A 116,129-nucleotide genomic window follows, 5' to 3' on the forward strand; every position below is an offset into this window, starting at 1 on the left:
TCAATTCTTTAACAGTTGGGGAAAAAGAAATTTAGGCATGAGGACGGGGGAACCAGAGAATGATTGGGGCCTGGTGCAGGATTAGAGAAGTCATCGCTCAGTAATGCCCAGGATGGTCCTGCCATAAAACCCAAGGCCATCTTTAGGTTGTGCCTCTCCTACCAGCTCACGAACACCCGCCTGCATCTTGTGGTGGAGACCTGGGAGAAGCACTGCCCCGTCCCAGGGCTGGTGAGGAAGATATTAGAAAAACAGCGAAGTTACGGAGCATGAAACTCGTGTAACATTTTAAAACAGAAGACTTCAAAGAAACATGGTGGTCACAGCAGGTACTCCAGGAGTCTCCACCCTGGAGAGGCGGGGCTGTTCAAGGGATCAGCAGGGGGACAGTGGGGGCTGGAGGATGTATCCTGTGACTGTCTATTCAAGGTTTTCTTGAATGTCTGTCACAGCATTTGCCCCTCAGGAAGCCCCTGGAACAAAAGCTGAGGGCACCTCGCTCCGGGAAAACCTTGATATTAAAGACTATAAAGACCACGTTGAGTTCAGCGAGGTATGTGCAGAGGGGAGCGGAGGGTGGCTGATGAGCGAGATGCTTTACCGGGCACTCCCGGGTCCCACACTGTGTGAGAGGCTCACTACGGACGAACCCCGTTTACTCCTCACCTAAATGAAGTGTCAGGCTCACTGACAGGAGAATATGAGACTCAGAGAGGTTAAATGGTCAGTGGTTACGGAACTGGTGGGCAACAGGGCTGGGATCCCACCCCGGGTCAGGCTGGCCCCACTGCCAGCGTCCCAAGCGTCCAGAGTGGGTCAACCCTCTCAGACCTGGGACGCTCCAATGCCCAGACTCAGACGAGCCCTAGGCAGTGAGCCCCCTCCGCCAGCGGCCACCGCTGCGCCTGGAATTTCACACAGGGTGCACTGAGTCCCCACACCACAGGGAGGACCCCAAAGAAAGAGGGAAGAAAGGGGTCTGGGAAGGCCAGGTAGAGGTGTGGGAGAGCCTGACCCCCAGGCCTGGAGCACAACCCTCAACCCCTAGGGAAGAACTCCAGCTGGCAGCGTCCTCCTTTAACTTCTCACACTCTCAGCCTGAACAGAGCAGTTGGGAAACAGAGAAGAAAGTCACAAGAAAGGCCCATGAACAGATTAGGGGATAAGCTGAGAAAGGAAAGTTCCAGGAAATGAAACAGGTTGGGGGAGGGGCTGGTACCACGACACAGGTTGGGTTGGCTGCCCAGGTAACAAGAGCCTCTTCCTCGTGACAGTGTCTGTACGTACACACACACACACACACACATTTTTTTCTGGAAACACACTCTGCCTCTCAGACCAGAGGTAGCAATATGACCCACACTGTTGCCTGCTGTGGGGAGCAGGCCAGTCTGCACACAAGCAGAGGCAGAAGAGGGACCTGAAGAGACAAGGAACAACGTAGAAACAGGAGGGAGAAAACAAAGAAGGGAGGACCTGCCTGATCTGGAAGGCCTGCATCCGGCTGCCCACGGCACTGACAGGGTCTACAGCCCGTTTATGTTAATTCACACATCTGCCTGTTTGCTCACAGCATCTCAAGTTCATCTACCATCCAGTTGTATATGAAGAAATGCACCTCCAAAATCACACTCACACCTACAAAACTAAAAAAACCAAAGTTAATTTTCAAATTAACTTAATGAATGGGTCTCTCTCCAAAAAGCTGTTCAAAAGAAAGCATTTATTTTTATAAATGTTTTCTCCACCAGTATATCTCCAACTGTGCTTAAGAAAGATTAAAAAAAAAATCTGTATTCAATCTTGTGAAAAGTTAAAAGAATACCCAGTAGCTTCTACTTCTTGTTTCCAATTGTATTGCCATTAATTTATATTGTCTTGGTATAAAAATAAATTTTTTTTAAATCCCAAACTAACACATAAATAAGCAACACCCCTGCCTGCATATAGTTATAAACACACACGACCAATGCCCACGGGAAGGTACGACAGGAATGCATTTCTGGGCAGTTTATCCATGATGGCAGCAGGCAGTGCAAGAAAGACAGTTCCGAGAAGACGATCCGTACTGGCTTTTAGCACAGGATAACCTCTCATTTCATGGTGCGCATTTCACAACGTTAAAAAACAACCTGCTTTACTTGATTAAAACCAGGGGGAAAGAATAATGTCCGCAGGAGCGACAACGTGCAGAAGTTCTCTGGGGGCGCCGCGCGGGCCAGGAGACCAGCCTGACGGTCTGACCTGGGGTGGGGGCCAGGGACCAGCTCTCCACCCCTGTAGGCACAGCCAGGATTTATGTGGAACTTCAGAAACGTGCGCTCCCGTCTGTGTTTGATACACTTCAATGATCATCACCAGGGGAGACATGCTCCCTCTAAACCACGTGGAGGACCATTTCCAGATTCAGTGGAACAGCCGTCCTCTCCGGGACCTTGACTTCAGGTGACCAGCTGAACGACGGAGTGTCTTCCTCTCTTGTCGGTGCAGTTTCTCAGCCTCCTGCTGCTTCTTCTGCTGTTCAGACTAAAAGAGAAAATTAAGCGAAGAGAGAAGGAGAGAAAACGCTAACACCCCTTTTTTGTAACCACCAGAATGCCAACAGCACGACCACCAATCACAGTCCTGCTGCGGGAGAAATGTGCGAGGCCTGTCCCTGGACACTGCTCCAGCGGAGACAGCAGGATGAGGGCCAACCTTCACAGGGACAGTAAAACCTGAATTCTAAACCCGGGGGCAAGAGAAGGGCCTGGAAACATCAGTGTGAACCACAAAGTCTGGCTTTTCAACTGACGCACAACACTCGTGTGGGGTTTTCAAAGGTACAGCCCCTCGCAAGGGAGCCAACTTAAGAAGATGCTACTGCTTTCAAAATGTCCACGACGTATCTTGTAGAACTGTCTTTTGTTTCTAAGCCAGCATCATTCATTAGTTTACTCACATTACCTTAAAAACAAAAAAATACTTCGGTGTACTGAAAATGTATAATAACCCACCCATGATAAAGCATCCAGTCAGCAGAGCTGGTTCCAAAGAATTTTCAGCTATTTCCAAAAAAATCAAACTCCCCTTGAAAGGCAGAGATCTACCATCAAATGCTAGGCAGACACGTCCCAAGTTCATGGCTGGGATGAGCTCGTGGGTTCTAGGCTGGCTGCGTTAAAGGCACTGTTCTCAACACTCAGGGGAGAGCCAGTTCCTCTCCAAACAGTTCCACTACTTTTATGAAATTCTCAGAAGAGTATCAACGCTGAATCCACGATGGTGGTAAGAGTTGTGTAGTTTTAAAAACACATTTGAGGGTTTAGATAATAAAAACTACTAACTGTAAAGCTCAAAAACAGACAAACAAACTTAGCTGGTGGAGCTGACAGGAGGTAAACTGGGAAGACCCCCGAAGGGCATAAGTTCTAAAGCTGAAAAGCACTGCCTTTCAGACCCCCTGCAGCCTGCCTGCCTATGGTCTGTACTTTCCTATGCACCTGAAAATATTTGTTTGTCTTTTAGTCTTGAAGAGAAAGTCTCCATATTTACTTCCAGATAGTATTATTCAATATTTGAAAGTTAGCGAGTTGGGAGGTGAGGGAATTGTGAGAAAGGAGCAATTTGTAAAAACCAAAGGGGTGAATTACCCTATTCTAGGAAACTTTTACACAGAATTATTTCTTTTTCTGATTATCATCATCTTTTCAGAGCCTTTTCAAAGTCAAGCCTGCCCTGGATATTCATCCTTCCCCTGGGCTCCACTCGGGGCTCTGTCCTTCCAGGGGACCACGCAGGGGCCCATTCCTCTTCCATCCCCTCAGTCTGCTACTCTTGCAATGGCCACAGTAAGTTTTTAAAAATAAAAATGGTATGTCAATCTTCTGCTAACTAAAACTTTTCAACAACTTTCCGCAATTCTTAGGATTGAGGTTAAAATTTAACACGTCCTTCTGACGAGGCCCTGCAGAACAGCTCCACGTGCACCTTCTCGGTTACATCTGATCCACAGTTTCCTTCCCCTTGACGGCTACTTCACACACGTAGGCTCCACAGGTGTCCCTCCCTGACACCACCCCCCAACCTCCCCTCCAGGTCAGGCCCCGACAGTCCCAGCCCTCGGTCCTCCCTGGGAGCCCTCACCACACTACAATGATGTTACTGTCTGTGTACCTCTCTCTGTAGACTGAGGACTGTGACAAGGACCACGTCTGTCTTGTCCTGTGTGTCTGTGCACATGGCACAGAGCAGGTATAGTACACATTCATCAACGGAAAACTCAGAAACCCCGAGGGAAACTGCACGCTCCTTAGCAGACTAATGAATGCTGTCATCAAGACTCTTGTAAAGTTAGTGAACACTGGTTACTTAATATTTTGTTTCTTCCTGTTAAAAAGTATCTCCAAGAAAAATGTTTCTTGTCCAAATAATTCTGGATGAGAAGCGAGGCACTAAGTAAAGGTAAACAGGGTGGGCTGCAGCTTTTGAGTCGAGGCTGTTACGCACCTCCAGTATGGGCACCAGTCGTAGATTTCCCTCACGTGTCTGCTGGCAAAGCAACCTTCCAGGAGTCCCTGTACGCCTCCCAGAGTGCATTCTGGGAGGCCCTGCCCGACGGACCCCACAAAGGCTGGAGCCCACACAGGAGCTTGCAAGCAGTAGCAATCGTCCTGCAGACAAGCCTCCGCCCAGAAAAAAAACTCTTCTTAGCCTCTCTCTCAACAGTGGATGCATTTGGAAGATGTCGCTGTCATGTGACTGATTCATTTTAAAAATAATATTAAAGCATAGTTTTTCTCCTTTCATTTGATTCACATGTTAGAAAGTACACATGAAAAACTGGGAAAACTTGGGATTTTACCTGAGTGTATCACATGCCTAGTATAAAGAGAGATCTGTATCAGAAAATATATGTACAAACAAACCCTAAATGTTCTTAAATAAAACTAAGATTTAATAGTTAAAATTTCATGAATCAAATGATAAAACTGGCCTAAGTCAAACCCCAGCTGATGTTCCCAAAGACAGTGTCAAAGCCTCTGCCAGACTCTATGAGGCTGTTTTAAGTGTTTCTTACTTAGTGCTTCTGTTTTTAGCAAAAAAAACCACCAAAAAACAAAAAAACAAAAACAGAGCCAGCTTATTTTCACTTTACCATGAGTTACAAACTGATATTCAATTCAGTAACTTCCCATTAAAAAAAAGGTGGGAAAGGAATGTGCTCGCATCCTCCTGAAAGCTCACCTGAGCAGCAGAGGGAGTGCCCAGTGGCCTGGGCGGCCCCGATGCCTCGGAAGTGCCCCCACAGCTGCCCTGCGCCCGCCACCCACTTGGCGACCTGAACTTCAGAGGGGAACAGGAGACGTTTGAAACCACACAGAAAATTGCTAAGAAACCAGGTATACACAGTGAGTTACTCTGAACACACACCCAGTTTTGGTTTATTTAAGTGAGAAGTGAAAGAGTGCAAACTTGCTCTAAACGGGGAGAGATTTAACTGAAAAGTTTCTTATACTTAGAATAAAAACTTCTTTTGGGGGACAGAAAGAGGGCAAATTGGAGAAAGGTGGCCAGAAGGTACAAACTTCCAGCTATAAGACATAAGTACAAGGGACGTAATGTATACGTGACGACTACAGTTAATGCTGCTGTATTATCTACGTGAAAGCTGCTGAGAGAGTCAATCTGAAGAGTTCTCAGCACAAGGAAAAAGCAATTTTTTCTTCTAATTTTGCCTTTTCTTTCTATTGTATCTATATAAGATAATGTATCTATACAATATATATATTGTATCTATATAAGATCTAAATAAGATAACTAAAAAAAAATGTTCTTATCATTTGCAAGCCTCCTGATGACATCAGAGAACTGTCAAAGGATCAGAAGGGAGTGGGCAGAGGATCTGAACAGACATTTCTCCAAAGAAAATATACAAATGGCCAATGAGCTCATGAAAACATGCTCCACCATCCTTAGTCATCAGGAAGATGGAAATCAAAAAGCCACGATGAGACAGCACTTCACACTCACCGGGAGGACCACAGTAAGGAGGACCGACAGCAGCAAGGGCTGGTGAGGATGGGAAAATGGCCCCCGTGCACACTGCTGGTGGGAATGCCGCACAGCGCAGCTGCTTTGGAAAGCAGTCTGGCTGTTCCTTTAAAAGGTAAACAGTCATGATACGGCTCAGCAAGTCCACTCCTAAGTACAGGCCCAAGAGAAACAGAAACATGTGTCCATGTGGAAACATCACCTGAATTTTCATAGCAGTATTATTCACAACAAAAAAGAAAAGAAAAAAAGAAACAACCCAAAGGTCCATCAACAGATTAAAGGACAAACAAAATGTGATATATCCACACAACAAAGTATTACTCAGTCACAAAAAGGAATAAAGTTCCTGTATATATTACAACATGGGTTAACCTTGAAAGCATAAGGTGAAAGAAGCCAGTTGCAAAAGAAAACATGTTGTATGATTCTATTTATATACAATGTCCAGAACAGCCAAATCCATAGGCTGGGGAGATGGGAGTATGCAAGGAGACTGCAAAAGGGGGTTTCCTTTGGGGGGACGATGACGTTCGGAGTTAGATAGTGGTACCGATCACACAGCTTAGTGACTATACTAAAAACTGGGAATTGTACACTTTAAAGAGGTGAACTTTATCTGTGAATTATATCTCAATTTTAAAAAAGAAATGGAGGTGGAGTCTTTGTCATTCTTTCCCTCCCAGTGACAAATATATTAAAGGAAACTAACTAAATGAGAATAAATTTTTTTGAAGAATAAAACCATGCAGTTTCACTCATCAGTTAATAGCAAATATTTAAACCAGCTGATTCCTCCTTTAATACATGCCAGGCATCGTTAAAACTGGCTAAAGAAACGACTCTTGTGAGTCAGCTCAGAATAGGACCTACTACTGACAGAAATTCTTCTGAAACGACACATCCTGGGCAAGCTGCTCTTACCGCCAGGAACGTCAGGAACTCACCAGTTCTTGAGTTTCTTTGAAGTCCACATAAGCTTCAACTATTCTTTTAAAGCCATATGTGGTCAGGACTTCCGCTTTACAAGGCCACATTTCAGGTGGCCCAGTGACCCAGAAATCACGCTGCTGGTTCCTCAGCAACAGTACCAGCTCTGGGGTCACCAGGGCCCTCGGGACACCGGAGACAGGCCTGCTCTGCCAAAGCCAAGCAGCGTGCTCTCAGCCCAGGAGGGGCTCTGGCAGTAAGGAAGATGCTCGAACAGGAACAGAGCTTCCTCAGCAGGGGAAAAGCATGGGAAGGCAGTTCTGAGGTCAGACACAGACACACCATGACTGGAAGGCTAATTTTCTCCCGTGAACTAAAAAAGAACATTAAAAAGCAACTTACCTTCTTTAATGTAAATGTCAATTGTTTGCTGCCAACCGTGGTGTCGGATACACTCAATGTCCCATTTTTTGCTTCAAGTTTCAACCGATCTTCAAGGGTTTTACTGTAGGAAATTTAAGAGAATGACACGTTAATTAGCATTATGTTTTGATTTGCCATTTGACACAAGTTTTAATTAGAATTGACTCTTTTACCTGTGTGGTAAAGACAAAAAATGGCATTCATACAACACAATCAATGGAAAGAATCCCAAGCACTCAGTCATTACTCATACTCAATAGATGCGCAGTGAAAACAATGGCTGCCCCAAACACCCACTGATTTCATATTTTGAGTGGTGGTTCCACCTATTTCAATGGTTGTTACTTACCTTACTAAATCATATTTCTGAAGCCAAAATACAAGGAGCAATATTCCTGAAGCCTGTAATTTTCTGCAATGGTCAGTGGCTCTTATGCTTCGAGAGCACTTGATATTTATACCACACGTAAGTTAGGTATGTGAGTATTTCAGCAACTCATTCACCTTCTACAAAGGCGTGAACGCAAATGAAGCCCTCCAGTCAAGCCACAGAGAAGTGCTTACGAGGATTCTGACTTTTCCTTTACTCGGGCTTAGCTCACTGGACTGGACTCAACACCCACAGTTGGAGCAACTTGAAACATGAAATCATCTGATTACACAGAGAAAACAAAAGCAGTTACACTGAGGGTAAATGCTGAGTCAGCCCTATTCACTGTGACTTCTCCTGGTGTCTTTCCTTTCAATCTCTTCCTTGAATTCCTCTTTCTGACACACTTTACTCCAAATTTAACTTTCACTTCATTTCTTGATCACATTTTCCTAGCTTTTCTAAGGTCTCTTTCTGTAATCTTTGTCCCTGTCATGGTTTGCTGTATGTGAACTGCAATTCACTGCCATCTGCAACAATCAAGATGTTAAACTTGAATCTTGTACCAGTTATACAGGACTTCATTGCATGTTCTTATAATAATGTTTTATTATAAAATAAGATCATTGTTAACTTGGTTTAGAGGGAAAAAACAGAATTATGCCTTAAGATAGACACATCCAGTAAGTTTTAATGTTAGCTCTAATCCTTCTAGAAAGGCTAAAAGCAACACCTTCATATCCCTAGGTTGAAACTAGGAGGAGAGAGGAGAGGGAAGAAGAGAAGAATATGGTTTTCTCTTCTATTTGGTTCTCTCCTCAAAAAACAGTAAATGTACTTTCCAGTCCTCCTTGTACCAACTTAAAACTGAATGCACCCCTTTTAAAGTTAGTATTTGAAAAACCTGGTTGAATTAAAAAGAGGGGGGTGCACTGTATGAAAGGGTCTTATTTTTCCTGAAATACCATCTTTGTAACTAATTACTGAGTAGAACACAACTCCTAAATGATCCATTAAAGAGTGATGCTCCTTTGAAATTCTGAAGCCAATGTTTGATGTTCACACTCTGAGAGATCTAGCTCTAGTTTATGACTACCAGTAAGTACTAAATATACCTTCTTTATATAATTTGAGACATAAAGTGGTTAGCATAAAAGTGGCACTCTTTTCTAAGCAATAATGTTATTAAGAAGCACTTTTAAAGTACTTTTCATCTTCAAAGTTCTTAACAGACTAACTAATTAATCCTTTCAACATCCCTGAGACAGAAGTATTTATCCTTTACAGATGGCAAAAAGGCAGGGAAGATGTTCTATGCCTTGCCCCAGGCCACATAAGGATTTGAGTCTAAAACCAGGATTCCGATGTAAGAATTTCTGCTTTCCAGGCGTGTGTCAGACCATGGTTGATTTATAAAGTTTTGTTGCAGAAATGTATTACGATTCTAAATGACAAGCTTCCACATGACAAACAATGAAATCAAGACTTGGTTTTGCCTTTGAAAAAAAAAACACAACAAGAATTCAAAAGTGAAGTGTAAACCGACTCCAGCATGCATGTGACTCATGCCAGCCTAAGCACATTCCTCCAGCCGTCCATTTCATTTTTGTTCTTTCCTTTCAGAGCTATAAACTGTGAGATTTTAATTCTGAATAACTCTGGAGCCACTGAGACAAGGTGGTACACAGAAAACACTAATTTGCGAAGAAAAAGACGTTTCAAGACAATTGTGGGAAATCACTACTCTTTTAAGAATGACCTATTTCCTCCGTGATGGGGTGCAGGCGCTCTGGTCTCCTCAGTGTACCTTGACGTGCACTTGCAGAAACTTGTTCTGTCTCGACTCCTTGGAGAGACAGCTGAGCTTTAGAAGGAGCCGTGGCAAGAGATCAGACACGCCGAGGGAGAGATTTCTACATGAAAGCAAGTTCCACTTCCCTCCCTTCACAGTCAGCTCTGGAACGCAGAGTTCCACAGCCTGCCACCACTCCGGCAGAGAGGAGTCAAGAAGTCAGACACCTGAAAACCGTCTACCGTAACGGAAGAGGAAAAGGCAGAAAACCCTGCCCGTCCTTCTTGGTGATTCACTCAGGACCGGTGGGCCCATGTGGGAGGCGGGAAGGGGCTGGCCTGCCCCATCCTGTCCCTTCTCCCGTCCTGGCTCAGGTCGGCTGGCTTCTGGCTACTTTGTCATTGATAGCAAAGAATTTTAAGGAAAAAAATCCTCACTGATACAAGATGAACAACCTGCACCCTCCCTCCCCACATTTGTGGGGATTGCTAAGACGACAGATTCAGGCTTTAGAAGGTGAAAAGCGGGAGGAATTACTCAGTGCAGGATGGGGAGGCCATCTGAGGAAGAACCTAAATTATCAGTAGGGCTTTACTGAAAGAAAAAAAGGAAGATGGGCACACACTACAAGGGGAAAAAATCAAATTAGATACTCAACAGATGCCCCACGGTGGCTGAATGATACACTTCTTTGAGGCTTTAAAACACACATGAGCTAACATTTAATTAAAAATAACGCTCCTCGGGAGGTGGGTAGAGCTCAGTGGTAGAGCACATGCTTAGCTTGCTCAAGGTCCTGGGTTCAATACCCAGTACCTCCATTAAAAAAAGAAAAAATTTTAAAAAGTAATGCTCTTCAACTGTGTTTTAAAAATCACTTGGTGAGGAAAAGGAAGGAGGGGAGTGGAAAATATACATCATGGCACCTGCTTTAGTACAGCACTGAGAAGGATTAAATTAACCTAAAAGAAAGGAACCACCTACATCAAAGGGAGTAAGAAGAGAATGGAGAAATGGAATCCACAGATAAATGGTGAATTTTAAGCACTTAAAAATGTTAAGTACTTTGTTTTAAGTATACAACTTTGATAAATATTTACCCACACTGCAAAAGTTACTGAAAACTATTTCAGTGCTTTCAGTTTGCATAATGTTGCTTCAAAGTCTCAGGAGATGTAAGCACAAGCAACCATGAGATCTGTTATCTCAACTTTCCGAACAGTTAAAAATTTAAAAGATTCCTAATACCCACTGCTGCTGCAAATGTGGGGAACAGGCACCCTGGCAAGAGTGCAAAGGCCCCCAAGGCCTTTCTGGAGGGCGACTTGGCCGTATTGCTCACACGCCTCTTTTGATCTAGCAAATTCCATCACTAGGTATTATATTCTAAAGAAACTCTTGCACATGTGTACATATTTATAACTGTGAAAAAAGGAAGAGAAAATCAAGAAACAATTGAAACATCCAAAATTAGATATTATGGCCCAACCATCTTAGGAAGTATTTATGCAGCCATAAGGTAGACCTCCATGTACTTACAAAGAAAAATTTTCAAAATTTACTGTTCAATGAAAAGAGCAAGTGAATCAGCAACATGATCAGTATGATCTATTCACACCAAAGACAGGAGAGCTGCAACTGTACAGGTGAGTGGGCGCATACGCGAGGGTGACCGAATTCTAAAAGGACACCCAAAGTGGTTACCTTGGGGTGGGGGGGAGTGTGGGCTGGGAGACTCTCACCCTTCACCCTGTGTTCTTGAGCATTACAACAATGACATGCTTGTATATGATAATGATAAGATGCTTGTATATTACAATGATATGCTTGTATATTACTTCAGTAATAAAAGATTATGTCTTTCAAAGTGTGGGTTTGGAATTAAACTGCTTTCAAAATTAGACTTTAAAAATGCTTGTATTAAATTAAGGCTGCATTCCTTCAGTTCTTACCCACTATCAGTGAGGAAAATTAGCTGAAGAGTAAAAACTGGCCATCATTGTTTAATTCAGAGTGGATAATGTTGCAGACATGGTAAGTGGCTCACCAAGAGCTACTAAAGTACCTGGTGAAGAAGGTGTGAGTTCCTCAAAGGCAGAAAGTGGCTCAGAAATCTTTGCATTTCCAGGACCTACCACAGGGTAGGTGCTTCAAAGAATGCTTTCATGAACTGAACTGAAAGGGCCACCCAGCAGGCAGTATTTATTACCCAAGAAGAGGGGATCTCCTCAGCTACTGATTTAGAAAGTTATTCCAAGCTCTCTTTCTCCAGGGTTTTCCAACAGATTATCTCCAACACTTCCATTATGCGTTGCAGACCACTGCTGCCCCACATAGCAGGAGAGGCTCATGTGCCCAGATTCCTGACTGAGGCCAGCAAGCATGAACTTCCCAGTCTTTCTATCTATAACTGTAATTATTCCCACCCACCCTGACTTCTTTCCCTTGTCTCTGAAGAGCTCTTTAACAGGTGCTCCTGGCCCTGTTCACTCCCGATCGCTCACTCAGTTCAGTTCTGCCCATTCAGTCCAATCTCTCATTTCTTCCCTCTCCCCTTTCCTTCTGTGGTTACTTTCTCTCTGCATACTAACAAGTCATATCTCTCAAGCCTAAAAAGCCTTTCTTACCAAGTTATGGCTTTGATTCCTCTCACTGCCAAATGGCTCAAAAGAACCATCTTGACTAATTATTCACAGTATGTTTTTACATCTCTCCTTCATCAATCCACTGCAGTGAGACATAGGGCTGAAGGACTGAGACATGAATCCCAACAAGACAATCTTCCTACGGCCTTGTTCAGCTTCCATTCTGCGGGCCCCCCTGCTCCATCTGACAATGGTGTCATACCTCTATGACATTCTCTTGGCTCTTTCCAGTTTTCCTCCTAACTTTTGGGCAACTCCTCAATAATGTTAACTGCCCATCTTCTCCTTCACCGGCGCCCAACATCAGAATTCTATTGCTACTGGTATTGGTATATTCTTGACACCTCTACAATATGTATTACTTTGCATGCATTTGCACATTTTTAGAGAGGTGTATGGTTTTCATCACACACTCAAAAATATTTGTTGTTAACCAAGGACTCTACTCTTAGCCCTCATCTCCCTCAGCACACTTACAGGAAGCCTTTTTAACACAGTGGTTTCAATCCCACAAGGACGTTGGTATCTTTCTTAAACCAGTATATCCGGGCCACCTCTTACATTTCCATTTGTCTACTGAACATTACCAGGAACACATTTGGGTCCTGTAGACTTAATGTGCTGAACACCCAGCTCAATACTTTTAGCTTTAAACTTGTTTTTTATTCTGTATTCTTTATCTCAACATTGCTAGACATTTCAACCTCACCCCTGACTATTCATTTCTCCATTAATATTAAATGAGTAACCAAACAATGTTGTAGTGTGTCTCATCTTAGGCCTTCTTATGAATAACTTGGTTCTAAGTCTGTCTGCCCTTCTCCGCCCAGCAGTTCAGGCTTTCATCACTCCCCACTGGAACTAGTTTGTTAGCTGATCTCATGTGCCCGGTTTCTCCCTGCATCTTCTAAAACTGAGGCATTTTACTAACAGTTTCTGGAAAATAGGGGCTTTTTATATCTGTATGTTTTTATTTTTACTTTCTACAACCAACAAGTGCTGCTTTTATTGTGTAAGTATTTACATAATTGGGGGGGGGGGAGACAGAATAGACTTGATCATGTTGATCTTAGCTCACGACCCCTCCCTGGCTAGCCAGGGCCTGGCTCTGGGACCAACGCGGCTTTCGAGCTCACCCTCTGCTCTGGCCACCTCCTCCATGCTCTCGAGCTCTTCCCTCAACTTTCACACAGCACTCCTCCATCCACGCCGCTCCCTCTGCCTTGAAGAACATCTCTCCCACCCTGCTTTCAGTGCTCATCTTTTTTCTTTCAAAAGACCAGGCTGAATATGATCTCTTACAAAGACTTCCTTAGATGTCTAAAAATCCACTCCTGTCTTCCTTAGACACGTCCCCACACCTCTGACCGGGTCACAGAGCATCAACCAGGGCGGCAAGGCCACGGCACAGTAGCTGGCTTTTCCTTTCCATCCCCTGGGCCTAGAACAGCACTCTGTTCACACAAAGAACTCAATGGATGTTTGATTGATGAATGGGTGGGTGGAGAGGCTGACAGGTGGATGAATAAACTCACGAATCAAGTACTGTAAGGCATATAAAAATGTGCTGACAGACATGTGTATTTATCTAAAGCCATGTTACTATGCCAAGCAAAGAAGAGAACTCACTCAAGCACCGATTTAGGATTCATTCTTCACTTTCCCCTTCATAGAAATAGTTTTGAAGCTGGGCAAGTTCAAGGGTACTTTTAAACATAATACACCCGATTCTGATGTGCTTTATTGACTGCCTTGTAGCGACTTGCAGAAAAAACATAAGGAGTCACTTTAACTGTCTGAAGGATAATAGTTCAATATTCATTAAATAATATTAAAATATTGCAAGGTTTAGGATTTGCCAAAATAATCCAATCAAGACTAGAATTCAATAAGCAGTTTGTGCCAAAATGCCAGCAAACTGCAGGCTACTCATACCAAGGGGTTATTTAAGCAGTAGGATTTTTCTTCTAAGTTCATGTAAGTATCATCACTTAGATAACTCTTCTTCTCAAAAAATTGCTTAACTTAGTAAGAATGTGTAATTGCAGTGTATTAACTTAGCTATTATTTATTCATTAAATACTAAATTTTCAACCCTTTTGTGTTTTACATTAATATCCTACTACAACCCACAGCAAAACAAGAATGTTCGTGAGTTAAGTCATGCCTCCCACCCCCAAATCATGACTTTCTGTTGCCATGGTTACATTGAAAACTGCTGCTTCCAGGTTTCCCTGGTCAGCGGGTTGGGGGTAAATAAGTTCTTTTTCAGCAGATCGTGAAATGGTAACTTCCAGACTTGCCTGACATGTAGCCAAGGCACAGAAGATTCACACTTTAATAAGGATTTATCAAGTGCCTATCCAGGTCTAGGGACTAATTCAGGAACTAGGTTATAAAGTAAATAACAAGACAAAGCCTATAGATAATCTAATAAAAAAACTGCACCCCACAGAACTGGAACACTGGAAACAAGCAGTCTTTTCACTGCTTCTGAGTAGGACTCCAAGTAAAAATCTAAGAACAACAGCTACATAAAAAGTGAGGATGCACACACTGCTGCTGGGAATGCAAAATGGAGACGCCTCCTTGGAAAACAGTTTGGCAGTTTCTCAGAAAGTCAGACATAAAGTTACTGTGTGTAGCCAAGAGAAAGGAAAACGTATGTCCATGCAAACATTTACACACAAATGTCCACAGCAACACTATTCACAATAGCCAGAAAGTGCAAACAACCCAAATATTCATCAACTGATAAATAAATGAATACAATATATATCACGCCCTGAAATATTACTTGGCAATAAAAACGAATGAAGTACTGACATACGCTACAACATGGATGAACACTAAAGACGCTGTGCTAAGTAAAAGCAGTCAGACAAAACGCTACCTGTTGTATGATTCCATTTACATGAAATGTCAGAATAGGCAAATGTATAGAGACAGAGAATAGATTAGTGGTTGCTTGGGGATGGGAGGCAGGGGTAAATGGGAGTAAATGCTAGTGGGGTAAGGAATTTTGTTTGAGGATGAGGAAAATGTTCTAAAACTGACAGTGATGATGGTTGCACAAAACTCTCTGAATATACTAAAAACCAATAAATTGCACACTTTAAGTAGGTGAATTGTATGTTACATAAATTCTATTTCAAGAAAGGTGTTATAAAAGAGTGAGGCTGGCAGGTAAAGAAAATTTCTTCAGAAGATACTGGATTCTTTGCAACTTTTGTGAGTCAGAACCAGAACTTCTAGATGATCCTGGATCTAAGGTGAAGGATTCACTCAACATTTGGTGTCCCAGATTTGCCAAAACTGGCAAAATAAAGATGAATAAGCATATCTCCTTCCAGAAACAATTCAGCCCATCCATCGAAGTTCCCCCCTCGGATATTTCCTCTGTCTGAAAAACCACATTTTTCTAAATGGGGAGCTGGGAGCTCAAAAAGCACAGGTACAGAGCTAGCACCGGCCGACCTAACACCTCATCTGCCTGCCCGCCTCTTCCTCCTCCATCTTCCTGGGCTCCCTAGGCCTCCGGGCTCTTCTTTCAAGATCATCTACTCTATTCCCATTCAGATCTTCTGTATCAATACTCAGCCTAGACTTACACGACTTAGAGCTTACACACATTTTGGACTTGAGTACCTAGCTTGTTCCTAACTTAGACACCTGACAGCTGTAACTGTCCAAATAATATTGTTTTTTAAAGTTGATTTTTTTTATTGTGGTAAAGCATGTATAACATAAAACATCATTTTAACCATTTTTAAGTGCCTAGTTCAGCGGACACTCACTCTTGTGCAGCCATTACCACCATCCATTTCTAGAATGTTCTCATCATTCCAAATTGACACTCGTACCTCCTTAAGTGATGGCTCATGCCCCCAACCCCTGGCAACCACCATTCTACTTTCTCCCTCTCTGTATCTGACTATTCCAGAATACCACTCTTTCAGATCTCTCAATTTATCTACAAAAGGCTTAAAATTTCTAGCAAAATTTCCAAGTGATCTTTTTAATAATCGTGTAAACTAAAATGAGTGTAAACGTAACTGAAATTCTAATTTTTAAAAACAACTTTTTGTTAAAGAAGTGATTATCTCTTAATTACGACTATAATTTAAGAGCGTGGCTTCTGCAGGATAAAAGTGCTCTAATGTGTGTATTTACCAATACTCGGGGCCAGACCCTGTTATCTTATGTATGTAACCACACCTCAAAAACGTTGTTAAAAATAATCACAATAGAGACCAGCGTATTTCCCCTCAGGCCTTGTGGTCCTTCCCTCACATTTACTCCCAAGATCCAAATGCCACCCTGAGGGCAAGGTGCCGGGCGAGGAAAAGGAAAGCTGGGCCACCACCTGGAGCCACCACTGAGGGCAGCATTACTTACTTCATTAGCTTCTGTTTTGTGGCAGAATCTTTGAAGCTTCTGAATTCTTCGCCTGCTTTGATCTCATAAAACTGGGGCTTGAGGACCGTCTGCTGATCCTCCTTGAGTCGTTCCTGCCGCTTCACTTTTTCCTCCTGTTGGAGAAGTCGGCGCTGTTTCCTGACCTCTTCAACCCAGTCCTTTTCATCATCTGAACTCTCAGAACTTTCTGCATCACTTGGTTTTCCTTCCGGTTCTTCCTCCTCTTCCTGAAAATAAAAATAGTAAGAAGCAGCTCCTTTCCCCCAACCAAAAACACTGATCCATTATTCTCTTTTAAATAGCATTAGCCCATTAGAGCATGTGACATTGCATGCATCAGGAAAAAAACGTCTTTAATTAAATAAGGTATAGTCCTAAGCTGAAGGTCAAACAAATTCCAGTTCAAGTTAACTCAAAGACTCTTCTAACTTAGACAGAAAACTTTAAACAAACAGGAGTAAATTCTAAATGATATAGAGAACATTACTTTTTCACGAAGTTCCTGTTGCTCTAAGAGTCTTAGCTTCTTCTTCCTTTTTTCACTAATTTTGGAAACAAGTGGATTCAAAAGCCTAAATTCTTCACTCTCTTCATCTACTTGGAAGTCAGGGTTCTCGAACATAACTTTAAATCGATCATCAGAGAGAATATTAGGAAGGCTCTGTAAGACAAAGAATGCAAAATTTAAAGTTAATATCAATAAAATCTGACCAGAAAGATGGCTTAAAAACAGTTCATTCAATAATAAGTTAAGAAGCTGCATAAGGCATAACTTACATAAATTATTACAGAATTTTTTAGAACCAGTTTCCGGAACTTTCTAATTCCTTATCTCTTACCCACAAACAAATTCTATTAATCTATTTCACGGAAAATACATATTACTTGGCCATTACACATAATGAACTAAGAATGAGTCTTTTGGGCTAACTTTAAGCTTAACAGAGTAGAAAGAATTTTCTTCAATTAAAATTTTTTGATGCAAAAACATTTTTCAAGGAAATTTATGTGTTTGAAACATGGCTTTTTAAACATAGCTATTGTACTGAATGAAAATTACTGAATCTTTTGACTGCATATTCGAAAACTGGGAGAGGAACTACACATTGATAGTAAGTCATGAATTAACACAGTGGGGAGCTGGTGGTGTAAGTTTACTGCCTCCAATTGAGTTATTTGGAAACATAAGGGATATTTCCTTCCCTTATAGGATAGCCTCATCCATTTTTTTCTCTCTAGGCCATTTAATTTTGGGTGATTAGGATGTGCTAATGTAGGTTTACCGACTGTAACAAATGTCCCCTCTGCTAGGGGAATATTCAATAGTGGGGGGAGATTACGCAGGTGTGGGGACAGAGGGTATATGGGAAATCTCTTATTTTCCCCTCAATTTTGCTATGAACCTAAAACTATTCTAAAAAATTTAAGTCTTGAAAAAAAAATCCAGTGATTGAGAAAAGTTAACAGGAAAAAAAAGAAGTTATGTTCCGTTTATGACTGGTTAGGTCTATGGCACAAGGAGACTGACATCAGGATTCTGACGGACACAATTAGGTGCCTGCAACGAGGCACCGGGTCTCAGGAGAGAAGGCAGGGGCTACAATGGATAAATTCTGGAGTTATCTGTAAGTACAGGATAGGTGATATTGCTGAAGACCCAAATATTTTCAAATGAACAGCTATTAGAATCTAGGTTAAAAGAAATACATATACAAAACCCAAGGGAAATCTTTTCTCTTTCATCTTACTGTACTTATTAAATAACCATATTTAATAAACAACAGAGAAACATGTTAAGAAAGAATATGTTGCAGTATTTTTTTTCCCCTTAATTTAAAACAAATAAATTGCACTGCCTAAAGACAAGTATGCCTTGGATGAACAAATATAAAATAAAAACTCTTCTAACCTAGCTGTAAAAATATTTCCCCCAGAGATTTTTCCTAGTCTGTTTGTTTTCACAGCTGTCTTTAAAAAAAAAAAAAAGCAGGATGAGATGTAAGTAGCGATGTTCTACAGCAGTTTACAAGTGTCTGGCTCGTCACCTGCCCTGTACATACACATGTACAGATGCTAAACACTTGCCATTAAAATTTGGAAAACATCTTAAAAGTATTGCTCATACCACAGCCCTGCTTCAAAGAAGTATATTATGATACCTATGAAATTAAGGCAATGCAGACTTCTGAGTAAAGATGGTGGTTTGAACAAAAGCATCTCCTTCTAATCTCCACTAAAACCCCATGAAAACAATAGAAAGGGGACTTAAAAAAAGACACAAACCCTTAAGGATGAGAAGGATATGAAACGGACCCACCCACTCAAACCGCAGGCTTCTCTGGAGGGGAGGAGGTGGCCAGTGGGGGCCGCAAGGCAAGAAGGGAAGCATCCAGACACGAGGGGCTGAGATGCCACCTCACCCCACACCCCAAGCCCTCCTGATGATAGTTCTCAGCCCTCAGAATCCTGGCAGCCAAGCCGTCACTCTCAAAGCAGGAGAATCTGACCAGGCAAGAGAAAGCCTGAAGAGATCCTGCCATCTGGCACCTCCTCAGGTAAACAGTTCAGCCAGGTCGGCACACAGGGACTGACGAGCCCTGTCTCCACCTCAGAGCTTCCACTCAAGATTATGACTATGGATCACAGCAGCGAAAAACTACTTAAAACATTTTTTTTTTCCCCAAGAAAATGTCCCAGCACTGAAGAACCGAAGTCCCTGGAGCAAAAGGGCCCGCTGGGCGGCCAGCACTGCGGGCCAGGTCTCTGGCTGGAAGACGGTCCCCAGCACAGCACAGAGCCAACGCCAGGGACTTCCTTGGACTCTTCCTCCTTCTGGCCTGACTCGCGTATCCTGCAGGAGAAAATCCTAAGGAACTTCCTGAGGAAAAGTAGCATGTCGGCGTAATGTGTTGCTGCGGCTGCTGAGAACGTGCGTGCTTGCAAATCTCTTCACTGTACCCTACAATGAATGCTTGTCTGGGCTGGAAACAATATTCCTTCAGAAAACTGAAAGTCCTTTATAATCTGTGTCTCACATGGGCGTGAGGTGGAGCGAATTGCCAGGATGCTGGCTGAGAACCAGTAATTGAAGATGATGGTTCTGGAATGGAGCTGGCAGGAAGATGTCAAAGAGACTTCTTGGAGAAGTAAAATTAATCTGACAACTGATCTTCATATAACTATCCTGAGATGAGATTTAGACAACTGGTAAAGAATTGAGAATTAACTAGTGATAATTACACAGAAAGCTAACAAAAAGTCAACTACTCAGTGCAGGAAGACTAAGGCTGTGCAGGAAATATGACTCCAACTCAGGTGGTAAGGAGTATTTGCATACTTGTAACCAAATAAATGCTGAATACTGCCTTACCCAAAATCACAAGATAACTTTACTAGAAGGGAAGGTTATCGAAAAGCAGTGCCTAACATTTAAAAAGTCAAAAAGCACCATTATGGGCAATAGTAAGAGACAAGAGTTCTACACCAAAATAATCAGCTAGAAAGGCAAGTGTCGGGAGATGTGAAAATAGGAGATGGAGGAGAGGGGGTTACAGAGAAGGACAGAGGGATAGCTGACAAACAAAAACATTATCTTTAATTGGTACTAAAAGGCCTTAAAAATAATATTTTGGATGTTAAAAATGATCTAATCTGACCCAGCATCTGTGCATGATTACACGTTTCCCCTAGCGAGATGAATAATGACTTGTATACAAACTGCTCATGGTACAGAATAATCCCTGAGGCTGTTAAGACATCTATCCAGGGTCCCCAGGCCACAGAACCCACTCGGCCTGCAGATGGGACATGACAATACCTGGCTCAGCTGCTGCAGAATCCCAGGAAAGTCCGTTCATAAAAGACTTCAAATTAACAGTGAAAATTTGGTAGAAAAGGCCAACAGGCAAGAAATGGCACTTGTAAAAAGAGGTGGTTCAAACCACTACTCAGACCCTTACAAGTCAAATGGGTCACCATTTGCATGCCTCTGCTTCTGCACCCTGAGAGCTCAATACGTATTTGCTGAGAGAGTAAGTGAATCAATTAGAATTATTATCACCAAATGTCTAAGTTTGGATACGGTCCAGATACTGCTTCTTGACATTATGCGGTGAGTCATTTGCCACTGTAGGTCCAACATCAACTCAACGGTAAACATCTTATTAGAATCTAATTCTGTTGTCAGTGGTAGCAATATCTGGGAACATATTTCACTGTCTGCCTCCATGAAATTTCAGTTGGAGCCAAAGCAGATCATAACTGCACCACACAGACTTTCAAATCAGGAGTTATCAGAGCTATTAAAGCTCTTGAGGGTTTGAAGAGCTGAGTTCAAAGGCAAGACTAATGAATTGCTGATGGATTTAACAATTCTTTCAAGTATTCTTTACAATTATAGTGAAGGATTCTTTCCTTAATTCATGAATGGTTTTTAAGGTCATTTTAATTAGATAAAACTGTTAAATAAAAAATCATACAAACTGTCTAATAACAGCATCAGATTTTTTGATGACTATATTTAAGTATTTCTGGAAAGAAACTGAGCTCTGATAAAGGGGTCTGATTTGGGTCAGCAAGCCTCTAGAAAGCAAACCAGGAGCACGTTTTACAAACATGACTTTCTAGCAGGATTCTTTAGTTTACACAGCCACAAACACCATGCTTCCAGCTTCCAACAGCTGAGGGGAAACGACTGCTGGACAGGGGGAGATGAGGGTGCCGGACAGGGGGAGATGAGGGTGCCGGACAGGGGGGAGATGAGGGTGCCGGACAGGGGGGAGATGAGGGTTTCTAGGGCTCCTCCTTCTTGCACTTGCAGCAGAAGCAGTGCACGTCTGGCGGTTCCTTACCGGATGACCCTATTAATGTTCTGACCAAAACTGTTTAAAAGGTACAGACAACCATGATTTTCCCTTTGACCCTGCAGATCACTGAGCACGGTTTCAGCTCTCGTGGTCGTTTTCACCATCCTGCACCACCGTGCAGCACGGACCACCAGTGGTCTACATCTCTGGCCACCCTTAACCTCAAGAGAAGTCTGTGCAACAAAGAGGGGATGGTGAGGAAAGGGGGCTTTCCCCACATCTTCATAATCATGTAAGATCTTTTAAAAAGGCTCCTGAAGTGTGTATACCACGCTGCACACACGATCAAAATTAAATTTTAATTTAAGTGTCCTACTCTCTGTAACATTAAATGTAATAAAGACTCATAAGCATAAAACACAGACAGGCCTGAGTACATCTGCAGCCCAAATCAGCTCCTCTCTCTTCCTCCTGAAGCTGGAAGGCATGATCCAAAGATCACTTTCATTACACTTGCAGAATGACATTACGAAGCTGAAAGGTTACCTCTCTAATCCTCCTCAGGCTAGGCTAACGAGAAAATCAATGTGAATACTCTGAGGAGAAAGTCACGGTAGCTGGAAGCACTTACATTTGAAACATTTTAAGAAAAAAAATATACATATATACATTTAGTATATACATACATTTAACACATTGATGTAAATTAGAAGGTGCACAGCCATAGCACATAGATATGTAAATTTATATAATAACAAGCTTAAGTAATTGTCTCAATACTGTCATACTACTCACGTAATAAAAATGGAAACGTAAAAGCCATCTATGTATTTACTCGTGTATTTACGTAAGGAAGGCTTTTCCAAGAGTTAAACAATACATTAAGAAGACATAACAGAGCATGATGAGAAGATGCAAAAGGCTGAGGAAGCAGAGGATGACACAGGGAGCAGGGAGTGTGAACCCACTGAGAAAGCTCAGCACCAAGAATGCCTCTCCCTGCTCCTATCACGGCATCTTGACAGAAGAAAACGCTATGACCCAGTGAAGCTGAGGGTCGCCCACGACGACATAACTAGTTAGTAAGGGGGCCAGACACAAGACCCTTCAGCTGCAGTCCCCTGCCGTGGTGGGGGAGACTGGTACAAAAATAAACACACGAAGAGCTCACTTATCTCCCGTTCACTTACCTGGTTAAAAACTAGAGAGAGAACAGAGAAAGCATAAGCAAGCACACAAAGCCTCCTGGGAGCGCCACACCGCTGGCCCAGGTACCAGGTTGGGCCATGTACCCGGGCAGGTCCTGCAGGCTCTCAGGAGAGAGCCGATCTCTACAGCTCATTCCAGAGAGGAGCCCAGCCTGGCCATCTGTCTGCCTGATCCAAGCAGCACTGGGGAGGAATGAGGAAGCCCTCACGTATTTGGGAAAATAAGAAAAATCTCCTCCTGTCTTGACAACATCAGCGTCACCTTTATGGAGGTTATATGACTGATCTTGGTCTATTCCACAGCAGTAAAGGAGGGCAGACAGCGGTTATTTGTAAGAGTGCACATTCCCGATAGTCCCAGGTCTAAATGAAAACTGGTCACTTCCAAAGTTATAAACAAACCTAGTTTGACAATAAGTAATAAACAATCTAAATATTTAACAGAAAAAAAAAACAATTTAAAATACATCCACAAGATAGAATATGAAGCTCTCAAAAATATTTATAAGAATTTTTAATAAAATGGGAAGCCACTTGTGTTGTTTTATAGAACTAGGATAAATATTTATATATACAATATGATACAATAGTATCTTGCTATCAGAGTTTATAATTTTAAGAGAAATAAGGCAGAAAGGATGGGAAGGAATCTGAGAAAGAAAAAAATACACATACACATATATATCTGAATCACTCTGCTGTACACTAGAAAATAACACAACATTGTAAATCAACTATACTTTAATAAAAATAAATGAATAAAAACAAACCAGAAAAAGACAGGAAGGAAATTCACTAACATATTAATGATGCCTTTCCCTGGCAGAATTGTATGAGTGACTATATTCTTTTTTATTTTACAAACTTCCCATATTGAGCATATACTATCTTTCAAGCAATCAAGCAAGCAAGCAAGAAAGGAAGAAAGAAAGAAAGAAAACTAAATGCATTTTAAAGTGAAAAGAAAAAAGATACAAGTCATTATCCAAAAAATATCAAGAAACGATCAACATTTTCTCTGGCTTATGATCTTACCTTAACTTTCTTTTTCCATGTAGATTTTTGCTTCTCCTCCTCTTCCTCAATTAATTTAAGTGCCAGCTCTTTGTTCACTTTTGGCAATTTCTAGTAGAGGAAAAAAAAAGCTGTACTGAAACACCTGTAATTCAGCTTTAAAGGTTAAAGTAAAGAGCAGGAACAAAAGTCCTCCAAGTCCCAGTCTACCCTGGCCAACACACACACATTCACCACTTTTAAAAACTTAACAAATAATCTGGAAAAAGGAAAAACCTGTCACAAGTCTTTTGTACTGAAAGCATGAGTGTGGGTGTATGTGTTCTAACCGATGCTCAGTTAGAAGTGACTGTATTTCATGGTAGTTAATCTTAATCAAAACTGGAAGCAGGAGAAGGAGATGGGTCTGCCCTTTCCCGTCCGCATGCTGCTGGGCTGACGTCCCACGTCGACAGTTCTCTGCCTCGGTGACAACAGGTGGCCCCAGCAGAGGGAAAGCCCAGTCTGCGGTTTCCCACTCGCCCAGGAACAGCCTCCTTCCACCTGGAGGACCCCACTGCCAGCTGTTCGTCCTCCTCGGAGTCTGGACTCTGCTCCGCAGGCTGCCTCCTTCCGGCTGCCCCGGCCGCTGCCTCTCTTATCAATACCTCAGTGTCTCCACCCTTTCAGTCTCTAATACCTGGCAACAATTCTTTACATTAAATTCCTCTATTAATAGAACTAGTGTGGTCTGACTCTTGTCTGGACCCTGACATAGTCTAATGACGTCTTCCCATGATCCAAGCAGCGAGCCTAAGATGTGGGCAAGTATCAGTAAGAAATGGGATTAGCAAAGCCACAAAACTCCAAAATCTAAACTTATTTGAAAACAGCATCAGATTTTCTTTGTAGAGCTGACTGTATCAGTTAACCTGGCATTATTTTCGACAATGACATTAGCACAGAGTCCACAATGATACAACTGTAGAGTATCCACCCTCACAACAAATAAAATATACCAAAAATATTAATAAAAGATGTAAACTAAGGACGGAGAAACTAAGAAATGGACGGCAGCTTTCTTTGAATAATAAACAAAATGAAAACGAAGTGCTCTTCTCCAGTAAATTCGACAATGAGTCAAGATTTACCTTTAATTGGACTCTCTGTGCACGTGTTTCTTCTATCTTCTGTCGAATCTTATCTTTCCTATATTCTTCATAAGCAAATGGATTTACCATCAATTTCACCTTTACAAAGTGAAAAAAATTAAAAATAAGGGAATTGTATTTAGCAGCGTGTTTCATATACACCATGAATATTAAGCCAAAGAATAGACAGATTTCTTATTACAAATCTTAGGTATGTTTTACTAAAATGCAAGTAAGTAGAAAAGAAATGGCTATAGACTGCTCCTGAGTCACCTAAACGACTGCAGTTCTGTATTTACCTTGTGATAGAGTCTTATGCTTATTACGAATCTTAGGTATGTTTTACTAAAATGCAAGTAAGTAGAAAAAGAAATGGCTATAGACTGCTCCTGAGTCACCTAAACGACTGCAGTTCTGTATTTACCTTGTGATAGAGTCTTATGTCCATGAAAAATCCATGCATATACGCCCGGAGAAAAGGTGATCCGATGAGATGTGTGAGCCCTGGGAAAAGTTAATCAGGAGAGGGCAGGCCCTTGTGAAATCTCAATTAAAGTTCAACAATTTTTCATGGACAATTTGACTATAATTTCACTTCTGACTAAAAATTTAAGGATTAGAATTATTAATCTTCAATAACTGTGAAGAAAATTTTAACCTACTTCAGCAATATCATCTTATTTTTAATATCAACACTAAGCATAAAAATAATGGAAGTGTCCTTATGAACTATGACAGACTGGTTAAAAAAAAAAAAGGTGGGGAGCTCCCTATACCAGTGGTTCTCAAGATTTTTGGATTCCACAAACCAGTTAAATTTTAAAAATAATACTGGATCAACACTGAGTTGTCAACTTTTATACTGCCAAGGAGGGACAGTGATGGCAGTGAGGGAAGACCATTGTGATCACCCGTAACTTCCAGAACCAAAGAACACTGTCACAACAACAGTGTAGAAAGGGCATGTTTTTTCTCAAGAAAGAACAGTTGGCAAGTCTGTATCAAAATAAATACTATATACACACATACTTCATTGTGGATAAATGAAAAATTCACTGCTAATCAGTGTTTGGGAGCCTGGTTTTAAACAATACCTTTCATAGGGTGTCCAAGATTAAGCAGATTTCATTCACAATTAGTGGTGGTCATATCACATAAGAAAGCTCTGCTTATGTCAGAAATTATAAATTGCAAATATTTACAGAGAAAGGTTATGAGAATATTCATCTTCAAAATAAGACCACCTGTGATATACTCACATGAACAGCAGCTTTAGTTGGTATAACACGAAGTGATTATGTTTCCAAGGAAAATATTACCCTGATTCCCACATTTTTGAAATCAACATCCCTCCAGACCTAAAAATCATGTACTAGGCAAAATCACAAAGATGCACAAAACAGTATACATTATAGAACAACATCAAAAGGCAAAAATTAGGATAATCTCAAAAAGTAATTACAAGACTTGGTCAGAAAAATACTTTCTTAAGAATTTGTTAGGTTAATAAAAGTACAGGGTTTTGGGGAAGAGTATAGCTCAAGTGGTAGAGTGCATGCTCAGCATGCACAAGATCCTGGGTTCAATCCCCAGTACCTCCTCTAAAAATTAATAAATAAATAAACCTAATTACTTCCCCCCTCCCCCCAAAATAAAAAAAATTTTAATAGAAACATTAATAAGTAAAACTACAGGGTTTGGATTTTCAAAGTAGAAACTTAAAGCCGGGGTTGGGAGGTAGGGGCGGGGGAGCTGAACCTTAATGAAATGTCCAAATGCATAGCGATCTGTGTTTAGGTGCCTGCACAGGTATTTATAATTTGTGTTTCCTCTATCAAGTATATAAACTTATTTTCATGGCCCAGAATTATTCCAAGTTAGGTCATAAATAAAAACCAGCAGGTTTTCACGTTAAAACAATTTTAAACAGAGACTCTGACAGGTAGCTTTTCTCATCATTGGCTGCACAGAACACTAAGACATCTTTGAGGAGGCAGAGGCTCTATGATCAATTAAGTCTGGGAAACGTTTCATACTTTCCTCCCCCTCCCAGAGGTTTATAGTGTCGGGTGACAGTGAAGGCTCAAAGAAGTCCATAAGTAAAGAAACTGATTTAACTTTGCTTAACATAGCATTTCTCAAACTTATTTGCCACAAATCTCTTAAAGTAATAGGTAACATCCATGTATTACGTGTAGATACTGTGCTGAGTACTTCTCAGGCATTATCTGATTCATTCTCCAGGCAACCCTATGGGTAAGAACTATTATTATTGCCATTTTATATATGAGGAAACCAAGGCATAATGAGCTTAAGAAACCTGGCCAAGGCATACAGATACAGTGGGAGAGGACGGATGCAAACCCAGGTCAGCCTCTCTCTGACACCCATGACATCAGCCACGGTGCTACCCATCCAGCACTTCTTACAGAAGCAGCAGTCCACGAAACCATGCTATAGGATCTGCTAAAGGGCACAGTTGGGGAAAGTCAGAACTTGCAAGTACTCAATGCTATAATCATAAGAAATAAGGGAAATTATTTGGCCTAATTTTTACTTTCACATAAGTTATTTAAAGGTTCTATATATGATGGTAAAATCTGTTGAAAAATAACTAATGGCTCATTGAAAATTAAAAGATATTAATTTACCTAAAAATAATTTCTAGTATAACTACTTTGTTGAATACTATATCTATTTCCATAGTTTTAAAATTAGGCAGTATGAATGTATTTTATCATTTTTTATCTTTATAACTGCCTTCCTCACCCAAAGTAAACAAAGTAAAGAGACTGAAAAAGCACCGAAAATACACTAAACACAGTAGTTTTTAAAAATCCACAAAATAGCAATGACTTTTTATTCTCCAATTTGAGAACGTAGGTGAGTGTGACAAACCTACCGCAAAAATCACATTGCAGACATTTAAGCAGCCACTTCAGTAGGAAAACCTATTTCACTCACAAGTCGTTTTTTTAAAGGCTAAATACAACTCTTGTCTTTCAAAACACATTAAAATTTAAAGGATTATTTTGGTGGTTAAATGGTAGAAAATAATTCTGCCTGGATTAACTGTGCTGTAAGATATAGGTTAAAGATAAAGTTTGAGAATCTCTCTATTAATCTGTTACATGATTCTATTTTTTAACCATTCAGCTGCTGCTGTACATCTATTTGTTCGAAAGACAACTAAGTTGCCTAGACTTGTGGAGAATGGCTCCTCTAAGTCTTCCCATTCTCAACAATTTGCTAAGTAGCCTCTTCCCAACGATAGAACAAGATTGGTAAAATCTGTTCTCATTATCCTACAAACTAGGACTAGTCAACTAAGATAAATCTGTTCTTCAGAGGGGTCAGTATGGCTCAAGTTAAGAACACAGACTCTAGGTTTAAATTCTAACCTTCACATTTACTACCACTGAAGATTTTCGCAAGATACTTTTAATCCTTCTGTGCCTCAATTTCCTTACCTCTAAAATGAAATCATAATAACATCCACTCCATAGCTGGAGGATTAAATGAGTTGTATGTAAAACATTCAGAATATTGCCCAGCGCATGTAAGCCCTATTTAAGTGTTGGTGGTTATTAAGAAACATTTCTTTGTCTGTATTCTTTAAACCTAGCTCACTGTTAAGGTTCTCTGTATTTGAGAATTCAACCTACGGGTTCTAAGTTTTGGATTAGATCTCTCAATAAGCAAACCTAGAAGGGAGCCAAAAATCATTTACTTGCAGTTTCTGAAATTTCTCAAAATCTTATTATATTCAGATAATACTTGAAAAAAAAAATCGCTGCTTCCTTGACTGATGTTTTTCCTATACATAGGTAGTAGGTTAAAAAAATTATTCCTCACTTAAGATACAAAAAGCTTCAGTAAACTGAATTTATCTGAATCTTTTCTAAGCATAGATTATAAACTTGACGATACATACTATGTTTAATATCTGATTTGTCAGAAAGAGAAGATTTGGAATATCAGACAAGTGTGACTCCATCATTTCTAATGTTCAAAACTGAAAAAAAAAAAAAAACCAAGTAGAAATAAGTTAATAAACATTTCATAATTTTTTTTTTTTACCTAAATTTTCAAGGTCTTTCTTGGTGACAAATTTGTAATCATCATAAACTGTGCTTTCTGGATTCTCTTCTAGTTCTTCTGTCAGGTTGTCTAAGAAGGAACACCACCTGGGAGCAGGACCTAAAACCTGCAGATTAAAAGGTTAGCAAACGTACACTCTCACCATGTCAACTAGGAGCTCGTTATTTTACAACCGAATTTCCTTAAATATAATTTTAAAACCCTGGATTCTATCACAAGTGCTGAAAAACAACTGCAATGTGCATAATCAAGTCTACAATGAAAGAGAATAAACCAAGTAGGAAGAACTTAGGCTTATTAGGGAATAAAATCTCAGGTTGGGATACAATGATATCAGTGAATATTCTTACATAAGAACTATGAAAATACAAGTAATTCAGGTACTAATAATAATATTCATCCATATTTCTATCATCTCTTTCACTCAAAACAGTACTAGCATCCCCAAAAGCATACTTGGTATACCAGATTTTTAAAGTTTGCCACTCAAGACAAACAAAAGTGTAAAATGTAAAATTTAAGGGTTATCAACTAACTACCTGATCATTACATTTTATCTTATATGGTCCACTTCACTTAATTCATTCAAAATTAAATTTCTGTATATAGAATTCTTCAGATTTAATCTAAAATGGGTTGCAAGGATCCACAATTAGTCCCAGTGAAAGGTTGAGGAACAAAGGGTTGAATAGAATTTATAACCACGTAATAAAATATGAATACTTCAATTTGAAATTCAATTAGTTCCATAAAATACTGTGACTGCTTTTTGCTTTTTTGACCTTGATATAAATCTTTCCCAGCAGATGCCTTGCCCACTGAGGTCAATGCATATCCCAAAGGAAGGAACACTCAGTGGGAAAGCCACAATACTGAAATCCTCTCTCGTAGGGGAGGCATTCAGAAGCGAGAGCACTGGGCTCTTACAAAATGGAACTTCCACTGACTGCTTGCCTATGTATTTTGATAGTAATCAATTATACAGGAAAAAAAACCCCAAAACTCGTAAGGGAAATTATTAAATCTAGCTTAACCTTTTTGGAGAAGGAAAGGTAGGCAAAAGAGAGTTATAACAAAGAAACACAGACCCTAATACCCTCTTCAATCATTAAAAAGAAAAAAAGTAGATGTTAGATAGTGCCACTCGAATTTAGTTATATTACTTTGCCTGATTAGAGAAGGTGACCCCGCCACTCCCACCAAAGGCTATGGGGCTCATAAACACGAAAAACAACTCTTAATGAGCATTAAAAAGTCCCATCAAGAAGTTTCTTAATAGTATAATCTATACAATTTTTAAAAACAGAAATGACCATCAAAGACAAACCTTCAAGAAATGCAAGGCATTGAAAAAATTCAGTGTAGACCACTTTAAAGAAATTGCTATTATCTTAAGCAATTTTAGGACAGTAGCTTGAAGTCAACAAATACTGATATTAATTGCTCCTACATACAAAGCATTGCACTAAACCAAAGTCCCCGACCATTCTCTTCTCCCCCCAGGTGTTAAAAACCTAGCTGAGCAGACGTTATGCGTGCGCATACACGCTCAGGCATTTAAAGCAATGAACTGAGATTGTGCTGAGTCCATGGGGGAGACGGGTGAGGGCTGGATGAAACAGGCTCTGCTGGGGTACCCAGTAAGTATATCTGAAAGGACTTCAGGTTGGAATGAACACATGAGCAAGCTAGGAAAACCATGGGGCATCCTCTGAGAGTCAGAGTTTAGGCACCTGCAACTACAAGGGTATCTGCTTCCTGTCAGTCATAAATCTGCAAAAGCAAAGCTCTATCATATACTGGCATACAACCGAGGACAGCCACCTTCTCCTCTTTTAGAGAGGAGGAAAATACACTACTAGCACTTTTCTAGAATGTAAGATCCAAGATACTGTCCTCCTGGGAGGGTTTAAGCTTCATCTGTTTTAAGTGCTTAATTTCTAGTACATAGAACATTCCCTGCCAAGTAGTAGGTGTTCAATAAATGTTTCATAAATAAATCCATTCACATATAAAGCACATATGAATACATTCATGAATTTCATTGCACAAACTATTAAGACTCAAAGGGTCCTGTTTGGTGAAAGTATTTTTTGAATTCTCTAACTGTCCTTATTCAGATAAAAACACTCAAATACCTCACCATAAAACTACTGGATATAAGAACACTTTTTGATGAAAGTCAGATTTATTTTGCCTTTTATACAAGGGAGCACTGGTTACCAAAGGGCCTCATAATAAAGTAGTTCCACCTTTAAAGCTTACATCAGTCTTAAACATGGGCTTCAAAGACAAAGGAAAGATTATTACACTGTGTTTACTGACTTTTCTTGGGGGGTGAGGGGTAGGAATATCATAATATCAGACCAGATCTTACTTTCACATAGACCTTTTTTATAATGTTCCACAACATCCTTTTTGATTAGTTATCTGGATTCTAACGGAATTGTTTTAAATTGCCTCTCCAGGGACAGGTCTGATTATGGTAAACAATCTCTGCAATCAAATTCATGGCCATTAAATTTTATAGGAGGAAATATTTCCATCAAAAACAAAATTAAATCTAATGGGCTGATTTTATTAATCACATTTCCCTACTTCCTATTCAGAGAAAAAAATATCAGAATAACCATAACAAAGTTGAAATTACTGATTTAACTGGTATTAACTGCAGGTTTTATCCACATTAGAGCTTTTCTCAAAGGTCCACCATTAAGTTTCAAAACAGTGGTCAGCTTAACCAATAAGGAAGGGTCAACCATGTGCAAAGTTCTGATATTCCTATAAGGACCACAACACTAACTACTGTGTAAAAATTCTTTGCTGTCTCTATTCATAAATACATTCCTCTTTCAACTAATACTTAAAATATATTAATTTATTCTTACATTCAGGCTTTACAACTTGAAGACAACATGTTTTTAAACAACTGGTATACTATTACTACTACATCAAAACTTTCTAGGTTTTCTGTATTGTCATTATACTGCTACATACTATACTGCAGTAAAAACTCACCGCTTGATTGTCTACATTTTTATGCACCATAAGAGTTTTATTTCAGAAACTTGATGAAGACTGATCTGTTTTAAACTTTTACTGTTTGTTAATGATCTTCCACTTTTTATGCATAAGAATTTCCTAAAATCACACACCAGTAAACGTAAGGAATTGGATATCTGACTCATCAAACTGCTATCAAGGAATACTGTGAGTCCCTCAGCAACTTTAATGACAATCATATCAATCAATCTAAATGGAAATACTCCATCCTCCAAAACAGGAAAGAATCTTTATCAGCATGCTATAGGAAAGCCTTGACTCAAATGCAGCCAAGTATCTACTTGCTCTAATCCGTTTAGGCAGAAGAACCAAGTTTCAAGTACATGAAAATACATGCCACGTACCCAAGGTCATCTGCCTCTATGATTACAATCTACCTTTAAGATGCTAATTATATTTGCTTAATTTAAAAATTCAAAATTCTCATATTTTCTGGTAATGGACAAATATGACTAAGAGTGGGGAGGAAAGACAATGAATATTAAAATTCTTAGGGGGCTGATAGAGCAGGGTACCCTTGCCCCCATTTGACTTTTGAAAAACCACTATGCCACATCACAAAGTTGTGCTAAGGCAAAAATAAGTATGGAGGATTACTGGATGGATGGTTTTTAACAGATCAAGGGGGATTAAAATAACAACAAAGTACTATTAGAGACAAAGAACCAAATTGTACTAATTCAGTATAAATGCTATAATGTATCCTATTTACTTTTAACGCTACTGAATATTTCCTACTATCAAAATGAAAATCACTGATAATATAAAATGGTAATTAAATATGAAATTGTTATCTTGAGTTTTAAACTAATGATTTAAAAAACAATTTAAAAACCTTTAAAACTAAGAAAATTCTTAATTACTCCATTTGGTAGAACTGTATCAACACACAATAAATAACTTTTTTTTCCCCACAATAACTTTGAACCAAATGGGCTTATGCATGAGAAACTCTAACTGATATATAATTATATTAGAACACACAGAAGTATGTAAGATCCCCAAGCTGATTTTTAAAAAATATTCTTTTACACAATTTTCAGAATGCATTACAGCATACAGTGTGAAGTGGGTCTGAGTGAACACTGAAAAGAGAATGGTGAATTCTTGTAAGTTCAGAGAATACAACCAGACCCGCTAAATGTAAGGAGGCAGATTTTACTTCAATTTTCATTCATCACATATTTGAGTTTCACATTTGTTATTTTCCAGGCGCAGTATACTCTATAACATTAGGTAGCAGAATGAAACCAAATGGGAAACGTTAGTTCACACACAACACTTGTGTGAAGGACTAGTGATTCTTAATTTCCTCAACTTCACTCATTCATTCCAAAACTTACTAAAAGCTAAGTGCTTACTGTCAAATATAAAGTCTAGAAAGCAATCAAGTACAACATAATGTGATTAGTGCCACAGAAGAGAAATTCTAGAATGTTTCTGGGGAGCCCTTTATCTGCTGAGGCAGGAGATCAAGATATATCTTTGAAGGAGACATTTGAACTAGGCCTTGAAAAATGGTAAGGGGTTATGATTTTGTATTCAGTAAAACAACTGCCATACCAAATAGAATTTAATGTTATAGAAAATTAATATATATTTTACTCATTATTAATTATAAGGAAGATGCTTTGTTAGAAGAATTATCAATTTTACTTTTTAGTGATCTTATACCACTATAATCCTAGAAACTCAATTTAAACATTATTTAGGTTATAATGACACCACTGAACAGATAAGCTACAATGGAGTTGAAATAAAAAATAATTTTACCACTGAGCTACCATGTAAATGATCTATTTATTTTGTTACAGAATTGTTTTCAGGACATTCTAAATGTAAAAATAAATATCAGTTTCTGGAACTAGAACAGTAATAAAAACAATGATAAGAATAGCAAAATTAACAAACGCAGTGCGAGCCCAGAGCTCACGCTCTAAGCGGTGGGGAGTTCCACCCCTTACCAGAATTTAACACTCATCTAATTTGAAATCTGTTACTCTTACCATAAGGCCTTAACTCTTTATCAGAAACTATTGAGGCAAAGAAGCATTTGAAATTCAGGATTTTCTGCATTTTCAAAAGGCAACACTGTATGTAGACTGTATTTATGTAAAATCTTCAGGGGGTCTGGGGCAGTGGTCCATAATCAAACATATTAATAACTCTCCGAAAATCCATACATATTCACGCCAGTGATTTGGATAAATAAAGACTAGAAAGAGCCTAGTAATTACTTGTCAGGTCTGAGTCCTAATGAAGCAGGTCAGGTTTTGCCACCAATGAGTTATTTAATTAAAAAAAAATAAAATCAGGGCTTTTTGGATTTCAGAATTGCAGATCAGAGACAATGGAGGTATACTATACTGTAAATATCATTAACTACTATTATGATTAATGATAACTTTTCTAAATGGATAGCCTGCTCTCCAGAAGGAAAATGGGGTTTTGCCAACTCTGCAATGTATAAACTCAAACGAAAATTTTCTTTTCAAACTTTTCCTCCATTATTAGCTGAAAGGCACCACTAGCACCAGCATGTATTTTCAAATTCTGACAACTGGGGCTTAATAATAACTGATCATAAGCCTGAGACAAGAGAGACAGCTGGGTGAGCCGAGGGAGTGGCCATGAATCTACGCATGTAATTGCATTTGCAACATAATGAGCTGCCTAATTGCATATCCAGGTTTACATGCATCTGCATGAGTAATTATGAGTCATCTGAAGGTACTCTACTTGTAGCGCTTTGTTCTCACACTCCTAAACATCAGATTAGCAAAAGAGCAATTTAATTTCAGCACTTTAAAATATTTATAAATTATTATCTGCCATGATTTCAATTTTGATTTAGTTTTTGAAAAGTAGTTTAGGCACTGAAATTAAATGATAATAAAATAAGGCCAAATGGGAAATAAAAGATTGTTTATGCCATTTTCTTACCATCAGCTGATTAAACCAACAGTTCATCTGCGGAACACCTTGTGAGTACAAACAAGCGTGAGGTCCTGGCGTGTCTGTGCGCAAAGGGTTAGGGGAGACAGGACACCCCAAGCGAACACTTAACTGGCACCCTACATACGTATTTTTATTTCTTCTCCCTCCCACGAATATTAAAATGACAATAAATCAATATAAAAAGTATTAGCCTTCAAGGACAAAAAAATAACAAAAGGAGAAAATACAGTGGTGAAGGGATCTAACACGGTATAAATGCTGGGTGCTAACAGAGATGAGTAACACAGAGAGAGGGGAGTAGATTCTTCCCTTAGAGGCCTTGAGAGGACTTGGGAGGCTCCACGTATCTGGGAAGATGGGCCTGACAAGAGGGGAGATGATAGAGCCGAGGAGTACCTAACGTTCCACCACCCCTTAGGAAGCCAGAGGATAATTCTCTGGAGAAAGTGAAGGAAAGCTGCTCCACGTGAGTGGGTACGCACACAGCTGACTTGAGCGGAGGTGCTGAAATTAGCACAATTAAATGGCAGCCTACACATCAAACGGGGTGACCCTAGCTCCCTTCTCAGCAACCAGAGTGCAAGGAGCCAAGCATATGTTGCTGCGCTTCCATTCCTGCCGCTCTAAACCCCTAACATTCCTGGAAAGAAACTGAGGATTCTCTGTAGAAAATGAAAGATTCCCAAAGACAGACTTCCCGATGCTAACATTGGGGAACCCTCTAACACAGGCGTGGACCTCATTTTATTGCTCTTCGCAGATACTGCGTTCTTTACACACTGAAGGTGTGTGGCAAACCTGAGCTGTCAGGTGCTGGTCAGCACTCTTTTAGCAATAAAGTGTTTTTAAATTAGGGTGTATATGTTGCTTTTTAGATATGTTATTGCACACTTAACAGACTGCAGTATAATGTAAACATAACTTTTATATGCACTGGGAAACCAAAAAATTCGTGTGACTCACTTTATTGCAATATTCACTTTATTATAGTAATCTGGAGTCAAACCTGTGTCATTTCCGAGGTATACCTGGAGTCATTAGCTGACGAGTTAGCGTGAAAACTACCAGTAGGCAAGACCACCACAAACAAAGAGCTTCCAATCACATTTAGTGCCTCATTCTTAAATTAAGAGTAGAATGCCAAAGATCACCATTCATTTATTTAATAAATAGTTGCCATCCAGCATTTTTCTCTTCATTGTAGACACAGCAGTGAACAAAATAAGAATATCTACCTTTAAAGAGCTTACATTCCAGAAAGGGGAACAATAAATAAACAAAGGAAAGACAATACAGAGTATGACAGACAGTGGTAAGAGCTGAGGGGAAAATAAAGCAGTGAAGGGTGATGGAGAAGACAGGAAGGGGGAGAGGGGTGGACGGGGAAGCCCATGTTGAAGTGACAAATGAATACAGACCTGGGGGAGAGAAGGGAGTAAACCATGAGAACATCTGACAACTGCAAAGGCCTTGAGGTCAGAACTGCTTGGCATGTTTGGGGATCATCACAAAGACCAACCCAGCATGGCTGGAACAGAGGGTGCGAGGGAGACAGTAGGGGGTTAGATCAGACGGGGCCTCACAGGCCACTGCAGGACTTTACCTTTTCCTCTGAGTGAGATGGGAGCCATGGGAGGGGTCCGAGCAGAGGAGTGACATGATCCAACTTGTGTTTACAAGGATCCCTTCACAAAGGCTGGGAGACTTTTTGGTTCCAGGAAAGCTGTCATTAGCTGACAATTAAGTCAGCCAAGCAGAGGCTTTGGTGGCCACATATAACAAAGATATCAGATTTTACAGACTTAGTCCAGGAGAGTCACTAAACAAACAGCAACAACAATAAACTTGGGGTAGGGGTGATCTGAGCTCCATAACTCCCAAATTGCATTATCTAAAACATCTAGTTTTCAACCAAACATTACAAGACATGCAAAGAAAAGCAAGGCCCATGCACAGGAGGGAAAAAGGAGTCAACAGAACCTATTTTTTGAGGACACTCAAACACTGGACTTACCAGACAAAGATTTTACATCAGCTATTACAGATATGCACAAAGAACTAAAAACAACAACAACCACCAAAAAACCCCCAAAAAACAAACAAAAAAATCATGTCTAAAGAACAAATAAAATGTATGAGAACAAATGTCTCATGAAACAGAATATCAATAAAGAGATAGAAATTTTAAAAAAGAACTAAATACTGTAAATGAATTATAAATCAACCATACTTCAATTAAAAAAAGAGTTCTGTGAAGGGCCACAAATGGCAAAATATCCTTTCTTATGGGTGAGCTGTATTCCATTACACATATATGCTGCATCTTCTTTATCCATTCATCTATTGATGTGCACTCAGGATGCTTCGATAATCTTTGCCATTATAAATAATGTTGCTGTTAATAGTGGGGTGTATATATCTTTTTGAATTAATTCTTATTTTGTGGTTGGCTTTATTCCTTTGGACTATGTAAGTTTAAAAAACTAAAGCTCTAAACATTCTTAGAAATAATGAACAGTACATATATGTACATTTTTAAAATACATGCAGTATACTGTATATGTGTATTTACATGCAATATATTGCATATGTGCAAACTGTAAATAAATTCTACCTAATTAAACTGAAAAATGAAAAAAAATTCTGGAGGTGGAAAATACAGTAATTGAAATAAAAAATTCACTAGAGAGGCTCAATAGATATATGTAAATTGGCAGAAGAAAGAATCAGCAAATTTGAGATGGATTTCCAGGCAAGATGGTGGAACAGTAGGACCACTAGCTCGCCTCTCCTCTCAACTACAGCAAAACCACAACTGACTGCTGAACAGTCATCGGGAAAAGAGACTGGAGCCTGGCAAAAAAGATCTGCTTCAGCTGGAAACACAGAGAGGGAACCACAGAAAGAAGGTAGGAGGGGCGTGCTCACAATATAGTCAGGCCCCATACCCCCCAGGTGGGTGACCCGCAAGCTGAAGAACAATTAAATCACAGAGGCCTTCCCACAGGAGTGAGAGCTCTGAACCCCACGTCAGGCTCCCTGGCCCAGGATTCGGCAGTGGGAGGAGGCAACCACAGGACATCTTGTTTTGAAGGCCAGTGGGGCTTCACCTCAAGAGCCGTATAGGACTAGGGGAGACAGAGACTTCATTTGCTTGCGAAGTGTGCACCGGATCTCATGTGCACCATGTCCAAGGACAGAGGCAGTGATTTCGTAGGAACCTGGGCCAGACCTGCCTGCTCATTTTGGAAGCTCTCCTGGGGGGACAGGGGACTGCTGCGGCTCACCCAGGGGACATAACAGTTGGTGAAGGACATTCTGGGAGTGTTTATCTGCATGAGCTTTCCTGGAGGCTGACATCTTGGTTGGATCATTATCACCAAGACCCAACCTCACCCAACAGCCTGCAGTGAAGCTTCAAGCCGAACAACATACTGAGTAGGAACACAGCCTCATCCATCAGCAGACTTCCTGAGCTACAAAAGCCTCTAGACAGGGCCTTACACACCAGAGGTCTGGCCAAGCTTCACCCATCAATGGGCAGACATTGACCCCTCCTGACAGGAAACCTACATAAGCCTCTAGTCCAGCCTCATCCACCAGGGGGCAGATACCAGAAACAAGAAAATAATAGTCCCAAAGCCTGTGGAAGGAATCCACAAACATAGGCCAGACTCTACACTGGGACCAGCTCGACCCTGGCCCTTGGGTGACGTGAGAGGAGTGTACTACTGAGACACATAGGACATCTCCCACAGAGGGCCACTTCTCCAAGGTCAAGAAACATAACTAACCTACCTAAAAATACAAATAGAAAGACAGACAAGATGTGGCAGAGGAGTATCTTCCAGAAAAGGCACAAGATAAAATCCCAGGAGAAATAGGTGATGAGGAGATAGGCAATTTATCTGAGAAAGTTTAGAATGATGAGGGTGAAGATGTTTAGAGAACTCAGGAGGAGTATAGATGCACAAAGCAAAGTTTTTAGCAAAGAACTGGAAAATATACAGAATACCCAAACAGAGTTGAAGAATAAAAATTCTGAAATGAATAACACTGAAATGAAAGAACCATGAATAGACTAAATCATGCAGAACAGATTAGTGAGCTAGAAGACAGATTAGTGGAAATCACTACTGCAGAACAGACAAAAGAAAAAAAAATGAAAAGAAATGAGGATAGTTTAAGAGAACTCTGCGACAATAAGAAGCACACTTATATTTGCATTATAGGGGTCCCAGAAAGCGAAGAAAGAAAGGACCTGAGAAAATTTTTGAAGAGATACTAACTGAAAACTTTCCCAACTTGGGAAAGGAAACAGTCACCAAGTGCAGGAAGCTCAGAGTCCCACACAGGATCAACCCAAAGAGGAATACACCAAGGCACATAGTAATCAAGCTCACAAAAATTAAGGATAAGGAAAGAATATTAAAATCAGAAAGACAAAAGCAACAAATAACCTACAAGGGAACTCCCATAAGTTTATCAGCTGATTTTTCAGCAGAAACCCTCAGGCCAGAAGGGAGTAACATGATATATTTAAAGTGCTGAAAGCGAAAAACTTAACAGCTAAGAATACTCTACCCAGCGAGGCTCTCATTCAGACTTGCTGGAGAAATCAAAAGCTTCACAGATAAACAAAAGCTAAAAGAATTCAGCACCTTCAAACCAGCTTTACAACAAATGTTAAAGGAACTTCTCTATTCATCAAAGCACAAGAAAAGAAAACAAAAAGAAGAGGAAAAAAAAAGACCTACAAAAACAAACTCAAAACAATTAACAAAATGGCAGTAAGAACACACCTAGCAATAAAAATTACCTTAAAAGTAAATGGATTAAATGCTCCAACCAAAAGACATACACTGGCTGAATGGATACAAAAAAAAGACCCCTTGCTGTCTACAAGAGATCCACTTCAGAGCTAGAGACATATGCAGGTTGAAAATAAGGGGATGGAAAAAGATATTCCATGCAAACGGAAACCAGAAGAAAGCTGGAGTAGCAATACTTGTATTAGTTAAAACAGATTTTAAAATAAAAACTGTTACAAGAGACAAAGAAGGGCACTACATAATGCTTAAGGGATCAATCCAAGAAGAGGATATAACAATTGTAAATATATATACACTCAACACAGGAGCACCTCAATATATAAGGCAATTGTTAATAGACATAAGAGGAGAAATCAACAATAATGCAATAATAGTGGGTGACTTTAACACCCCCAACTACATTAATGGACAGATCATCCAGACTGAAAATCAATAAGGAAATACAGCCCCTAAATAAAACACTAGACTAGATGGACCTAATTGATATCTATGCAGCATTCCATCCGAAAACAACAGAATACACATTCTTCTCAGGTGTACATGGAACATTCTCCAGAATCGACCACATGCTGGCCCACAAAGCTAGCCTCAGCAAATTTAAGAAAATTGAAATCGTACTAAGTATCTTTTCCAACCACAATGCTATAAGGTTAGAAATAAACTACAAGAAAAAAACTACAAAAAATGCAAACACATGGAGGTTAAACAATATGCTACTAAACAACCAATGGATCATGGAAGAAATCAAAGAGGAAATCAAAAAATACTTTGAGACAAATGAAAATGAAAACACAACAATCCAAAACCTCTGGGACGCAGCAAAAGCAGTCCTCAGAGGGATGTTTATAGTGATACAATCCTACCTCAGGAAACAAGAAAAATCTCAACTGAACAACCTAACCATACACCTAAAGCAGCTGGAGAAAGAAGAACAAACACTCCAGAGTTAGTAGAAGAAAAGAAATCATAAAGATTAGAGCAGAAATAAATGAAATAGAGACTAAAAAAAACAAGAGAAAAGATCAATGAAACTAAAAGCTGGTTCTTTGAAAAGATAAACAAAATTGATAAAACCTCCAGTCATACTCATCAAAAAAAAAAGGGAGAGGGCCCAAATTAATAAAATCAGAAATGGAAAAGGAGAAGTTACAATTGATACCACAGAAATACAAGGGATCATAAGAGGATACTATGAACAACTATATGCCAACAAAAACAATGATGCAGAAGAAATGGACAATTTCTTAGAAAGGTACAATTTGCCAAGATTAAACCAGGAAGAAATAGACAATATGAATACACCAATTACCAGCACTGAAATTGAATAAGTAATTAAAAACCTCCCAACAAACAAAAGTCCAGGACCAGATGGCTTCACAGGTGAATTCTACCAAACATTTAGAGAAGAGTTAACACCTATCCTTCTGAAACTATTCCAAAAAACTGCAGAGGAAGGAACACTTCCAAACTCATTCTATGAGGTCATCATCACCCTAATACCAAAACCAGACAAGGATATCACACACAAAAAATAACAAGCCAATATCACTTAAGAATATAGATGCAAAAATATTCAAAAAAATACTAGCAAGCTTACTCCAACAATGAATTAAAAGGTTTATATACCATGATCAAGTGGGATTTACCCCAAGGATGCAGAGATTTTTCAATATATGCAAATCAATCAATCCGATACACCACACTAACAAACTGAAGAATAAAAACTATATGATAATCTCAATAGATGCAGAAAAAGCTTTTGATAAAATTCAACATCCATTTATGATCAAAAGACATATAAATGGCCAACAGGCATATGAAAAATTGCTCAGCAATACTGTCAGAGAAATACAGATCAAAACTACAATATCACCTCACACTAGCCAGAATGGCCATCACTGAAAAGTCTATAAATGATAGATGCTAGAGAACGTATGGAGAAAAGGGAACCCTCCTACACTGTTGGTGGGAGTGTAGACTTGTGCAGCCACTGTGGAGGACAGTATGAAGGTTCCTTAAAAAACTGAAAATAGACTTACCATATGATCCAGCAATCCCACTCCTGGGCATACACCCAGAGAAAAATAAAACTAAAAAAGACACATGCACCCCAGTGTTCATAGCAGCACTATTTACAATAGCCAAGACATGGAAACAACCCAAATGTCCATCAACAGATGACTGGATAAAGAAGATGTGGTACATATATACAATGGAACACTACTCAGCCATAAAAAAGAATAAAATAATGCCATTTGCAGCAATAATGGATGGACCTGAAGATCGTCATTCTAAGTGAAGTGGGCTGGAAAGAGAAAGAAAAATGCCATATGATATCACGTATATGTGGAATCTAAAGTAATAATAATAATAATAATAATAATAATAATAATAATAATAATAATAATGATACAAATGAACTACTTTTTGTAACTTAGATGACTGATTTCTTGAATATGTTGTAAGCACATTTAACTGTCCTTTATGATTGGATTACCACATTCTGTTGATTCTTTTTTTGTGGTTGGCTTTATTCCCCTGATAATTATGTAAGTTTCAAAAGCTAAAGCTCTAATCTGTTCTTAGAAACAATGATCAGTACATATATGTAAACTAAAAAAAAAAGTGCAGTATATTATTGTATATATGTATTTACATGCAATATAACATATATGTGCAAACTGTAATAATTTTGCAGTTATTAATAAAACTGAAAAAGGAAAAAAAAAAGAAAGAATTAGCAAATCTGAAGATGGGTCAATTGAGATTATCCAGTCTGAGAAATAAAAAGAAAACTGAACAAAGCTTCAGAGACTCGTGGGATGTCATCAAACAGATGAACACACACATAACAGGAGTCCCAGAAGAAGAGATACAAAGGGGACAGAAAGAGTATCTGAAGAAATCATGGCCAAAAACTTCTCAAATTTGGTAAAAACAAAAACAAAAGCAAAAACCATTAATCTGCACATCCAAGCAGCTCAACTCCAAGTAGGAGAAATTCAAAGAGATCCACACCTCAACAGAGCAAAATCACATTGTGAAAAGACAAAGACAAATGTATCTGAAAGCAGTCTCTCCTATTTTGTTATTTCACCAAAGAAAAGACATACAAAATCATACCACTCCTTTTAAATTTATTTGAGGTGCTGGGACATCAAGAAAGCTTCTGGGAAACCAAAGTAACAATTTACTGAAAACGAAATGCATATATCCACTGGAGTTTTTCTGACTTTGAGCTTGGTGACATTCAGAAATGCAAGCTTAGTAACCACCAAACAGTCCTGCTAAATTGAAGAAAGGGGGAAACAGAATGACTCTCAAATGATCACTGCAACTTAAGAGAGCAAAACTCGTATTCAAAACCATGAATGAAATGTCTCCATAAATCAAATCTCTTAAAGTTCTCTTAAGTATTCAAAACTGTATTATATTTAATCTAAGTAATTCTAATTTGAGTTAGAATGAAAAGCTTTACATTTCTATCTGCTTTTCATGAAAACTACAAATAATGCATTAAACAGCATGAAAAAGTCCCCAGCTTCCATGTTCCTTCAATTCTCAAGAAAAAGGAAAGAATAACTTAATATGGCCCCTGTCTTTCAAAGTCACTGTCAGTTAAATAGGAAAAATATGTTTCTTTCAAGGTCTCCCCTTTATTCTTTCCTGAAGAGTCTGGCTCTGCACCTCTGCTGCAAATCACCATTTGATGTTTATCACCATGTTGCACTTGACATCCCACACAGTTTCCTCAAGTTCACATTCAGAGTTTGCAGATACAATGACTCTAAGCAATGTTAAAGTCCTCTACTTTCAGCCCTTTCCTCTCCCAATCCCCTAACTGTGCTAAAAATGCTCAACTTTGATGGCTCTGTCTGCATACATGCACACACACAACAGCCCCATGGGTGCTAAAGGCACTAGGCCAATTTTGCCATTTGAGAATGTATTTATCTTTTTGATCACACACCTGGTAATGTGCACTCTGCAAGATCTTGTTTTGTCATTTTATTCCTGCCAAAAGGTACACAGCTGGTTTTAGTGTGTTATCCTGGTAACCACATCAGCAGTTTCCTGGTTCTACCCCACTTCCTTACAGGCAAAGGAATTTATTAATAATTTTTTTGCATACTCTCATGCTTTCCAATTCTTAATTCTTAAGTCCATGTAAAACTAAGAGTATTTTAGTATTTAAAAATATCTATGGATGGAAACTTGGCAGAAACAAAGGAAGAGCAAAACATTTTAAAATTAAGGCTATAACACCTTAACAGTGCTATTCCAGGAGGGTCAGAAAATATTTTGCCACCATTTAGCAGTTAACATTTATCTGCAGGGTGCCACACATAGAACTAGGAAATCCTGAAGAATCCATTTCAAGTTCAAGGGAAATAAGATTTCCCATATATTCCCAAAGAAAGTCAAAGTATAGCATTATACAGAGCAAGAGGGTAAAAGAACTCAATTTTGACTCATAATTGAATAAAATATAACTAACCATAAAGTACTCAAGTAATTCTCTACAACTCTAGGCAGAATGTCTATTTCAGAGTTTAAATATGTGTATTTCCCACTGTGAAGATAAGCCGGATTCCCCAGTAAGATATATGGCGTGTGTATGTGGGAGGGGAGGGAAGTAGTGTATATATTCTATCAATCTTTTTCTTTGTGAAGTCTTAGGACAGATTTCCAAAAACTTCATGTAAATCTAATTATTTTTAAAAAGAGAAGTGCTTTCCAAGGAAAATTATACACATAATGAAATCTTTCAACTCAGAATAAAAAGAAAGCTATGCAGTTTGGTGGCAGGAGCGATGAGAGGTAAAACATCACCTGCTGTAACTGAACCAAAACTTTAACTGTGGATTCCATGGCAACCAAGGCAAAAGGAGACATGTAATAAAGTAGAAAGATATCATTTCCTTGATAAGGAGAAGTATGCTGATATGTCTGGAAAGAGAAACTCCTTCTTGGAACTAAACCCGAGAAGGATTTCATAGATCTTTCTTTAAGGAGCTCTAACACTGAACAATATTTCTTTAAAAGTGGTTTACAAAAGAAACTTTATATAACTGTTAAGCATCAAAGAAACACCACTAGACTGTAACTCATGAAGGCCCAAGTAATTCAATTCAAGCAAGCAGCTTGATGACCTAACTTGACTCTGAAATAGTTTAGAGCTGTGTTGCCCAACAGAGTAACCACTAGCCACATGTGGCTATTTAAATTTAAATTAACTAAGATGGAATAAAACGTAAAATTCAGCTCCTTGGGCACGCAAAGCAGTCACACATGGCTGGTGGCTGCCGTGTTGGACAGAGCAGATCAGACGTTTCCGTCAGAGAAAGTTCTATGGAACAGTGCTGGTTTAAAAAACTGAAAGAAATGAGTGGCGAATATCCTTTAATGGGAAACTAGGTAAATAAATTATGACATATCTATACGTGCAACTATTAGAAAGAATGAGTTTGCTTTATATTTATCTGATCTGATCAGAATAATATAACGTTAAGTGACTAAAAAACCCTTTGGAATAGTATGCATCATGAGATCCCAATTCTGCTGAAATACGTTAGTGTATTTGATGGGGGGAGGCCTGGGATGGGAGAACTGACTTTACTCTGCAAAGAATGTGCACCATCTTGTTAATAATGGTAGTGGGAGGTGTGGTTATAAAGGGCTTCTTGTTTCTAAGTTATATATTTTTACAATGTTTGATTTTTTTTTTAAATAGAGCATTTTTCCTAAACTAAAACAACATCCTCAAAAGGACAGAAGCACAGATACAGACAGAGATATCAAGTGATAAATAAGCCCCCTCCAACGCCAAACTAAAACATCAATTGTTCCAGATAATCTTGATAGAGGAGCGAGCGCCAGCCTGTAATCCAGGATTGAATCCAGGACTGAGGCTCTTCGTGAACACCTTGATTGGTATTTGTGATACTGAGAAGAGAACTTTAAGAAAGTATAAAAGAACTTTTTTCTCTCCAAAAATTCAAGAATCTAACTCACTCACAACTTTTGATCCTTTCTGCTGAGATGAACCAAAAACCAAAAGACCACAACTCCCTCCGAGGAAGCAGCTGAGCATTATCTGAAGCTTCAGAGTTTAAAATCACACACATGGGAGAGAAAATTTCAATTTCATTTCAACATCTCCAAAGGTCCTTTTTAGCATCTACTCCATCTTCTGTAGCTTTTATCTTTGTGAATGGTACCTTCATTCATTCATTCAGTCCCCCATCTCTGTCTTAGTCTCCACTCCCAATGATCGCCAGACCCTAAGGATATCTGTCTCTTCCTTCACCGCCCACTGCCACTGCCTTAGATGGAGCCCTCAGGTCTTCCCCTGATCAATTACAATCTGTGCCTGTCCCTGCTTCCAATGCCAGATAGAGATACCAAGTGGAAGCTAGGTAAATAAATTATGACATATCTATAAAATGAAATACTGCACAATTATTAAAAAGAATGAGTTTGCCTACAGGCAGAATAATCTTACATACATATCTGATCTCACTCCCCTGAATAAAACCCTTCAAAGGCATGCCACTCTGCTTTAAATCAAAAGCAAAAACTTTAACACAGTACAAAAGGATTAGATTTAAGGCCCTTCTCTCTCCAGTTTTGTTTCTCTTACTCCTCCCTGCCCCTGGAAAACCTAAGTTTCTCCTAGGCACACTGAACAGATCTCAGGCTCTAGTGTCTTGTTTCAGTTCCCTGTGTGCAGAAAGATCCCCCTAATTCCATCATCCACATTCCTACCTCTTCATGGGTTCATTCCTGTATGTTCTTCAGAATTCAAGTATCAGCACTCCCTCTAACCCTCCTGCCTACGGGAAGGTGACTTGACAATGCGCTGCTGTAAGACCTTGTATGCACAACTATTTATCAACTGTATTGTCTATTCCCTCACAAAACTATAAGCTCCAAGGCAAAAATAAAAGGTCTTTGATATCCCAGGCCTCAGTGCAGGCATATGAAAGGTGCCTACTAAGTATTTCTTCAATGAATGACCCAGCTCCCCAAAATACTCAAACTGGAAACTAGTCAACAGAGACCATGAAATCAAGCCCACAAAGACAAAAATCAGAGTGGGATTTCCTCCAGTGACCAATGTAAGAAAAAATGACATTTACAAACTAAAACAATGAGATACTATGATATACCCATTAGAATGGCTAAAATCCAGAACACCAACAGCACCAAAAGCTGACAAGCATATGGAGCAATGGGAATTCTCATTCACTGCAGGTGGGAATACAGCCACGCTGGAATAGTTTGGCAGCTTCTTACAAAACTAAACATACATTTGTCAGAGAATGCAGCAATCATACTCCTTACTATTTACCCAGTGGAGCTGAAAACCTACATCCACACAAAAACATGCACGTGAGTGTTCAGAGCAGCTTTACTGGTAACTGCCAAAACCTGAAGCAACAAGTTCAACAGGCGAACGGCAAACAAACTGCGGTACATCCATCCACTGGGAGAGTATTCAGCAATAAAAGGAAATAAGCTATCAAGCCACAAGAAGACATGAAAGGATCTTAAAGGCATATTACTAAGTAAAAGAAGTCAATCTGAAAAGGCTAATATGATTCCAACTATGCGACATTTGGAAGAGGCAAAGCAGTGTAGACAGTAAGAAGATCAGTGGTTGCCAGGGGCTCGGGGAGTGAAACTACTCCGTATGATACACAATGGTGGACACATGTCATCATACATTTGTCAAAACCCACAGAATGTGCAACACCAAGGGTGAACCTCAGTAACTCTGGGTGATAATGTGTCAATGTGGGTTCATCAGTTATAACAAATGGACTCTCTGGTGCAGGCTGTTGATGGAGGAGGAGGCTGTGTACATTCCGTGAGCTCGTGCACAAGTGTGTATGAGTGGAATATGGAAACTACTTTCCACAAAATATTGCTGTGAACTTTTAAAAACTGCTGTAAAAAAATAAAGTCATACAAGTAAACGACTGACTGACACAACCATGTGCAGATATGAAAGAAACACAGATAAGCAGATCTAACTTCTCTATACACCTATTATAATTTATATATTATTTCCAACCATAAATAATGTTCTGTTCCTCAAGAAGGTAAATATACAACCTAGCCAATGTGAAGATGAATTATTCATTTCCATCTAACAATTTTCAACAACAAACTTCCAGAGCAACTTAAAGGACTAATAATACAAGTCAAATCACTACCCCCCCAAAAAAAAGGCGTGGAGGAAAAGCAGATGATACTGAAGCAAGGAGATTGATAGATGGAGGTTTGTTATATTTCCCTCTACTTTGTAATTTTCCATAACAAAATTTTTTTAATGAAGTGTCAATAATATTCATTCCTTCAAATCAGCATGTATTCAGTGAGAGCCCACAAAGTACGAGACACTGCTCTAGATACCAGGGACACAGCAAAAAGTAAAACACACAAAATTCCTGCTCTTATGGTACTTACAGCTTAGTACCCGTGCATTAGAAGACAAACTTGCTTGGGACTGGAGAGAACACTGAATCCAAGTAAAGAATGTCGAAGTCCTAGAATTTTCTTCTCATTTCCTGTATTAGCTGGACCTTTTAAGAGAATGTAGCCCAAATTTCTTGCCTATTTGTATAACTTGCCTTTTATTTTGAAGGCAAACAAAACAAAACACAACAAAAGTCAGTAGGTGATTGGCATATTAATCAAAGAAAGTGCGCCATGATTCAGGCAGTCAGGCAAACTCAGAAACTAAAACTAATCCTGGTTGTGAGCACTATATTTTATCACCACCACCTATGTGACCACAGCACGAGGACACAGGGATACTAGATTTACTTCCAACTCTATCTTGTTCAAAACAAGGCTGACAAAGAGAACAACTTGGTACGCGCCAAGATGGAGGTAACTGTCAGAGATGGGAGACAAGATCTTTGGTCGACGTTTGAGTCAAAACTGACAAACTGGCATCTGAATAGGAAGTTGTTATTCACTTTCAAGAAAATGGGCATGCCAGATGTTTAACCATTTAAGTAAAAATAAGTATCATCTGACATATTAATATCATAAAATAAATGTCATACGTGCATTCAATATTTCCATATGGAAATTATTCATTTTTACCTAGCCAGAACTGAAATTAACTTTTGAAAATGTGACAGGATGTTCAGAAAATTACTTCCTGAGTGTCACACATTAATGCTTTCTGTGTCTGCTATTCTTGTGACCCAATAAATTGTGATGGGAAATGGAGAGGATTTCCTTTGTTGAGAAAAATGCCACAGATACTATGTTACTGCCTGAAAGTGTTTAGATTAAAATAGGAAGTCCACATTTCCCCTTTGAAAAGACACAAACAACTTGTTTGTATTAGAACAGAATACTTTATTAGCCACCTGCAATTATGGCTTACTTCCCATTTCAGTTATGAATATATAACTGAAAAATTACAAATTGATCACAGCACCTTATAAAGCAATTTCATACATAAGATGAAATTCAGTTAAAATAGATCTGCGGTGAGCTTGGGTTAGAAAGGAAGCTCACTAAAAGTAAATGTATCTGCTTTTCATCTCTCTTTTTTTTATTAACTAGGGAAAGGTAATGATAATACATGGAATTTGGAATCTAACTCTTCCACGAATGTGCATGTTCTGCCTGTATGTATCTCACATTTTTTCCTCCATAAAATTAGGTGTATTACCTTCTGTAAGATGTCTTATTCCTCCAGATCTTTCCTACGGGCTTGGCTTTATCTTCAAAATGCTTTTCTTGGAGAACAAAATTAAGCATATGTCCCATTTGCATAATTATAAATCAAGACATCTAAAAAATATGCATCTTTGAACTCTAAGTTGAACTCAATTTAAAATGAGTCTTATTTTTCATTTAAATTTGTCTTTTTCTTCCTTTCAGAAGCTCTAAAAGGTCAGTCCTTCACTCCCTCCTATATTTTGATAGCTCTTTCCACACTCAATAATGAAAATTTTCTTCCATACTCTAATATTCATTTTCCTTACCTCACATGGGGTGAATTCCTTTTATGAACTTTTACTTTCCCTAAATCCTAAAAACATGTCTTCTCTGGATGGTGCCTGATAACAGTGCCTGAACTCGTTTCTGACCTTTCTCTAATCCTCAGCCTGTGAAATATTTCTCAGTGAGCATTCACCACATTAACATCTCCAAGATCACCTCTTTGTTGTACCACCTTGTCCTTCCCCACTCCATTCACAAGTGGAATCAGAGCCAACATTCTGTGTAACATTTATTCTTTTGACTTAACAGCTGAATAAACCCCCCAAATCTTTTTCACAGATGCTGCTGCTAAGCGCCATCTCACTCATTCTGAACTTGCTAGCTATATTTTTAAAAATCTTTCCCCTTCTCCTACTCTATCCATTGCATTTACCATTTCTGAATTGTAATTTCATTGGTTTAACTTCTTACACGGAGACCAGGTTCTAAAGTCAAACAGGTAAGACTAAATAAAGTTTTTTAAGGGAGGTACTGAGGATTGAACCCAGGACCTCATGCATGCTAGGCATGTACTCTTATCACTGAGCTATACCCTCCCTGGAAAGATTTCTATTTAAATGAGTATAAACTTAGTGAGCATAATTACAGGATTACATGCAAATCTAATCAGTAGCCACTAAAATATTCCCAAATGCAAAGAAAATGGAACAGAAGTATTAGCAAGTGAGGCGGGAAGCCCCATAAAAAGACTGGCAGGACCCCTAAGCAGGGCCACTACTCTCGTGCCAGCACCATCCGGTTCCCTGGCCCAGAGGCTCTATCTCACTTTTTGCCTCTGAAACGGCTTACTTACCCTTAAAATTCTGTTGGTTCCCTGAGCTCACTTCTGATTGGTTATTCCCTTCACTCCTGATTGGTTATTACTCTGACTCCTGATTGGTCTATTCCTACCAAGTTTGTTCCTGGTTGGTCAACTTCTGTTATACTTTATTTGCATATGATGTTGCAAAGTGTAAAACCGGCAGCCTATAAAGGCCTGTGTAAACCTACAGACGGGGTCCAGAGCTTGGAGTGTTAACTCCTCTGGGCCTGCTGGTGTAATGAACCTGAGTTCTCCAACTCTCTAAGTGCTGCTTGGTCTCTCACCCAGATCCAGGTTGCTGTCACAACTGAGCTATAACACCGAGCTCTAACACATTTTTTCCACAACACGAGAATGTGTCTGACTGAGACTATAGTTAATTTTTCATCTTTTCTTCTGGTATTTAATCATTAAAAAAAAAAACAGAAATTTGCTGTTTTCTATTAAAAGTGTGCTTTAATGATATAATGTGGGGAAATGGACTTTACTTTTAAAAATCAGATTTTTGAGGGGGGGGGTATAGCTCAAGTGGTGGAGTACATGCTTACCATGCACGAGGTCCTGGGTTCAATCCTCAGTACCTCTTCTATAAACAAACCAACCAACCAACCAACCTAACTACTGCCCATCCTCCCCCCCCAAAAAACTTAAAACAAATAAAATTAAAATTAGATTTTTAATTTTAACAATCAGATTTCATCACTGCTTTCTGTTTCAATAACCAACAGCAAAACCAACATTCAATAGTTCCTTCTTAACCTACGTTTTATATATGTAACAGGTTGAACAATCCCAAATCATATTTCTGAACAGTCACTTTCCTCACTCACACCTATGATTCTGTCACAACCTTTTCAGTATATCTTTATTTTGCTCAATATCACATTCCTCCTAAAAGCTACATAAAAGCCCTGGTCTGTACAATGCTAAGTATAAATACTCTTCGCCACTGGACCCATTCCATTTTACTCATTGCAAGAAAGTATTACAGTAATAATCAGCTGGACATCTATTACGTACCAGGTACCATAAGAATGACTGAAAAAGTGTATTTATCGCACACAGCTGCCTTATACCCTTCTTTTTTTACAGCTCAAGAAACTAAGGCTCAGATAGGAAAAGTAACTTAACTCAAGGTCACAAAGTTTACAAGTGGCAAAACTAGTATTCAAACTCAGGTCGGACTAATTTCAAAATTCTTTTCATAAACAACATGGAATGAAGAAATGCCTTCAAGATCCAGTTCTGTGACTGACTTGTCATTGACCTTGAACCAATGACTTGATTCCTCTGCTATAAACTAAGGGGCTGCATCAGATGACCTCAAAATCCCCTTCCTGCTCTAGTGTCCTGTGCTTCAAAAAGCCTCCCCTGCTCCTTCACAGCATGTTAAAAAAACCCTTTATCGTGGAAGACATTTCAGCAACCATCTGTCTAGTTTACGTTGTGTCTTGTACATCCTTTGCATGTTGGCAAATTTCCCAGAGGATAGTTTTCTTTGCATCTGGTTCTACTTCCCTAAACCAAGAGAATATGTTGTCACTGGCAATATATGTAGGAATTTCTAGTAAAATTATTTCTGTCACTAAGTCTAACAGCTCTCTGTTTAAATGAGCATTTTAAAGGAAAACATGGTCAATCACTTTCAGGATTCTACATGGACACTAATATATGCGGGGCCATCTCCATATACACTAGTGGGCCAAAGAGATCTTACAACTGGGGAATCTCTGGTGTCAAACTGGTAAACACAAAGCCTTCAGTATTGGTTCTGAATCTAAGTGGATCAACTGAACTGATCATGGTCCAGAGTCAAAGGCAAGTCTTAGGGAGCAGCAGGCATGGCACTTCCAGGGACTTCAGCTTAAAAAGTACGGGAAGAAAAACGATGGCATGGTTTCCAGTCTTTAAAACAGACAAGTCCATCCTATCCTAGAGGCAAAGCCAACTTTTGCATGAATTTCAAAAGTGGTACAACAAAAGCTAAATGTCCTTACTTTCATATTTTTCTAGGAAAGAGTTCATCCTCGGAGCAGCATCACTATTAAACCTTTTGGACAGGCATTTCTTTTAGAAATCTGTCAGCACACCCAAACACAAAGAGTGCATCTCCCTAAGATTCTCTGATCTTGCTGATTAGAACAAATCGTCAGAGAAGGAACCGACCCTTATCTTACTGTATTAAAATCATATTCTGGCACTTTTGAGTCATGATCTCCACTTGTTTACTTCACTAGCAGAAAAAGGCCAATGCTAAATTCAAATGTGGTATAAGAACAGCTAAAAAGTATTGCAGACCAGCCACTGTCAAAATATATAACCATTATCAAAGATTCTTCAAATTATGGTTATCAGATTACTCTCATATGTTTTTATTTTATTAATTTGTCAGCACATAATAATTGAATATCTACAGTGTAATAGGCAGTTTTAGGTGCTGAGGATATAACAATGAAAAGAACAAAACAATATCCCTGTGTCCATGTTTTATACTGGGACAAAGATATACATTTATTTACTTATTTATAAATTTATTAATTTATTTATATATAAATTTATAAATAACAAATAAACATAAGGAAAAGTCTGTGCTTCAGTAGAAGGCTATGCATAATCTAGAATGGGGGTGGTCCACAAACTTTTTCTTAAATGACCAGGTGAAGATTTTAGGGCTTCCAGACCAAAGGGTCTTTCTCTGTCACAACTACTCAACTCTGTCTTTTTAGTCAGAAAGTGCCACAGACAATACATAATAAATGAATGGGCGCACTGTGTTCCAATAAAACTTTACTTACAAAACAGGGAGCTGGTGTCTAGTTAGATGTCCAGTCAACTTGCCAACCCCCTGGTCTAGAGCGCACTTTTACAAGACTATTTGATTCTGATTCTACGGGACGTACTTCACAACTCTGTAGTCACTAACTGACAGCAATGCAGGATCAGTGTCTACAGTCATGCAAATGAACTCTGTCCTGACATACCTTTGGAAAAGCCAATCGATGTCCATGTGCACACTCCCAGTATAACATAAGTCTGTGCTATTTTAGACTTCACCTTTGAAGACATGTGCCTGATTCCCTTATTTAATAGGTTAAGTGAAATTTTTACCACATGTTTATTTGGTATCTATGTGAAAGTCATGATTCCACCTTTTTTTTGAAAATTACCCATTAACAGTTTTGGAGATCTCACCAAGATGGCCAGCGGATCCACCTGACAGCTTCAGGTGAGCTTCATGGCCAGAGAAGCACACCCCGCACAGGCTGATGGAGCCAGGCGTGGCACTGTGCCTTGGCTCCAGATGAATCCAAAAAGGCAGCCAAACGTTTCTGACTCTGTTTTTCTAACTTTAATTTTCCTCTCTACTAATTTCGTGTTTTGGTTTTGGCTAATTCACAATCTAGAAGTTACTCTCCCTTGCTGGCAGCACTGCCTGGGGACTTGGGTTCACGCTCTGACCATTTGGTGATCCCGTGAATGGACACGTGGTTTACAGAGATCTACTCTCTGACCAGTGAGAGAAAATGGAGACTCCTGTGTTTTAGTCTTTTCCTGTTTGTAGAACATTTTAAGTTATGACAGGAGTTAAGATGTTATGCTAAGCAAAATGATAAGCCTTAGACGGTTTTGAGGAGAAGAGTGATGTATTCTGATTTGTCTTGTTTTTATTTTTGTATTTTAAAGCAATCTGGCTGTCGTGTAGAAAACAGAATGGGGCATCTTTTACTTTCACTTTTTGTAAAGTAAAAGTAAAGATCAGTGAAGTAAAAGTAAAGTAAAAGAAAGATCAGTTAAGAGGCCATTATGGTAATCTGGATGAGTAGTAGGAGCAGAAGTACTGGGAAATGTCTGGATTTGAACCAATATTGGAAAGAACTGATGCAACTTACTGAAGGACTGGATGAGGAGGCATGAGGTAGCAGTGGGGAGGAAACACGGTGGCTCCTGTGCTCTGAGCCTAGATTACTGGATGGATGATGGTGCCTCTGCTAAAATGGGAGGCGGACAGGGTGGGGGGTGGGGAGCTGGGATCAAGAATTCTGTTGTGGACGAATTAAATATAATGTGTCTATTAGACATCCAAGTGGAGGAGCCCAGTAGACCAGTGGGTATATAACTGTAGCTCCAAGGGGAAGGGAAGGCTGGAGACAAATTCAGAAGTCATCAGCACATGGGTCTTACAGAGCTTGGGGACAGATGAGCTCCTTGGGGAGAGAATTTAAACAAAAGCAACAAGGACTAAGCCCCAGGGCTCACTAACATTTGGGTCAAGGGGAGAAAGCTGAGGCCCAAGCCCTGCCCAAGCCAGCAGAAGAAGCCACCAAAGACAACCAAACAGAAGGGCCAATCAGCCAATGGGAAGAAAACCAGGAGAATGTGGTGTCCCAGGAGCCAGACACAGCATTTCAAGCAGGCCTGGTCAACTGTGTCAATTGTTGCCTAGGGATAAAGTTAAAATATGTGCAGATGGAATGTACTTTAGAAAAGGCGCCTGACGGTACAACTGACTCGCAAGGAAAAGCAGAACTTTCTCTGTTGGCCAAAATTCTGTTTATTTGCATTCTTTCTAGACATTGTGAGACACACTTGTCACTCCCCATTTTGTCCTCGGGTGTGTAGTGTGATCATAAAACAAGACCAGGTCTCTAATCCTAAACTTTAAAATTAAAATGGGGAAGATAATATCCATATAAATAGGAGAGACAAAAAAAGGGGACTGGTGGTCAGTACCTGACCCTTGGCTGCCCTAACCATCTTCCTTTCCTGCCACAGCACTTGCTCTGTCCCCGCGGCTCTCACAGCAGCAGGTCTGTCCATCATCAACCTCCACCCCACACCCCATCTGTAACTCGTAGGAAGGGTATTAAGACTTTTATTCATCAACATATCCCCGGTTCCTGCACAGCGCCCACTACTGCCTTGCTGAATAAGTAACAGCACTTGCTGGTCCCCTACATTTACTTTTTAAAAGCAGGAAAAGACAAAAATATTCATCAGCGTAAGAGCAAAGAAGTCATCCACCTAGGAATTTAAGCATTTATTTTTAAGACACTGTCAAATTTAATGTTAAACTATAATGACATATTTACAAGTTAGACAGCTGATAAATATGTTACCTTCTTAAGAGGTGAAGGTAAGGAACAGCTGTTAGAAAGCACTGTATGGCTATATTCTTAAGCCTTCTGGAAAATTATGCCAAACCATATCTGAGCAGTAATATTTGAAATACTAGACTTGAAAAAAAGATGCCATCTCAGAGGGAGACCACATAATGGAAGATCAAAAAGTATCCAGAACTACCTCGATAAAAGACAGTCTAATACAGTGGCTGAGTTCAGAACAAGACCAACAAATTCAATTCACCACAGACAGAGCAGTCAAGTTGTTCATACCTAAGTACCTTTTAGTCACAAAAGCCCATAGAGAAAAAAATACTGATGAAAAGACTATGATACTCATTTTTAACTCTTTACTGAGCAAAAAACCCAAAATCTGCCCAAATGAAAAACATCCACATATTTACTAAAAAATTTTCATGGCACTTGCTGTAAAACTGACTTTCAGACGCTATAAATTTATTTCAAAAGCACCTCTCTGACTACCCCTCAAACCATGCAGCCTTTACTGACCTCTTGCCCCCTTGAGGACTGAAGCACATGTGTCTGACCTACACCAGACTAAACCCCCATGAAGACAGCAGCAAGTGAGCCCAGTGATGGTAAGTGAAGACCTGGGCTCCATCGCAGACCTTTCAGGTTGGTGAGTGGTAACTCACTGGAGTTAAGAAACTTACAGACATTCATTAGACTGAATTTTTCATTACATTTCATAAAATTTGACTAAATTTCACTAATTTTTTTGCACTTCCTTTGGCTTTACATGCCTTTGTGAGGATATGTGTGTTGTGTTACAATTAAGTGAAGCAAGTATTCTTGAGGTTATATGCTTCTTAATATGTACCATCCCTATTTGCAAAGGTAGTCTTGTAGGTTTTACATGTTATGCTGGATAAGTTTAAGTGCTATTTCCTAAGAGAAACAGAAGCAGTCGTGCAGGTTCAATAACCCTTTACATTTTTAACTCTGCCCTATCTGTGGTACTCCAGCTCCAAAAGCACTTTCCAAATTTAAAATATAATTTTAAATTAAATAATAAATGTTAAACTATTTAGTTAATACATTTTGTTGATTCTCTATAAAGAATAAAAACATTGCAACAGAAACAACATAAGTAATTCTTTTCCCCAAGAAAATATTTTAAAATAAAATAATCTAACTGCCAATATTGAAAGTTAGGTTCAGTGACATTGCATATTATCTTTATAGTGGCTTAAATTTACATGTTAAAAAAAAAAAAAGAAAAAAAGCAAACCAAGCCATATATCCTTAATCAACTGACTTTTACTGTAATTCAAATAACTTCCTAAACAAGTAATAATTATCTTTTCCTCAAGTTTACACATCCATACATATTATCAAGCACACAAGCAATCAGCCATCTGGTGATGAGTGGTTTCGGGCGCTCGCTGACCCACAGTGGGCTTGGAAGTCAGGAGCATTTCCAACAGAAACGCTGTGAGGCACACTGGCAGGATCCAGGCTGGGTGCCACAGGACCTGGATCTCCTCTGGTGTCTGCGTAGTTGTGAAAGGTGTTAATGCTGAAGAACTAATCTACGATTAAATTACATTCTATCTAGAGAAAACCAAACTTGAAAAACTATTTCTGGCATTTTGAAAAAGCAAGTAAACAAACAAAATAACAGATTCTGGCCTCTAAGAGCGGAAAAAAGAAAGAACTGAGAAAATGGGGGAAAGGCTGGAGAAAATCCATTTGGCCATCAAAGACTAGCTTGCTATGGGGATATGTAGGTAGCAGAGAGTCGGTAAATCAGGAATTGCATTTAATCCAAAAAGATTTCAAGTATTCAAGAAAGATAGCATCAGACAGAAAGGCAAAAAATTAACAAGTCAAAAGAACATTAAGCTGTCTTCATTTTTAGTACTGCCCCAAAGCAGGGAACACAGAATTTTCATACCTGCTTCGTAAGATGATAATACAAATCACAGTCCAAGACCCTAGCTTCGGCATGGATTATATATTCAACACACACGTCTCTGGTTTTACGGGCCTCAAATGAACCTCTGTGTCAGCTTGGTGGATGTGATAAAATCTAAGGAAAATGGCAGGATTTCAGATCCCTGGGCTCTCTCTGTTTTGAAGGAGTATCACAAAGAGTAGGTTCCAAGCAAAGACAAGCAGCACTTTAGTAAACATCACTCCGCGCAAGGCAGCAGGGCAGAAAGGCAGGTCAGGAGGGAACCCCTAGGTACCAGCTGCAGCACAGTGCTCAGCTGAGCAAGAAGAACATCTGCGCTTACTGTCCACACACGCGCGGTCATCTGGGAGCAGTTTCTGGATTTTTTTCCACAGCTCTCTGTTAAATCTGCGTTATAGGGTTGAAACTAAAAAGATCCTATGAGATAAGCTAACATTTGTCAAGAAGGCAGTTTCTCACCGCCTGTTAACTGAAGAAACCAGAATGTAAATTTGTATAAAAAAGATGACTTCACACATATAACATTATAAGCATATATGAAAGGCAATATATCCAAGTAAATATTTGTAATGCTTATAAGATTACCAAGGTGGGGTTGGTTCATCAGTTGTACCAAATATGCCACACTGATGAGGGATGTTGAGATGGGGAGGGCTACATGCGAACTCTGTATTTTCTGCTCAGTTCTGCTATGAACCTGAAACTGCTCTAAAAGAATAAAGTCTATTAAAAAAACAATAAAAAAAAAGATGATCAAGGTGGGAATGAGTGGTTTTTATTTTCTTATTCTTTGCAATACTTAGAATAAACAGGAATATGCAGACACTGTTTGCATAATAAAATTTTGTTTGTTTCTTTTAAAGATCATTTTATAAAATGCAGAACATAATACCAAAGGGAAAATATGCTTAATACTCCCCTTTCTCCTCCTGGATCCAAGGAGTGACCTCCTCGTCCACACATTTATCAAGCAGGAAGCAGGTTGTCATCTTTGGTTCTTTCCTCTCCCTTATTTCCCACATCCAATCCATTACCAGGTCGATCTTACAACCTTAATAATCCTTCTATTCTTTCCAACCTCTGCCACCATCTTGGCACAAGCTGATAAGATGGCCTTACTGCAAAAGTACTCAGAACTGCCCTGCCCAGCTCCACACCAAGGCACTCTCAGCCTGCGGCTCCTGTCAGTGAAGCAGACCCCGAGGCAGCCTCCCCGCTCTATCCGGCAGTGCTTTCTCCCTTCCTGCTGGTGGATTCCACGCACTTCTGACATGGGGAAAGGATCTTTGATTCAAGACATCAACATCTTACAGGCAGTAGCTGAAGATCAAAACATAGTAATAAGCACTTAAGACAAAAAGAGACCTCTTCCCGAGGAGAAGTAAAGGGTAGGGGGGAGCTGATACATTCTGCCTCTCTTGACGTTCCCAAAGGGGCTGACACTGGGAGACTAGGTCACGCAGGACTGAGGGAAGGCACCTGTGACGTACACAAGTCTTCATCAGTGGACACCTCCAAGACATGCCATCTGGCTACTCAAGATAACAGACCTCTGAAATTACTGCCAGCCAGATCAGACTTCTCTAAAATTACCCCAGAATCCCCAAAGCTCCAGCTACTGAAAACGGAGGCCTGGCACAGGTACCCAGGCACTATCAGCTTTCCTGCAAATTGCTATGGCCTGTTCTTGTTGCTTCCAGGTTAGATCCTATCTAATCCATTCTCCTCATGGCAGCCAAAGTAATCCTTCAAAAATGCAAATCTGATCATATCACTCTCCTGCTTAAAACTCTTCCAGGACAGCCTGCCCTGCACCCCCACCCCTGGCTGCGGAGCTCATCCCCATCCCTCTAGCCCTAAGCTTGGTCGGGTGGAATCCTTCCTCTCTTATCTTTGCACACTATGTTCCCTCTACTTCCGAGCTCCTTCTACCATTCTGCACCCCACCCTCTTCCTCCAGGATAGAGAACCATCCTTCTGGTTTCTCCTTGGAAATCAATTCCTCTGAGAAGGTTTCTCCAAGTACCCTCCACACCTCCCACCAGTTTCCAGTCCCACGATGGGTTAAGTGTCTCTCTTCCTACATGCTCTAATAAAGTACCCTTTCTTACTTCCGTTACAGCATTTAGCACACTGACTTGAAATCTTCTACTTTCTTGTTTTATTCTCTAATAATGAACTCCTTGAAGAAAGGAGCAGTACCCTATACACTGTTATACCGCTAGCCTATAGCACTGTGCCCGACACACGGCTGATGCAATCAATAAATATTTGTGATCCAATGAAGACAGGGAAAGATATAAACTGAAAGGAATATGGAAGTGGTATCTGTGAGACTCCGAGGGAAAAGGGAAAAAAAGGACAATTTAGAAAAACGGAAAAGCTGCTGTTTGAATGGCCTTCATTTCACTATCAACCAGAAGAAACATCTCAAAGTGCTTTCAACAACATTATCAGTTTCCTGAAACCACAGAAAGTCAACAGCAACAAGAATACTTTTTGGAAATACACACATGGTTGAGCTATCATAAATACGAAGCATTTTCATAGCTGGAGGCTAACGGTGATTACAGAGAGCTCACCTCCCTAAAGTTCTGCTCTTCACCACCCACACCTCTTACCCTTTTTCCCCAAATCCTTGAAAATGGAGATGTCTGCTGACTGTAATCTAATGCCAACTTTGCACTGTGTGCTTTTCTGTTTAGGTAAAGGTAGGGAAGCTTCTGACATACAAGAGAAGAATTCTTTAAGAAAGAAAAAAAGGGACAGGACTGTAAATGGCACATCATCACCGATCATGGCAATCTAACAGATTCTTTCATATGTAGTTTATTTTTACAAGAAATAAACTACAACGAGATGACTAGGGAAGTACCAGACTTTTATTTAAGAGGGCTAGATCCCTTGATCACTAGTAGCTGAAAGTTTAAGACTCTGAAACCCTTTGAAATAAACAACCAAAAATGTAACCCTGAAGAATAAAGATGAATTTCTACTATCAAAATTTAATGGGATATTAAGTAGTTTTCCATAAAAGAACAGTCAAGCATTATTTTACTGCCTCCTGGAAGCAAAGTGAATTTACAAGTGAACCACTGTGTCTAACTTACATAGCCACATGCAGACCCAGAGTCCCTCAATGCAGCCAGTTTAAAAATACAGTGTCTTTGCTTGTTCTATTTTTATCATAACTCCTTTTTGTATTACTTACTGGAATGTAATAGATGCCCATCTTGGGAGTTTCATTGGCGGTAAGAAGCATTCCTAAAAATAAACACAGTGAAAACAGTAAACACATGGGGAAAAGAAAAGTACCCTTTTCTACATGTTCTACATTCTGAAATGCATGAGGTGCTGAGAACACAGTGTTTAAGGCAGAAGACCCAGGCTGGCAGCCAGGCACCCTAGAGGTCGGGTCGCGGGCTTCAGTCCCTGATCTTCCTAGGTGAGGCACCTAAAGTGTCAGAAAGACCAGCTTCCCAATCTGCAAAATGCTCAGGTGTACGAGCTAAGTAACTGGGCGGTTCCCACCATGAAGTGCTCGGGTCTATATAAAGTTTGCCATCATTTTTAAGGGGGAAAGTTTTATGCTTCAGAATCATAAATATAGTTTTGATGCACTATTTATTATAATAAAAATAAGGAAGTTAAGAAAGGAAGCCTTCTTTCTGTTAATCAGGAATTAAAGAACCAAGGTAAACTATTTCCCACAAAATGTCACAGCAAACTAGTTTCTAATGTTTGAATTAAACTTTACACCCTGATAGAAAACAAAACGACTTAAAGGGAAGGCTATGTGTGTGTAGCTACACTAGAAAAGACCTGTAAAGAATCTAACAGCCTTTACTATACCAAAATGAATCACTCACAAGGGAACTTTAACAGATTCAACCAAAAGAGTGGTTAGTAATTTAGTCTGGGGATTGGCATTTTAAGAAAGTAAAAATGAAGTAAAGGGCAAATTTGTGGCATTCAGTAATGGTTTCCTTTTAACCCCAGTAGCAACAGAACATATGAATCCATTATTCGTTGGTACAGAACCAGAGTATTCAGATGTCTCAGTTTTGTTCTCAGTTCTGTGTCATGTGTGCAAGCCACTCCTCTCCTAAAGTCTCCGAAAGCAGCTCCAATCCTCACAGCCCGTTCCAGACTGATGCACTTTAAACAACACTGAAGCCAGCAACCATTTGAAGAGTCCGTTATCATTCACTAAACACTTTCACATATTTTACTTTAGTGAACACGCAACAACTCTCTGAAGTAAGAAATATCATTCTTATTTTACAGATCAAAAAGATAAAGCTCAAATGTACTGAGGGTCCCATCACAAGCTAGAAAACTTTAGAGCCATAATTCAAACTGAAGAGCTTTTGTTTTTAAGTACCTTTACATATCAACCCAATTTTATTTATTTTTAAAATCTATGTGTAAAATACAATAGAAGAATCCACAGAGGGAAGACATTTGGATTATGAGACCATATAATCATAGTTAAATATACTAAATGTTAAGAACAATGATTTGATTCTGTGATTTAAAAGTACTTTTTGCTGCTCCTCTGTTAAAACAAAAGCTTGCAAAAGTGATGATATTTAATGCTGTTACGGAAATAAAACGCTGAGATAGACGAGGGCAACTAATAACCAGAAAGCAGGAAATCAACGCTCTCTCAGCAGAACCACGTTGTGCACATCAGCTCCGAAGTGGGAGCGAGCCCTTAACTGGGACCAACCTTCACCAAAATACATACAGCCGATAGTGAAGTCGAGGAAAGCAAGAATGTATATCTAAACTAAAGCAAAAAAAAAAAAAAATCAGAGACACTTTCATAGCTTGCGGCCTCTATAAGATCTCTCCCCTGGACACTTCTGATGACCCTGGAAACAAATGCTCAGAGGCCGTGATGGGAAGTAACAACTTGTACTGACATGTGTTCCCAAGTTTCCCTAACGACACTGCCAGAACTCCTCCTAGACCTCTGCACGTGATTAAAGAAGTTGTAGGGACTGAAGAGACAGAGTACCCCCAAAAAAGAAGGTTTCTGCCAAAGACACCCCCTAAGCTCAGCTTCAGTGACTCAGTCCTGAACATTGAGCAGTGAGCGTTCCACGAGGAAACATAACCGAACCCATCAAACCGACAGAAAAGGCTCTAATCTAATTACACAGGAGAATTCAGACTGGGTGCAGCAGACTGTTTTCTACAATGGAGCAGGATAGCCCCTGGCCACATATGGACAATGACACAGGCTGGCCTACTATCAAACTAAAGCAGGGAAGGTCAGGACTGAAACCAACTATAAATGAGAAAAACAACCTTACAAAGCCCAAGGAGTGTGAGAAGTTCCTAACAAGAAAGAAGCTGGAAAATCAAACCAGTGAAAGAGTTAGTTCAGCAGAAATTAAGATGATCCCAGGCACGGGAGGAGACTGTGAAGTACTGTGCTGGCATGTTACATCCAGAGACAAGAAAGGAGCCCCAGAAAGTCAGATCATTTGCTCAAGGTCACCACGCAACTAGTAAGTCGAGTAGCTGATATTCCGACTCCAAAGCCCAGGTAATACAGGCTCCGAAACTCCAGTAACAATGGAGACAGAATGAAAAGGCTTCATGCACAATCAAATAAACCATTTAAAAGCACAAATATAAAGACCAAAAAGCAACATGAAAAATGCTTTTAATATAATGTCAAGCTAAAAACGAAAAGACATTATACATATGTATGGTGTGAGGACAACAATCTAAAACACATGAACACATAATTAAAACAATTTCTCTAACGAAAAGAGTAATACTTGTGAAGAGACTCTAGAACTGTGGCTTTTTCCCTTTAAATTTCCTTTATGCTGATATTTATTGCGGTTTCAACAATAAAAATACGAACTGTGAAAGAGAAGGCAAAGGTCATCAGCACTGGGAGTCAAGAGAACACACTGGTGTGGAACAGCAGCGCCCAGGAGGCGCTGTGCTGTCTGGTGCAGCCACAGTGCCCCCACCCCCCCGCCCCAGAAACAGAAACATGCACGGAACAAGTCTCGCCTGCATGTGCTTCGGAGGCTAAAGGACTCTTTGAAGGTCACACTTGAAAAGAAGGAACAAGGCTCTCTGCCGAAGTGTGCTCCCAGGGCCAGTCTGAGAAATGCCACCGAGCTGGGAGATAAGTGTAGAAACTGAAAGGAAGAGTGTATGTAGAACCCTGTACAGCAATCTGACATTGCAGCGAGATGCAAATGTGTGACCCTTTTCCTAGTAATTCACTTTTATTATATTTTACACAAGTATCAATCTGCAATAGATTGGAAATTTAAAGACAAAACAAAAAACAAAACCCTGGTCCCTCACCAGACACATCTGAGAAGCTCTGTAGGAAAACCCTACGGCATCAGGTCACAGCCTCGAGTGACTCAGAGCAGACAAGTTGTGAGAACAGCCCTGTGCTGGAGGGACAGGACATTGCTTCCCACGTGGTCAACTCCTGATGTAAGTGTGGAGCGTGTGATTTTACTACAGAGGGAGCCAAGGATATTTACAGATGATGGAAAAGCTTTCTCTCTGTACTGAGAGGTGATGGACAGAGAATAGAAGGCTACGTCACATCTCACAGTCCAGACAGCAGCCAGCAGCCGCGGAAGGCGGGTGAGAAGCAGGCTGGGTATAATTATGAAGCCTGAGTTAGGTCTTTCTGAACGGAAATCTCCCGCTCCCGGTGGTTCTGAGACCAGTGATGCTGATTCCCCGGGTCTCAGGGGGGGTCCCCAAGCACCTTGGGCAGGCTGGGCCTCCCGCAGCGCCCAGACCTGGCTGCCTGATGTGGAGAAGGCTGACTGAGCAAAGAGAGCAGGAGCTGAAAGGAGCTGGGAAGGCAGAACCATTTCTCAATGTTCTGAGCAGCCTTAGTATCAGAAAAACATGACAGAACAGTCATTGTGATTTGTCTTTAATTACTCCAAAATGAGTAAGTGAGAAGATAAAAAAAGAACGTTTTAGCTTTTCTAAAATATGATTAAGCTCCTAGTGATTAAGTGAAAACCCTAAAGGGCAGCCAGTGTCAGAGGGAAAGGAGCGGGAAGCAAGGGGAAGACAGCAGAGCACGCCAAGCAGCCGCGCTCGGCTCCAAAGCCCGAAGCAGCAGTGGAGGGGCTTGCTTTACTGGGCTCGCTGTCATGAAATAAATCTTGAGCAAGTTTTTATGTTTGATTAACTTCCTATAAGTTATTTGACAGTAAAGTCACTCCTCTGTCCAAAACATCACCCTTAAAATTTCCACCTTCCAGAAAAGTGAACTTTGGAACGAAGAGCTCTCTGGTGGTCACCTAAACAGCGACCACACTCCTCCCTGGCCCTGGGATGACTGATGCGACCTGACGCGGAGAGCCCAGCAGCCCTGTGCACCACTTCTGGCCAAAATATTTAACCTACGGTGCACTGAGCATTAGATTTAACTTCTACTCTGGAAAAATACAGAGGCTGGAGGAACAAGTTAAACCACCATGGAAAACAATCACAGAAATCCATGGGACATCCTACGAGACTACAGACCTGATCTTGGAAAACTCTGCCACGAAGGAGGGGGGGGAAAAAAGATGGGGGACTGTTCTGGATTGAAAGAAACAAAAGACACAACTAAATGTAATACACAACCTTGGTTATAGCCTAATTCCAAAAAATGGACGAAAAAAGGCATCTGGGGGACAATCAGGGAAATCTGAAAATGGACTGAAGGAAAGGTAAGACTAGAAAATGACTGTTTTCTTATGAGGAGGGATAAAAGCATTTTTGATATTAGAAGAACGTCTCTCCTCCGGTGAGATTAAAGCGGCACCTGGTGGAGATGAAGCTCCACTCTGCCTGCGGCTGACTTTTAATCTGCATCCTAAGCTGTTAAACATCTCCAAGTCTAGACCAGTGCTGCCCAAAAGAAACATCATACAAGCCATATATGTGACTTAAAATTTCCTAATAGACACATTAAAATTTTTTTCAACAGGTAAAATTAATTTTAATATATTTTATTAACCAGTAAGTCCAAAATATTTTCATTTCAATATGTAATTAATATAAAAAATTAATGATCTACTTCATTTTGTTTTCAGTGTCTTTGAAATCTGATGTGTATTCTGTACTTAGAGCACATTTCAATTCTGATGAGTCACACTGCAAGTTCTCAGTGGCCACATGTGGCTGGTGGCCCCAAACAGGTAGAGAACTTCTTTCTCTCATCATTATCTGCACCCTTCAAACTCTCACTCCTTCAATCCAGCCAAACCCTTGTTCCAACTGTAATTTCACCTGGTTTTACTCATCTTTGTACTTGGCCCAGACCCCATTTTAGACCATTCAATTCTCTAGAACTAGAACCCTAGCATCCTCACCTGCAATTAATTCCTGAACTCATCATGATTTGACTCACCTCCACTGTTACAATAAAATCTTCCCAACTGTCACAGATGAAAGGCTAATAACAAGGATCCAGAGTTTCTTATCGTTTTCCAGAGAGTACTGCATAGTTAGAAAGAGCACGGGCTCCAGAATCGGGAACGGCTGGCTCTAACTGAGACTGCCACACGCCGGCTGCAAGGCCAGCCCTGGGCAAATAAGTCAATTTCCCATCTCTTAAGATGTAAGAAAGATGGGTAGGGAGGGGAGGGGAGGGAAAGGAGAGGGGAGGAGAGGGGAGGGAAGGGAAGGGAAGGGAAAGATGTACTACTAACTATACAGGGTTATAAAAAGATGAAATGAAAAATTAAGATTACAGCATCCATCACTTAGACCATTAAACAACTGAGCTCTTTCCTTCCTGCCTCCATGTCCATGATACTCATACTCGCTGAGCAATGCCCACAGAATCGCTCCCATCTCAGCTTCTCTCTTCGACAACTGTTGGTTCCTGTACCTTCACCCTGTCTACTCCTATGAAGCATCTTGGCTGGCTCTTCCTTCTCATCTCCCTCTGAGTGGACTCAGGTCCTGCTCTCTTCTTGTTTCTACACACTTTTCCCACCGCTAATCTCCTTCACTCCCACTTCTGCAATAACCTTTATTTACATGCCTTAAAACTCTGTGTCTGCAGACCTACTTTTCTGGAGACCACCCTTTCCACTGTGCACTGGACGCGGCTCCCAGGGTAAAGCTGTGGGGCAGGGCAGGGATTCACAATCACTTGGGATGCCTTTTATAAATAACACTCCCCCTGGACACTCTGAGTCAGTACAGCTGGTATGGGGCCAAGGAATCTGTACTTTTTAAAAAGCTCCCAGGTGAAGCTGGTGGGCAGCCAGATTTAAGGCTCTCTGCCAGACCCTGCCACTGCCCCAATGCCTCCTCATATTCAAACGTTCCAAGAAAATATATTCTCTCCAAATTTGCTCTCTCCCCTGTGCTCCCAATCTCAGTTCAAAGTGTCACTTCCTACTCATTTTAGTTCAAAAGTGACCTGCCTTTTACACGGTGAGCAGAACTGCCTTCTGAAAGCACAGTCTGAGCGGGTCCTGACCACACACAGAGCCAAGCTGTTCAGTGGGCCGTTTCCAGACCTCGCAGCCTGTGCACCCCCAACTCCTCCCAGAGCCACCCTGGCACTGGCACACGAGGCTCTTCTGCTCCCTCAAACGAGCCCCATGTATGGCGCTGCATCCTGTCCCATCCTTCTCACACTGTTCCCTCACGTGGACCACTCCCAACTCCACTGACTACATCTCACCTGGCGCTCCAAACCCAGGGCAAACCCAGGCCTCCTCTACGCTCACCTCTCATGGCTTTGGCTGAACCCCCTCCGTCTCTCTCTCATGCATCTCAGTTCTGTGCGTACGAACATGATAGAGCTTTCCTTGCTTTGCCTTGTGTCCGTCTATCAAAATTATCCGTGCTCATCTGTACTCAGAGTACAACTCTGCCTAAGAGTGGAAACTGTCCTCATTTTCTCTTATCCCCCCAAATTCTGTACGGACTTGCCTGGAAGGTATCGTTAAACCCTGAAACCTGCCATGTAATTTATTGAACAGCATACAACATAGAATACACCAAACCCGTGGCTTCATATTACGCCTTGTGTATCATCAGGCAACTCCAGCCTTCTCCAAATCCCTAACGTCAACTTCCACTCACAATTACTAATCATGTAAAAGAGCTAAAGTGCACACCAAAATAGCACCTCACCTGCCACCGACCCACAGACTCTAACCAGCTTCTACTAATTGCTAGGCAGGCTGACGACTGAGTCACTGAGAGTGTCATTTTCTGAATCATCCATACCACTTCCTGTTCTTAATTTTTCAAATAAATACAATATCCAAGAATTGTCCTAACCAAGTCAAAACCCATCTTAAGAAATAAAATGAGTTTAAGACCCAGTAAAGTGTATTGCAGATTTATATCACTGAATGGCCCGTTGCTATGTACTGCATACCTGAGTTGGGGTAAAGGCAGACGTCATTAATGTCATGTTCTGGCTCCAAGGAAGTAAATATTTTTCCCTAAAACAGTAAGCGAAAGGAATTATTAAAATAGTTAAAGGAAAAAAAGAACAGTTGAAGGAAGACAACTTTCAGCAATGTGATACACAGACAATAAACTGGAGGCATAACGCCACTACATCCCGCTTATGTGAAAAAATAAAATTACCCAACTGAAATCATAGAATCTAAAAAGATTCTTAAGGGAATTCGTTTTATCAGTTTATTAAATTCTCTGTTTTAGAGACAAAGAAACTGAGGCTCAAGGGGGAAAGGTGACTTACCCAAAAAAAATAAATACCAACTTTTAACAATAGTGTCTACACAAGTGGAAAGGGTAAAGTTTAAAGTAAAGTTGTACATCAACTTAAAAAAATTCTCACAATCTGGAAAATACATTCTAGTTAAACTTGTCCTCAAAGAAACCAAAAAAGATGCTCAGCACGGTAAGATGAAGACCGTATCCACCATCCCTAGGTCGCGAGGATCTGAGGGAGCAAATAAGATAACGAACATAGAAAACAAAGTCCTACAAATACAGGAAAAGTGTTAGTTGTTACACAGCGGAGGCTAACATATTTTTGCTTTAAATGTGGGGGGAAGTGGGCTATATTTTTAAAAATTAAGAGAAGTTAAGTAAAATAAAAAAGAAGATGAGAAGAGGGAAATGGGAAAAGGTCATGAGAAAGATAAACATGGGAAGGAAGTCAAGCAAAACCAAGTAATCTGGGTGTTGGTCAGAAGGGCGTATTTAGTCATTACAACAACGCCAAAATGCAACTTACTGTGGCAACTACAACATGATTTCAAGAACTCATGCTGAAAATGTCTGCCAGGTCTTGCACTTATTAGAGGCTCCTCATTATTACAGGCTCCATGGTAAAGGAGGGGAATAGATAAAAAAACGAATTTCATGCTCAATGAAAAACAGCAGGCAGATTCTAATTTACAACAAACACTGCAACTCACACAGCTACCTCCTTCTCAACTCAAGTTCTCATTGAAACAAAAAATGGAAGAGGGAAAAGAAAGGAAGGGGAAAAGGAAATAATAAAAACAGCATGGAAGAAAAAAGAAAAGGTGCCACAGTTCACAGAAATCCACGTTATGGAAAACTACACAGCAGGTAGAGGGCTTGGGAGGATACATCCACACTGATAAGTCACGACCTCTGGGCAGGATGGAAGGCAGGTCAAGGACAACTTCTACTTTATTAGTATGTTATGAACTCTCAAAAACAAAATGTCTTTATTTGTAGTATTACAAAAAATAGTTTTAAATTACATTAGTTAGGATTATCAGAAAACAGCTGAGAAAATTTGAGCCTAAGACACATGAATCTTCTTAAGAAAGTCCTCAGAACCCTCCCAGCTCAAAGGAGCAACGTCAGTTCCTGGGCGACTGATCATCAGGGTAATTCTTCCAAGAACTGAGGAAAGGTGAGAGCCCTCCCTCTGCTCCCTAACAAACTGTCACAGGAGCTATGAAGGGAACAGGGCTTGAGAGACAGCACACACCCCAAGGACAACTCTGAATCTCCACAACAGATCCAGAGGGAAAAGGACAGGGCATGAAGTAAGGGTAATACTTAGAGAGTTAACAAAATGAAAATTAAAAACAAAAGTAATGGTCCAAAGATCTTGTGGTAGCTCACAGCAAAAAAGAAAAGTGACAATGAATATATGTATGTTCATGTATAACTGAAAAATTATGCTCTACACTGGAATTTGAACCAGCACTGTAAAATGACTATAACTCAACAAAAATGTTAAAAAAAAAAAAAAAAAGTAATGGTCCAAGCAGCCAGGGATTCTGATCAGCAGTCGACCCGTGACGGGGCTGCTGGCAGCATCTCCACCCTGAGCACAGGAGCCTACCCCCTACCTCCCCACCCCTGGGCAAGACTGACGCTCACCCTCTGGTGACCAGTGCTGAGGCTGCTGGACGCCCCACCCCCTTCATCTCAAAAGTGAATATTAAAAAGTGACACTTTTTGACTAAGGATGCTAAGTTTGTAATCAACAAATGCAAAGACTCTTAAAAGCAACTGCTACACTGAAAGAATTTTTTCCCAGTTGATGAAATAACCTTTTACTATTCTCTCAAAATACTTAGGTTTCAAAATGAAAAAGGAAAAGCAGAGGCAGATTAAGTCAGCAGCACAGGGTTTTGTTACTTTTTTCAAGGACACTTCATAAGGGGAGAGAATATCAATTACTCTTAAAAAAATATTGTTTTTAAGAAAAACACTAAATTATTGTAAAGGTATCATATCTAAAATCTAATTGTTTGCGATGGGGAAAGGGTGTGAAATTGAGGTGTATAATAATACCGATATGGAAACAGCAGTGGCTCATAAAACTTTCCTAAGGTTGTAAGAGAGCCTCAAGGTCTAGGGGTTTCTTACAGATCAATTTTTTAAACAATGATTTACTTTCTTACTTAACTGAACATGTCAAAGTGAATGTCAGTTTTAGCAAATCAGGAAAATGTCTTAACAGGAAGAAAACAATCCTGACTACTTTGAATATGAGTATCATCTATCCTGAAGTAACTAACTTCCAACTAAGTTCCCAAATGGATACCCAGTATTTCTTTCTCAAGAACCCACATAATTCAAAAAAGGCAACAGAAAGAAAAGAAACATTAGGCAGATAAACAAGTTTTTTTTCTGTAGAGCAGAGGGGGCTCTATTTAATATCTTGCAGTAACCTAGAATAAAAAGAATATGAAAACAAATATATGCATGTATTTGGGTGACTGAAACTTTATGATGTACACCAGAAATTGACACATTGTAAACTGACTATTCTTCAATTAAAAAAAAAGAAAAAAAATTAGGAAAATATGCAAATAAGTAATTTTAACAACAACAAAAAATACATACTGAGTTCTTATTCCACATTTTGACAATTCTGGAGTCAGCAGACAAAATCAAATCTAAGGAATCCTGGAAATGAATTGACTTAATGGGCAGCCCATACTGGTGGTCCTTAACTAGCAATGGCTTATCAGACCGAAGATCATACAATAAAACCTAAAGGGGGAAAAAAAGAGTTATTTCTGTTTAAGCAAACTAAATATTTTATCTTAAAAAGAAACTTTTAAAACTTAGAATAATGGCTGCCATATGTTTCATTACCTTTTTATTAACACAATGAACACCTTTACTCAGGGTACAAAAATTCTAAAGTCAAACAGCAAAAATACTCCAGAAAAATCTCTTAAATTACACTCACAATACATGGTTTTATGAATTGAACCCTGAGAGTAATTTCTAGGCACACTAAGATTGAGAACTACTTAGATACACTAAGAAAGGAACCAAAAGGGAAAGTCCACAAGAATTTGTATCATTTGTGAATTCAACAAACATACACCTTGAGGGCCTCCTATGTACCAGGCACTGTCACAGCTACTGACAGAAGCAAGAATGAAGGCAGTCCTGGCAGATTCAAGACAGATGGTGGAGGCAAGGCTCTGACTTTGGGGGGGGGGGGGGGGGGAGAGGTCTCTTCCGAGCCCTGTTACGACAGGCAAGGGGCCTGGTGAAGCTGGAACTTAGTCCCAGGTGACAGATCCTCTCTAGACCCTGGATGACAGAGGTAGCAACTCTACTGGAAGCAGGGCTCACACCTGTGCTGAGGTCAGAACAAACTTACAGGTGTGTGGGCTCTGCCGTGAAGGGGAGGGAAACGGTGAAATTAAATCTCTGAAGCTATTTCATTTGACTCCTTAGATGCTGAAGATGCAAATGCTGAGGTATGGTCCACTGACCGCTCACTGTATAGGATGTGCTGAATAGTGAGTAGCAGGTGAAAACAAAGGTCCCTTCGATAAATAAGTTTCGGAAATACTTATTGAACACGTTTCCTGTCTACAGGAATTCTCAGAGCCTTCAATATATATTTAAATGCACTGTAAATCTCGAAGGACAGGAATCTGACAGAATTCCAAACTTGTTTGACCATAGAACTCTCTCTGTTCCACACACTCCAGGAAACTCTGTTCCAGACCACACTCAAGAGAACACTTAAGGCATATCCCACTGCAGCTCCAGCTTGAGAGCCTCTCAGACCAACCATCAGGCCAGAACCAGATTTCTCAAGGTACTGAAAGAACACAGTATTCTGAAGTACCCGCTCTACTCCAGCCAAAACAATAATGCCTCATTTTCTGTTTCCACAGTGAACAGATATGTGCATGCTTCCCATGATACATACACGCCTCTGAAACAGTAACTTAAGTGTGAAGTTTCCAACTTAAACATATTTACCTGCCCCGTGGATGTGCCAACCGCCATGGTCAAGGCACCGTTAAACTTCAAAGCAGAGATCGTTGGTAAACTGTTGATCCTGCGAAGCAAAATATTTGTGTTCCATGCATATGTGGCCAAACCTCCTTCCAAGTAGCAAATTCGTTATTACTCTTCAGTTATAATGGGGAAAATCACATTTCTAGTCTTCCGTTTGAAAGGTAATTATACCCGAAATTTCTTAAAATAAAAAATTACCATTACTTATAAATACAAACTACCTTTAAAATCTGTATATGATCGTTTTTAAAAACTGTAAGAAGTATTCTCAAAGCAGCTACAAATAAAAAAAAAAGTTTCTGAAAATATAAAACCAATGGGAAAGGATCACTATGACAATATCTTTTATTGTGATTAAGCCAGGATAAGGTATTTACAGAAACATCTCCTTTTTTGCTTAAGAGGAAATAATTTTATGTTCGGGCATGGGTATATCCATTTTCATTTCTAAAGTCAGCTATGTCAAGCTGAAATAAAAACTAGTCCCCAATGGGGAGCTAGAACCTCTAAACGTAACAGAATGATGGATGTTCATGGCTATGCATTTGGAATATGCTTCTGACTCAGTAACCAAGAGTATCAGCACCAAAAGTAATGCTCTGCAGTGGACAGGGTCCTGCACGACAAGTCAGAAGTGGACAACAGTCCTGATTTCATACTAGTAAAATGACACTTCCCTGACTATCAAGACCCCAGAGAAAAGGCATTCCTGAGCTGATTACAGCAACTAATCCTATGCCAAGGACCCGACAAGACAGTGATAAATCCGTATTTGTACTAATACGAAAATATAAAAATATCCGAAAACATATGTACCATAGGTGCAAGAGTTACTATACTCTGGTGAGTGGAGAAAGGAGAGGCGCTTATACGTCTTACTTAATTCAAGCATCTAGACGTTTTCATCCCTCAAATGTGAATTACTTTTCCAATTGTTTTAAATGTAGGTATGAGCAAACAGGAACAAAAAAAAATATCAAAAAACATTGCTTCCCTCCACCTCAAAATTCAAAGCATGTATTTCTGCCTGTTAACTGGAGTGGTGGACTTCTGGTTCCATCACCAGATCCTACAGAATTGGAAATAAAAGTTCCTGCAGTGTGTTTGTTTTAACAAAATGACACGGCAACTAAATAAATAAGGCATTCTACATAGTACTTCAGAAAGGAATTCCAACTGGCTTAGCCACTTAGTGAGCTTTTACAGGAAAGGATTTTTACATAAAACAATCACAAAGTCACAATCTCAGACAGATATGTCTTGAGAGTCTCATCCTTCAGCAATTGATTTTAGTTTAGTAGTGAGACATTTGTTTAAATCAGAAGGTGACGAATATTTAAACTGCAAATTCAATTCTACTTACTCTGAATCAGCTGTGACGCTACTTAACACGCAGTCTAGCAGGCCAACTCTACCGCGCGTTCTCGGGTCCCAGCACTCTACTCGACCCTAAATTAAAAAACCCAGTAATTTTAAATAATAGCTGCTACTAGAAAATTTTTTTGACAAATAACAACAACAAAAAAAGCCTTATTAACACTGATTACCTCATGGGGAATAAGAATTTAACTTTTTACGTATACCCTTTTTTAGAACTGCTGAACGTTTCATCATGAGTTGCATTTCCTTTATAATTAAAAATAGAAAAAAGAAAAAAAGAATAGCTAAGAAAAAACAGCTAAAATGTGATGGACCACCCCTGACTGGACCTTGATTTGGCTGGTGGGGTGGAATAGGGAGGAGTTATGAAAGCTATTTTGATATAACTGGGAAAATTTAAATAAGCAAATATTACTGTATCAGTATTAAATATTTAATATATTTATTACAATAACTGTCACAGAAGAAATCAAAACCCAACATATAAAATAAAAATTAATTAAAAATGAAGTTTTAAAGTCTGGTCCGACAGTGCATACCAAATTTCAAGCCCCTAATAATCAAGGAATTCCAGGAACCCAGCCTTTGGGCTGGGGGGGTCTGCCCCCGGCTCACATGTCTCAGGGCTGGTCTTAAAACAGCTGGTAAAAGAGCTGCCTTTTCAAACAGAACTTTTCTTACAGAGCGTGTTTCCTGGTATACAGCCCAGCTTGCTCTGTTAGGGACTCTATTCAATAAAAAAACTATTTTTTTTCAAGAAAATTATTTTAAAATTTCCCCTTGGTAATCCCAAGAGAAGTAATTAGCAAGATAATGCTTCAATGGCCTGACTTGGGCATGACAGTATTATAACACAGTCAGCGTGGTTTATGCATTTCCATTAAATCAACCTCATGTCCCATTTCAAATCTTACTCTTTCCAAATAAAAACAATCTGAATAAAGAAAACCTAAACTTCCTCCTTATGGACTAGTTTAATAAACTGCAGTACATTCAAACAATGGGATCCTATCCATCAGTTTAAAAAAATAAGTTTAACTTTGTAGTGATTAGAAGTACCAATGTATACAGACGTACATTATATGCCATTCCATTTTTTCAAAAAAAGCAAAAGAACCACGGTATAATATAATTTTAATTTTGTGAAAAGCTTTTAAAAAAACATATCAGACACAGAAAAACAAGAAAGAGAGAAAACTGCAAGCCATTCAAGAGTTCCCTCTGGCTGTAGGATTAGGTGACTGGAAGGCACTTAGGGCACTTTTTTAATTATTCTTGTTTTTTTTTTTTTGACACATTTATCCTTTGTTTTCTACCATGAGTATTTAACAGTGTTGTAATTAAAACATGCAAATCTAGAAAAACTGTTGACAAGCATGAAGGACACTGGTTCAAAGGTACTGCAGTTTAAAAGGAAAATGCATGTTTACTAAATGCTCCTATACGGGATGTGCAGAACACGACCCTATACACCTCTACAGTTGGTCATGTTTTCATGCAGGTTGTTTCATGGGACCCTCACCCGCACCTCTATAAAGTTGGCAAGCTAAGTGTTACGATCTCCATTTCACCAGTGAGAGAAATAAGCCTCAGCGAAAGTAATTCAGTCATAAAACTAATAAGCAGCAGGGAGCTGGGACTCCACAACGTACTGGCCAAGGATGAACGAGGGTGGCTGTCACGCTGCCCCCCGGGAGCAGGCAATCCAGCAGCGACTTCGCACCCAGCTCCCGATGGTCAGCGCCAAAGCAGGCCGAACCGGAGCATAAGGGGCACGGCCTGCAGTGGCGAACAGCCACGTCTCGGTGGGACCACATGGAAAGCAAACCAGAGACTTGTTGCTTCATCAGCACCCTGCTCCTGGGAACCAAGCAACCCTGTCTTTAAATAAAACTGCACTGGTTATCAGATGTAGAGCAAATATTAAAAAAAAAAAAAAAAAAAGTCAATGTATGCTTACCTCTATTGTTCCCGTGGCAAATAAGCCATGCACTGAATTTATGTCACAAACATTATTCTCCCTACAATAGTAAAGCAATGAGGGAGAGGATCAGCACCTACTTTAGGGGGAGGGGTACTCAGTAAACTTTCTAAAGAAACAGTCAACCCAGTTCTGTGGAGAAAGACATGCAGATTCCGTCTCACTCATCAGCCTATGAAAAACATAGAGGCATCAAAGGGTTAAGTGCCTGGTACACAGTCACAGGAGCTTCGGGCCCGCAGGGTAACACTCTATCTGTGGGGGGAAGAGACAAGGAAGGACTTTCTTCAGAAATACTATTCCACCACCATGAGAATAAACTTCTCAATATATTTTCTCCCAAGACAAAGAGAGCACAGGTTGTCACTACACCAGTCTTGAGACGTGACCAGCTTGAGGGAAGTACACTGACCTAAGCTCATTTTCTTTTTCTGCAGAGTGGTATTTTACCAACCTCATATGGTCATTGTGAGGATTAAACGGAAAAACTACAAAATGTTCAGCACAGCATCTAAAGTTTACAAGACACTCAATAAATAAAAGCTGTTACTATAAATAGGAAATTCTGCAGCTAAAGAGCAGCTAACTTTTTATTATTCAATGATGCATCATGAAGTTACTATCATTTTTTTTTAAAGAAAATGACAGTATTTCAAGCCAACGTGAAAAAACAAACAAACAAACCAAAAAAAACCAAGACTTTACCTCATTTTTATCACTACCTATTCCTCCAATCTTTAAAAATCCCTTTCAAAGCAGCAAGGAAAAACCAACAAGCTCTTCAAATACACAGATGAGAAATAACCCAGCTTCCACTCTGTATAAGCTGTGTGACCCTGAACAAGCTACTCACCCTCTCTGGGCCTCAGCTGTCCTATCTGTAAGATGGAGATAATAATAGTACCAACTGTAACTTGTTCTAAGATTAAAATGAGCTAATATATATAAAATACTGAATAGTACCTGCCACATAGTAAGTGCTTTCAACAACCACTGCTCTTGTTGCTATTACTCAGCAATAATACTATGACAGAGCCATTCCTGAAGGATTTCTCTGAATAAAACTAAAGTATAGACTATTACATATGATAAAAGGAAAACCCGAAAAAACCTTAAATGTCCACTAGCAAAAATATAAAAAATTAAAAGATGGTACTTTAAGTTAATTCAAAATTTCTCCACTAAAGAAAATATCATAAAACTAAATTATGAATGAAAATTTAAAGAAGACTGCAAAAAAATAATAACAAGTTAAATTTTAGGGGTGAGTTTAAAATTTTTCACAGATACTAAAAAAAAACTTCTGTTTTAAATTTTAAGACATCACCAGGTCTTTCAGTGAATTTTTTGTATAAGAAAAAATTCAATGTTACTCTTTTACCTAAATTGCCCAGAGCTCTGCTGAAATGCACATTATCTGACAACAGCTTGGGCATCTGGCTCCATCTCCTGGCCAAAATAAACACAGCAGTTTTCTTAAAACAAAATACTCACGCAGCATCAGTTTGCAGAGGATTCAGGTACCGTCCTTGCTCCAAGTTTAACCTATAAACTTCAGAGCTGCAAAACAATTAATAAAGTTAAAAATCCATTAAATGACAATGAACTTTTCTTCAACTAAATATAATTTTTCAAAATATGTGTCTCTCAAAAAGCATCACTTCCCTTTGTAAAACTGGTAACAAGAATGCATTCTAAACCTAAAATTAAATTATCTCCTTGTTTATGAGTCTATTCATGCATAAAAGTGATTTAAACCACCCATGTGCCAAGGAAATATTATGAAGTAATTAAGTAGAATATTATTTACAAACAACACAGAAAATACAGGATCCAAAATGTATCTATAAGTGTATATAAGAAAAGACTACAAGGAAATAACAAAATATTAATAAGGGTTTCCTCTGTGTGGCATAATCATGGGTAATTCTTTTCCTCTTTATACTTTATTTTTTCCCAATTTTCTAAAATGGGTATGTATTATTTTTATAAAGAAGGCAGTATTTAAGAATAAAAAGTTTTAAAATGCACGCAATGAGGCTAAGATACTGACTTCACACCATCGTTACCCTATTAGGTTACCCACGTCTCTCCAGATTTATACCACCACGCTATTATAAATCAATGATGTAATTCCTAAATGAGCCAATCACTTTGGAACAACATCCTTTGAGCAACCAAAAGGCAGGGATAATAATGTCTGACTCTTCTCTTAATCCCTCTCCTCTATTTTAAAAACAGAAGTTGCTTGGGGAAGTTGAAAGGAAAAAACAAGGGGTGATTAGACCAATACCTTGCGCCAACAAAGTACAAGTCACAGGATGGATAATGGTAAGAGAAATCTCTCCCGAACTTTGGTATTCTGGTTTTATAGTAGAAACCTGATTGTGAATGAAATTCAATGTATCTATCATTATGTAAGAACACAATCTGAAAATGAAAAAAGAAAAGTTTGTTTGCTTAGGATTCTAGGTAAAGTGTTTATTTCATCATCATCATCATCATCATCATTACAACTGGCAAAGCAAGAAGAATTCTGTTCTCTCACCCTCCTTCTTTCTCTGTATAAACACACATGTGGATACATACAACTCACCGTCATGATTAAGGAATGTGTTTAACAATCAAACCTCTCCATTATTTACTTAATACCTTCCTGCATTCTAGGTAGTTCTGTTTTTTTTTTTTTTTTTTTTTTTGCAAGTCTTACCTTCTAACCAAAAAGACTTAGAACAAATGCCCTTCATTTGTCTGGCACAAGCACTTTATAATGCAGGGCACTGCTCAGAAACTTCAATGAGTAATTTTCTATTTACTTAAGAGCACATTTTAATAATCTCACAATTATTACACAAGGTTTGATAAACACCTTGTATAAATTTGATTTTAATGTATTACAAAGGTATCTGAAAATCTGCAAACGGTATTTAAAAGCAAAGTTATCAATATCTAGAGAAAATACATAATAAAATTACATGTCCCAAAACAGATGATAAACGGTTACAATAGGCAGAAGGATAAACTGTACTCCACAGCTTCCAGAATTGAAGACAATACATAAAGCACGTCAGCTCTGAAAATTCAGTTCTCTTTCAAGATAACGTATGACATCACTAAAAATTTTTCATTTTAAACTGGGTAAGACACTTTACAGACAATCCTGTAACTGTTGAAAACTACCACAGGAGTTGAAAGATACACTAAAGGCACCAAAACAGAAAGAAAAGAAAATGTATATATATTAGCTGTGTCTCGAACTGTTTCACAATATGCCACAACCACTTATTTGCAGGGTTAAGAAAATTAAGCATACAACACTTTATTTTTCTTTTCACATATGAATAAGAAAATGAAAGCATCCTGGCAAATAACCCTAGTTTAAATGCAATAGTGAAAATCACATATCTAGAATGTAAGATGGTCTAAAAAGATGACTGCTACCAATTCTTAAAAATATAATTAAGGCTTCATTCATACATGCTATGGAAAATTTATTTTGATATTAGACTGGCCAAAGGCTGTATCTATCACTATTATCACAAACATATGACAAACTAAAAATATATTCATAAAATAAATGATAGGTTTTATTTCACTATACAGTCATTTTTAACAATGGGATCATCATAAAAATACATATCATAAAAATAAATTCCACTCATTCATTTCTTGAGCATATGGCAGTACAAACCAATGTGATAAAGCATACCTTTGAATAGTCATCAGACAAAGTTTCAAAGGTGACAACTGTAAAATAAGAAACAGTAAGAAAAAATACAATTATCAATTCATGTTTTTAATAAAAACACAGACTTGAAGCAAAGATTCTAATTCAACACAAATACTATGTACAAATGCTGGATTTTTCTTTCTTTTTTGTCCCTACATAAAACAAGAAAAAATTGCCAAATGATATTGTCCCCAAAACACCAAACGGAAAATTGAAAGTTTTATAATTTCTTAATATAGATCAATTATTGTTTCTGAAGCAAATAACAGATAAATTTAAAAAACATAATGACTTCTAAATTCTGCTACAGTTTTTCCGAGATGTTCAAAGTAAAACAGCAGATATTAAAAACACAAAAATTATTGCTTTAAAAAAAGATAAACAGTTACTAATTCATAACATACATGTTAAACAAAAGCAGAGTGCAAACAGTTACGATTAGCGGCACATGGAGCCTGTACTGATTTTAGAAAGAGAGAAACAAGTTAGGAGGACACGTATCCCATTAACTTCTTCCCTCCATCTCAAACGTGAGGCCACCTGAAAGTACCTGAGCCTCCCCCTTTCAACCTGCTCCCTGTGCCAGGCACAATTCTAAGAATGACTCCCACTGACCTTCCCCTTTGTACGGTCCCCTTCTCTGGAGAGTGTGGGCGGACCTGGTAAATGTGATGAGACACCACTCCTGTGATTACATCACATTATACAGCAAAGGAGAGATTTATAATCACATGAGCCTTTTAAAAGCAGTTTTCTCTGGCTGGCGGGAGAAGGGAAAATCCGAGAGATTCAGAGCACAAGAAGGATCCCGTGAGCTGTTGCTGGCTTGAAGGAGGAGGGCACCAGGTGAGGAGGAAGGCAGGTAGCCTCTAAAGCTGGGTGGTCCCAGGCTGACAGTCAGCAGCAAACAGGACCCTAGTCTGACAACCACAACAAACTCTGCATTCTGCCAACAATCTGAACTTGAAAAAAGAACCTGCCCAGGGGCCCTAGAAGAGTCCCAAATGGCTGACACCTCGAGTTCAGCCCTGAGCACAGAATGCAGCAGAGCCTGGGTGGACTTCACGTACAGAGCTATGAGCTAATAAATGGATTTTTTTAACCTGAGCATTATGGTAATTTGTTACACATCAAAGAAAACTAATACACAACCTATTCACATTTTAAAAAGCAGAGAAGCAATCAAATATAAAAACTATTTTCATGAATTCGAATTTAACCTCTTACCTTCTGAATCTAAACACCTTTCAAACTTCAAGGATAGTTGATAGGTGTCATAACATCGAACCCGAGGTTTATATGTTCCTGTAAAAAAAGTTACATGATGTAAAACCTAAAGAACATACTTTCCGCTATCAACACCCTGCCGATATGCTGAGTATACTTTTTGTTTAGAGGTGAGCAGGATTCATTATACACATATGGAACAAAAAGAATTTAAAAGAAGCCCTCCCCAGAGGTTTTTCTTATGCTTTTTCTAAGCAAGTAATAGAAAATGAAACACAAATTACTAATAATCTTCACAAATAATTTAACAAAGGAGATTAAAACAATAAAACAGTTTTTGTCCATCAAATGGCAAAGATGAAAAGACGGTTAATATCCGCACTGTGGTGGAGGCGCAAAAAAAAGTTCTACTCTCATACACTGGTGATTAGTATAAATTTTTAAAAATTCTTTGGAACACAATCTGGCAATCTCTTTAAATATGTGATGTTTATACACCTTAAACCTGTATTTCAACTTATACAAATTTATTCTACAGAAACACACCCACAAGTGTACCAAAGACATGAAGAATGTTCACTGCAGTATTGTTTACAAATGGCCAAAAACTGAAAGCTAATGAAATGTCCACTAATAGGGCAATGGTTAAATGGATGATGGTAAATCATTCTATAGCTCATAAAGAGGATGACGCAGACCTATAACCACTGATACGGAAAGCTGCCAAAATGTATTACAAAGTGAAAGGGAGACTGAGTGCAGTGAGCACGGGTGAGCTCTGCAAAGTACTGCTTCTAATGTGCCCCCACGTCTGTCAGACTCAGCAGTGGCAACGCTCATACCCTGCACAGAAAAAGCGAAGGAATAAGCAGTGACTTCTTTTATCGCAGTGAAGTGCAATCTTAGGGCCTTTCACATTTTATCTTACATATTTCTATAATGTTTGTATTTTTTTTTAAGTTTATCTTGTTTGCAATCAGGAAAGGACTGATCTTTAAAGCTAGAAAGCATACTTTTAAAAGAAAGGAATGAAGAAGTTCTATGTTTACTGCCATGGATCAAAGCCCCAAGATCTCATTTAAAAATAGTATACAGTATACATATACACATATATTCTATATACAGTAGATATAATATATAATTATATTATATACATATTATATATATAATCTATATTCTGAACATAAAACTGGAGGCTAAGAAATGTGCTAGTGTGAGTAATGAGACAACCACTGACACAGAACAAAAGAGACTGGCACGTTGATGTATAAAAGTTCCGTCAAATAAGAAAGTGCTTAGAAAACAGATATAGATGGATAATGATAAGCCAGCAAAAAAAATGTATGTAGACAATACACAGGATATAAGTATCAAAATCACAACCAAAAAAGGTTGAGTAAATGCTGCTCTAAATTGTAATACATTAAAAGTTCCCTATATTTTGTGGCTTTCTGATGCAGATGAATACTGTTAACATAAAATATTAGTGATACAAAAAATATTAGTACACAATAGAGAAAATCATTATGATAAAAGTGACCTTTCCTGGAATTCTCATTCATTGTTGGTGGGAGTATAAAATGATCTGACCACCTTGGAAAAACATCTGGCAATTTGTTATCAAACTAAATATACACCTTCCCTATGACAGAGCAACGTCCTCAAAACACACTTGTACAAGATTGTTCATAATGCCTTACCAATAACAGCCAGAATAGGAAGACAGCCCAGATGTTCATCAAATGAACATTAAATAAACAAAGTGTGGCATATTCCTGTAAGGAAATGCTATTTGGTAATTTTAAAAAAAGAACAAACTACTAACACATATAAGGACATGAATGAACCTCAAACACGAACTCCTAAGTGAAGTAAGTCTTATACAAAAAGAATACATAGTGTGTGACTGCATTTACATAAAGTTCTAAAACCAGCTACACTTATCTGTAGTGAAAAAATAAATCGCCGCAGTGGCTGGCTATGTATGGGTGTGAGCAGGGACTGACTGTGAGGGGCATGAAGGAGATTTCTGGGTGAAAGGAATGTTTTGCATTCTGGAGGGGTTTGGGCTACACAAGTGGATGCATTTGTTCAAACTCATCAAAGGAAATACTTTAAATCAGTGCATTCCACTGTATGTAAATTTATCTTATAAAAAAAAAGAACCATAAACAAATACTAAACTCTGGTTAATGATGTTCATGCTGAGGTATTTCAGGGTGAAATACACTAATATCTGCAATGTACTCTGAAATGCATCAAAAAAACCAGAATGGATTGATGGACGGCAGAGAGATGGATAGACAGATACATGATAAAGCAAATACAGAAAACTACTGAAGAATCTAGGAGGTAAGTAAATGGTCTTTCACTCTACAATTTTTTCAATATTTCCACATGTTTAAAAAATGTTAATAATCAAACATTAGGGTAATTTTTAAAAAATGATCTTTCCCACCACAGCATTTCCTGCTATGAAATGTATGTAAATCATAATCAAAAAGATGCTTACCAGTGGCTAAAATATACTGTCCATCTTTTGACACCTTAATAGTGGTACAAACAGTAGGCATTTCAAAATCCTGAATAAGTTCAATTCTTCTACGGACATCTACAAAGAAAGAAAATAAGTAACTGGTTTAACTATCAGGTGCTTATTCTGTATCACAGGAAGACGAAGTATTCAGAGCAGTCACTACAAACAGGTCAACAATGTCCCAGTGCTTCCAAGCCTTGGGAAAGCACACAACACAGCCCCGCTCACTACACAGTGACGTTTTCTCTTAGCTCATACATTATTTTTCTAAACTATTTTACTTTTTACTTTTCAAAAAGGAAAAAGTATCATCTTTAACTGAAAAAACAAATGCCCATAGAAGTGCATCAAACATCCAGTTTTAAGCCCTGGATAAAGAGAGACCAGAATAAACATTAAACCACTATTGTTATCCAATTATGTCTAAGACAAAAATCTTTATCACTTTTTTCTCCTAAATAATAACAAGTTTTGGAGGGGAGAGGGTATAGTTCAGTGGTAGAGTGCATGCCTAACATGCACAAGGTCGTGGGTTCAACCCCCAGCACCATCATTAAAAATTAAAAAAAAAAAAAAAGAAGTTTAAACCTTTAAAATCTTAAGTTTATATAAGCAACTGCTACCAAGCTGACTTCTGCCTCATTTTGGCAGCACTGATCTGCAGCCAAGAGGATCCAGGCTAGAAGAAGACTTGGAACAATCTGTCTGGGATCAAAACACCACAACGTACTCTCACAAAAACTGGTTCCCTGCAACAAGAAAGTGCAGGTTCTTGCTGGTTTCTATTCTAACAATGTGCCCATTGCAAGGGCTGTTTATCACTCTATGACACATTATTGCCTTGTTCATTCAATCCGTTAAGATTCAAACCAATTGAGCAGGAATGGCCTACTCAATTTGGAAGACATGACAATTTTGAGATGGGTTAGAACAGTCAGTGATTAATTTTTTCCATCAAATAATCTGAATCTGTTTTCTCACACTAGAACACTGAAGTAGAATGAGAGAATCAGTAGAAATCAAAATGAGTAAGCACTGCTAAAACAAGTGTTTTCCTTCAATTTAAAGTTTTAATTATCTAATTTTACTACTATATAAAGCAGACTTTTCCAAGATGTTTGCTTTGGGGTATTTATCTCACATCCAGACGCTTCTTTAATATCTAAGGTCTTTGATTTTTAGAAAATAATTTGGACAAAATATATGGGAAGCTAAGTCAGCTTTCATATATGACAAATTGTAATAGAGAAAGTTGAATGAAATTTGTCCAAAATGATTTAAGTTAAAAACTAATCTTACAAACCTATCTTCCTTGCTATCATAACTTAAAGAATCAAAATCTTCTACAATGATCTTCTTTTGTTCATGTTCACATGTCTTCTATGTAAAATTACTTTGTTCAGAAAGAAAATGTTCATTGTCTCTATATCTCAAAAACTGACAAGTAGATTTAACAAATGGACAAAGATTTTGATACACTAGGAAACAAAGCAAGTATGGAACCATTAAGAGAGACAGTCCTTCTAGGACCTCTTGCATTCCGGCACATCTCGCTAGGTACAGCAAGACTGCAAGTCCTGGCTACTCCCTAACCTGACCATTTCTCAGGGTAATTTATGCAGCTGGGAACCTTGACAGGTGAGCCTCCTCTAGACAAAAACCAGGCCTGCTTACTGCTTGCTTTAAAGGCAGTGACTTCCCGAGTTCAGTGGTACTCAGTTGCAACACAAGCCCACTGCATGCAGGGCATCCACCTGGGCCACACCGAGTACTGCCATGGAACTCAGGGCAAGGGGAGCTAAGAGAAGAATGCTGGGACTCATGCCATTTGCTGTGCATGTAATGCAGTCCCTGTCTCTGACCCGTGAGTCTTAAGTTTTCTGCTATTATCCATGAAACAGTAACAGGCCACTATTACCTTTATGTAAGTAGGTAAAATTAAACACTACACCCACAGGACTGTATAAACCACAACAGAACATTTCCTGAGAAGGAAAAGAGCAAAAGTTTATTTTCTACTATATTAATTCCACTGCATCTTTGTAAGCTTTCACTAAATATGGTAACAATAAATGAGTTAAAAGCAGTATAATATAGACCACAAACGTAGCTGAAATGAAAAAAATAATACTCACCAACATCTTTCTTCTGCAGGGCTCTCTTCTTCCTGTCAGAAAGCCACTTAAGGAAAATGAAGAGACTTTATTTTCAAACATATTTACTCGCACTGTTTTTCTGCTTACAAAAATAACACATGCTTATATTAAAAAAATTGAAACCTTACAGGAATATACAGCATAGAAAATGAAAATACTCTCTATATAATCCTAATCCTACTGTTAATGTATCCTGGTATACGGATTTTTTTTGGTATATATTTATATATACTAGACAATAAATTTTTAGAACTATTATGTTTTGCACGAGAGAAAACTAGTTCATCTGATCAATCTAAGGGAAAGCAGTAAGCCTCAAATATTATGGGTTATAATTAATAGATGTAACAACTGTATTTAACTGAAACTTTAAAAAGCAAAACATTAAATGGAGAAAGTTTCTTTAAAAATATATTTTTTACAAAAAATAGAACTAGATAAATAACTAACCAAATAGCTGACACTTGATAATAAAAAAAATGAAACTTTTAAAAGTCATATTCACTGATACCAGATTCTGTTCTGTAATTACCTCATTTTAGCTAGCAGGAAGTCCACTGCCTGAACAGGTGCCAATGATGAAGCACTAAACAACTATGATTACCTTAAAGCAAGGATTCTCAACCTCAATTTTGCCCCCAAAGGGCACCTGGCAATTCTTAAATACATATTTTGTTGCCACAACGGAGAGGGGTGGGTGCTCCTGGCATCTGAGCACATCATTGCTACAACCATGCCTCTTCTGTTTCTCCAGTGTGCCAAGTGCATTCCCACTGTGGGCCATTTACACTTTCTGTTCTCTCAGCACTGAAACTCTTCCTTTCCCTGTATCTTCACATGACTGGCTCCTTGTCATCATCCAAGTTTCTGCTCAAATGTCACCTCTGGTAGAGAGGCCTTCCCTGAAGGCTTCAGTCCAAACACTTTCTCTGAACACTTCATCCACAACAGCTCTCATAGACACTTGGCACTCAAAGCACTTATCGGTATCCGAAGTTCTTCTATTTGCTTATTTATTATTCTTTTCCCCAACAGGGACCCTTATCTGACATGTTCATCATCTATCCAACACAGAACCGGCTGCCTGCGTGCATTCACTTCTCAGCAAATGCGCAGCATGAAAGTACTAAAATGAGAAAGATCCTGTTGTGTGACAAACAGCTGGAGAACAAGGAGTTGCCTAAATTGAATTCTGAGAAGAACTTAATCATGGCTCCAAAGCTTTTTAGAGTCAGACACAAGGAAGAGTTACATTTATTCTGATTCCCTAGAGCAGGACTCAGACCCACACCAGCATGCAAGAAAGCGGCATGTTTTAAATCAACGATCTCTCAGGTAGTCTCAAAACGTAAATGAGCTTCCGCAAAGTTTCCTCTCAATGGCAGTGCTTCGAGAGTGGCCTGACTGACTGTCGTTAATAAGAAATAAAATCCAAGCTTCAGAGCCTATGTGTCTGACAGTGGACAAGTCACCCTTCCCCTCGCTGGATCCTTTGCATACTTTAAACATGAAAAGATTGGAAGAGAATCAGTGATTTTCCAAGCATCTTCCAATTCTGACGTCCTAAGACTCCACGAAATCAAGTTAAGTTCAGCAAGGTTCAAAAATACTGCCGTCTACACCATAAATTCAGCAGACTCAAAGTACGCATTTCTCTTCACTGCTGTATTTCCAGAAATTAGCATATAACAGGAATTCAATAAACAGCTGATAAGGGGGCATTAAAACGGGAGATAAATATCTGCCATCCAATCTGTCCACGTTTTCCTCCTCGGTGTGGCAGTAGCTGTGAACATCCATAAAGACCCAAAGGAACACCTCTTCTCTTCTAGAGAAACTTAGCCAAAAAAAGTTCAAGCAAAGTTCATAGACTCTGGTCACCCCCTCGGCCTAGCTTCTGCCGCGGTGACAGAAATGTCCTCGTCTCCCAGCACCGACCAGCTCCGCCGGGCACCGTCACTCGCCTGCGGGCCTCCCCAAGTCTGAGGCCGGCGCGGGCCCAGTTGAAACAAGCCCGGGACAGGGCCGAGGAGAGGGGCGGTTGCCCGGCGAGGAGAAGGACTCACCTCGGGAAGGGACTTGCCGCAGCTGAGACTGTAAATCTTAACCTCGTTGAGGCTGGAGACCTGCATGGCGGCGGCGCCGAAGGTCGGAGACCCCTGCTTCAGTCCAGGACCCTCTCCCCGCAGCGCACGCCAGCATCAGAAACCAAGCACTTCCATGGGCGCCGCGGCGGCGTGGGGCGCAGATTGATGACGCACTTCCGGGCGCGGGAAAAGCGCCGGTCCCGGAAGAGGGAAAGTGGCTGAGCTAGGGAAGAGCAGCGGTTGGAAGGAAAGCCTTTGAGGCTCAGGGAGGTAGAGAGGCCGGGGGGCCACCTTAATATGGAGGAGGGCCAAAAACTTCTCTCCCTCTTCTCAACAGGGAGGGTCAGGAAGCCCTTAGGTCCGGTGCCTGGGTCGTTCGGACGGAAAGGCTCCCGACCCAGGGAGGGCGGTGTTGGATGAGCTGAACCAGGTCCTTGGGAGCTCCGTCAGGGAACCTATGGAGAGAGTGTGGCCTTTGAGCGAATTCAGAATGAAAGTATATTCCTTTCTCGCCAGTGTTTCTGCTACATTACATTAGAAATAAATATTTTAAAAATTTGGTGTATTAAATGGTATTTTTCACCTGGATTTGTTTGAGGTTCATCCTGTAGGGAACCCAAATCTGCCACCCCAAAATGTCTCTTTGGCATGCAGATTATTTTGAGGTAAAAACAGGTCCAAAAGACTGAGGAGAAACTTTGGCCTTCCCCTTGACTGCCTAAAGGAATGTAGATAGAAGACCTGTTCTAGAAGGGAGCTGTCACCATAGATAGCTATAGTATGAACTAGGTGTGGTAGACAGGAACCCAGCAAAATCTGTTAAAATTCCTCTCTCTGTCCCATTGCCTATGCAAGGCCCAGAGCTAGCAGTTGTTTACCAAGCATTTGCGCTTTTTTTCTTTTTCATTACATGTAATAAGGCTATGTATTACTTTTTGAAGCTGTTTTTTCAATTATACATTTGTAGGGGGTGGATGCAGGTGTGAATATATGCACAAATATAGTGGGCCATGATATAAAATACGGGCTGTGGTATACAAATGGAATACACTGCTCTAACAGATGATTAGGGTCTTCAGATTAAGGGGACATCTCTGTGCCTATGCAACACTAAACAGCTGTGGGAATAAAATTGTCAAACACTGGATGTTTCTAAAACATCTCTACACTTAACAGCATGTTGACAAAATATCTGAATGTCTGATTGTCCATTCCTCTTCTCTTCTGGTGTTTAATAAAACAGCCATAGGTTGTGGTTCAGAGATGCCAATTCTAGCAACAATTTTATGTACATTTTTAATACATTTTTAAAATTGAAGTATAGTTGATTTACAATATTATGTTAGTTTCATGTATACAGAAAAGTAGTTCAGTTATATGTATGTACATATATTTTTTCTGATAATTTTCCATTTAGATTATTGTAAGATAATGAATATAGTTCCCCATGCTACACAGTAGGTCCTTATTGTTTAACTGTTTTGTGTATAGTAGTGTGTACCTGTTAATCCCAAACTCCTAATTTATCCCTCCCTCCTTTCCCCTTTGGTAACCATAAGTTTGTTTTCAATGTCTGTGAGTCCATCTCTGTTTTGTAAATAAGTTCAATTGTATCAATTTTTTAGATTCCACATATAAATGATATCATATGATATTTGTCTTTCTCTGACTTGCTTCGTTTAGTATGATAATCTCCAAGTCCATCCATGTTGCTGCAAATGGCATTATTTCATTCTTTTTATGGCTGAATAGTAGTCCATTGTTTGTATATGTATCATATATCTTCTTTATCCATTTACCTGTCAATGGACATTTAGGTTGAGTCTACATCTTGGCTATTGTAAATAGTGCTGCTATGAACATTGGGGTGCATGTATCTTTTCCAGATATATGCCCAGGAGTGGAATTGCTGGATCTTATTTCTAGTTTTTTCAGGAACCTCCATACTGCTCTCCATAGTGGCTGCATCAATTTACATTCCCACCAACAGTGTAGGAGGGTTCCTTTTTATTCACACCCTCTCCAGCATTTATTATTTGTAGATTTTTTGATGATGACCATTCTGATCAGTGTAAGGTGATATGTCATTGTAGTTTTGATTTGCATTTCTCTAATAATTAGCGATATTTCATGTGCCTGTTGGACATCTATATGTCTTCTTTGGAGCAAACATTTGCTTTTTAATCTCAATGTCAGTTGCCTTCCTTGCCTTTGAAGTCCCAAACCACTGCCCCAAATAACCTTTTCAATCTTTAGCTAAAGATAGTATTTAAGGTGAGGGTTTTGGCCATTTTGGTGAATTACTCAGATTTCCTGGGCCTCTCTCAGGTATATATGTTATTAAACTTTTGTTTGATTTTCTCTTATTAATGTCTATGTCAATTTACTTCTTAGACCAGCCAGAAGAACCTAAAAGGGCAGATTGGCTCCCCAGCAAACCACTGAGTAAGGAAATAAGAACTGAATTTGAACCTGATATCTTTTGAGGTGGGTGTTTCACAGTATTGGCAGGCCTAGCCTCTCCCTTAAGTATCATTTTCAGGAAGTTCACAAACTTTCTGTGTTGATCATACAATTACATAGAGAATTGCCTTTCCTGTTACCCAGATCTGAGGACTTAAGAATTCTTGGTATAGTTAGTTGAAACTTCAGGGGAAAGTGCAGGTTAACTGTGCAAACGGGTCCTTTTGAAATTGGAAGTCACTTCACTCATGTATAACTGATGTGGATCACTTTGAGCACAAACTATATTGTTCATGGCAGAGTAAGGACTTCAGGGCTTAGCAATTTTGTTCCCATTGTAACTGTCCCTAAAGTTCCAGTCCAAATTCTCCCTCTGCCTGAGATTTTCTTTGAGAAAATATGCAGGACTGCCATCGTCCTTGGGGAGGCAGTGTGCCAAGGTAGAGAGAGGTCATGGGCTTCATAGAGATAATAAAATAAACCTTTTAAGCAAGTAATAAAAATAGAAAACGCTAACAGAAACAATCACAGACATACAGAATAAACTAGTGGTTGTTAACCAATGAGGAGAGGGGAGGAGCAAGATAGGAGTACTGGATTAAGAGGTACAAACTACTACGTAAAAAATAAACTACAAGGATTATATTATACAATACAATGATTATAGCCAATATTTTATAATAACTTTAAATGGAGTATAATCTATAAAAATATTGAATCAGTATGTTGTACACCTGAAACTAATATAATATTGTTAATCATCTCTACCTCAATTTTAAAAAAATAGAAAACACTTGTTTTCCAAAATATGCAGAATGACTTTCAAGACATTTTGAAAAAATTTATGCACAAAAATATTACTTTTATTATTTTCAAGAAGGTATTGTAAAGGCCCATTGACTGTAAAACACAACAGTATCTGTCATGTGTTAAGTGCCATGTAAGTGTTTTAGATATAAGATATAAAGATAAAACCAACTCCTAACTTTGATAATAAAGGGCTTGACCATTTCACTTTACCTTATGCAGTCCTGTTTCCCACTGACTGACCTCTAGACTCGCCATCTGTCTATGAACATCAGTTTCATTATTTTGGTTCTGAATCATTGCTGATGCTCATCTGGATCTTGGAGTGCCCTCCCCATCTCGTTATATCCAAATCCCACCAGCTGCTCAAAATTCACCTTTTGAATATTTTGCTCATTCTCTTGTGCTTTCACTGTGCTGAACAAATACCTCGTTTTTTTGCAGATTTTTATTAGCCAAAATACACAGTAATTTAACATGTTGTCCTACAAACAAAAATAATGAACATGGAAGCCATGCTCTACCAGACGCCTCTTTTTGGCAGTTTCCTTTGGGCACTCTGGTTTCCTTAAGTCACAGTCTCTCAAGGCTAATTAAAATGTCATTTTTTTTTTAAAGAGCCCATAAAGTTTCTTTTTTTTTTTTTGTTAAACATGGGATGGGCTACTTTTGAACATGTTCTTCACCCATTATTTTCTTTTTTATTATTATTACTGTAGGAGAGTTTTAACATATTTAAAAGTGTACTAGCATATCGAACTTACGTGTTTACAACTTAGCTTCAACAATTCACGCATGAACCATCATGTTTCAGCTACACCCTCACCACTCTCTCATCCTTGGATAATTTTGAAAGATTTGAAATAAGTCCGTGGCAATTACCTTTGTGGTTTGTAATGCACTTGTCTGACCACCCCTTCCATCTAGATTTGATGACAGGACTGGACCTTAATTCATCTCTGAGTTCCCTGGGCTTAACCCAGTGCCTGGTATAGAGCACAGTCTCAGTAAATTTTTTTCCCCACCTCCTCACCCGCTCGGGCTGTCTCCCTTCAGCCACAGTAACCACAGCCCAGCCCTTCCCAGTCTCAGTAAGTATTTCTTGATGAAAAAATGAATCAATTAATGAATCACTCCCCATCCTGACCCAAAGTCCTAATTCTTTGTTTCATACACTTTGGCCTTTGGTAACATTGAAAACAACATAGCTTTGTGCCAGATGGTTATTGTTTCCAATATACCCATTCATACGTCTTGTCTCTCCAACAAGAAATGTCACAGCTTAGAGTCAGAAACCACACTCAAAGGAACACGGTGTTTTCTGCCAAGTAAAACAAGCTGTTCTCGGTCCTTGGTGTCAGGACAGCACCCTCCCTACAGTCCCTGGCCTGAGGGTTTGACCTATTGTACTGAAAGGTTGCTTTCTCCTGAGGATGGAACGACAAAGCACGACAAAGCAGGGGCAGCTTCTCAGGTGCTTCTAGTTTCATCTCTAACACACGCATTCAGTCCCTAGACTGTAGTGAACTTGAATATGGTGCTTTATTCAATCCCAAGCTTAGAGCTAAGAGCACAGACTTCAAAGGCAGACAGCACGGGTCCAAATCCTGGCTCTACAACTGGTCACCTGGATGGAGGCTGGATAGAGCAATTTTATGTAATCTCTCTGCTTCTGTCTTCTCATTTGAACAATGAGCATAATAGTACCTACCTTAAGGGCTGTTGTAAAGATAAAATGAGTGTGTGCTGTAAATCATTGAGTCCAGGGTATCTATGTTTGTTTGTTTTGGGGAGTGTTTTTTTTGGGGGGATTAGGTTTGTTTGTTTGTTTATTTTTAGAGAACTTACTGGGGATTGAACCCAGGACCTCATGCATGCTAAGCATGCACTTTACCACTTGAGCTGTAACCTCCCCCACAGGATATCTATTTTTAGCATCCCTGAGATCAGAATGTGTCTTGTGTGTTATGCATATTTAATTGACAGAATTTTTTCTTCTAATGGTACATAGGGTAATGGTGCATCTTCTAGTTAATGGGCTTTTAGGGTTGAATAAAACACAAAACATATGAAGCCCTTAGTTGCTGATATAGTAAGCACTATGTAATAGTTATTATTATTTACTCCTGGGAACCAAAACACTAAAAACTGTTTAAGAAAAAAGGAAAGCTGTAGACTCCAAATAACCTTAAATGCTCTGTTACTGGTTTGTCATTCCAGAAACCTTCAAGTAACGTTCAAGATTCCTCTCCCAATTCTTTACCTCCACAGCCAATCCATCTCGAAATCCTTTTGATTCTAACTTTCAGATGTCAAATTCATTCTCCTCTGTTCCCACAGCCAGAGGAGTTCAAACCTCATCTCTCCCACCCTGGCCCACTGCAACCCTTGTATTCTAGTCTTCCTGCCTCAAATCTGTCTCCACAGGAGACAAAGTCATCTTTCCAATAGGGAAATCTGATGATGTCAGCACTCTACTTCATAACTCTTTTGTTCTCCCCAAACCTAGAACATATCTGAACACCTCTGCCGGCCCCTTCTGACTTTCCCTGCACTGTGCCTGATGCTGCCTGTTTCCTGTCTCCTCTCTCACCCCCACCCTCACTCCCTAGGCTCTCCCAGCTGCATTACTCACAGCTTGAAAAATGCGAGACCCTCTCTCACACCTCCTTTGAGTCTTTGCAACTTCTCTTCTGAGCACTTTTAACACCTCTCTCTGCACACCTCAGTAACCTGTTCATCCATCTTCTTCCCCGGAAGCCCTTAAAAATCCAAGTCCTCATCACACGTGGTATAAAATCTCACTGCAGTTTCTTAAATTGGGGCTTACAGTTGTACTTGCAAAATAACATTTTGGTTTTTTTTTTTTCCTATTTCGACAATAATCTTTTTAATAATCGATATAAGCGTCTCTGACTATCTGGTTGGCATCTTCTGAAAAGTACTATCACTCATATCAGTGCCGAGTTTGCACTAGAGCTTCCAGTTCACTGATGCCACGTGCCACTACTTTTATTGTCTCAGTTCAATGATTAGAAGGGGAGGGATGGTATGAAGTAATATGATAGGGACAGGCCGGAGCCAGGTGAAAGTCCAATGATGTCACGGCCTATTGTGGTTTTGCAGCTGATTAAATAAAGGACGGTGGTGGGGAGAAATAAATCAGATAGGGATAAAGAACACAAAAGAACTCATGCCATCACAGTGCTGTATATTCATCCAGCAAAGCAGCAACTGGTTTTCATCCAAACAATAGCAATCACCATAGTCTGAATTATATCGACTTGAAGTTTTAAACTTTTGCATGAACATACTGTGTACATTTGTTTCAGTGAATAGTAATACAAGAGCTAAAAGCATAATAAACTTATAGCCAGGTTTACATTAGCACATCTTTAAGTAAAAGACTAAAAAGAATTAAGAATTAAGTCCTAAATGCAACGTGGTGTCCTGGATTGGATCCTGGAACAGAAAGAAGACATTAGTGGAGAAATTGGTAACATCTGAATAAAATCTGTAGTTTAGTTAATAGTGCTGTACCAATGTTAATTTCTCAGCTTTGATAAACACGCGATGGTTATGTCAGGTGAGGAGAATGGGGGAGCTGGGTGAAGTGTATATCGGAACTCTCTGCGGTGTATTTACAACTTTACTGTGCATCTAAAATTATTTCAAAATAAAAGTTTTTTTTTTAAGGTTAAGCTAACATTGAGAGTCTGAGATTTCCACTTTCATGATTAAACATTATTCAATGGTAAAGAACACTGTCTATTGTTGTAATTTTTAATTTACTTATCTGCATAGCTTCCAAAATTGCAAGATACATCATCAAATCTCTGATGCCTCAAAAGCATCTCACCCCATGTAGATGCTCTGTATGTATGTACTGAGAGAATTAATAACAATAAAATCACCAAAGTTCACTGAATGCACAGTCAGCATTCTAAGTGAAATGTTTTGCACAAGTTGCCCCATGTAACCTTCACCAAAACCTTATGAGGGATATACTATTGATTTTCCAAGATTACCAATGAGGAAAGTGAGACAGGTTCACAAAAGAGAAACCTGCCCAAAGAGGTTATTAAGGGCTCAATCTATGTAAGGGGTATGAGAGTCATTGAAGCTACAGTTCTCTCAAATTTTCTGTAGGTTTGAAAGTTTAAAAAGAAAAACAAACAAGGGGGTGGGGAGTCTAGGTCAGTGGTGGAGCATGTGCTTAGCATGCATGAAGTCCTGGGTTCAATCCCCAGCACCTCCATAAAAAGGATAGACAAGACAAGACAAGACAAGACAAGACAAGACAAGACAAGACAAACAAATCTGCCCCAGGCTGCAGGAGAGAGGAGGATGCAAACCCCATCTGTGTGACTGTAAATCACTTCCTCTTCCTCCTCTTCCTCCCCTTTGCCTCCGCTTCTTTGTCCTTTTCCATGTTCTGAGGTTACATCCAATATCTGTCAGGGTTCTTAGTTGAAAACAACTGTCATTAACTCTGCTCAATTTAAAAGGAAAAAGACCTTATAGAAAGGCTGTTGAGAGACTCACAGAATCCTCTGGAAAGCAGGGAAGCTAGCTCAGAAACCAAGAAGGAATAAGGGAAGCTGGACCCTCCCACTGAGGCCCCTGCTGCCATTGCCCCTGAATCCAGACTCCATGGTTTGCCACCCTTGAAAACTGGACATTTCTGCTGCTACACAGTCACCACCTCCAGGAAGGATGCACCCATTCTTCCTTCTTGACGTGATGAATCCCAATTCAGAACCCAGTCTCCATCTGACCAGCCAAACCCAGGTCACTGGCCCATACCCAAGTTCCATGGGAGGCTGAGACAAGACATATGGTGTTCTCAGCTTCTGCACCAAGACTGGGTCTACAGACTTGGAGGTGGGGTCAAATGTTTGGCAGTCAAAGATGACAAATGCCTGGTGGGGAGGGTACATCTCAGTGGTAGAGCATGTGCTTAGCATGCACAAGGTCCTGGGCTCCATCCCCAGCAGATGATAAATGTCCATCACACGTGCACTCCAGGCCTTCGGTCAATGTGAGTTTTCTTGATGCCTTTCTCCTAGATGATTCTGTTGCAGACCCTCCTAGCTCAGCATACTGACCTGGGATCTATCAGTGAGGACTCCCTAGATGGGCTTCAGGGAGTTCTAACCCCCGCCCCCAGACTGACTCAAAATATCTATATGTGTTCATTTTCCTTTGGAAGAGACACAGAATTCTCATCAGATTCCTGCAGGGATTGGTTAGGACTGAGTAAGGTTTGGAAGGCCTGCGTGATTTGGGCCTAGGGAACAAGCCCCACCCCCCCTTGCACACCCACCTGGCCAAGCAGCGCACCCCACACTGCGGCCTGTGAGGTTTGCAGCCTGCCCCTTCCCCCCAAGCCCATCGAGTTCCCTAGAAGCACCATGGTTCTTCTAGAACCTGATTCCTCATTTTCTCTCTATCAAGCATGACAATAGGTTTGTGGATAGATTTCCCAGCTTCACCTAGAAAACCAGAACCTACGATGCCCCTCACCTCTGGCTCTCCCTGTCTTGGTAAGCAGAACTTCTTCACTCGCCAAATCAAATCCACCAGAAAATCCTTTCTGCTTTATCTACAAAGATTTTCCAGATTTCTACATTGCCACCACCACCTACGACTGCCTGTCTACCCAGAGCTGCTGGTTGATGTCCCAGCTTTCACTCCTCTGCTGACCTACAGCCTTCAGAGCAATCTTTTAAAAATAGTGCATCAGGGGAAAAAAATAGCGCATCAGAAAGTTTCGCTCCCCTGCTTAGAACCCAGTGCACTGGCATTTAAATCCAAACTCCTTCCTGAAGCCGGCAAGATCCTCCACAACCTGTCTTCAGCCTACGTCTCTCTCTCTTGTGATGGGAGTCACACTATCTTCTTGCTTTTCTGGCCTCAGGGTCTTTGCACTTGCTGTTCTTTCTGTCAGAACGCTCTGACCTCAGCATTTTCATGGCTGGTGGCTTTGCAGCATCCAGATCTGAGCTGAAATGCAACCCTGCTACCCCAGATCTCTTCTCTGCCTCACAGCAGCCCCTTCCCAACCCCAGGAGCCTCCATCACATCCACGTGCATTTATCACTTGAAGTGACTTTTCTCTTTGACACTTCAAATTTTTTATACTCTGTTTCCTCCAGGCTCAATAGAATGTAAGCCCTGTGAGAACAGGGACCATCTCCATCTGACTGCTATAAGTATGTGCCATTATATGCAACACTGAGAATACAACAAATAAACATACTGGTTGAATGAATGAAAGAGGAAGGTGTTAATCTAAGTGATCACCAAAGATCATGTTTCTGTCTTCCAGGCTCTTGCGGATCCTGTGGTCTCATTCTTGCCTATCAGACCCTATTTCAGAATATTGAAATGCCTGATGGCTAACCACACCCTTCGCAGCCCAGGATGCCAAGCCCACCCATTTCCTTGTTTCTCTGAATCATCACTTAGGTATCCTCATAACCAGCAGAGGAATTTTCCACACCTTAAAAATACCATTAACAACTGGATTCATTTTCTATTGCTATATAGCAAATGGCCACAAACTTAGCAGTTTAAAACAACAAATAGTAGCCCACAGTTCTGTAGGTCAGAAGTCTGGCATGGCATGGCTGGGTTCTCTGAAAGAAACCAAGGTGTCGGTCAAGCTGAGTTCTGATCCACAGGCTCTGGAGAAAAATCAGCTTCCAAGCTCATTCTTCTTGTGGCAGAATTCAGTCTTCTGCAGTTGTAGGATGGAGATGCCTTGTTTCCTTGCTGGCTGCCAGCCAGGGGCCACTCCCAGCTCCCAGAAACCATTCTCAGGTCCTCCGTAACCCTCAGGAGCAGCACACAGTGTGACACTTGCTGTCTTTGAGGCTGGCCAGGGTGGGTCATCCAGCAGAGAAGACTCTTCTAAAGGGCTCTTAGGTGAGGAGGTGAGTAGGTGGGATCAACCTGTTAGTAACCTTAATTATATCTGTAAAATCTCTTTTGTCATGTAATGTAACATAATATCGTATCATATTCACAAGGGAGGGGATTTATGCAAAGATGAAGGTCATTGGGTCATCTTAGAATTCTGCGCACCACACACAACACATGCTGTCGTCACCATCACCACCACCACCACCACCACCATCATCCAGTACAGGTTATCTTTCCCATGAGGGAAAAAGAGAATCACTCCTCTCTCCATGCAACAGATTCTTGGCACACAGCAAAGATTTGAAAAATTAAATTTAGTTACGCACACATGTATTCAGCCGCTACAACTTGTAGACAACATGTTTGAATTGAATGGAAATGCCTTGAGGACTTCCTGTAAAATTTTTGTATTATTTTAATATTTCTTTACTCTTTTTTTTAAACACTTCTTTACTCTTGATCACATATCCTATAACTATATTCACTCATACACTCATTTGACAAATATCTATTGAGTTACTACTACATGTCAGGCATGGTTTAGACATTTGTCAGTATGTCTGCTTTAGGTTGTAAGCTTCTGGAAGGTAGGTTTCAAGGGAAATTATGCATTGAAAATGCTTTGCAGATGACATTATTATATAGAAATAAGATGTTACTATGTAAGAGTTTCTCTGTGGGCTGAATTGGCTCACAGATTCCAGGATGTGTATTAGATAATGTGAACGTTTTCAGGGATGATATGTAGTTTGCACATTGGCGCTGCCCTCTGTATTCACACGACCTTGTGTTATGCCCTTTGTCCAATTTATGCAACTTGGGAAAGAAAGAGAAAGGAATATCCAGGTAATATTTTTACCTTTAAAAAGATAAACTTTTTTAATATGTTAAATCCACAAATGGCCACTGGTGAAATAAACTGCAGAATGCTTGATCACGGAAATCTATCCCCTCATTAGGACATGTAATAAGCATTCAATGTCAAAGACTACACGCACCCCAATGTTCATAGCAGCACTGTATACAATAGCCCAATAGGTAAGACAAGGAAACAACCTAAATGTCCATTGACAGATGACTGGATAAAGAAGCTGATGTATATTTATACAGTGGAATACTACTCAGCCATAAAAAGAATAAAATAATGCCATTTGCAGCAACATGGGTGGACCTGGAGATTGTCATGCTAAGTGAAGTTTCTAAGTGAAGTAAGACAGAATGAGAAAGAAAATACCATATGATATCACTCATATATGGAATCTAAAAAAAGAAAAAAGAAGACATGAATGAACTCATCTACAAGATAGAAACGGACTCAGACATAGTAAATAATCTTATGGTTACTGGGGGGAAGGGAGCGGGAAAGGAAAAATTGGGAGTTCAAGATTTGCAAATATTAACTAGTATACATAAAATAGATAAACAACAAGTTTCTTCTACATAGCAGAGGGAACTATATTCAATATCTTGTAGTAACCTATAATGAAAAGGAATATAAAAATGAATATATGTATGTATATGTATGACTGAAACATTATGCTATACACCAGAAATTGACACATTGTAAACTGGCTATACCTCAATTTAAAAAAAAAAAGAATATGGATAGGACGATAGTAAAACTATATCACAACTTAAAACACTCCTAAAAAAATGAAATGGGCATTCAATGTCCGTTGAATAAATAAATGAATGAATAACTAAATTTAAAATGGTAGAAGCTATATGCATGTTATTAAGAAAACAATATTTCATAAGTGTTACTGAAATAAATTCATTATTGTTGTCATTAGTATTAATAATATGGGCATTTAACTGTCTTAAATGAACCAGAATGTGTTATTGTCTACACTATGGACAAAGTTAAGCTGAGCTTTGGATTAAGTAAGGTTGTGTTTTGTTTCCTTATCTGCTCTAGGTGGTGGTGCTCTAAGTGGTAATACGCGTTATCTTATTTCCACCTAAGATAATAGACTCCAACCCTGAAACCTCCCTTCTATTTCCTTCTCTCCTTTTTTCGTCCTTTATCTTCCATTCATCAGCCAAACATTTACTGGAACTATTGCCAGACCTTGTGCATAATAGGAATATGTCTGCATAGGACATAGTCCACATGGCCAAGGAGTTCTGGAGGAAGAGAAATCAAGCCAGGGAAGTTGGCAGTAAGACAGACAGGAAGATTTCTTACACTTGGCCATGAAGACCCTCACTAGGATTTGGGCCCCAAACCAGACCACAATAAACACCCTACACCTCGCCCCACATCGTGGGATGCTACCTCACTGCACAGTTCCTCTTTCAATCACACACTTACACGTTATAAATAATACCAAACATACACGTGCAAGCATTTCCAGTCTGTCTGAAGGAGCTACTGGGGAGTGTTTACCATATAGAATCCTTTGAGTAAGAACAAATGTTTACTGAGAATGAGCACAGGCTAATTATACTACACAGAATACAAACCAGTGACCTCTGTACTTGAAAGCTTATCACAGCCTCCACCTTCGTGATGGAACTACTGGCTGATGTAGCAAATACATTCCATCAGAGCCTGCAATGCCCTGATCTCAGTGGGTCTCACTGAACATAATCATTTGTTGACTCAGTTTTCAGAATGGAGCAGCTGGATTGTAATATTAGTCAATGTTCTAACTTCTAGGAGCATTCAACATAATCAGGTTATTTAAAAACAATAACAACAACAACAACAACAACAACAACAACAACAACAACAACAAAAGCCATTGATTTTGGAAGAAAGCAACTCACTTCATGGATGACTTGCCCTGGCTGGTCAGAGCTCTGGGGATTCCTGCTCCAGAGGAACAGAGACAATGACAAGTGTAGGACGTGCAAAGGGCCCGTGCAGTCACACAGGGCCCCATGCTCCGAAAAGCCTCAGACCTGGTTTAAAACTCTGCTGTTGCCGTCTTGAATTCTTAATAATTTTTGAGCAAGGGGACTCTGTGTTATTTTTCCAGTTCTGTGTACAGGACATGATGGATGTATCAGGGAGGGGCCCCAACTCATTTAGGGTGTGGGGAGGCTTTTGGAAAACGTAAGGGACAAACAAATATCAGGAAATGCAGCAGAAAAGGTAAGAAGGAGCTGGATTATGAACTGGTACATTTCAAGTTAAGGCAACTGGGACTTCATCCGGGAGCTAGTGAGTTTCAAGCCAGAGTGGCAGGGTCAGATTTGCAAAAGCAGTCTCTCTGAGGCTGGTGTACGAGCTACATTTGTGGGGTCCAGCTAATTAAATAGTGTTGCAATGATCTAAGTGAGTCATGAGAAAGGCCTGAACCAGCATAGTAGCAGTTGGGACAGAGGAGGAAAATCAGCAGGCTTTAATGATTGTTGTTAGGGCTAAGGGAGAGGTCAGACTTAAGGGTGCCTCCCAGTTTCAGGGTCGGGCATGATAGTACACAGCACAAGAGCAGGTTGAGGGGGGATGTGGGAAAACTTGGAGATAAATAAATAATTCAAGATCTTACCACTAAGACAAAAATGCTCACCACATTAATCTATAGATTCAATGCAATTCCAGTCAAAATTTAATCAGGATTTTTTTGGGTAGAAATTGACAAGCTGATTCTAAAATGTGTTATGATACAAAAGGTTTTTTCGAAACACTTTTTTTTTTTTTAAAAAAAAGGCTGTACACTACCTGATTTCAAGGCATACTGTGAAATTACAGCAATCAAAATAGAGGGCTTCTGGAGTAGGAATCAACAAACAGATCATGGGAAAGAACAGAGAACCTAGAAATAGACCCCAATTTATGTAATCATCTGGTTTTTAACAAAGGCACCAAGGCAATCCAGTGAGGAGAGGAAATTCTTTTCAACAAATGGCGCTAGGATGACTGGATATCCATATGGGGAGAACAGACCCTGAGTTCAACCTCACCTCATACAAAAGAATATGAATTCAAACTAGATCGTAGATCTAAACACCAAAGTTAAAACCATAAAGGTTTTAAAAGGAAACATAGGAGAATTTCTTGTGACTTGGGGGACAAGCAAAGGTTTCTTAGGTCCCCAAAATCCTTAATCATAAAAGAGGAATTGATAAGTTAGACCATATCAAACTTAGAAACTTCTAATCATGAAGAGACATAGTTAAGAAAATGAATAAGCAAGACACAGACTGGGAGAAAATTATTCACAAAACATATATCTCACAAAGGACTGGTATCAGGATGTACAGAGAACTCCTACAACTCAGTAATGAAAAAAAATCCAATAAAAAACTGCATTAATGATGAATAAACACATGAAATTGTCCTCTATATAATTAGTCACCAGGGAAATGCAAATTAAAACCACAACCAGACACACATAACCATATATGAAATAAACAACAAGGACCTACTATAAAGCACAGGGAACTATATTCAATTTCTTGTAATAACCTATAATAGAAAAGAATTTGAAAAGAAAAAATATATGTATGTATGTACATGTGTAATGGAATCACTTTGCTGTACACCTGAAACTAACATTGTAAATCAACTACACTTCAATAAAAAATTAAAAAAAAAAACACCACAATGAGCTGTCACCACACACACGTCTGAATGGCAAAAATTTTAAATTCTGACCATACTAAGTATTGATGAGGATGTGGTGTGACAGGAACTTTCACACATTGCTGGTGGGTGTGTGAATTAGTGCAATCACTTTGGAAAACTAGAGTTATCTACACATGTTAAATACAAATTAACCTCAGGACTCAGCAATTTCACTCCTAGATACACATTCAACAGCAGTGCTCACAACCTGCTCGCTGAAAGACACATGCAAGAATGTTCACCACAGCATTATTCCTAATAACCCAGAACTTGAGACAGAAGTCCACCAAAATGCACTGCGATAACCCAACAATGAACACTGTGCACCAATTAAAATGAATGACCCACTCCTCCACCCAAAAACATCGACCCCCACACACATAATGTAGGATTCAAGAAGCCAGACACCAAAAGAGTAGATAGTATGTGATTCTATGTATAATCAGCAAAACTAATCAATGGTATTAGAAGTCAGGAGAGGCATTTCCTTCGGTAAGTGGGAGGAAACACCAAATGGGGGAGGGTAAAGGGGGCTTCTGGTACATTACTAATCATCTACTTCTTGACTTGGGTGATGGTTCCATGAGCGTTTCCACCACTGATTCATTGAGCTGTATACTTATAATTTGTTCTCTTTTCTGTATACATGTTAAGGTCATCTTTTAAAATAATAGATATTAATTTTTAAGCAGTTTTAGGTTTACAATGTAATTGAACAGAAATGACAGAATTCCCATAAATCCCCTGCTCCCACACACATACAGCCTCCCCTATTGTCCACATCCCCCCCACCCAGAATACTCTATTTGTTACAATCCATGAATCTATATTGGCATAACATTATCACCCAAAGTCCACAGTTTACATTAAAGAGTTCATTCTTTTTTTTTTTCCCCTTTTAGTTTTTGTTTTTAGGCGGGGAGCTAATTTGGTTTATTTATTTAATTTATTTTTAATGGAGGTACTGGGGATTGAACCCAGGACCCCACACATGCTAAGCATGCGCTCTACCACTTGAGCTATACCCTCCCCATTGAGTTCATTCTTGGTGTTGTATATTCTGTGGGTATGGACAAAATGTATAATGACATGTATCCATCATTATAATAATATCATACAGTTGTTTCACTATCCTAAACATCCTCTATGCTCTGCCCATTCATCCCTCCCTCTTCACTACACTTCAAGTTTTTAAAGTTATGAAGAACAGATGGTCTTGTGGGAGTGGATGAAATCTCTCTAGGAAAGTGTATAGATGAGGCTTCTTGATCTGGAGACCATGACACTAGGGGGACCCACACACCCCTTGATAATATCATATGAAAAGAATCCTATGTATGGGTAATGTGCACTTGCTTTTTTCTCAGAGGAGAGAGCCAACAGAGAATCAAAGGTGTCTGAGACCCCACTTCCCCCAAATCATAAACCTCCAGGGTAGAGCAAGAAGAGAGTGGGGAAAGAATGGAGTCTTGGGGACAACAGGAATAAAGGGAGATCAGAGAAGGGAGCCAGGAAATGAGGGACCACAGAGAGGACGGAGTCGTGCAAGTCCCCAGAAGGGCGATTGCAGAGGAGAGAATTCATCAAGGTTACCTGGAGCAAGAGCACTGATAAACATGACTGCACCTGTTTCCTGGGCTTCCAAATGAGGGAAGGATTGTTTCTGAGGAAGTGGGGAGGGCAGAGTCGGAACGCAGTGGGCTGAGGAGGGGAAGGCTCCCGCCTACACACGCTGTCCCTGACTCAGCCGGGAGGCTCCTCCCACCAGGCATGGCTCTTCCTGTCCCTGCCTGCACCTCCACCCCTCACATATCTGGGCCACTGTATGCTCTCAGGTCCTGTCAGTTCTCCAGGGAAAGCCCTCTTTGAAGTGGGTTTTCCCAGTTGCTCCCAGTATCACTACCCCCCTTTTACCTTCCTCATAGAACTTTAAAAAATAGGTGAATTTCTCATTCTTATTTACCTGTTTACTTGCCTGTGACCTGCGTTCCACACCAGAATATAAGCCTGTCGTGGCCCTGGGGTTGCCCCAGCAGTGAGCATAGGCTCAAGCACACAGTAGGCCCCCCACTGTCAGGGGAACGTGTGTGCATGGCCGTCGAGACATGAATACGGGGTAGTGTATAGCCCAAGTGGCAGAGCGCATGCTCAGTTTGCAAGAGGTCCTGGGTTCAATCCCCGGTACTCCTCCAAGCAGAAATAAATGAATAAACCTAATTACCTCACCCTCGAAAAGCAAACAATACAAGGATCCGGAGGAGCTCCCTTTGGGAAGTTTAGAAGGAAGAAGAGGGACTGGGGTTGGTAGAGTGGGGCTTGGAGACCAAGGAGGGTGGTTTAAAGACAGAAGACAATTGAGCTTGTTCACAGGCTGAGGGGAAGGATCCTCTAGTGACAGTGTGAGATAAAGGAAAACCGGGAGACGACGGTAGGGGAGATGGGGAGGATCTGGGGGTAGCACAGGGAGTGGTGCACACGCACTCCTCTAAGAGGAGGACATTCACATTCTCTGCACAAGAAGAGAAAGGTTGCAGTGGGGTGATGGAATGTAGGGTGGTGAATTCACAGACCCGCAGAATGAGATGTGATATGGCATCCAAGAGCAGCAATTTTTTTCAAGCAAGGGGCAAGGTCGTCTACAGAATGATGACTGCAAAGCCCGAGGAAGCAACTCCAGCAGAACAGCGATGCTAACCCAGCTAAATCACCTTCACGGTCATTTCTCTATGTCTTGCGTCCCCTACCAGCAGGGAAGTTCTCTGAAAGCCAGGACCCGGCCTGGCTTTGACCACCCTATCCCCATCGCCTTGAACAGTCCTGGCCCTTGGCAGGCGCTCAATGCACGTTTGTTGAAAGCATGAACAGGTGAGTGACTGAAAGGAAGGAACAGCCCGGGGAAGGAGGCCACGTGCCAAGAGTGTGAGGGCAGCACTGTGGGGCCATGTCCCGCCCTGCGCAGCTGCCCAGATGTCGGTGGGAAGGCTCACGTTCAAGTAGGTTACGGTTTTGCTGAAACGAGGTGGAGATGACTCATGGAACAAGTCGAGCATGACAGAATCAAAGGTGCTGATAAGAGGGAAGTTCAGACGGTCAGGCTTGGCAGGAAAAGAAGCCAGACCGGGAGGAGGCGACAGAGCGGGAGAAAGCAGAGGCGCGTGTGCGCGCGAGTGCGCCTGCGCGTGCCGCGCGCAGACGGGACTGCGGCCGGAGCACGGTGGGCAGGGGGAGTGGGAAGGCCAGCAGGCCGTGGAGGGAGACTGGGATACTGGTATCTAAGCTTTCAGAGGTGGAGCAGTTTCAGGTGATGACAAGATGCAGGGCGTGGCCACAGGAGTAGGCCGCTGCAAGGACTAAAGGGAAAGTCCCTGGAGTGGAGGAGACCCAAGAGCTTAGAGGCAGGGGATGGACCATGTCCATGGAGACACTCAGGCCACCCCATTTGGACTGGACAGAAGTTAGGTGCCCGAGTCCTCACGGAGGAAGGGGGAGGGGCCAGATAATGACGTTTTACTCATTCATTCAAGGAATATTTTGGTTTGTTTTGGAGGGGTAATTAGGTTTACTTTATTTGTTTATTTCAATGGAGGTACTGGGGATTGAACCCAGGACCGTGCTTGCTAAGTGCAAGCTCTACCACTGAGCTACACCCTCCCCGCTCCCCATTCAAGGGATATTTATTGTTGATTTGCTTTGCCCTCAGGGTGAACCAGGCAGACACAGGTCATTGCCTGATGGCCCTGGTCATCTTCAAGGACACATCACCACACACACAGGTGTCTGCTTTCCTGCTTTCCTTCCCAGGAGCAGAGGCTGGTGGTCTGCTGGAGCCTTGGGGGCAGGGGCTTCACAGTTTGATGTGGAGGCATCCATTCTGGCAGCATCGATTTCCCCACGGGTGTCCCCATAGAAGGACTCAGCAGGAAGGAGGAATGTGTGTTTGCCCTGGAAGATGGTTCCAGGGAGCCCTGAGGCCCTGGGATCAGAGGGAGGACCCAGAGCACCCTGGGAGGAACAGGAGTGAGGAGAGCAGGTGCAGAAAAGCAGGAAGTGAGCGGAGTGGGCTGGGCTGGGTTGCCATCCAAGAGATGATTCAGAAACAGGGTGGAGATGAAATGAGGGTCCCCAAGGACACTCCACACTCACGGACACATGACTCAGGGTCATACCCAACCCAGACCCACAGCACTCTCTCGAGGTTGCACACACCAGTTTCACCAACACCTGGAAAGCCCCGCTTTGTCAGTTGATACATATGACCTGCTCCACTCTGCCGACAGGTTCAGCAGGCTTCCGGAAAGCAGAGACCTGCGGGAAATTCATGCTGCTCTTCCAAGGCGGTTATGTGTTCTGAGAATCATTGCTCCTTGATAACCTTATTTAAAATTCCCTATGATCGCAGAGCTCGCTTTCCAAATGGTTACTATCACCGTGTTACTCTCACCAAATACATCCACAGAGAGAGAAGGAGGTTGTACAGAGCAGTATACATTTTCACAGGTGCTATCAGGAGTTTTAAAAGGGATTTTTAAAACCTCTTTAAGAAATCGCCAGGCAGGAGCCTCATTTGAACCCTAATAACCACCCACGCTGTCCTCCCCGCGGGTGCAGCCAAGGGGCATAGACTCTTGGCTGGCAGCAGGCTCTCAGTGGAGGGAAAGGACAAGGATGACAGGACCGGCCACTTCCTCCACCGTTGTCACCTGTGTTCTCCTGCCTCTACCTGCAAACTTCCTCCTGCAGGCCTGCTGGTTAAGCGCAGGTCTCGGGGACCAGGCCAGGTGGAATACCCACAGTGCAAGCCATCCTGAGGACCAGTCCATGTGGACACTGTGCCCACACCAGGGGCACAGAGGTGATTCAGAAGCAGGGTCTAACGAGAGGACCTGGACCATCTCCAGATCTGGCTACAGGCTGAGGGCCAGCCAGGGCATGGGCAGCTAGGCTGGGGAGTTCAGGGCCAAGCCCCAGGCACTCCAGGCACCTACACTGTGGCCTGCTCCCCAAAATGCTGGCTGCAGAGTGCTGAGATCAAACTAGAGGTCAAGTATTCAGAGGATCTGACATTCTTGACCACTGAAGTTATTAATTAGAGCATGGTTCTCAGAATCAGTTTCAGCAATGTTCATCACTGTTTATGAATCAAGGGATTATGGCAATGAACATATGTATTTATCAAATCATTAAATATCTGATTGGTGTATTTTAGAAACATCATAATATATATCAAGAGGATGATAAGAATTCACGTATTAAACAAACATTTACCGGCAACCTACTGTATGCCAGGCATGTGCTGGGCACTGGAGATGCAGAGAAGAGTGATGAATGATTCCTGCCCTCTGGTAGTATCCAGTCCAGCCAGGAGGACAGAGGGACTGCAGGCTTCCACACTGAAAGCTGTGCAGCGGGATGGGAGAGGGAAGGCAGGATGAGAATCCAAACAAGAATCTGGAAATGTTTCTCAGGTAGGTCATGCTTGGGCGGCTTTGTTTCTATTTTTTAACAGCTTTATTGAGAAATAATTCACATACCATACAAGTCACCCATTAAACTGTACAATTCACTGGGTTTTTTTTTTTTTAGCATATTCATAGGGTTGTGCAATCATCACCACAATCAATTTTGCATTTTCATCACCCCAAAAGGAAACTGCATACCCAATAGTAGCTGCTTTCCATTTTCCTATTCTTCCCCTATTCCCTACTCTCCCCTCAAACCTAGGCAACTGCTAATCGGCTTTTTGCCTCAATGGACTGGCCTATTCTGGATATTTCATGTAAAGAGAATCATACAACATATAGTCTTTAGTGACTGGCTTCAGTGTTTTCAAGGTTCATCCCTGTTGAAGCATGCATCAGGACCCCCATTCCTTTTCGTTGCCAAATAATATTCCGTCGCATGGATATGGTCACATTTTATTTATCTGTTCATCAGCTGATGGACATTTGGGTTGTTTCCACTTTTTAGGTGTTATGAATAATGCTGTTCTTAACAATGGTGTCCAAGCTTTTGTGTGGATTTTGTTTTAATTTCTTCAGTATATGCCTGGGAGTGGAATTGCTTGGTCATCTGTTTAACGTTTAAGAAATTACCAAACTGTTTTCCAAAATGGCTGCACCATTTTATATTCCCACCAACAATTTATGAGTTTCAGTTTGTCTACATTCTCATCAACACTTGCTGTTTTCCTCTTTTTCTAATTATAGCTATTTCTTTATCTTTAGTTATGCATACATAGATATATTTCCTTTCCAGATTCTTTTCCAATGTATCTTATTACAAGAAATTGAATATAGTTCCCTGTGCTATACAGTAGGTCCTTGTTGTTTTATCTATCTCATATACAGTAATGTGTATCTGTTAATTCCAAACTCCTAATTATCTCTCCCCAGCCCTTTCTCCTTTGGTAACCATAGTTTATTGTCTATGTCCATGAGTCTGTTTTTGGTTTGTAAGTAGAATTTGTGTCATTTTTTTTAGATTCCACATATAAGTGATATATGATATTTGTCTTTCTCTGTCTGACTTACTTCACTTAATATGAGAATCTCTAGGTCCAACCATGTTGCTGCAATTGGAGTTATTTCATTCTTTTTTATGGCTGAGTAATATTCCATTGTGTGTATATACCCCATCTTCTTTATCCAGTCATTTGTCAATGGGCATTTAGGTTGCTTCCATGTCTTTTATTGTAAATAGTACTGTATAGCTATTTCCTAACGGCTGTGAAGTGGTATCTCATTGCAGTTGTTTGTATTTCTCTAATGACTAATGAATTGATCACCTTTTCATATACCTATTGGCTGTCTGAGGGTGTGACAGGGTAACAGCCAGAGATCCAATGGCAGGACTGATGGATTCTGCTCCCAGTGGGGTGGACAGGTGGGTACTAGGGAAATAAGGTGGAAAAATGGGAGTGTTTGTGTTGGGGAAAAAATAATTCACCTGGTAATTGGGGTAGCCACCTGTGTTAGTTAATTGCCTTTATTGGAAAGAAAAATAAAACTACTCAAATTTCTATGACAAGCAGTAAACAGGAAGGTGTCATCTTTGATGTTTACATTTCAAAGAGGTGGATCCTAGGCCTTTAAGAAAAACACCTCTGGGCTATTATGTTGGCCAGGGCTTTTAAAAAGATTTATACACATCTTAAAGGGACAGAGGTAGTGTTTACAAATATTCTTTTCTCCAGCAAATGCTCTAATGAAAGGGAGGAAGGGAAAGGCTTCTTTCTCTCTGGGCAACAGGGAAAGCTCAGTTTTTCTATTATTCACCCTTCCAGTGGTCGGTGGTCAGAGGGTGAGACACAGGGCACTAAGACCAGTGAGGGGTCACAGTCGGTGGTACTGATAGCATCCAGGTAAGACCCTGGAGTAAAGAGCAGATGGACACCATCACTGAAGAAGAAGGGTTCAAGGTAATGATAGACCAGGGGTGGCCGGAATCACTTCAGTATATGGTGCCACCACCAAGCATTTAAGACATGAGAAGGGATGGGATGACAGTGAGTGAGGAGCTAAAATCTTTGAGGAATGAGAGGGAGTTACTTGGGGTCTGTAGACCACTATAAAAAGCAGGATGGTGGGTGGTATGTCTAAGTTGACTGAAATTAGCACCAGTCATGACCATCTGTAAGCCACGATGCAGGCTTTGGGATTTATTTTAAGTAAGAGCAATAGCAAATGATTAGAGGATTTTAAGCAGAGGAATGACCTGATCTGATATGTGTTGCAAACTACCATTCTGGGTTGCAGGGAGATGCATTAGTTTCCTGGGGCTGCCTTAGCCAAGTACCACAAACTGGAAGGTTTAAACAACAGAGACCTGTTCTCTCATAGCTCCAGAGGCTAGAAGCTCGAAATCAAGGAATCAGCAGGGCCATGCTCCCTGTGAAGGCCCTGGTGGAGAATCCTTCCTCGCCTCTTCCAGCTTGTGGGGGGCTCCCAGCCATCCTGGCGCCCTTGAATTGCAGCTGCGTGGTTCCAACCTGTGCCTCTGTCTTCACGCGGTCTTTCCCCTGTGTGTGTCTGTGTCCTCTCCTCTTCCTAACAAATCCAATATGAGGTTGTCTCAATCTCCTTAACTAACTACATCTGCAAAATCCCTTTTTCCAAATAAGGTGCCTTCTGAGATTCTGGGAGGACATGAATTTGGGATGGGGTGGGGCACCGTTCCACCCACTACAAAAGATGAAAGTAAAGATGATAATAGCCTAGAAGAGTCAAAGGGAAGAAGTAAAGTGGACAGATTCAAGACACACTTTGGAGATAGAACCCGTAGGGCATGCTTTTAGGAAGTTACTTAAATGAAGAACTACAGAATGGCATGGAACCCAAGAAAATATTCTACTTCATGTTTTTAAAAGATTGTAATAAAGCTAAGAGAGCCTTTTTTGGTTGCAACAAATACTTGCTGAACTCAATAGTTAAACCTTTGAATGTTCGCTATATGCCAGGCCCATTCCAGGTTCCTTGATGAGGGGGCAGATAAAATTAATAATAATAATAATAATAATAATAATAATAATAATAATAATAATAATAATAATAATAATAATAATAATAATGATGATGATGATGATGATGATGATGATGATGATGATGATGATGATGAAGAATACACAATAAGGAAAAGGTAATCCAAGGCACTTAAAATTTAGCAGTCAGGAAGCAAACAACGGATCATCACGCAAGGTTGAATAATTAGAGACAAGGTTATGCAGCTGATAAAAAGTTCTTTAACTCTGCCTGAACTACTTGGCCTCCTGGAACAAAATATTGATCATGTTCTGCATTTCTGAGAACAGGGGAATATTCAGATACACAAGGGAATATTAGGATCAGGAAAAAGTAACGAAGGAAAAGAAGGCAGTCTCTTTCTGATTTTTTGAGCTTACAAGCTGGGTAGGGCAGAAGCAGTGACACGGTGGAAGATTTCAGAGCTGGAGATGGGAGGTGGAAAATGTAGACACTGATGCTCTTTAGTAATTGGCATCTGGGTCTCTGGATGGCTGTCAATTTTAGTACTACTATTTTGTGTTTACTTTAAACGTCACTTGTTTTATTAAAAAATTGAAAATATAAAGCTCAAAGGAAAAGAGAACACTTATAGTCCCAGTCTCCAGCAATAGCCTCTTTTAACATCTTGATACCTTTGTGTTCCCATTTAAGATAGATCTAGATTATGTATTACACTTACTCGATTTACATATGATTTCTTACAAAATTGCAATCCTCATTGTGGATTTTCCACTTAAAATTTTATGACTATTTCTTATGCAATTTAATATTCCTCCAAAACATTTTTAACAACAGCATGATTATACCATTATTAACCTGTCCAGTCCCCTTTTGTCCGGCATATATGTTGTCTCTGATATTCAGCCTTATAAGCATAATTGAGTGACCAAGGATGTCACTCATGTTTAACATACATACCCATTACTTACAGTCTTGTATCTTCATGACCTTTTGAAAACACTTGAAACTTCTAAAATAGAATAGGTTTAGAAGAGCAAAAAAATTCCCACTTGGCTTCCCTGGATTCACCAGGCTGTCTCTAGCTTTTAGGTTCCTTGCTTCAGGTGATCCAAAATATATTCACTGAGCATCTAAGACATTGACAAAGAATGAAGCAAGTGTGGTCCCTGCCTCCCTGAAGCCTATAAATCTCTAGGGAAAAAACCAGCATACTAGCATCTCATTCCATTTTCATTGTAACTCTCTAGAAAGAGCTTGACATCCTCATTTTTTAGGTAGAAGAAACTGGAGTACAGGGAGATTGGGTACTTGGAAAGGGCACAGCTAATACGGGACAGAACTTGAGACTTGAGGCCAGATCCTCTGAATGCCAAAGCAGAGCTGGAAACACCCGCGGGTGCTCTTTGCTGGAGCCCAGAGATTCTTCCCCAAGCACTTGCTGAATGCTCCTTCCTACCAGGTTAACTACATCAAAGACATGTTTGAAGTGACTGAATGCATGAGTGACAGGCGGGTCATGTGTCTGCAACAGGGCAAAATCAGTGTCTTCCAAAGGAAACCTGTAAGCGGAAAAAAGAACTTGGAAACAAAGGGAGAAAAAGAACCAGAGAGGAGTGGAGCTTTTTAAAGTGGCTGATACTCAGAGCATACTTTGCCTGATGACTTATGTGGACCAGTCATTCCGTCACATCATTTAATCCCCAGAAAACCCTTATAAGGCAGGGACTATTATTATTATTATTGAACTATTATTGTTATTATTGATTGAACTATTACATTATTATTATTATTATTGATTAAATTATTGATTATTTTTTAAATTGAAGTATAGTTGATTTATAATATTGTGTTAGTTTCAGGTGAACAGCAAAGTAATTCAGATATATATATTATATATTATATATTATATATGTTATACATTGTATATATAACATGTGTGTGTATATATATATATATATATATATATATATATATATATATATATATATAATATATACATATATAAATCTATTCTTTTTCAGGTTCTTTTCCATGACAGGTTATTACAAGATATTGACTATCATTCCTGGGGCTAGACGGTAGGCCTGTGTTGGTTACCTATTTTTCATGTGTCAATCACAAACTCCTAATTAATCCCCCCTGCAGCCCTTTCCCCTTTGGTAACCATAAGTTTGTTTTCTATGCCTGAGTCTATTTCCCATTTTGCAAATAAGTTCACTTATGTCATTTTTTTTAGATTCCACATGTAAGTGAGATCCTATGATCTTAAGAAGGAAACTATTATTATCTCCCTTTTACAGCCTGCTCAACTCAAGTAACAGTATGGGTTCACTCAGCTGATGAGTAGAAGAGCCAGGAATTTAGCTCCAGATAGTGTGCTGGGAGCTAGTTCTTTGGCCAGGGTAGCAGAGGAGGAGTTTAGACCTTATTGTGCAATATTCAGAAGAATGAAGTTCAGATCGCAGGCCTACCATTAACTGCGCTCTTGATCAGATCAGTTCATCTCCTTGGGCCTGTTTCCTCATCTGTGAAATGAGGATCATGGCATTTCTTGAATGTTTATATCTTACTTTTATGCATGGATCACATCCTGCTCAGTGTTTTGTATTCATACCTTAGTGAACTGGGAAGGCTCAGAATTCTGTTTACCATACTTGCTTTGCTCTACCATAGGTCTGCAAACTGATTTTTTTTATTTTTTTATTTTTTTATTTTTTTTGCAAATCCCTCAGGAGCTTGCAAATACTGGGGTATAAAAAATAAAACTTGTTAAGGGAAAGGAACAGGAGACTTCTTCTTTTCTGTCCATACTTGAGTGAAAGAATCATGAGAATTCTGCAACTTTATTTTCTCCAACCAAAAAATGACCACCATCAGGACACGGTCCACCTAGATCAAAGTCCTTTGGACTCTTGGAGAAAGATGCTGGGTGACACAGGGATTATGATAATGTGTCAGAAGTAATGTGTGAAACCCCAAAGACCATCTAAGAAAGGAGATGGGGGTGAGAGGTGAAAGGAATGTTTACTGAGCATGACTAGTTCCCAGGCTCTGTCTTTGGTGCCTCAAACGCCATTTGCTCTCATCCTCAGAACAAGCCTAAAAGGCAGCTTAATTGCCCTCCTTTTTTCAAAGGGGAACCTTGCAGCCCAGCAAGCTTGAGCAGCTTATCCGATTATCTGATTCCAAAGCATAATCTTTCTACAGCACCACACTGACGCTCAGGGACAACTCGGCTTACATTTTGCTCCACTAGAGAGCTGTCCCTGTAGAAAAACTTCTCAGCAAAGCCTAGTAAAATCCACCTGAGCTGACTGTAGGTGGAATTATGTGTCTGCGCTAATTTGGAAAGAGCATCTTTGAAAGGGCTGTCTCCGTGATGTACTAAAGAGGTCCAAGAGGGTGCCATCTGGGAGGGGCCAGTGGACAACAGACCAACTAGGCCAGCTTCATCCTTTTGGTTCCCAAACCTGATGGGACTGTTCCATCCTGCACAGACTTCAGCTGGCTCAATGCAGAACCAGTGCCAGCTGCATAAATATTTCTGGAATATCTAGCCAAAGCCAAATTAATAGCAAGCTAGAAATGATTCATGGCTGATGGCATTTCCTCCCCAGTCTTTATTCCGAGGAAGAGGTGGCATTCTTTATGACCTGGGTTCTTTCAAGATTGTGTCTGTGAACTTTTTTTCATAACCTGGGGTTATTCTAAAAGTGATGGTGAAGGCACTTAAATGTGTAGTCCTTTAGCTGCAGATTTCAGAGCCTTTGGGAGTGTGGGGGGTTGTCGGAGAAACTGAATATGGGCTGTGCAGCATTGCTTCAGGCTGATATAAGCAAGAGAACCGTTTTTCTTCCATAAAGGGTAGGAACGCTGTTTTACTTCCTCCTAACATCCCTAAGAATCGGGCTCCACAATGTTTGGTTGATGTCTCCCTGTTTCTCTGTGTTAAAGATTGAGCTCAGTTTACAGGGAAACTTGAGAGCAGAACACAAATTAGTTCAAAACTGGTAAGTACATATAATCGCTTTGAAAACTGCACATCAAACCCCTCCCTGGGCAAGTTAGTGGTGTTTCTCTCTCTCTCCTCTCTCTCTTCAAGATGTAAGTTGACCGACAAGATCTCTTTATTTGCTTTTGAAATCAAATGGATCTGACTCAAGTTCTGAGCTGTGGTAAATTGCTGATGACATTGGGTTATCCTTAACTGATAAGATAGATTTGATAATTTTTTTATCTTTAAAAAGCAATCCATAGCAGGATGCCAAAGTTTATATAGAACATATAATCTCAGTCATGCCAGAAAGCCCATATATATGAATATACATGAAACAATAACAAGGAGAAATTGAATGTTAGTGGTTATTTTCAGACCATGGAAATATAGGTGATTTTTTACTTTCTTCTTTATACTTTTCTATGTTCTCCAAATTCTTTACAAGAAGCATAGAAATATCTTTACAAGTGGGGAGGTAAAAAGGTTATTTGAAGAAAAATCAAGCAACCCCTAAAGAAGTAGATATCAAGAATTGTAAATTCCAATAGTTAACCAGAAACGTAAGATGTGAAAGACCAGAAAGATTGTAGATTTTGAGTAAGACAAGGAACACTACAGTTCTTATTCTTTTCTTAATCAGATGTTCGGGTGTTATTTTGCGTCTGACTCTTACTTCATGAAACAAGCTTGTGTAAGGAAACCATATTTATAGAAAGAAGAAGGTTGTAAGCATAGCTGGGGACACTTCTAAATGGGTTGCCCAATCTCTGAGAACCCAGGTCACTGGTTCTAAACGTGGAAGGCTACAGAAACGTGGGTTGAAGTGGGAAGCAGGACTTCTCTCCCAGAGCCAGGACCCAGGCCTGCAGCCTTGCTGGGAGCAGTAGGAAGGACCCAGGACTTGGATCAGGGACCAGAGTTCCACTCATAGCTCTGCCATTTATCAGTTGTGTGGCACCTGGCAATTCAAGCAGCCTCTGTGGGCATCACTACTCTTCGTGGTAAATGAGGTCTGCTCTCAGCTCTAGATTATGTTTTCCCTGATGAAAGAATGGCATTACCACATGAAGTCCAAAATCGGAGACCCCACAACAATGTCCAACCAGGCCACTCCTTCCCTGGAATTGCCACTTAACCTTCCTGTACGCACTGGATTTCCTCATCCCTCGGTTTCAGGTGTCCTCCCTCAGGAAGGTGTTGCAAGGACTGACTAATGTACCCAAGTGTCCCAATCACGGTGATGCAGAGTGCAGGTGCTAGGAGTTCCAAGCTGCCAATCCCAAATCCACAATAGGATTGCAGTGTGATCCTGCTGTGACCTTAAAAGTCACCTTTCTGTCCTGCACCTGTGGCTTCTCATCCCAGCATATGCAGCTACACCTTACACCTCTTTCCAA

At 39.9% G+C, this 116,129-nt stretch overlaps 1 protein-coding gene and 1 non-coding gene across 2 annotated transcripts; both read right to left on the reverse strand.

The window, feature by feature from the left end:
• Positions 1–1,703: 1,703 nt before the first annotated feature.
• On the reverse strand, positions 1,704–87,651 carry NOL10 (nucleolar protein 10). The gene is made up of 21 exons (XM_010964022.3): positions 87,462–87,651; positions 85,375–85,420; positions 83,216–83,314; positions 80,704–80,781; positions 79,456–79,493; positions 78,040–78,176; positions 77,241–77,306; positions 75,726–75,786; positions 73,749–73,834; positions 72,347–72,425; positions 70,958–71,107; positions 68,025–68,091; positions 60,831–60,883; positions 28,850–28,976; positions 25,194–25,273; positions 24,770–24,868; positions 23,661–23,750; positions 17,100–17,273; positions 16,592–16,839; positions 7,366–7,468; positions 1,704–2,526 (listed from the first exon to the last, which is right to left on the reverse strand). The coding sequence occupies exons 1-21, from the start codon at positions 87,525–87,527 to the stop codon at positions 2,407–2,409; spliced, it is 2,067 nt and encodes a 688-aa protein (XP_010962324.2). The 5' UTR covers positions 87,528–87,651; the 3' UTR covers positions 1,704–2,406.
• Positions 87,652–105,836: 18,185 nt separating this feature from the next.
• TRNAL-UAG (transfer RNA leucine (anticodon UAG)) lies at positions 105,837–105,907 on the reverse strand. Its single transcript has one exon. It is a non-coding gene; the product is annotated as a tRNA-Leu (tRNA).
• Between the last annotated feature and the right edge of the window lie 10,222 nt (positions 105,908–116,129).

The sequence above is a fragment of the Camelus bactrianus genome, chromosome 15, assembly GCF_048773025.1.
Source record: "Camelus bactrianus isolate YW-2024 breed Bactrian camel chromosome 15, ASM4877302v1, whole genome shotgun sequence".
Classification (NCBI taxonomy): domain Eukaryota; kingdom Metazoa; phylum Chordata; class Mammalia; order Artiodactyla; family Camelidae; genus Camelus; species Camelus bactrianus.

Bases quoted from the DNA above. Each gene is read 5' to 3' on its own strand.
- NOL10 (XM_010964022.3), bottom strand. From the start codon at position 87,527: ATGCAGGTCTCCAGCCTCAACGAGGTTAAGATTTACAGTCTCAGCTGC. The intron at 60,884-68,024 runs GTATGCAGTACA...GTTTATTTTTAG, and splicing joins CTGCCTTTACCCCAACTCAG to GAATGCTTCTTACCGCCAAT. The intron at 23,751-24,769 runs GTAAATCTTGAC...TTCCTCTACTAG, and splicing joins CACAGAGAGTCCAATTAAAG to AAATTGCCAAAAGTGAACAA.